The sequence below is a fragment of the Hylobates moloch genome, unplaced genomic scaffold (assembly GCF_009828535.3).
Source record: "Hylobates moloch isolate HMO894 unplaced genomic scaffold, HMol_V3 SCAFFOLD_13, whole genome shotgun sequence".
NCBI lineage: Eukaryota > Metazoa > Chordata > Mammalia > Primates > Hylobatidae > Hylobates > Hylobates moloch.
This window is the reverse complement of record NW_026652288.1, coordinates 33,839,396-33,983,574: the sequence shown is the minus strand read 5'-3', so window position 1 is coordinate 33,983,574 and position 144,179 is coordinate 33,839,396. Positions and strand designations below refer to the sequence as shown.

The following is a 144,179-nucleotide window of genomic DNA, read 5'->3' as shown; positions in this document are numbered from 1 at the left end:
TATAACTGAGCTAAGAGACAGTGTCATCTTAAGGTATTAATATAATATTGGAGTTCTCTCAATTCATAACTCATTTATTCGTTCCTTTACCCTCAGCTACCGTTCCTCCTTCTTTCCGTTAATACACAAACTTTTTCACCTTTGGAAGGGACGTTAGAATCACCACTGTGCTGGTCTAGACTGCAGACAGCAATACTGGTCTAGCAAATGCCTCCCCCTCAGTTCACCTCCATTCAAATAGGGTGAGGTTACTTAGGTGCAGAATAGTGGACTGTTTTTACCATCAGGAAATACAGCTACTTTCACTGTTAGCCCAATTTTGCCAGATGGGGTGAAGGCACAACCCATCCCCATCGGGCCCTCAGGAATTCTGACATAAGTTTTAGAAAGTTAGTTATGGTTTCTTGCTTAGGAATCATCCCGACTTCCAACACTTGTAGTTGTAGCCCTGATCCTGTGACCACTACATCAGGTATGGGGAAAAAAAATTGAGGTAATATGGGGAAGAAGGAAAAAAAAAGTATAATCATTATACCGGTGTTCTCCTCCCTTGGCAAGAATTGCACAGTCATCCCAGCCTCCTTTCCCACCAGGTCTTCCCTAGATCAACCAGAAAAACAGAGAAATTGCTATCCCACTGACATTGAGTATGAGCACACACTTACGAAGGTGTGTAAGCCAGCCCTGATGCTTTTATCTCTTTGTTTTAGACAATCAATGTTTTAATTGCCTGTTCTACTTCCCTATCAAACTATTACTCTGAGGAGGATCACTCTCTATTCATTGCTGGATATTATGGGCTATATATCTAGTGTGTTTCTTGGTCTTCTTTCTTCTTTTTTTAATAGCACTCTGAACATTTGCATCTTCCACCATATAAGCAAAACCCAGTCAAGAATCAGTGTCTACTGCTGTCAAGACCCATCTGTAGCCTCCCAGGGCTACCAGCATCAGTCTCACTTACCAGCTACACTCAGGTCCTTCCCACCAGGGAATCTGTTTCACAGCCATCTTCACTCCGTCACTTTCGCTTACAAACAGAACAGTTTTCATCTGCATTTTGTGTCTCAGAGGGTGTAAGAACATGTCTCGATTTAGTCCATCTTTGCACTGCTGCACTACTCCCATATCCACTAATTTCACGGACCCAGGCAGCTACTGCAAGGGAGCACATGAGGATATCTGCTTGTTGATTCAAAACCTGAAGGGGGCTCTGCTGATGAGCATCAACAGGTCCTACTTTAATGCACACCCCCCACTTCAAATTTCCAAAAGTTCATGCTTCACATGGGCATCCCTTTAATAGACCACATCTCCACTGCTCTCCTGTCTGAGTGTATGGCCAGGCCATTTGCCACTGCCCATGAGTCAGTAAAAATCTCAAAATGGGTTTCTACCACCATTCAGTTTTTCATCACTGCTAGGAAAACAGCGTGTAATTCAGTGCACTGAGCTGATTTGTTTTTACCTTCTTTGATCAGAGTGGCATCCTTCCAAATCAGATGTTCATTCACTTTGGAACTGCCATTCACAAACTGAGCAGCTCTTTGTTGGTCAGTTGAGAGTTGTTTATAGCTTCTCACACAGTTCCAGAGTCAGTCTCCAGGTAACATGATTCTGTATAAACTATTTCCATTTTATTATGGAACTCTTCTGGGCACTGCCATCCCCAGTAGGATGTTTTCCTGACATTACCTAAGAGAGCATAGGTATTTCAGGTGTCAAGATTTTTTAATGTCCTTCAGTCATAGGGCTAGCCTCAGTTAATGCTCCATAGCGGGCAGTAAATACTCTTCAAGTCAAAATTCTCTAGTCCAAAGTCTCAGTAGTTGTCACTAGAAGGCACTCACAGGCTTCTGTCGTAAGCCCCAGGCTACATTCCACACGGGGCTATCAAACAGAATTTGTCCATACCAGCACTTCAGATTCTATTCTACACTGTGCGGACTCAGGCAATCTTACTGGTTCCCATTTAGCGTGTCCAACTAATATTGCTTGAAGGGTAGATTTATATGCCTTCTGTTTTATAATACTAGTCAGGAGAAACATTCCCTAGTCAGATACAATGTCCATTCCCATAAAACATTTAGGTAAAGAAGATACAACTTCTTAATATAAAGTCTGTTTAAATAGTCCAACTTTCATAATCATATCAACCGTTACTTTTTTTTTGTTTTAAACAGAGTCTGGCTCTGTCGCCCAGGCTGGAGTTCAGTGGTGCAATCTCGGCTCACTGCAAACTCTGCCTCCTGGGTTCATGCCATTCTCCTGCCTCAGCCTCCCGAGTAGCTGGGACTACAGGCGCCCACCACTACGCCCGGCTAATTTTTTGTATTTTTAGTAGAGATGGGGTTTCACCATGTTAGCCAGGATGGTCTCGATCTCCTGACCTCCTGATCCTCCCACCTCGGCCTCCCAAAGTGCTGGGATTACAGGTGTGAGCCACCACGCCCGGCCAACCCTTACATTTTTATGTTCTGGTCCCAGGAACTTTTCCACTGCCTGCCCCCTACAACACTCCCCCTAACCATTTTATCCTCTCTTATGCGAAACGCTGAGAGTCCGCTGGAGGGGATTGAGCCAAAGGACCCTGGCTCTTTCGTCAATCTTTATCTTGACTAATCTACTTGACTACTGCCCCCAAGCAATTCCAAGTGGGGTTTCTCATCATAATCTTTACCTTCAGCCTTTTAAAATTTCTCCAAACTGGAGTAAATACAGCAAACTTTTTTTTTTTTTTTTTTTTTTTTGAGACAGAGTCTCCCTCTGTCACCCAGGCTGGAGTGCAGTGGCGCGGTCTCGGCTCACTGCAAGCTCCGCCTCCCAGGTTCGCACCATTCTCCTGCCTCAGCCTCTCCGAGTAGCTGGGACTACAGGCGCCCGCCACCACGCCCGGCTAATTTTTTTGTATTTTTTTTAGTAGAGACGGGGTTTCACTGTGGTCTCGATCTCCTGACCTCATGATCCGCCCGCCTCGGCCTCCCAAAGTGCTGGGATTACAAGCGTGAGCCACCGCGCCCGGCCAGCAAACTTATTTGAAACCCTTTAATATTGGGGGATCAGCAGAGGATCCCTTTGGTCCACCAAACCTTCAATATTATTGTGTTCAGACCTTTGTTTTAGCCTCATCAATTTCCATTTTATTTATTCCATTTCTTAATAAAACTGTTACAAGTAAAAAATCTTAGATAAATCAAACAGTTTAATTGAGTAAAAAACAATTTGCAAATCAGGCAGCCCCTGAACCAGAATAGATTCAGAGAAGCTTCACTGCTACCATGTGGTTGAAGAAGATTTGTAAACAGAAAAAGGAAAGTGACATTCAAAAAGTGGAAGTGGGGAACAGAAACAGCCAGTTTGGTTACAGCTCAGCTTTTGCCTTATTTGATCCCTGTTTGAACAGTTGGCTCCCTTTGATTTGTCAAAACTCAGTGATTGGCACAAGAGTAGGTTACAGTCTGTTTACACTTCCAGTTAGGTTTCAGATCACTATATATGGATAAACCTTTTTTTATTTTTGTATTTATTTATTTATTTATTTATTTTGAGATGGAGTCCTGCTCTGTCGCCCAGGCTGGAGTATAGTGGCACGATCTTGGCTCACTGCAACCTCTGCCTCCCGGGTTCAAGTGATTCTCCTGCCTCAGCCTTCTGAGTGGCTGGGATTACAGGCACACACCACCACGCCTGGCTAATTTTTGGTAGAGATGGGGTTTTACCATGTTGGCCAGGCTGGCCTCGAACTCCTGACTTCAGGTGATCCACCCACCTCGGCCTCTCAAAGTGCTGGTATTACAGGCATGAGCCACCACACCCTGCCTGGAGAAACCTTTATACCTAACTTAAAGTATGTAAGAAAGCAGCTTTAGGCTAAACTTAATTTAACATAATGATCTAAAGATTTTCACCCTGTTGGAATGAGTCCCATGGCTCTCTCTCTTTCTTCTTAGTTTCACCTTTATCATTGTTTTTTAAATGACCTTTAAAAAATTTCTAGCTTTCTGGGATGAGTCCTTTGACTCTGCCCTCTTTTTCCTCTTGTTAATTAACCTAATATTTTTATTAACACCTTTAATATCCTTAAAAGGAAGCTGAGACAGCAAATCTGATAAGGCTTCTAGGACTGTTGTTCAGTTTTGCAAGAGTTAAATAAAGAGATAAATAAAATCGACACTGAGCCACAAACAAAAGAAAAGATGTTTTAAGTGGGGTCTTATGAATTGCAATCAAGAAGTACAGATCTAGCAGTCAGCTAAATCATTTCCTGTTCTATCTAGGCAAGGTTGGGCAGGGGCTTATAAATGTTTACTGTAAGTTTACATATCTGGAAGGTATTAGTACAGTCCATGGTTGATGTCAGTTGGTTAGCAACTTAGGATGTCTTTGGTGGATGATCAGTCTACTTTAGCATAGCTGTTTCCCCAAGAGGTTCACGATCAGGCCATGTATAAACAATTCCAATCAAATGCAGCTGGTTTTACAATTTGGCCCAGTTAAACAGGTTAAAATCCATCTGGATATGTACATAACTGGGGTCCAACTCCACATGCCTCTTTTTAGAGACTTCTGACATAACCACCCCATTTTAGGTTTTCTTTTTACAAAAGTCATGTGAGGTACCCATGCAAAAGGGGCCCCCTTAGCCACAGCATTTACCATGACCTGGGTAAGAAGCATATTCAGCAGATGAATATCCCAGTCATTATAAATTCAGTCCCACGTGGCTTGCAGGATATCAGCCGCATCATCTGGGGTATCCCACCGAGCATTTGTAGGGTGAGTTGAGCAGTTCCCTTTTTCATGGTAAGGCAGACCTTACCATGCCTTTTATCCAGTTGATCAGGCTGGCTGTTCCCTTGGGAACAATCTGTTAACATTGATAATGAGATTCAGGCAATATGGTTAAATATTGAGTTTATTCAAACACAAAATTTGAAGATGTCCACCTGGGAGGACACGGACTTCAAAAGGTTGGATAAGTGCTCTGAAGTGGAAAGATTTGAAAGTCATTATGTAGGCAGGATCTAGGAAGCTTAACAGGATGTCAGCATTTTCTATACAAGATTAATGCATAGTTACAGCAATTCGATAGCAGTGTTTCCTTTTACTGGGAAGAATGTATTTAACATTCTGCATTAGGGATGTAATGGTCAAAGGGGACTTTTATCTCAAAGAATCTTTTATCTTAGATGCTATCTGGTCTGAGCCAGGAACAAGAAAACAAAGAAGGAAATTAAGAGGTCAAGCTCAGGACTCAGTTTCCTTCGGGCCTAACAACTTTTAGAAGCCCCAAATAGATAAGACTACTGGGTTTTTGGTTGGTTGTTTTTTTTTGTTTGTTTGTTTGTTTTTCACATCTCCTGTGTGTCTGCATCAGGTGTTTACCGTCTGTAATTGTTGCATCACGTATCACCATCTGTAATTGTTTCATAGTGAACTGTGGGTCCTACATAAACCCAAACATGCTCTTCAACTCTGCAACATTTAAAACCAAAGATGCTGCTACTTAGTTTCTCTCACAGTCCAGTTGAGTAAAGGTTCCTTAAGAAGTTACAAAATAAACAATTCCTTCACACTGTACACTGTAGTTTCAGTTTATTGGTTTTACCCTTCCCACACATCGATTGCCTTTTGGTAACCACAGGTCTTAGAGGTACTTACTGTTGTCCTGGCATATTTTTTCCGTTAGGGACAGCTTTGAGGCAAGTGGCTAAAGGTTAGATTTACTAAAATTCGAGCTTGGTCAAGCATCAGAGTCCAACCCAGTCCTCTCTTTTAATTACATTTGATATAGTTTGGATGTTTGGTCCCTCCATATCTCCAGTGTTGGAGGTGGGGCCTAGTGGGAGGTGTTGGATCCTGGGGGCGGGTCCGTCATAAATGGCTTAGTGCTATATCCTTGGTGATTACTGAGTTCCTGCTCAGTTAGTTCATGTGAGATCTGGTTGTTTAAGAGTCTGGGTCCTCCAATTTCTGTCTTGTTCCTGCTCTCACTTTGTGACATGCCTGCTCCCGCTTCACCTTCTCCCATGAGTGAAAGCTCCCTGAGGCCTCACCAGAAGCTGAGCACATGCCAGCACCACACTTCCTTTACGGTCTGAATAAATGTAAGCCAATTAAACCTCTTTTCTTTATAAATTACCCAGCCTCAGGTATTTTGTTACAGTGACACAGAAATGAACTAATACAGAAAATTAGTACTGAGGTGCAGTGCATTGCTATAAAGATGCCTGAAAATGTGAAAGTGGCTCTGGAACTGGCTAATGGGCAGAGGTTGGAAAAAGTTTGGAGGGCTCAGAAGAAGACGAGGGAAAACTTGGAACTTTTTTTTTTTTAACTTTTTCACTGAGCCATGGGAACTTCTTACAGACTGATTAAATAGCTGTGACCAAAATGCTGGTAGGAATATGGACAATGAAGTCCAGGCTGATGAGATCTCAGATGGAAATGAGGAAGTTATTGGGAACTGGAGTAAAGGTCACCCATGTTATGTCCTAGCAAAGAACTTTGCTGCTTTGTGTTCATGCCCTAGGGATTTCTGGAAGCTTGAACTTAAGAGTGATAACTTAGGGTACCTGGCAAAAGAAATTTCTGAGCAGCAAAGCATTCAAGAAGTAGCCTGGCTGCTTCACTGCTTCAAACAGCCTACAATTATATATGGGAGCAAAAAAATGACTTAAAGTTAGAATTTATATTTAAAAGGTAAGCAGAGGATAAAAGTTTGGAAAATTTGCAGCCTGGCCATTTAGTAGAGAAAGAAAACGCATTTTTAGGAGAGGAATACATGTCGGCTGTGGAGCAACCACTTGCAAAAGAGATTTGCATGACTAACAGAAAGCCAAGTGGTAATATCTGAGACAATGGGAAAAAGACCTGGAAGACATTTCAGAAGTCTTCAGGAAAGTCCCTCTCATCACAGGCCCAGAGGCCTAGGAGAAAAGAATGGTTCCAAGGGCCAGGCCCAGGGCCCCCCTGCCCTGAGCAGCTTCAAGACACTGTGCCCTGAATCCGACCACTCTGGCTCCATCCTCAGCTCAGAGTACCCCAGGTACAGCTTGGGTTGCAGCTCCAGAGGGTTCAAGTCTTGATAGTTGTGGTGGTTTCTACATTGTGTTAAGGCTGCAGATGCTCAGAATGCAAGTGTGAAGGAGGCTTGGCAGCTTCTACCTAGATTTCAGAGGATGTATGAGAAGTCCTGGGATCCCAGTCAGAAGCCTGCCACAGGGGTGGAGCCCCAACAGAGAACCTCTACCAGGGCAGTGCCAAGGAGAAATGTGAGGGCTCCCCACAGAGTCCCCACTAGGGCACTGCCTAATGGATCTGTGGTAAGGAGACCACTGCCCTCTGAGAAGTGGTCCTGAGACCACTGCTCAGTCATGTCACTTGGCTGCCCAAGGCTTTGGGAGTCCATTTCTTATACCAGGCTGTGGGACATGGAGTCAAGGATTACGTTGGAGCTTTAAGAGCCTTGGCTGGAGTACAGTAGCACAATCCTAACTCACTGCAGCCTTTAACTCCTAGACTCAAGCTGTCCTCCTGCCTCAGCCTCCCAAGTAGCTGGGATTACAGGCTCAAGCCACAGCACCTGACTCTTCATATGCTCTTTACCCAAAGTTTCCAATTATTTACATTTTGTATTTTGCTTTGTTAACACCCATCAGCCAAATACCACCGGGGACAAACTTATAATGAGAAACAACTTATTGTAGCTTTCTGCATCAAGGAAGCCCACATACCAAGGTGATAATGGAGTGTCTTGGTAAGAAGGGCTGGCTGTAGAGTTTCATATAAGATGTTAGGTAGTATTAGATATAATATTAAGTAATATCACTATTAAATACTAGATATCAATTAAGAGACTATTAATATTAGTTAATTCTGTTACCTATTAGATATGGCTAGACACCATCATCTTTTCTATCCAAAGTCCCATATTTAAATTTGTTGTTCTTTTTAAAGTTCTTGTAACTGTTTTCCCCCATCCCCCAGTCCGAAGTCCAATTTTGTGTACTGCTTTTAGGTGTCACATTTCTGTAGTCTTCTTTAATCTAGAAAGATTCAACAGCCTTTGTCTTTTTATTCTTGACATCCTTGAAGTATATAGGCAAAGTATTTTATAGAAAGATAGTCATTTGGGATTTATGTATTTCATGTTTAGGTTCAGATTATGCATTGTTGGTATGGATACCACAGAAGTGTTGAGGTGTCATAACAGGGGCCAAATGATGTCTGTTTTTCCCTTCATTGGAGATCTCAACTTTGTTCACTTGGCGAAGATGATGTCTTTCAGATTTTTCCACGGAAAGATTACTTTTTAATTAAATTTTGAAAATAAAAGCGTTTCTTACAGGAGATACATTATTAGTGGGCATTCGCCTGTAAAGATTAGCTTCCACTTCTCCATGATTTATTAGTTTCTTCAACTATAAATATTCTATCAACATGGACTCAGAATCCAGTTAAATAACATGTAGATTAACCGTTATTATTTCCAAGTTTATTGAGGTGTATTTTACATGTCATAGAATTTACCCATTTCAGGCATACAATTTAATAATCTTCAGGAACTTTGAACAGTGGTGTAACCATCATCATAATTCAGTTTAGATCATTTTCGCCCCCCAATTGGACTCCCTGTGCTTATGTACAGTTAAACCTCATTCTCACCTCAAATCTGGAGCAACCACTGACCTACTTTGTCTATATATACATTTGCCTATTCTGGATATTTTATAAAATTGAATTTTACGGTCCATGGGGTTTTTAGACTGGCTTCTTTAACTTAGCATAATGTTTCCAAGGTTCATACATGTTGTAGCATGAGCCAGTTCTTCACTTCTTTGAATTTCCAAATAAAATTCTGTTGTATGGATATGCCATGATTTGTCTATTCATTTACCCATAGGAGGGCATTTTGCTTGTTTGCAGTTTGGGGTTATGAGTAATGCTGCTGTGAACATTCATGTGCTAAGTGAAAATACTTGTTTGTGTTGGTGGTTGACATTCCTAGTTACCGTTTCATGTCTGTTTTTCTGCCTTTCCTGGCACTTTCCAGGCACGATTTCACCTTCACTTGAACTGCTTCATTCGGGACTCTGCAAATTCCCTGAAGTAGAAGGAAAAATGACCACATTCAAAGTGAGTAGGGCTTGCCTCTCTTGCTGTTAAAATTCCATTTTACTACTCATATTGTCACATTTTTATCTGTCTTGGGAAGACTCAAGGAGAACAATAAGCATTTGAGGGCATTTCGTTTGCCAGATGCTTCCTTTGTTGCTTTTGAGTTGACTTTCCGTTTGGTTTTAGTTCTTGTTTTCTTACATAATTTCTTTTCTGTAGTAGACAAAATAGTAGGAATGGATAATTCTTTCACTTCACTACTTCTCTGCTCAGAAATTAGCTGTTTTTATCTTGTATTCTTCATCATGTACATTCATAACTGTATTTGTATTGATGACATACCTCTAATTTTAAATTGTGCTCATTTTATATAATATTATATAATGTTCCATTTTTATATTGGTATCATAGTCCCAAGGAATTAATGTACCTTCTTATTTTTAACTACCTCACACTCATAGACATTTAGGTGGTTTAGGAATTTTACTGTTTTAAGCAACACTGCCATAACAGCTTTCCTATGTATAACCCCTTACCCCCAAACATTAATTCTGAAAACAAGATAGGATACTTTTGACATGTATTACATTGGCTGTTTTATAGATGATAGATTATGTCAACAGGGCACAGCACATGAGGCTCTGACTGCTACTTCCCACAAATATTATTGGAGTTTTCACACAGGAAAAGCTGGATTCTGTGTTTGCCATGCCTCACTCGTACCTTGTGTGCATGTTATTTGTTGGTCTCTTCTTATTCCTTTATGGAGTAAGCAGCTTTACCAAAGTAGTAGGTACCTTCATTTCAAATGTCCAGTGATACTGGAAGATTGGCCAGTCACTTGTGTTCTGTTACTATATTTACTCAGAGAAGCAGAATGCAAGTTTTGGTCTCATCTTCCTCTTAAACTCATTAAATATGAGAAATCTGCTCAGATTCACATAGGCAACCAAGGTCAGGAATGTTAGCCATTCTGCTCATTTATAATCAAATAAGTGAGAATGATATTAATACAATGAATTCTTCTTCCTAATCATATCACCGAAACCATGGGAATATTTACAATCTGCTCTTAACCATCATAAGGAGAATAAGGGTACTTGTATTCACTCAAAAGGGTGGGAAGTAGATAAAACATTTGGAAGAAAGTATGAAATCATGTAATCGCAATTTTAAATGTGTTTATTTATTGACATTCTAATTTTCATTTGACATTATTTTAAACAGGAGAATAAAGTCTATATAAAATTATTTTCTTTACAGGATTGATAATGAAAAATATTTAATATGAAGTATTCATTATTTAAATAAAAAGAGATGATTTTTGCCCCAGAATACTGTGCAGATATGAAATGAGATGAAATAAATAACAATAATGACAGTTATAATAAAATAATAAAAATAGATAATATTTATTAAATACTTAGTCTTTGCCATACAGTTTTCCCAATGCTATATATATTTCCTTCTTTAATCCTTGAAAAAACAATACCAGGTGAAAATCATTATACAGACAGGAAACTAATGCACGTAGGTGAGCTTGTCCAAAGCCACACATCTAGGAAGGGACAGAGCTTTGGGATGTGCCCTGAGGCATGATAGTTCCATATCATGACATTGAATGATGCAACTAATGTATGTAGTTTGTGCCTTGAGAGTATAGAGGATGCACTGCATAGCTGTCCCACACAGGTCACCATAAACTGGTTAATTTGACAGATATTAAAGAAAAGTTAACAACATCCATAGTTTGAGTATGAAAGGAAGACAATGGAAGAGAGAAAGACAATGGAAATTATCAAAGTTGGGACTAAACTTCTAAATGTTACTGGGGCAATTGGCAACACACTAAAACCTAAATACCTGTAGCCCAGGAGGCAGCATTTAGAGTCCTAGAGGGCTACTTACAAGTAGACTCAATGAGTGCACAAAGTAAAAGTACAGGACTTCTCTTATATCATTGCACTTCTGATGGAACTCATGAAAATCAGTGTATGTCATTGTCAGGATATAGGCAGAATGAGTGGGAAATCTGTTTGTTGACCTACATCCCTCAAGATCTAGGACAACTTACCACACCTGTCCCTTTTGCCTACTTAGTGCCACCCTTCTTTGAATAATCACTGGTCGTAAGATTTAGGTTTTGTATGTTGGATATTTTAGGAGGCAGTGACCTTCAAAGATGTGGCTGTGGTCTTCACTGAGGAGGAGCTGGGACTGCTGGACCCTGCCCAGAGGAAGCTGTACCGAGATGTGATGCTAGAGAACTTCAGGAACCTGCTCTCAGTAGGTGAGGACAGGCACCCTCTATAACAGAACGTTAGGCCCCAGGAATGGCTTTGTATTCCAAGTTTGAGTATGCATTGGGAATCTAAATTTCTAGTAAATTTTCCCTAGATATTACCTACAATGGGTTGGAATTAAGCATGTCACTGCATGTTCACAGGGAATCAACCATTCCACCAAGATTCTTTCCACCTCTTAAGGAAGGAAAAGTTTTGGATGATAAAGACAACAAGCCAAAGAGAAGGGAATTCAGGTAAGAACCAAGTAACTGTGCATCCTTGTACATGACTTTTCCATCTGTTTTACTTCTGTCCATGCCTATTTCCATCACCCTGGTCTAAATTGCCAAACTGCTTTCCTGAATTATTGCAACTGCCTTTCTTCTTTAAAGTTCCTTTGGGTTCATTATTCATGTTCATATTTTATTAGTTTCATAATTTATCATACAAGATTTTAGACTACGAAATTTACCAGAATTAGTAACAGGTTAAATGTGTGTATGTTATTAATTATTAATTCAGTCTTTTATTTCTACCAAGGATTTTACATATGAGATGTGATATGGTTCTAAATTGGTCTCTTGAAAACCAAAGACCATAGTGCACTCAGAAAACATGAACTTAATGTTTCCTGTATTCATTAAAGTTTAATGCCATGTCCTAAGTGTGAAATCTTGAAAACATTGAACAGGGCTTCACTTGCCCACATATATTAATTCTGTGTCTTTTTAGGAGGCAATATCCAAATTGAGATGGAGACTGTTCCAGAAGCAGGACCACATGAAGAGTGGTCCTGTCAGCAAATATGGGAACAAATTGCAAGTGACCTAACCAGGTGTCAAAATTCCATAAGGAACAGCTCTCAGTTCTTCAAAGAAAGTGATGTCCCCTGCCAGATTGAGGCAGGACTATCTATAAGTCATGTGCAACAGAAACCTTACCAGTGTAATGAATGTAAACAGTCCTTCAGTGATGTTTCTGTCTTTGATCGTCATCAACAATCACACTCAGGAGAGAAATCTCATACATGTGGTGAGTGTGGAAAAAGCTTCTGTTACATCTCAGCCCTTCGTATTCATCAGAGAGTCCATATGGGAGAAAAATGCCATAAGTGTGATGTGTGTGGTAAGGAATTTAATCAGAGCTCACATCTGCAAACTCATCAAAGAGTCCATACTGGAGAGAAACCATTCAAATGTGGGCAATGTGGGAAAGGCTTTCATAGTAGATCAGCACTTAATGTTCATTGCAAATTACACACAGGAGAGAAACCTTATAATTGTGAGGAATGTGGGAAAGCCTTCATTCACGATTCACAGCTTCAGGAACATCAGAGAATCCATACTGGGGAGAAGCCATTCAAATGTGATATATGTGGGAAGAACTTCCATGTTAGATCAAGACTTAATAGGCATTCCATGGTTGACACAGGAGAAAAACCATTCAGATGTGATACATGTGGCAAGAACTTTCGTCAGAGATCAGCACTTAGTAGTCATTCCATGGTCCACATAGGAGAGAAGCCATACAAATGTGAGCAATATGGAAAAGGCTTCATTTGTAGGCGAGATTTTTGTAAGCATCAGATGATCCACACAGGAGAGAAACCATATAATTGTAAAGAATGTGGGAAGACCTTCAGATGGTCCTCATGTCTTTTGAACCATCAGCGAGTCCACAGTGGACAAAAACCCTTCAAATGTGAAGAATGTGGGAAGGGATTTTATACAAATTCACAACGATCTTCCCATTAGAGATCCCACAATGGAGAAAAGCCATATAAATGTGAGGAGTGTGGTAAGGACTATAAAAGGAAGTTGGATCTTGAGTTTCACCAGAGGGTCCACACGGGTGAGAGACCCTATAATTGTAAGGAATGTGACAAGAGCTTTGGCTGGGCCTCCTGTCTTTTGAAACATCAGAGACTCCACAGTGGAGAAAAACCTTTCAAATGTGAAGAGTGTGGAAAGAGATTTACTCAGAGTTCACAACTTCATTCCCATCAGACATGCCATACTGGAGAAAAGCTATACAAATGCGGGCAGTGTGAGAAGGGGTACAACAGTAAATTTAATCTTGACATGCACCAGAGGGTCCACAGGGGAGAGCGACCCTATAATTGTAAGGAATGTGGAAAGAGCTTTGGCTGGGCTTCATGTCTTTTGAAACATCAGAGACTCCACAGTGGAGAAAAGCCACTGAAACGTGGAGTGTGGGAAGAGATCTACTCAGAATTCACAACATCATTTACATCAGTAACTATGTGGGAGAAAAGCCATATAAATGTGAGAAGTGTGGGAAGGGCTTTGGCTGGGCCTCAACTCATCTGACCCATCTATTCTCCACAGCAGAGAAAAACCATTCAAATATGAGAACTATGGGAAGAGCTTTGTACATAGATCATATCTTAAAGACCAAGAAAAAAGTCCACAATGGAGATAATCCATACAAATGTGAGGAGCGTGGGATGTACTACAACAGGCACTTGACTTGATATGCATCAGAGGGTCCATATGGCAGGGAACCCAGGAAGTGTGGGGAGATTGCCATGTGTTTCAGTCATACCTCAAAGTCTTCAACTTCATCGGAGTGTTCACTTTCAAGAGAAACCTTAGTAATGTGATATCTGTGATAGTCTTCTCAACTACAAGCTCATCTGAGAGTTCACAATGGGAGAAGCATTAAAAATTTGATACATGTGGTAAGCACTTCACTTTGAGTTCATATCTCATAGCTTATTACAGAATCCATGCTGATGATACATTTCATACAGTCTCGGGGGGAAAATATTTAAGTTGAAGTCAGTGTTTCAGCCATAGTTCAGCATACCCATGTGGTTTCAGAACAACTGTAGCACAGAACCTTTGTAAATTGGGGCTTCATTCAGAAATTTGGCAATTACAGTTACTCAAGAGACAGGCCTTAGAAAGAATAGGAGTTTGTTCAGGCATTTACAAATCTGTTGATGGACATGTCAGAATTGATGTTGGCTAGAATATAAGCTGCATGTATCTTTGCTGCAGAATCTTCACAACCTTAACACTGATTGGCACTTTATATGTGTGTTTGGTACATGTAAGAGATGTAGAAAGAGCTTTGGCTGGGCTTCATATCTTTTGAAATATCAGAGACGTGATATTAAAGGATCAAAAGGAGAAAACACATTTTAAAATTGTATCTAAAAGAGGAAACCTGGGATGGACCAAGATGGCCAGTTAGAAGCAGCTGTGGTTTATGGTACTCATAGAGAGGAATGAAAATGACAAGTAAATTCAGCACCTTCAACTGAAATATCTAGGTTCTCATTGGGACTGACTGGGCAATCAGTTCAACCCACAGAGAATGAAGAAAAGAATGGTGGAGTTATGGCCCACCTGGTGTGGCATGGAGCCAAAGGAAACCTCACCCCCACCCAAGGGAAGCAGTGAGTGATTGTGCGACCCCACCCAGGAAACCATGCTACTCAAGGATCTTTGCAACCTGTGGGTCAGGAGATCTTGTGAGCCCATGCCACCAGGGCCTTGGGTTTGATACGCAGAGCTGTGTGGAGTTTTGGCAGAGCAGCCTCTCAGGCACACACAGAGACCGAGGAGGTTTACATGCTGCAGCCCCAGAATTCCTGGCAAGGTGGCAGATTCATCCTTACATTCCCCTAGGAAGGGGGCTGAATCCAGGGAGCCAGGCAACAACATTCTCTGGGCCCCACTTCCATGGTACCTCACAAAACCCACTGGCTTGGAATTTGAACCAACAACAACAGGCTTCAGCCTGAAATAGGAGGGAGCTCCTGAGGGGAAGGCTGGCCACCATTTCTGTGGTTCAGTCTACTCAGTGTTCCAGCCTGCTGGCTCTGGAGAGACCAGGTTGTCTGGACAAGGAGAGGATTCCCCCTGCCCAACACAGCACACCTGCTTTGCCAGATCATGCCCAGACTGCTGCCTTTTTTTTTTTTTTTTTTTTTTTGAGATGGAGTCTCACTGTGTTGCTCAGACTGGAGTGCAGTGGTGCGCTCTTGGCTCATGGCAACTCCACCTCTTGGGTTCAAGCAATTCTCCTGCCTCAGCCTCCCAAGTAGCTGGGATTACAGGCATGTACCACCACACCTGGCTAATTTTTGTATTTTTCATAGAGACAGGGTTTCACCATGTTGGCCAGGCTGGTCTTGAACTCCTGACCTCAGGTGATCCGCCTGCCTCGGCCTTCCAAAGTGCTAGGATTACAGGCATGAGCCACTGCACCTGGCCCAGACTGCTTCTTTAAGTAGGACCGTGATCCATTCTTCCGCCCTGTGTGGGGCCTCCCTGTGGGGGGCCTTCAGTCACTCCAGCCAGGCTTATACTGACAGAAATCTAATCTCTATCTCGTATGGAGCTCCCAGGGGAGTGGCGACCACTGTCTCTATGGTTTGGTTGACAAAGCTGTTCCAGCCTGCTGGCTTTGGAGAGTCTGGGCAATCTGGATGAGGAAGGGTCCTCCCCACTGTGCAGCACACCTGCTGTACCAAAAGCAGCCAGACTGCATCTGTAAGTAGGTCCCTGATCCTGTTCCTCCTGACTCAGTGAGACCTCCCAACAGGAGTCTCTAGACACCTACAGGAGTCTTCAGGCCAGCAACTGGTCAGTATCCCCCTGGGACAGAGCTTCTAAAGGAAGGAGAAGGCTGCCATCTTTGCTGTTTTGCAGCTTTCACTGGTGATACCTCCAGGCATAGGAAAAACTGAGGCAACTAGGGTCTCGAGCAGACCCCAGCAAACCGTGGCAGCCTTACAGTTGCTAACAGTCAGTGGCTTGACTGTTAAAAGAAAAACAGGCAGAAAACAACAAGAACATCAACAAAAAGACCCCACAAAAACCCCATTCAAGGGTCAGCAGCCTCAAGATTGAAGGTAGATAAGCCCAGAAATATGATAAAAAGTTAACACACAAAAATGCTGAAAACTCAAAAAGCCAGAGTGCCTCTTCTCCAAATGACTACAGCACCTCTTCAGCAAGGATACAGAACTGGGCTGAGGCTGAGATGGCTGAATTGACAGAAGTAGGCCTCAGAAAGTGGGTAATAATGAACTTTGCTGAGCTAAAGGAGCATGGCATAACCCAATGCAAAGAAGCTAAGAATCATGATAAAACAATACAGGAGCTGATGACCAGAATAGCCAGTTGAGAGGAGGAACATAGCTGACCTGATGGAGCTGAAAAACACAACACAAGAACTTAACAATGCAATTACAAGTATTGATAGTAGAATAGACCAAGAGGAGGAAAGAGACTCAGAGCTTGAAGACTATCTTTCTGACATAAGACAGGCAGAGAAGAATAGAGAAATAATGAAAGGTAATGAACAAAACCTCCAAAAAAATATGGAGTTATGTAAAAAGACTGAACCTATGACTGATTGCGGAACCTGAAAGATGGGGAGAATGGAAACAAGTTGGAAACATACTTTAGGATGTTATCCAGGAGAACTTTCCAAACCTAGCATGACAGGCTAACATTCAAATTTAGGAAATGCAGAGAACCCTAGTAAGATACTCCATGAGAAGATCAACCTCAAGACACATAATCGTCAAATTCTCCAAGGTCAAAATTAAAAGTAAACGGCAGTCAGAGAGAATGAAAGGTCAGGTCACCTACACAGGGAAGCCCATCAGACTAATAGCAGACATCTCAGTGGGAACCCTACAAGCCAGAAGATACTGGGGGGTCAATATTCAGCATTCTTAAAGAATTCTTTGCCAGAATTTAATATCTGGCCAAAGTAAGCTTTATGTGCAAAGAAATAAGGTCTTTTTCAGACAAGCAAATGCTGAGAGAATTCATCACCACCAGGCCTGCCTTGCAAGAGTTCCTGAAGGAAGCACTAAATATGGAAAGAAAAAAAACATTACCAGCCACTACAAAAACACACTGAAGTACGTAGACAAATGACACTATAAAGCAACCACATAAACAAGTCTGCAAAATAACCAGCTAGCATCATGATGGCAGGATCACATTCACACATAATAATACTAATGTCAAATGTAAATAGGCTAAATGCCCCAATTGAAAGACACAGAAATGCAAGCTGGATAAAGAGCCAAGACTGATGGATACGCTGTCTTCGAGAGACCCATCACATGTGCAAAGACACACATAGGCTCAAAATAAAAGGATGAGGAAAATTTACCAAGAAAATGGAAATCAGAAAAAAGCAGGAGTCACAATCCTAGTTTGTGACAAAACAGATTTTAAAACAACAAAGATAAAAAAAAAAAAGGCAAAGCAAGGCATTACATAATGGCAAATGGTTCAACAAGAAGAGCTAACTATTCTAAATATATATACACACCCAATAGCAGAGGACCCAGATTCATAAAGTAAGTTCATAGAGACCTACAAAGAGACTTAGACTCCCACACAGTAATAGTGGGAGACTTTAACGCTCCATTGACAATATTAGATCATTGAGATAAAAAATTTACAAAGATATTGAGGAACTTAACTCAGCTCTGGATTAAGCAGACCTGATAGATATCTGCAGAACTCTCAACTCCAAAACAACAGAATATACATTTTTCTCATCACCACATGGCACTTAAAAATTGATCACATAATCGGAAGTAAACACTCCTCAGCAAATGCAAAAGAACTGAAATCATAACAGTCTCTCAGACCATAGCACAATCAAATTGAACTCAAGATTAAGAAATTCATCCAAAAAATTAATGAAATTAACTCAGAACCACACAACTATGTGGAATTGAATAACCTGCTTCTGAATGACTCCTGGGTAAATACTGAAATTAAGGCATAAATCAAGAAATTATTTGAAACTAATGAGAATAAAGACACAATGTACCAGAATCTCTGGGATGCAGCTAAAGAAGTGTTAAGACAGAAATTAATAGCACTAAATGCCCACATCAAAAAGCTAGAAAGATCTCAAGTTAGCAACTTAACATCACAACTAAAATAGAGAACCAAAAACAAACAAGTCTCAAAGCTAGCAGAATACAGGAAATAAGATCAGAGCAGAACTCAAGAAGACAGAGACACAAAAAACTTTCAAAAATTAACAAAGCTGCTAGCTAGACTAATAAAAGAGAGAGGAAACCAACACAATCAGAAATGATAAAGGGGATATCACCACTGACCCCACAGAAATACAAGCAACCATCAGAAAATATTATAAACATCTCTCTGCACATAAACTAGAAAATCTAGAAAAAAATGAATAAATTTCTGGAAACATACACCCTCCCAAGGCTGAACCTGGAAGAAATTGTATCCCTGAATAGACCAATAACGACTTCTGAAATTGAGGCAGTAATAGTCTACCAAAAAAAAAAAAAAAAAAAAGCGCAGGACCAGACAAATTTACAGCTGAATTCTAACAGAGGTACAAAAAAGAGCTGGTACCATTTCTACTGAAACTATTCCAAACAATTGAAAAGAAGGGATTCCTCCTTAACTCTTTATGAGGCCAGCATCATCCTGATACCAAAACCTGGCAGAGATAAAACAAAAAAAGAAAACTTAAGGCCAATATCGCTGATAACTGTCAATGCAAAAATCCTCAATAAAATACTGGCAAACTGAATCCAGCAGCACATCAAAAAGCTTATCCACCACAATCAAGTTGGCTTCATCCCCAGGATGCAAGATTGGTTCAACATATGCAAATCAATAAATGTGATCACATAAAGAGAACCAAAGACAAAAATCACATGATTATCTCAATAGATGCAGAAAAGGCCTTTGATAAAATTCAACATCCCTTCATGCTAAAAGCTCTCTATAAACTAGGTACTGAAGGAACATACCTCAAAATAATAAGAGCCATAGATTACAAACCCACAGCCAATATCATACCGAATGGGCAAAAATTGTAATAATTCCCCTTGAAAACTGGCCCAAGACAAGGACCGCCCCCCCTCCCCCCCCCCGCCCTTTGCCCACTCCTATTCAACACAGTATTGGAAGTTCTGGCCAGTCAAGTCAGACAAGTGAAAGAAATAAAGCGTATTCAAATACAAAGAGAGGAAGTCACAGTATCTTTGTTTGCAGATGACATGATCCTATGTCTAGAAAACCCCATCGTCGCAACCCAAAAGGTTTTTAAGCTGATAAACAACTTCAGCAAAATCTCAGGATACAAAATCAATGTGCAAAATCGCTAGCATTCCTATACACCAACAACAGATAAGCAGAGAGCCGAATCATGAATGAACTCCCATTCACAATTGCTACAAAAAGAGTAAGATACTTAGGAATACAGCTAACAAGGGAAGTGAAGGACCCCTTCAAGGAGAACTACAAACCACTGCTCAAAGAAATCAGAGAGGACACAAATGGAAAAACATTTCATGCTCATCGATAGGAAGAATCAATATTGTGAAATGGCCATACTGCCCAAAGTAATTTATAGATTCAATGCTATTCCCATTAAACTACCGTTGACATTCTTCACAGAATTAGAAAAAAACCCTATTTTAAAATTCATGTGGAACCAAAGAATAGCCCAAATAGCCAAGACAATTCTAAGCAAAAAAAAAAAAAAAAATATGGAGGCATCATGCAACCCAACTTCAAACTATACTCCAAGGAAACAGTAACCAAAACAGCATGGAACTGGAACAAAAACAGGCACATAGACAAATGGAACAGAATAGAGAACTCAGAAATAAGACCACACACCTACAACCATCTGATATTCAACAAACCTGACAAAAACAAGCAATGGGGAAATGATTCCCTATTTAATAAATGGTCCTGGGAGAACTGGCTAGCCATGCACAGCAAATTGAAACTGGACCCCTTCCTTACACATTATACAAAAATTAAGATGGATTTAAAACTTATAAAACCCAAAACTATAAAAACTCCAGAAGAAAATCTAGGCAATACAATCCAGGACATAGGGACAGGCAAAGATTTCATGATGAAAACACCAAAAGCAATTGCAACAAAAGCAAAATTTGACAAATGGGATCTAATTAAATTAAATAGCTTCTGCACACCAAAAGAAACTATTATCAGGGTGAACAGACAACCTACAGAATGGGAGAAAATCTTTGCAATCTGTCCATCTGACAAAGGTCTAATATCCAGAGCCTACAAGGAACTTAAACAAATTTATGAGAAAAAAAATCCATTAAAAAGTGGGCAAAAGACATGAACAGACACTTCTCAAAAGAAGACATACATGTGGCTGACAAACATGAAAAAAAAGCTTAACATCACTATCATTAGATAAATGCAAATCAAAACCACAATGAGATACTGTCTCACATCAGTCAAAATAGCAATTATAAAAAAGTCAAAAAGAAGCCAGGTGCAGTGGCTCAAAGTGCTGTAATCCCAAACCTTTGGGAGGCTGAGGTGGGTGGATCACTTGAGGTCAGGAGTTGGGGACCAGCCTGGCCAACATGGCGAAACGAACCCGTCTCTACTAGAAATACAAAAATTAGCTGGATATGGTGGTGCATGCCTATAATCCCAGCTACTTGGGAGGCTGAGGCATGAGAATTGGTTGAACCTGGGAGGCAGAGGTTGCAGTGAGTCAAGGTCATGCCACTGCACTTCAGCCTGGGCAACAGAGTGAAACTGTGTCTCGAAAAAAAAAGTCAAAAAGCAACAGTTGTTGGTGAAGTGGGGAGATAAAGGAATGCTTTTACATTGTTAGTGGGAGTATATATTAGTTGAACCATTGTGGAAGACAGTGTGGCAATTCCTCAAAGATTTAGAGGCAGAAACACCATTTTGCCCAGCAATCTCATTACTGTAATATATACCCCCAAATTATAAATCATTCTATTAGAAAGATACATGCACTTGTATGTTCACTACAGCACTATTCAAAATAGCAAAGACATGGAGTCAACCCAAATGCCCATCAATGATAGACTGGATAAAGAAAATGTCATACATATAGACCATGGAATACTATGCAAACATAAAAAGAAATGAGATCATCCAGGACATGGATGGAGCTAGAAGCCGTTATCCTCAGCAAATTAACACAGGAACAGAAAACCAAACACTGTATGTTCTCACTTATAAGTGGGAGCTGAATGATGAGAACATACGGACACATGGTGGGAAACAACGCACACTGGGGCCTCTTGGAGGGGTGGAGGGAGGGAGAGCATCAGGCAGAATAGCTAATGGATGCTGGGCTTAATAGCTAGGTGATAGATTGATCTGTGCAGCAAACCACCATGGCTCACATTTACCTATGTAACAAACCTGCACATCCTGCACATGTACCCCTGAATTTAAAAGTTGAAGAAAAAAATAAATAATAGTATTAAAAAGGAGAAACCGTGCAAGAAATAATTTATGGAAACATGAGTTGAAATGCAGGGTACACTCAGCACTGCAATCTAGACCTTTATTTTGATTATTATCTTATTCCACTTGGCTCCTGGCTTCCCCTCATCCTCTGTTTCAAGTCGGATTCTTATTATTTGGGACTCTATCTAGTGTTCCCTTGGTTGTATACAGTATAAATTTAACAATCATTTGTCATTTTTCTCACAATACAAGGTGAAAAGATTTTGTAATAGACCACTGCATATTGTACAATTAAGTTTTTTCAACAGTTTTAAGGCAGGATTCACAGTAAACACTTTTTTCTTTTAAAAAATTATTTTTAAGGAATAGAGACAGTCTCACCATGTTGCTTGGCTGGTCTTGAACTTCTAGGCTCAGGCAGTCCTCCTACCTCAGCCTCCCAAAGTGCTGGAATTATAGGCATGAGCCACCACACCCAGCCCACAGTAACATTTCTAATGTGGCAGATGTAGTTACATTGACAAAAATTTTTCTAGTAAAGGCCAGGCATGGCGGCTCACTCCTGTAATCCCAGCACTTGGGAGGCTGAGGTGGGTGGATCACTTGAGGCCATGGGTTCGAGATCAGCCTGGTCAACATGGCGAAACCCCGTCTCTACTAAAAATACAAAAATTAGCTGATGTGGTGGTGTGTGCCTGTAATCCCAGCTGCCTGAGAGGCTGAGGCATGAGAATCGCTTGAGCCTGGGAGGCGGAGGTTGCAGTGAGCCAAGATTGTGCCACTGTACTCCAGCCTGGGCAACAGAGCGAGACTTCATCTAAAAAAAAAAATTCCTAATGTTTTGAATTGATCATGATTTGTGATTCTGTGTTTCTACGCAGGCTTTAATATGATTGCCTTCTAATTGCTATAGTATTTCTTTTATCAGACTTCTCAGGTAGAAGCTTTTCCAAATTTGAAGGAAAATTTTTGGCAACCTTACTACTCTACTTCTTCCCATCTCTATGAACTACCAAGAAAATTTGTTGGAGTTTGGTAGTTTCATCATACATATTCATTATTGGAGCAGGAGTAACATTTACATACTCTTCTTTATTGTTGGCCATAAGAATAGGTTTTTTGGAAAGTGGTATATGGCAGTATGTATAAGGTACAACTGTTCGACCTGGAAATCATAGGATAGAAAATTACAACATTAAAACTCTGAAAATTAGTAGATTACATGGATGATGTCACTTCATTTTAAAATGGAAAGAACAAGTGTTCAACCACAGGAATTTGTGTGAAGTGCATTCATTCGTATGAAAACACAAAGCCAGTAAAATGATGACATAGTTGTACAATAAAAAGAGAAGAGCATAATGTATGCCTTAGGAAATCCTATTGTAGACTTCATAACAAACTAAGTGTCTTTGCGTTTCTGAGTTTGTTTATTTGGTTATTTTTAGTGTGTACATACATCATTTATGGATGAATATTCTGACATTTTCCCTGGCAATGAGTATTTGCTGGAATTTTTCATTTTATAATTTTATGCAGTTTTAAATTTCTCATTGAACATCAATTTTACCAAAGCAGTTATGTGACGAAAAATTTGAAAAATTATTAATATTAATCACTTACCTATAAGGACTCTGAATAAGATTGCTCTACATTGTCACATGACAGTTCAAAATTAAGGAATAGGGATGTGGAAGTCATATTTCAAAACAAAAAAATGTATCTGGTCACCTGGATATACATATTGATGAGTGTGGTCAAATGCCTTCATAACTAATGTGTGTGATTCTGCTTTAGGCATAAGTCAGGAAGCAAGCAAATCCTAGTGATAGCAATAATGTGGGTATATATAGTTGTGAAAGTTAAAAAAAACAGATTCTTTGAAGAACAGATGTGCATGATCAGGGAACTTAACATGACAGCAGCAGTCTCTTAGTATGTGGAACCAGCTTGGAGAAAGAGCTGATTCGGGTGCCAATTCATAGTTATACACCACGGTGTAACTTAACTGTATTAGGTTAAAAGGCATTCTTCAAAGTGTGTAGTTGAGATACATAAGCTTTTCATAATTAATTTTCTAAATAATATATTTTCATGATGCTATATTCATGTTGTGCCAGTTTGGATAGTAGATTGGAGGTCCCTAAGACCACCTCTGGGTTCTGTGATTTACTAAAATAACTGAGAGTTTAGTTGTACTTATAATGATATTACAGTGACAAGATACAAAGCAGAATCTGTAAAGGGAAATGGTTCGTGGGCAGTTGTCTAGAGGAAACCAGAAGCAAACTTACCAGAGTCCTCTCTGCATGGTGTTACATAAGACTCAACTCCTCTAGCATTGAATTGTGATACTACTTGTGAAATGTCTACAATGGAAGCTCACTGGCAACCAGCAGCGCAGGTTCTTATTGAGATTGATTATGTAGATATGTGTCTAGTACATACCAAGATTCCCAACTCTAAGAAGAAGAGCAAGTGTTCCAAATAAGCTGCATTGTAGAGTTTAGGCACAGTGAACCACTCTTACCCATTATGGAAACGTGGCAACTCTCTCAAACCCCATGTTCCTTGACTCCAGCCAAAGGCCAGTGTTGCAAACAGCTCTTTAAAGTTAGCAGTCTGATTTATGCCTGCTGTGTTAACTTTTTGTGCACGTGGTATCAGAAAAGTAGAGCCTGCAGTCTTGTGGGGTTTTCTTAAACAATTACCAGATAATAGTTCATCTCTAAGGTAATTATTTGTAAAATAAAACTCATCAGATTATATTTTAAAATATTTTTATAACAAAAAATACCATAGGTAGGCCTTCCATCTACCCTCTTGTGTGCCTGGGTCCTCAAACTGGTCACAAGATGATATTAACAGCTGATTTGTTTTTATCATTCATATTTGTGTGTCACAGACTGCATGAGTATTTGACTCTCGGTAAAACTGAATACTGAATACCTTGCTTCATAGGTAGTACCTGAGCTTTTGTGTGGCCAGTATTTCTTGCCACTTCTCACCATGGACTGGGTCCCTTTTATGTGTGTGACCCTGGTGAGTTCACTATGTTAACTTTGAAACTGGGTACATTATTATAGTTGGGAATTATTGCAGAGTCTCATTTTCTGTGTTTGAAAAATGAGGGAAGCTTCCCAAGTTATTAATCTCTGACCATATTAGTAGGATATCCATTTAAAGGTTTGAGTTAAATACCACAACATTTGTGTGTTTTTTTTTGATACACTATGACAATAACTTCCTGGATAGATTTGTTGTTGTTTTTAATTTTTATAGTAAAAACACACTCATTTTACTTGCAAGAATAATGCCTAGACATTGGAAACAATTACTTTGGTACAGAAAAGTCTAAAATAGAAAGTGGAAGATAGGAAGTATGAATATTTTGGTAAGGATGGTTCAGCATATCTATGCATATAGGTAACAATTGTATAGAATTTTACAAAACTAGGAACACACTAAGCACACTTGCTCCTAACAGGATTGTCCTAATTTGACACTAATGTTAAAGGCTGTATAAATAAATTGACCTCCAACCTCATTTCTGATGCCTGCTGTATCCTGGTGTACGGGATATTAATTTTTCCTTAAACAGTTTTCTGCTGATGAGGATCTGTGTGGTATCAATTTTAATTACAACATGCCTAGACTACAGTCCCTAGTTATTTAATCAAACACGAATATATATATATAGGGAAGGCATTTTGTAGCTATTTAGCTCATAATCAGTTGGCTTTGAGTAGGGATATTATGTGAGATAATGTCGGTGGGCCTGATGATGAATCACTTGAAATTATTTAAAAGTAGAGCTGAAGCTTCTTTGAAAAAAAAATATTGCACCTTTTAGTAGCATCTTCCTCTCGTGGGTTAGTGTTCCATCGGAGCCATCCTGGGGTATAGCCATATGGTTTTTGCAATTGCTTAGCCAGTCCCACAGTGGCATAAGAAAGTTCCTTGCAATAAATCATTTGTATATGTCATATTGATTTTGTTACTCCGTTTCAACGCTGACCAAAAGATTTTTTTGCTCCAGAAGTGGTTCTAGAGGAAGAGAATCTTAAGAATGAGTTTTCTAAATTGATTCTGTGTTTTCTTAAATTGGATTTCTCATCTTTTTTAGTTTAAAGGCACTATTGACTTTATTTCCAGTGGAAAATGGGGCATTGGTTGTTAAAGCCACGACATGGTGATAAATATATGCCAAATATATTGGATAATCCCAAGCATATACCTATAGAAGGCATGATTCTGGATGACTATGAATTTGTTAGTTTCGGACATAATAGTCAAATGAAGGACTATAGTGGTATTTACTAGTTGCTCCTATTTGTGCTTCAGAAAGTGGGAAAGAAAAAGATGAGGTTATGCACGTTGTGCACATGTACCCTAAAACTTAAAGTATAATAATAATAATAATAAAAAGAAATGTAAAGATGAGGTCAAGGCATCAAATTCCAGCTCAATCAGAATAACCTGAAAGCTTCAGTCATTATGCATGGCTTCTTAACCTTGTGTTGTTGATCTTGGCATTCATAGTAAATAACTTGACGGGAAGTCTATTACACTGTTACTTTATTTGTATAGACAGGAGGATTCTATTGCAAGTAAACAGAAATCCAGCTGGAATTACCTAATAGAATCACATCTCCCAAATCAATTCTAAGACATGTCCAGTTTACAAATCCACAATTGCTTCAATAAACGGGAGGTCAGTTCTGAATTAGGATGGACCCTGGTGCATTGCAGAGTGCTTCACAAGGCCCTACAACCATTAACCCGTGTGACTATGTACTCAAAAGGAGAAATATTCAAACATCTTGGCAATGACTAACTCCTTATTGTCAAATGGCACATTTATATTTTGATGACTGGGCCTGGTGAGAAGGAAGCAGGAAGGAATCTAGGCATATTTGTAAGATACATACGTATCAGAGGGAAGAAATAAATCTTATAATAATGCATGGGCCTTTCACCTTGGTGAAATTTCCACAAGTTCATTGATGTAGTCCTATTGAGATACCCCTTCTGGGTGTAGGGCAAGTAGAATATAGCCCTTCCTACAATCAAAAAATAGCATCACAGCGCCTAGTGGACCACTGGGGCTATTGTATGCTACTTATTCCTCATTGAGGCATGCTACTTTGCCTATTTTGTGTGACCTGAAAACATTTTGACTCACCCAAGATAAGTCTGTGCCATGTGTCCCAGCTGCTATGTAAGTTTCTCTGTCATCAGGACCCAGAAGAGCCAAAAATGATTAAAATGTTAATGAAAGATAGTGATGGTTGAGCCTTTGGCTGGCCCTAGTTAGTAAATCAGCACTTTAGAAGGCTGAGGTGGGAGAATTGCTTGAGTCCAGGACTTCAAGACCAGCCTTGGCAACATAGCAAGACCTCGTTCTAAAAAAAAAATTGAGGCGAACTGACCAAAACTCAACATAAAAATGGGTAATAGATTTGAACAATTTACAAAAAGAAAAATAATACTGACACAGGAAATATGCAAAAATGTTCTATGTTATTTAAAAAACAAGAAATATAAATTAAAACTAAATTTAAATACACTTCTTACCATTTGATTGGCAAAACTTTAAAAATGTTGTAATAATACATTTTGTTAGCTAGTTTCAAGGCAAGAGTATATTTATACATTACTTCTGCAAATGGAAATGGTACCAAAAAATTAAGGCAACTTGACAATATGCAACAAAATGTATTTTGATTAACATCTTCACCTTTCAATCCTGCTTTTTGGGATGTACTCTTCTGATACATCTTCAACAGGGATAATATATAAATGTGCAGGTGTATTTATAACAGCATCATTTGTAATAATAAAATATTGGAAGTCACTGAACTGTCCATAAATTGCAGCACTGTTAAATAAACCACTCAGTGGAATTTATGCAGTTTTAAAAATAAATTACTCCATATGACGTGATTTCCAAGATGTTATTATGGGAACATAGAAGAGTTAGAAGTGTACTACCCTAACATTTAAGTAAAAAGGGAAAATAAGAAACACATCTATTCTGTTAAAAAAAAGTGGTAATGAAAATAAAAAAATTAGTTACATAAAGGTGTTAGGTGGCAACACTGTGGAAGTGGTTTAGGGGTAGGAAGGAGGGGAGTGGCACTTCTCTGAGAATAATATGTGGTAGAGCATTGACTCATGGGAACATGTTGATGACTGACATACCCAATAATATAAAATCAAGAATGAGATTTATTTGTAGATAAACTAGGAAAGTTAAAATCATAGAATAACAAATTAACCTAAATGTATTTCAAATCAATAACAAACAGTCTAAAGGTGAGAGCAAGAAGTAATTTAAGCGACTTATTAAACAGTACAGTGTTCGACTATATATCCTCAGTCTAAAGACAAAAAGAACTATAAAAAATGTTGAACTCTACTTTTGAATTATTTTTTACAATGATATGAATTAGTAATTCTGACACTGCATGATGAGTATGCAATGGTCTTAATGTTTGTGGCCCACCAAAATTCATATATTGAAATTATTACCCTCAATGTGATGGTAATAGGAGGTGGGGCCTTTGTAGGGTGATTAGGTCACGGGATGAATACCCTTATAAAAAATGCCAGAAGGAGCTTGTTTGTCACTTCAACCAAATGAAGACACAGCAATATGGTGCTACCTATGAACAAGAAAGTGGCCAACTACCTGACACAAAATCTGCCAGTGCTTTGATCTTGGATCCCAGTTTCCAGATCTGTGAAAAATAGATTTCTGTTGTTTAAAAGCCAGCTGGGAGTGGTGGCTCACGCCTGTAATCCCAGCACTTTGGGAGGCCGAGGTGGGCGGATCACAAGGTCAGGAGATCGAGACCATCCTGGCTAACACGGTGAAACCTCTTCTCTATCAAAAATACAAAAAAATTAGCCGGGCGTGGTGGCAAGCACCTGTAGTCCCAGCTACTCGGGAGGCTGAGACGGGAGAATGGCGTGAACCTGGGAGGCGGAGCTTGCAGTGAGCTGAGGTCACGCCACTGCACTCCAGCCTGGGCAACAGAGCAAGACTCTGTCTCAAAAAATAAAATAAAATAAAATAAAATAAAAGCCAGGCAGGCTATGATATTTTGTGACTAAAAAATATTGGTACTGAGAGGTGGGGTTGCTGCTGCAACAAATATCTAAAAATGTAGCAGTCTTTTTGGAACTGTGTAATGGATAGAGGCTGGAAGAGTTTTTACATGCATGCTAGGAAAAGCCTACATTGCCATGAATGGATTGATAAGGACAATTCTGGTTAGGGCTCAGAAATAGAGAATAAGAACTGTAGAGAAAACATCAATCTTGTTAGAGCATACCTAGGTGGTCATGATCAGAATGTTGGTAGACACATGGACAGTAAAGGCTATTCTGAAGACCTCAGTCAGAAATGTTGAACATGTTATTGGAAGAGAAGAGAGCTTCTTCTTATAAAGGGACAAAGAATTTGGCTGAATTATATTCAGGTGCTAGTGTTTTATGGAAGGTAGAATTTGTGAATGATATAATTGAATATTTATCTGAATTAATTTCTAATCAAAGTGTTGAAGTTGCTGCTTGAATAATCTTGACTACCCACAGTAAAAGGCAAGAAGTGAGAAATGACTGAAATAATTATTAATTAAAAGAGAAACAGAACTAAAATTTTTAAAAGTTTACAGCCTATCTACTTTGGAAAAAAAAATAGGAAACCTGAAGAAAACAGGGTATGGTTAAGCAACTAATTCATGAATTTAGTATGAATTGGCCATGTCAACTGAAGCCAGGACCTATTGTCCAAGACAATGGACGAATGACCCCAAAGGCATTTCACAGATTATGGCAGCTTCTCCTCCCATCACAGGCCCAGAGTGCAAGGACCTGGGGGATAGAAAGGGCCTTTGATGCCTATATCTAGGGATATAGATATACCCTAATATATTAGGCACAGTTTCCTGCCTACTACGATTGAGCGTGTTAATAAATTTTTATCTCTTGGGAGGGAAGAATAGAGCAAGGATACAGCTGTAACTGGTATAGAAATAGCAGCCACTCAATTTTCAGAGAAGTGTTCCTCATACTGTGGTTGGCACAGTCACTTGATCTAAAGAAAACCACGAAAAGTCTTCTTTTTTAGTTTAGAAAAATTGATATAGAACATGAGACTCCATTTTTTTAAAATAAAAATACAGGTTGATAGGCCAGAATTCACAGGTCCACCTGCCTGAGCCAAAATTCTCACGCCTCCACAGAGCAAATGGACTCCATTTCCCACGATACCAGCGAAACGCCTGCGGGAGTCTAGTTGCCCAATCGATGCGCAGGAAATTTGGCTCCCGCAGGCGTTTCGCGAGTATCTTTGGAGGCGTGGGAATTTTGCCCCAGGCAGGAGGACCTGTGAATTCTGGGAAGTGGAGTCCATTTGCTCTGTGGAGGCGTGGGAACTTTGGCTCAGGCAGGCGGATTCGGGGGATTCTGGGAAGTGTAGTCCAGACGCTCTGTGGCATAATCGGCACTTCCGGTCTCCTAGCCGGACATTGCTACTTAACAAGGTGGTTTGAGCCAACTCTGTGTCTTGCGGGTCTTTGCGAAAGTGAACCAGTTATTAGGGGCGCCTAACGACCTGGGGGTCAACTAAGGGGGTAAGAAGCCCTGGAGAAGATCTGAGGTTTGGAGATGCGAGGGGTGGGAGGGGAGTTTCGTTGCCGTCGATGGAGCCTTCTGGCGTTGGGGGCTGTACTCAGGTCCACCGGAGGAGTCGTTGGGGGTTCGGGGGGCGGGGAAGAACCCTGTCTAGACTTGTGTGCCTGTTTAGAGGGTTTTCCAGGTGTTTGACCTCGCTCAGTCCGCCTCCCTCCGCTCTAAGTGTGCGACCTCTTTCTCGCGATATAACGTGGGGTGTTACTTAATCTCCCTGTACCTCCCATTGCCGTTTTTTAAATGAGGATTTTAGGACTATCCTGATAGAATTGTTTTAGGAGTTGAAAGTTGTGGTATAAAACAAAGACTTAACAGCTCCTGTCACTTGGTGTCCTGTTAATTTCCCGCGAAGTGGTCAGGTGCCCGGGTGGGGTCAGAGCTCCAGCTGCCCCAGCCCTTCTCTTGGATCCCAGCAGGACTCTGGATCATCCCGGACGCCTGTGACCTCTTTTTAGGAAGGCGTGGGATGCATCCACGTTTCACGAAGGGAGAGGAGCATTTAACTTGTATCCAGGACGGCGACGCAGTCAGAATGTTTTACAACTTTCTCCTTCCCCAGCCTGACTTTTCTAAAAGAGCTGCAGGGAGGGACTTGGCTATTGAGGACAAAGCTGTCTACACGAGTGGTCTTTGGCTTTTCTCTTTTTTAAAAAAATGTTATTTATTTTGTTAGTCTGTTTTTATTATTGTTATTATTTGAGAACGAGGTTTGCTCTGTCTCCCAGGCTGGAGTGCAGCAGTGGCGCGATCTCAGCTCACTGCACCCTCCGCCTCCTGGGTTCAAGCGATTCTCTGTCCTCAGCTCCGGAGCAGCTGGGATTACAGGCATGCGCCACCATGCCCGGCTAATTTTTCTATTTTTAGTAGAGACGGGGGTTTCACCATGTTGGCCAGGCTAGTCTCGAACCTGTGGTCCTAAGTGATCCGCCTGCCTCGGCTTCCCAAAGTGCTGGAATTACAGGTGTGAGCCACCGCGCCGGGCCGGTTTTTTTCTTTACAGAGATATTCACCTCAACCAAGAGTGTATAGGATGTGTCCTTGGGCATGGGTGTTGATAATAATTAAGCCTTAATTGGTAACTTAATTCTAAGGGCTTTATGGAAATAAATACATTTACGCCGCACCATGGCTCTGTGGAAAGGTATTGCTCTTTTCCTTTTTTTTTTTTTTTTTTTCTGAGACGGAGTCTCGCTCTGTCGCCCAGGCTAGAGTGCAGTGGAGCGATCTGGGCTCAGTGCAACAGGCCGCCTCCCGAGTTCAGGCGATTCTCCTGCCTCCGCCTCCTAAGTAGCTGGGATTACAGGTGCGCACCACCACGCCCAGCTAATTTTTGTATTTTTAGTAAAGACGGGGTTTCACCGTCTTGGTCAGGCTGGTCTGAAACTCCTGACCTCGTGATCCGACCGCCTCGGCCTCCCAAAATCCTGGGATTACAGGCGTGAGCCACCGCGCCCGGTCACTCTTTTCCATTTTAAATATGGGAGTGAGACACCGGGTGCTTAGTTCCCAGTAGAATGAGGTGCAGCTGGAGCTGGAACCTAGGCAGTTTGGGTCAGAGCCTGAGCTGATCATCCCTTGGATACATTTTCATTGAGGTAGAGGAACTAGCTGGAATCAGGTGGGGAAAGAAAGTTAGGACTTGATTGAAGGGACCTTGAGAGCAAGGCTCATGGACTTGGACTTCTGTAGGAGTCTTTTAAAAATTTGTCAACATCTTGTTTCACTTTTTATAAGGATTTTGTATTGTGGAACTATGTCATTGCGGAGCATTTTAAAATTAGATTAATAGGAGGAGAAAACATGTTTTAAATTACCCATGAATCCAAGATGTGAAGGTGGTAACTGTCTGATACAAGAGATAGAACTTCCAGTTCTCCTCTGTTTCTTTTTAGTCTTTGTGTCTATTGTATATTTATTTATAAGCATTTAAAAATTGTTATAATATCTTAATGTGTTTTCCCATATTTCTTTAACTATGGAAACTTTTAGATACTGCTGATAGAGAATAAACTAGCAAACTGCCATATTATGTCATGCTCATCCATATTATTCCTTTTTTTTTTTTGAGATGGAGTCTCGCTCTGTCACCCTGGCTGGAGTGCAGTGGTGCGATCTCGGCTCGCTGTGAGCTCTGCCTCCCGGGTTCACGCCATTCTCCTGCCCCAGCCTCCCGAGTAGCTGGGACTACAGGCACCTGCCACCACGCCCGGCTAATTTTTTGTATATTTAGTAGAGACGAGGTTTCACCGTGTTAGCCAGGATGGTCTCGATCTCCTGACTTCGTGATCCATCCACCTCGGCCTCCCAAAGTGCTGAGATTACAGGTGTGAGCCACGGCGCCCGGCCCCCATTGTTATCATCCTTATGACTATTTCCTGATAGTTGAAAACCTTTCATTTTTATATCATTTCAAAGCTATAGAAGAGTTGCAAAAATAGTATAAGGAATTCTCATATACTCTTTACCCAAATTTGCCAATTGTTTACATTTTTCCTGTTTGCTTTGTTGGTGGCCATGGGCCAAATACTACCTGGAACATACCTGTAACCAGAGACAATTGATTGTAGATTTCTGCAGCAAGGAAGCCCACATTCCATGGTGATCATGGGGTGACTTGGTAAGAGGTGTTTAGAAAGGGCAGGTTATAGGGTCTCACATAACATGCTAGATAATATTAAGATATCATATTAAATGATATTTATTAAATATTAGATGTCTGTTTAAAAAACTACTAATTGTGCTTATAGTGTTATAATTAGATAGTGCTAGATAACATATTCCATAACATCATGGTATTTCATATGTGGTTCCATAATTAAATTTGTTCAATTTTTTCATTTAAAGTCCTCGCAACTATCCTCTACCCCACCCTTCACCCTGACCCCAGTTTAAAGTCTAATTATGTGCATTATGTTTAGTCATCACATTTCTGTCTTCTTTAATCTGGAAGGATTTCACAGCCTTTTCCTTTAATATATGTGGTATTTTTAAAGAGTGTAGGCAAGTTATTTTGGAGAAAGACGTTCATTGGGATTTATCTGATATAGTTCATGTTTAGGTTCAGATCATGCATTGTTATTGCTTCTGGGCCTTATGCATTGTTGGTGCGGATACCACCAAAGTGATAAGGTTTCCTTCTTATTGTAACATAACAGGGCCAAATGATGTTGGTTTGGCCCTTCATTGGTGATCTCAACTTCGTTCATTTGGCCAAGATGATGTCTTTCAGATTTGTCCACTATAAAATTACCTTTTTAAAAGAAATAGTCAAGTTTCTTCTGGGGAGATACATTATTAATGGGCATTCGCTATAAAAATGAGCTGCCAGTTCTCCCCCATTTATTTATTAGTTTCTTCAACTATAAATATTCTATCAATATGGACTCAGTCTTGTTAAGTTAAATGACATGTAAACTAACAATTATTTTTTCCAATTCTATGGAGGTATTTTTTACATATCATAGCATTCACCAATTTCAGGTGTACAATTCAGTGATCTTTAGGAATTTCACATAGTGGTTTTGCCATCATCATTATTCGGTTCAGACCATTTTCATCCCCTAACTGGACTTCTTGTGCCCACTTACAGTTAAAACTCATTTTCAGGCTGGGCGTGGTGGCTCATGCCTGTAATCTCAGCACTTTGGGAGGCCAAGGTGGGAGGTATAGCTTGAGCTCAGAAGTTTGAGACCAGCTCTGGCAACATAGCAAGACCCCATCTCTTAAAAAACAAAAACTCGTTCTCACCTCAAATCTGGAGCAACCACTAGCTTATATTCTGTCTATATACCGTTATCTATTCTGGATAGTTCATATAAATGGGATCATATAATCCATGGGTTTTGTGATTGGCTTCTTTCATTTAGCATGATGTTTCCAAGCTTTGGAAACATTCTTTAAATTTCCAAATAAGATTCCATTGCATCGATACGCCACCATTTGCCTATCCATTTACCCAAAGGAAGGCATCTTGGTTGTGTGCAGTTTGGGGTTATTATGAATAATGCTGCTGTGATCGTTCATGTGCTAATTCACAACACACATCTCTCTTTTTCTGCAGACTGTGGCATGTTTCAGGCAGGATTCCAACCTTCCTTCAAACTGCATCACTCAGGAGTCTGCACATTCCCCAAAGTAGGAGGAAAAATGACCACATTCAAGGTGAGGGGGGCGTGCCTCTCTTGCTGTTAAAATTCCATGTCACTACTCATATTGTCATGTGTTTTTCTCTGTCATGAGAAGACTCAAGGGGAAAACAGGCATTTGGGGACCTGTTGTGTGCCAGGTGCTTTCTTTATCTCTTTTGTGTTGACTGCATTTGGTTTTTTGTTTTGTTTTGTTTTGTTACCATTATTTATTTTATGGAGTATGAAAATTAGTTGAAGTGAACAGTGCTCCCACTTCCTTACCTCCCCTCTCTCAAATTATCCACTTTTACCTTCTCTTGCTGTTTGTCATGTACATTCATAACTGTATTTGTATTGATGATATACATCTAATTGTAAATTGTGCTCTTTTTATATGTTACATAATCTTCCATTTTTATGGTCACATCATATTCCTATTACATTGATGTATCTTTTTATTTATAACTACCTCACGCTCATAGACATATTTTAAGCAACACTGCAGTGACAGCTTTCCTATATATAACCTTTTCCCACAAAATTAATTTTGAAAACCACATGCCATTTTAGCTCAATTTTGAAAGGGTACTTTTGATATGTACCACATTGGCTATTTTGCAGATAGAATATTTTAACTGGGCACAGAACAACAGGATATAACTGCTGCTCCACACAAATATTGTTGGAGTTTTCACACTGGAAGAGCTAGAGTCTGTGTTCTCCTTGTCTCAGTCATACTTTGCATATGTGCTTTATTTACTGGTCTCTTCTTACTTGTTTATGTAGTAAGCAGTTTAACCAAAGCAGTAGGAAGCCTTCATTTAAAATGTCCAGTGATACTAAGATTTGCCAGTCACTTGTGTTCTGTTACTACATTTACTCCTCAGAGCAGCAGAATGAGGAGGTTCCTGGTCTCTTCTTCTTAAACAGGTGAAATATGAGAAACCTGCTCGGGTGTACACAAGCAACCAAAGGTCAGGAGTGTTAGCCATTTGGCTCACGTGAAAAAGAGAAAGAAGGAGAGAGAATTCTCCATTGAGCAACCTATGCCCTGTGGTGTGGGTGTCTGGAGTGCCCTGTTGAGTGATGGTGTCCCTAGTGGTGCTGCTTCTCCCTGTCCCTACTCGGTGTGACTTTTTGTCACATGTCACTCTGACATGGCATCTACTCCAGGCACTGAAGTATACTGATTTCCATAGTTGTTAGAGAAAAATCTTTAAATCCCTTATGGCAAAAGATGCCTCACACAATGTTACCAGAAGAAATAATGACCTGGGGCAGAAATGTTTGCCACGTGGATACCTAAAGAATATAAAATTCGGCCGGGCGCGGTGGCTCACGCCTGTAATCCCAGCACTTTGGGAGGCCGAGGCGGGCAGATCATGAGGTCAGGAGATCGAGACCATCCTGGCTAACACGGTGAAACCCCGTCTCTACTAAAAAATACAAAAAAATTAGCCAGGCGAGGTGGTGGGCGCCTGTAGTCCCAGCTACGCGGGAGGCTGAGGCAGGAGAATGGCGTGAACCCCGGGGGACGGAGCCTGCAGTGAGCCGAGATCGCGCCACTGCACTCCAGCCTGGGTGAAAGAGCGAGACTCCTTCTAAAAAAAAAAAAGAATATAGAATTCAAAATCAAAACCTTGAGCACAGAATAAAGGAACAACTCCAAACAGATACGAACAAAGGACACTAAAAGGCCTATGTAAAAGGAGATGTAGAGATGGCCAATAACCTTGAAAAGTGATGGTTTTCATTTATAATCAAATAAGTGAGAATAACAGAACGAATTGTTCCCCCAATCAGATTACCGAGACTGTGGGAATATTTATAACCTGCTCTTGGCCATGATAAAGAGAAGCAAAATACTTGTGTTCTGTTCAAAGATTATGGAGGTAGGTAAAAAATTGGGAAGAAAGCATGCAGTTATATGATCACAGTTCTAAATGTGCTTATTTTTTGATGTTTCAATTTTCATTTGAAATTATTATTTTAAACAATGAAAGAGTAAGATGTTCTTATATCTTACTGCATCATTACTTAATGATGCTCTTTACAGGATTGATAATTGAAAATATGTAAAATTAAATATTCTTTACTGTAGCTAAAAGTAGGTCATCAGTTCTCTGGAATACTATGCAGCCATGAAATAGATAATGCTAGTAACAACAGTAAAAATGATTCCAGCTAATGTTCATTAAACAGTGGCACAGATGTTTCCAAACGCTATGTATTTCCTTGTTTAATCCTTTAAAATACTGTGCCAGATAAGGACTATTATTTAGAGAGGAAACTAATTCCTGTAGGCAAACATGTCTAAGGCCACACAGCTAGGAAGCGGCAGACCCTTAGGATGTGCAATGATGCATTCTGGCTTCCGATCGGGACACTGAGGGCTGCAATTAACATTTGTGGTTTGTGCCTTGAGAGTAGAGGACATACTACATAACTGTCCCACACAGCTGTCCACGCTGGTACTGTGGAGTAGGTTCACTGTGCACTGATTACCAACTTGTGCGAGTCCTGTGAGACAGAACACCATCTCACTCGACAGATTACATGAAGCAGATTTGTTATCTACAAATTGGCAGCAAGGGAGCACAGAAGTGTAGGATACACTGTGAGGTGGCCATCCAAGGCTGAAGAAAACATCCTGGGGTGAGTAGAATCTTGACCCTATTTCCACCAAAGCATAAGTACCCCAGAAGGCAGCCCACCCCAGGTTATATACCTCAGGGGCAACACGACTCACTGGGCACTTTCTCCCTAACTCAAGACGTTATCTTCCCTAGGAAGGACAGGAACATTGCATTGCTAGCATGTTCTGTGTTCATTCTTCAGAACTATAAGCAAGAAAGAATGATTCAAGGCCACCCTGAAAATTACCCACAGTTACCTGAAACTTGTTAGTTTAGCAAATACTAAAGAAAAGCGATAGCAACCAGGGTTTGAGTATGAGAGAGGAGGACAATGGGCCTTACCCAACAAAATTGGGACTGAATTGTTTAATGTTGCTGGGGCAGTTGGCAAGATTTGTTGAACCTATATATGGGTAGCCCAGGATGCAGCATGTAGAGTCCTAGAGGGTTACATACAAGTAGACTTGATGTGTGCACAGAGTAAATGTACGGGACTTCATCATTGCACTTCTGGTGGAGTTCAGGAAAATCAGTGTGTGTCATTGTCAGGATATAGGCAGAATGAGTGGGAAATCTCTAAGTTGACCTACATCCCTCAATATTGAGAACAACTTTCCACTCATCCCGTTCCCCTGCTCAATGCTGCTTCTCCCCCAGTAATCCTTGGTCATAAGGTTGAAGTTATGTCTTCTTGATGTTGTAGGAGGCAGTGACCTTCAAGGATGTGGCTGTGTTCTTCACTGAGGAGGAGCTGGGACTGCTGGACCCTGCCCAGAGGAAGCTGTACCGAGATGTGATGCTTGAGAACTTCAGGAACCTGCTCTCAATGGGTGAGCACGGGCATCCTTTGTATCTGAACATCAGGCCTCAGGAGTGGCTTTGTACCTTAGAGTGTTCAAGTTTGAGTGTGCATTGGGAACCTAAATATCCGGTAAATTTTGCCTAAATATTACCCAGAATGTGTTTGTGTTGGGATTCAGCACGTGACCTTACCTATTCACACAGGGCATCAACCGTTCCACCAAGATACTTTCCACTTCCTAAGGGAAGAAAAGTTTTGGATGATGGGGACAGCAACCCAAAGAGAAGGGAATCCAGGTAAGAACTAAGCATCTGTGTGTCCTTGTACATGACTCTCCCACCTGTTGTGCTTCTGTCCATCCCCATTTGCATTGCTCTGATGTAAATGACCACATCTCCTTCCTGGATTATTACAACTGCCTTCCAGTTGGTGGCCCTGTTCCCATCCTTCTCACCCTAATATCTGTTCTCATGGCAGCCAAAGCAATCCTCAGGAAACGGAAGTCAGATTGTCACTCCTCTCCTCAAAAGCTTTTATAACTTCTTATGTTTATTAATGTTACAGCCTCTTTAAGTGCATCTTGGAGACCTGTGTGGTCTGCTCTTCATCCCATTGTGCCTCTCTGACTGCATCTGTCCTTTCCCTCTTTCTCCATCATTTGCAGCCACATTTCTTCCCTGCTGTTTCTGTCCTGCCAAGGACACTGTACTGCCTGTTGTGGTAACCAATGACCACAGACTTAGTGGACTAAACAAAAATATTTATTATCTCTGTTCTTTGGGCCTGAAGTCTGATACATTTCACTGGGCAAAAATCAAAGCATCCCTAGGGCTTTGTTCCTGCCTGGATGTTCTTTGAGGGAAAGCTTCACTTTGGTTTACTAGTGTCTAGGCACTGTCCACACTCCCTGGCTCTTGTTTCACGTCTCCATCTTCAAAGCAGCTACTTTGCATCTCTGACCATTCTTCCATAATCCCATTCCCTCTGCCACTCTTCCTAAGCCTCTGCCTCCTACCTTTCAGGTCTCTTGTGATTGCATTGGTCACTCGTGCATAATCCAGGATGATCTTCCTGCCTTCTGCTTAGGTGACTAGTGACCTTTATGGCATCTGCCGTTTTAATCCCCCTTGCTGTGTAACGTAATAGGAAGGCTGACTGTATATTGCAGAACAGTTTTTTTTGGCCTGCTGATTGCTGCTTATCCAATTCTGACTTTCTTAGGTTCCCTTGGCATGATTGGTTTTAGGTGTGTACAATTGACCCACGTCCCGTGGAAACTTCTAAGCATTGTTTTTATGACCACACTGAGTAAGATGCCTTCCCTGAGACTTACCCTGGAGCTTTTCATAGGGAGCATATTTATATCAGGGAAGAAATTCTTTTTGAATGAGGATTTCCAGCTACATTTCCTTTGAAAGATTTACCCATCTGCAGCCCATTTGCCTTTTCCAAAGTCTGTATGCACTTCACTAGCCCCAGGTTCCTCCTTCTTCTTACTAGAAGGGGGAAGAATGAGGATGAGGGGACACAAGTCATGTAGCTGAACATTTACTCTATTTCTGGTCCTGTTTCTTCATAAATGTGTATATTTCTGCATCTTTATGTCATACAAGTTTTGTTTTCAAAAACATTAAAGGATGTAGATTTTACACAATTTTTTCTTGATTTTTATAGATTTAGTGCTGTATTTTGAACTGGTGAACTTTATGACCTGTTAGGAATTGCGAAACTGCCCTCTAAAACTAGAAACATCCTGAAGATTCTCCTTTCTCCTTAAAGATCTCTTATTTATTTAATTTATTTTTGAGATGGAGTTTCACTCTTGTCGCCCAGCCTGGATTGCAATGGTGCGATCTCGGCTCACAGCGACCTCCGCCTCCCGAGTTCAAGTGATTCTCCTGCCTCACCCTCCTAAGTAGCTGGGATTACAGGTGCCCGCCACCACACCTGGCTAATTTTTGTATTTTTAGTAGAGATGGGGTTTCACCACATTGGCCAGGCTGGTCTCGAACTCCTGACCTCAGGTGATCCACCCGCCTCGGCCTCCCAAAGTGCTGGGATTACAAGTGTGAGCCACCATGCCCAGCCAAGACCTCTTATTTATAAGTGACAGTGTATTAAATATATCTACGTACCACTGTATACCAATAGGTACACACTTACCTATTAATCCTTTCCAAGATTCAACCTCTGCAACTTAACTTTCCATTGGAAGAATTTATTTAATTCAGGACTTGGTATTATCCTGACAAATTTTTGAATGTTTTGCAAGCATGAGCCATAGTAAGAAGCACATATTTCAATATAACCCGGACAAACATTTTTCATGCCTATAGATGTGTATGAATGACTCTGGGAGGCATTTCATGGAATGACCACTTTCCTGCTTGTCATGATGCTGTGATAATTTACATTCCAGTTCTTTTTTGTAAATGTTTATTGCAGAGCTTAACTGCATTTCATAGCTCACTAATGGGTAGTCTGCAATATAAAAAGTTACAAAGTCCTGTTTATCTGCATCATAGGCTTTCTTTTCATTCTATGTGATTCTGTACATTTTTGATTGTCTGCTCAGGAGCATCCCCCTTTGTGGACCCCTGGAAGGACAGCCTTTCAGATTCCCCTCAAACTGTAGTTGTGTGTCTCTGTACTCTTTCAGATAACCAAGTTACTGTCCATATCAATACAGAAAAGTAAGATTAAGTATTTTACATATGCTGTGCAAAATTCTTGTGCAGGGATACTTTGAATGTGTACATAGAAACACTATGAGGTGTTTGATGTTTAATGTTGTGAGGAGTTCAACCAACTACAAAATTTACTGAGACGTTTTACAGAGAACTGCTCTCACTTCACACCAAGTGCAAATTTGGGAGGTTTTCAAAACTGCCTTCACATTCGATAATTTTCTAAACTCTCAGAACTCACTGAATACTTTTATTCTCACTGACTGATTTTTACAGGGAAAAGATGTATATTATACTTAGAGAAAAACAAATAAAACAGGGTCCAGATGAGAATAACCAAATGCGGACCTTCTGTTGTATTCTCCTGGCAAAGTAGGATGTGTTACATTCCCAGGATTAAGGTATGACTTAGACTCAAAGTACTGTCAGTCACAGAAACTCACCTGAGTGCTGGGATCCAGAGTAATTATTGGGTCTCCATTACGGAGCCGTTATTGATTGATGATTCCTAGGTGATTAATCAGTCTCCTGGTCCACTAACTCTTGGTGACCTAAAGCTCCACCTTAAATCACATTGCTTATTTCTGACATGGAGGGGAGCATCTCCCACTCCCAATCCCCCAAAGGATTTGCCAGCTACAACCATAAATTATATTGTTTCACGATGTAGAGTGACCCAGTGTTTGCCTTCAAGCCAACCAAGACACTCTCCTAAGATATGACACTTCAGGATCCTAGAGATTACCTCTCAGATGCTGAGGACAAAGTCCCAACCTCTTTTTGGTTAGGTTAACTTTTTTTTTTTTTTTTTTTTTTTTTTTTTTTTTTTTTTTTAATGAGGCAGAGTCTCACTCTGTCTCCCAGGTTGGAGTGCAGTGGCACGATCTCAATCTCAGCTCACAGCAACCTCTGCCTTCCAGGTTTAAGCAATTCTCCTGCCTCAGCCTCCTGAGTAGCTGGGACTACAGGCATGTGCCACCACACCTGGCTAATTTTTGTATTTTTAGCAGAGACTGGGTTTCAAGGCCAGGCTAGTCTTGAACTCCTGACCTCAAGTGATCTGCCCACTTCGGCCTCCCAAAATGCTGGGATTACAGGTGTGAGCCACTGCATCCAGCATTTTTTTTTTTTTTTTGAGACAGGGTCTCACTCTGTCGCCCAGGACTCACTGCAACTTCCACCTCCCAGGCTCAAGCAATCCTTCCAGTTCAGCCTCCCAAGTAGCTGGGACTACAGAGTGCGTCACCACACCTGGCTAATTTTTGTATTTTTAGTAGGGACAGGGTTTTGCTATATTGCCTGGGCTGGTCTCGAACTCCTGGACTCAAGTGATCAATCCCAAAGTGCTGGGATTACAGGCTTGAGCCACCGCACCTGGCCTAGTTTAACTTCTTTATAAGGATATACAGCATAAACACAAATATACAAAGTATTGATTAAGTTATTGCTTTTCCTTAAGTTCCTTTTGATTCATATTTCATTATGTACATAAATTTTTATTTTCGTAATTTATCACGTAAGATTTTGGACTGACTAGGAAATTCATTACAAATAGTAACAAGTTAAATGTATATCATATTTTTAAATTAAGTCTATTATTTCTATTAAGGATTTTACATGTGAGACATAATGTGGTTCTGAATTGGCCTCATGCAAACCAGAAATCAGGGTGTACTTGGAAAACACAAACTGAACATTCTCTGTATTCATTAAAGTTTAATGTTCATGTCCTAAGTGTGAAACCTTGAGAGCACTGAATAAAGGCTTCACCTGTACACATGTCTTAAATCTGTGTCTTTATAGGAGACAAGATCCAAACTGAGTTGGAGTCTGTTCCAGAAGCAGGAGCACATGAAGAGTGGTCCTGCCAGCAAATCTGGGAACAAATTGTCAAAGACTTAACCAGGTCTCAGAATTCTATCATAAATAACTCTCAGTTCTTTGAAAATGGTGATGTCCCCTCCCAGGTTGAAGCAGGACTACCCACAATTCACACAGGACAAAAACCTTCCCAGGGCGGGAAGTGTAAACAGTCCTTCAGTGATGTTTCCATCTTTGATCTTCCTCAGCAGTTATACTCAGGAGAGAAGTCTCATACGTGTGATGAGTGTGGAAAAAGCATCTGTTACATCTCAGCTCTTCATGTTCATCAGAGAGTCCACGTGGGAGAGAAGCTCTTTATGTGTGATGTGTGTGGCAAGGAATTTAGTCAAAGCTCACATCTGCAAACTCATCAGAGAGTCCACACTGGAGAGAAACCATTCAAATGTGAGCAATGTGGTAAAGGTTTCAGTCGTAGATCAGCACTTAATGTTCATCATAAATTACACACAGGAGAGAAACCTTACATTTGTGAGGCATGTGGGAAGGCCTTCATTCATGATTCCCAGCTTAAGGAACATAAGAGACTCCATACTGGGGAGAAACCATTCAAATGTGACATATGTGGTAAGAGCTTCCATTTTAGGTCAAGACTTAAGAGCCATTCCATGGTTCACACAGGAGAAAAACCATTTAGGTGTGATACATGTGATAAGAGCTTTCATCAGAGATCAGCACTTAATAGGCATTGCATGGTCCACACAGGAGAGAAACCGTACAGATGTGAGCAGTGTGGAAAAGGCTTCATCGGTAGGCTAGATTTTTATAAGCATCAGGTGGTCCACACAGGCGAGAAACCATATAATTGTAAAGAATGTGGGAAGAGCTTCAGATGGTCCTCGTGCCTTTTGAACCATCAGCGAGTCCACAGTGGAAAAAAAATCTTCAAATGTGAAGAATGTGGGAAGGGATTTTATACAAATTCACAACTGTCTTCCCATCAGAGATCCCACAATGGCGAAAAGCCGTATAAATGTGAGGAGTGTGGGAAGGGCTACATTAGTAAGTTTAATCTTGACTTGCATCAGAGGGTCCACACGGGAGAGAGACCTTATAATTGTAAGGAATGTGGGAAGAGCTTTAGCCGGGCCTCAAGTATTTTGAATCATAAGAGACTCCACTGCCGGAAAAAACCATTCAAATGTGAGGATTGTGGAAAGAGGCTTGTACACAGGACATACCGTAAAGACCAGGCGAGAGACTATAGTGGGGAAAACCCATCCAAATGTGAGGATTGTGGGAAACGCTACAAGAGGCGCTTGAATCTGGATATACTTTTATCATTATTTCTAAATGACACATAATTATTCATATTTATGGGGTACAAAGTGATATTTTAATGTGTGCATATAATTTATAGTGATCAAATCAGTGTAATTGGTATATCACCTCAGATATTTACCATTTCTTTGTGTGGGAAAATTCAAAATCCATTTGAGAGGAATTAGTAGACAGCAAGGAAAGGGTCCCTGGAGAGCCCCTGCCGCACGGGTCAGCGCCTCATCCCCGTATAACATAAAAAGTAGCCTGGGGAAGAAAATCAAGCTACAGGCACTGATAAGGGAACTAGCACAAGGGATTGTGCCTGGAGACATGCCCATGGCTGCACAGATAGAAGAACCTCCAGCCCATTCCGGCAACAACTCGCACAAACCTCCGGCTCACTCAGTTAAGGGAACAAGACCTGACACAGAAATGCCTTTGTCCTTTGTATAATCAGCAGGCTCCCAGGAAAAAGTTTCTTCTTTGTGGGCGTGAACACAGTGGGCTTCAGTAGGTTCAGGTTGGCACTTTCTTTTGTGAAAAAGGAAAAGCCCAGCCTTTATAAATAATCACTTCAACTCCTGATTGGTCCCAGGCCAAGCTGAATAGCCCTTACGAATAATCACTTCAGCTCCTGATTGGTCCCGGGCCAAGCTGAATAGCCCTTATGAATCATCACTTCAGCTCCTGATTGGTCCCGGGCCAAGGTCCCAGACCAAGCTGAATCATGCTTTCTCCAAGACAGCCCACAGGCTAAGTGCATTCCTTCCCCTTTCCAGTCCATAAAAACCCCAGACCCCAGTCTCATACTGGGCAACTTATTTGGATCCCCATCTCCACTGTGGAGAGCTTTTTTCTTTCACTTATTAAACTTTTACTCCAATTTCACCCTTGTGTCTGTGCTTCTTAATCATATTGGACGTGAGATTAAGAACTCTGGGTGATACATCACAAGAGAGACTGCTACAGTGTGGTGCATTTGTGAGACTACAACACATTTTTAGCAATTTGTAAATAATTGTTGATGATAGTCACCTTTAGTGCTGCAGAACAGTAGAACTTATTCTTCCCCTCTACCTCTTTGGTATCTGTTAGCCAACCTTTGGCCATCTCACCTACCTCCTACACTTCTTTGCCTGTCTACATCCACTGTTTACTCTCTACTACAAAATCACCTTTTTTTTGACTTCCATATGAGTGAGGACAGTCAGTATTTCTCTTTCTTTGCTTGGCTTATATTAACAGTGTCTTTGAAAACTGATCCATGTTGCCACAAATGATAAAATTTTGTTTCCTTGTTATGTCTAAAGAGGATTCCATTGTGTATATATGCCACCTTTTCTTCATTCATGTATTGATAGACACGTAGGTGGATTCTATATCTTGGCTATTGTGAGTAGTGCTACAATGAACCTGGGAGTGCAGTTATCTCCTCGACATACGAATTTCCTTTCATTTGGATATACCCAGTAGTAGAATTGCTGGATCACTTGAATTTTATTATGCTTCAGAAGCTCCACACGGGAGAGAAACTATGGAAGTATGAGGAGGGTGGTATGTGCTTCATTCAGGCCTCAAGTCTTCAACTTCCGAATGTCCACATTGGAGAGAAGCCTCAGTAATGTGTGTAATAAAGTCTTTACTCAGTTTTCATGACTACAGTCTCACCTAAGCATTCACAAAGGGGAGAAACATTAAAATATGAGGCACATAGAAAGCAGTTCCCTTTGAGTTTGTATCTTGTAATTTATCACAGAATCCATGCTGATAATACATTTCATCCAGTCCTGTAGGAGAAAAAACATTTAAGTTAAAGCCTGTTTCAGCCATAGCTCAGCATACCCCAGTGGTCCTGGGACTGTCATAGTGAAGAACCCTTGTAAGTTGTGCAGTAGGGCTTCAAACAAAAGTTTGACAGTTACAGTTCTTCAGGAGACAGGCCTTAGAATAAGAGTTCATTCATGCATTTACAAAACTAATCATGACCACATCAAAGCTGATTACCACTAGAAGGTCAGCGACCTGTTTTCTGCTGCATCTTCACAACTTTAACACTGATTATCACTTTGTGTTCACTATGTGTTAAATGAATCAAAAGGAGCAAACGCGATGTTTTTAAATTGTATCTAAGAGAGGAAATCTACAAATAATTCAGGGACTCCTGAGTTGAAATGCAGAGTACACTAAATACTGCAGTTCACAGCATTATTTTAATAATATCTGTTCACACTTGGTTTCTGTCTTCCCCTCCTCCTCTATTCTGAAGTTGCATTCTTAGTATTTGTGGCTTTGTGTAGTGTTCCATTGGTTGAATACAATATAAATTCAACAATAATTTGTAATTTTTCTCACACTACAGGCTGAAAACATTGTAATAAATTCAATAAAACATCTTAATAAATTCAAAAGTTTAATATCATAAAAGTCTTTTCCAATTATAATCTAGATCACAAAAGCTGAAATTCAATCACATCATGAAAAGTGGAAAATTCACAAGTATGTGGAAACTACACAACACACTATATATATAGATATAGATATATACTTTAAGTTCTAGGGTACATGTGCACAATGTGCAGGTTTGTTACATATGTATACATGTGCCATGTTGGTGTGCTGTACCCATTAACTCGTCCTTTACATTAGGTGTATCTCCTAATGCTATCCCTCCCCCTGCCCTCCATGCCACGACAGGCCCTGGTGTGTGATGTTTTCCCACCCTGTGTCCAAGTGTTCTCATTGTTCAATTCCCACCTATGAATGAGAACATGCGGTGTTTGGTTTTCTATCCTTGTGATAGTTTGCTCAGAATGATGGTTTCCAGCTTCATCCATGTCCATACAAAGGACATGAACTCATCCTTTTTAATGGCTGCATGGTATTCCGTGGTGCATATGTGCCACATTTTCTTAATCCAGTCTATCATTGGTGGACATCTGGGTTCGTTCCAAGTCTTTGCTATTGTGAATAGTGCTGCAATAAACATACACGTGCATGCAACACACTCTTAAATAATATGTCAGAGTAAATCAGGAGTGAAATTAGGAAATACCTGAGACAACTGAAAATGAAAACAATGGCCAAAACTTTTGGAATGAGGCAAAAGCAGTAGGAGGAGGGAAATTTATATCTGTAAATGCTTATATTAAAGAAGAAAGATCTGATATCCACAGCCTAATTTTATTTTCATGAACTAGAAAAAGAGAATCTTACAGAAAGTGATTAGGAGGGAAATAATAAAGATTAAAGTATTAATAAATAAAATAGAGAAGAAGAATACAAAGAAAATCAACCAAACCAAGAGTTGGTTATTCTGAAAGACTAACAAAATTGTGAAAACTTTAGCAGGACTGACTAAAAAATAAAGACTCAAGTAACTAAAAGTGGGGACATTATTACCAATTTTTACAGAGGTGAGCCACAGCACCCAGCTTGATTTTTGTATGTGGTGTAAGGAAGGGGACCACTTTCAATCTTCTGCATATACCTAGCCAGTTATCCCAGCAGCACTTATAAAACAGGGAGTCCTTTCCCTGTTGTTTTTGTCACTGTCATCAATGACATGGTTTAGATGTGCCCCACCCAAATCTCAGCTTGAATTGTATCTCCCAGAATTCCCACATATTGTGGGAGGGAACCCACAGAAAGTCAGAATTATTAATTAAAAGGGAAACAGAACTAAGAATTTTAAAAATTCACAGCCTATTTACTTTGGAAAAAAAATTAGAAAACCTGTTCTGGATAAAACAACGGTAGAGATAAGCAACCGATTTAGGAATTAGTTTGGATTGGTCATGTCAACTGAAGCCAGGACCTGCTGCCCATAACCCTGGAAGAATGACCCCAAAGGCATCTCAGAGATCATAGAGGCTGCTCCTCCCATCACAGACCCAGAGTGCAAGGACCTGGGAAGCAGAAGGGACCTTTGATGCCAAGTGCCCCTAACCTTTTAGGCTCAGTTCCCTGCATGCTATGATTGAGTGTGTCAATACATTTTATCTTTCGGGAAGGCAGAGTAGATCAAGGATACAGCTATAACTGGCATATGAATAATGATCACTCAATTTTCAGAGAGCAGATGTTTGGCATCATAAGGTTGGCACAGTCACCCTATTTTTGTGTCTAAACAAAATTCTGAAAAGTTTTTAGTTTAGAAAAATAGATAAACAGTAGACTCCATTTTTTAAAAAAGAAGAATATTGGTTTATAGGCCAATGTATGTTTATATTGTATATGTTTATAGGCCAATGTATGTTTATAGGGAGAAAAAAAGTTACCTTCAAAAGAGGTTTTTAGATGAATTGTTTCCTAATTTAGCTTTATACTATTATTATTTTTTAACCAATGCCAGTTTTTAAATTGCTAACTATAATGAAGAAATTATGTTTCACCAAGAAATAGGAAGAAACTTAAAAAATTTTTTTAATTATTGAGGTATTTGTTGCCTAGGCTGGAGTGCAGTGGTGGCATCATAGCTCACTGCAGCCTCAAACTCCTGGGCTTCAGCGATCCTCCCACCTCAGCCTCCTGCGTACTTGGGACTGTAGTCCCAAGATCAGGCCACCACGCCTGACCACTTAAAAAAAAAAATTATAGCGATGAAGTCTCCCTGTATTGCCCTGGCTGGTCTCGAATTCCTGGGCTCAAGGGAACGTCCTGCCCTGGCCTCCGAAAGGGCCGGCATTACAGGTTTGAGCCACTGCACTGGGCCAGTAAGAAACTCTTAATAAAACATGCTCCCTCACCTGTAGAATCCTCCCGTTTTACTGCATTTACAATCTCAATGTGAGATTGATACCAATGCCTAGCTCTTTATCAGTCATTATTGCTCTGAGGTACTGAGCAATTCACTACATTCTCTGAAATTTGATGTTTCTACATCTAAGCAGAAATATGAATACCATTAAAAGTTTATGGGAAGATAGCTATTCCATGACGACACCGCTTCTCCACTGGTAGTTGTGATCTTAAATGGGGATGGCTTTTCCTGCCAAACCAGTGGTCCCACAGCTTCTGGAGTAGGGGCTGGTGTCTTCCTGCTCCTCATTGCCCCTGCCAAACCATTCCACCTGGCTGATCCTTTAAACCCTTAGTTTTAACCTCCCATCGTCAGGTTATCCTAATCCTTGAAGATTTTATCTCCTCGTTTGTTCTCTTCCTAATAACACTCCTGTCATCGTGGGAAGCGTTTAGACTTCAGGAATTCCTGTCTATACAATATTTTCGCTCAAAGACTCATGGAGAGAGAAGGACGACTCACAGGGTCACAGTCCACATTCCCCACCAGGCGCTCAGAGATATGGGATACGATCTCGGTGGGCATTGCGGTGTGTGTAGTCAAAGACCACCGCGGAGTCCAACGCTTCCCGCTGAAGAGCGAGATTATAGACATTTTCTTTTGGCATTGGAGGAAGTAGAGTCCAGACAAACTCTGAGTCGCGGGCAAGTTGGCTCAGGCGGGTGGACGAGTGAATTCTGGGAACTGTAGTCCATCAACTTCATGGAGTGGCGGACCCTTTGGCTCAAGCAGTTGAACCGGGGAATTCTGGGAAGTGGAGTCCAGACGCTCCGTGGAGGCGCGAGCACTTCCGGTCTGTGAGCCTGCGGTTGCTACATAACCGCGTAGTCTGAGCCATTTCTGCGTCTGGCGGGTCCTTCTGAACTTGTCACCTTTGCTTGGGGTCGCAACGACCCGATGATCGATGATCCAAGCAAGGGAAAAGAAGCCTTGGCGGAGAGCGGAGGTTTGATGGGGCGGGGAATGGGGTTTTGTTCCCGTCCACGGAGCTTTCTGGGATGGCAGTGCTGTGCTCGCATCCCAGGGGGTGGAATTGGCGGGGTCCTCTGTGCCCTGCTCTGAGCGTTTCCAGGACTTTGACCTCGCTCAGCCTGCCTCCATCCATCCTACGTGTGCGACCTCTTTCTCACTGTGACGTGGAGTGTTTCTCAATGTCCTTATACTTTCCATTGCTGTTTTTTGTAATGGGGACGTTAGAACCATCCTAGTAGAATCGTTTTTGGGAACTGAAAGAGATAACGCAAATGAGAACCTTAAAGCAGTCCCTGTCACTTGGTGACTGGTGGTCTCTTGTTAGCTTCCCGAAGAGGTCAAGTCCCCGGGTCATAGCTCCAGCTGCAGGGGCCCTGGTCCTTCTCCCTAATCCCTGCAGGACGGTGGATGATCCCGGGAGGCCTTCTGACCTCTTTTTAGGAAAGCGAGAGTTGCATCCGCTTCCACGAAGGGCGGGGAGCATTTAACTTTTATGGAGGACCGCGATGCAGTCAAGGTATTTCACAACTTTCGCCTTCCCCAGCCTGACCTTTCTAAAAGAGCTGCAGGGAGGGGACTTCTTGGCTACTGAGGGCAAATCTCTGTGTGATTGGTCTTGGCTTTTTTCTTTTATAGAGATGTTCACCCAACCGAGAGTGTGTCCTCGGGCATGGGTGTTGATAATCATTAAGCCGTAATTGGTAACTTCATTCTAAGTGCTTTATACAAATAAATTTAGGTCACACTGTGGCTCTGTGAAGTATTGCTTTTCTGTTTTAAAGATGAGAGTGAGACACAGGGTGCATAGCACCCAACTAGTGAGAGGTAGAGCTGGGGTTGGAACCTAGGCAGTCCAGGTCAGAGCCTGAGTTGATCATCTCTTGGATACATTCTCACTGAGGCAGAGGAACTAGCTGGAATCGTGGGGAAAGCAAGTTAGGATCTGATTGAAAGGACTTTGAGAGCAAGGCTCATGGGCTTGGACGTCTTGGAATTTTTAAAAATTTCTCAACTATTTTGTTCCATGTTTTCCAAGTATTTCATATTGTTGTGGAACTGTATCATTGTGGAGAAGTCTGAAATGCGAGAAATGAGAGTAGAAAAACTTTTTTAATTACCCATCAATCGAAGATGTAAAGATAGTAACTGTTAAGCTTCTAATTGATTTCTTTTTAGTCTTTCTTTGTGTCTATTTCTATATTTGTTTATAAACTTTTTTTAAAAATTGTTATATTTTAATGTGTTTTCCCATATGTCTTTTAACTACAGAAAATTTTACTGCTAATAGAGACTAAACTAGTGAGGCTGGTTGCGGTGGCTCATGCCTATAATCCCAGCACTTTGGGAGGCCAAGGCAGGACCTCACTTGAGGTCAGTAGTTTGAGACCAGCCTGGCAAACATGGTGAAACCCCATCTCTACTAAAAATACAAATATTAGCCGGGCGTGGTGGCACATGCCTGTAGTCCCAGCTACTCCAGAGGCTGAGGCAGGAGAATTGCTTAAACCCGGGAGGTGGAGGTTGCAGTGAGCCAAGATCACGCCACTGCACTCCAGCCTGGGCAACAGAGTGAGACTCAGGAAAAAAAAAAAAGAATAAACTAGTGAACTGCCATATTATATAATGCTCAATTTTATTATTCCCATTATCCTTGTGACTATTTCCTGATATCTAAAATATTTTCGCCAGGCGCGGTGGCTCATGCCTGTAATCCCAGCACTTTGGGAGGCTGAGGCGGGCGGATCACGAGGTGAGGAGATCGAGACCATCCTGGGCAACACGGTGAAACCCCGTCTCTACTAAAAAAAAATACAAAAAATTAGCCGGGCGTGGTGTCGGGCACCTGTAGTCCCAGCTACTCAGGAGGCTGAGGCAGGAGAATGGCGTGAACCCGGGAGGCGGAGCTTGCAGTGAGCGAGATCGCGCCACTGCACTCCAGCCTGGGCTACAGAGCGAGACTCTGTCTCAAAAAAAAAAAATAAATAGAAAATAATAATAAAATAAAATATTTTCATTTTTATATCATTTAAAAGCTATAGAAAAGTTGCAAAAATAGTATAAGGAGTTCTCATACTCTATCCAAATTTGCCAATTGTTTACATTTTTCTTGGTTGCTTTGTTGATGACCACCAGCCAAATACCACCAGGAACATAACTAACCAGAGACAGCTGATTATAGCTTTCTAAGCAGCAAGGAAGCCCACATACCATGGTAAATGTGGGGTGTTTTGGTAAGAGGTATTTAGGAAGGGATGGTATAGGGTTTCACATAACATGCTAGATAATATTAGATATTAAATAATATTGTTATCACATATCAGATCTGTTAAAAGACTACTAGTAGTTCTAGTGTTACTCATTAGATAGTGTTGGATAGCATATTACCTAACATCCTGTTATCTAATCTGTAGTTACATATTTAAATTTGTTCAATTTTTCATTTAAAGTCCTATGCCAGGCATGGTGGCTCATGCCTGTAATCCCAGCATTTTGGGAGGCCAAGGCGGGTGGATCACCTGAGGTCAGGAGTTTGAGACCAGCCTGGCCAACATGGTGACACCCTGTCTCTACTAAAAATATAAAAATCAGCCAGGTGTGGTGGCACGCTCCTGTAATCCCTGCTACTCGGGAGGCTGAGGCAAGAGAATCACCTGAACCCAGCAGGCGGAAGTTGCAGTGAGCTGAGATCGTGCCATTGCCATCCAACCTGGGTGACAGAGCGAGACTCCGTCTCAAGAAATAAAAAGATAAAGTCCTTATGACTGTCCCCTGCCCCACCCTTCACCTGCAGTGCCATTCAAAGTCCAGCTTATGCATTGTCTTTAGTTGCCACATTCCATAGTTTCTTTAGTCTGGAAAGATTCCACAGTCTTTGTCTTTTATAAACATGGTGGGTTTTTTTTTTTAAAATAGGAAAGTTATTTTGGAGAAAGATGTTCATTTGGAGTTTGATATATTTCATGTTTAGTTTCAGATTATGTATTGTTGGTAAGGATATTGCACAAGTGATGAGGTTTCCTCTTTATTGCAACATAACAGGGTTCACATGATGTCGGTTTGTCCCTTCACTGGTGATCTCAACTACGTTCACTTGGCCAAGATGATGTCTTTCAGATTTGTCTGCTATAAAATTACCTTTTTTAAAAAAAACTAAAGTTTCTTATTGGAAGATACATTATTAGTGGGCATTCTACTAAAGATGAGCTTCTAGTTCTCTTCATTTATTCATTTGTTTGTTCAACTATAAATCTTCCAACAATATGGACTCAGAATTCAGTCTTATGAAGGTAAATGACATGTGGATTAGCAATTTTTTTTCAACTCTATTGAGGTATATTTTACATGAAGCATTCACTCATTTCAGGAGTACAGTGATCTTTAGGAACTTTGTAAAGTGGAGTAACCATCATCATAATTCAGTTTAGTTATTTTTCACCCCGGGTTGGACTCTGTGCCCATTTACAATTAAACCTCATTCTCACCCCAAATCTGGGGCAACCACTAACCTACTTTTCCTCTATGTATACATTTGCCTATTCGGATATTTCATATAAATGGAATCATATAATCCATGGATTTTTGTGTCTGGCTTCTTTCTCTTAGCATGTTTCCAAGGTTCGTGCATGTTGTTGCATGAGTTGATACTTCATTCCTTTGAATTTCCAAATTAGATTGCATTATATGGATATGCCATGATTTTTCTATCCATTTACCCAGAGGAAGGCATTTTGGTTGTGCACAGTTTTTGGGTTAGTATGAATAATGCTGCTGTGATCATTTATAATACATGTCCATGTTGCTACACAGCATCCCCAGCCACCATTTCACGTCTCTCTTTTTGCTGTCTCTGGCATTTTCCAGGCACAATTCCACCTTCCTTCGTGCTCCATTACTCAGGACTCTGAAGATTCCAAAAAGTAGGAGGAAAAATGACCACATTCAAGGTGAGTAGAGCTCACCTCTCTTGCCATTAAAATTCCATCTTATTGCTCATATTGTCATATATTTTTCTCTGTCTTGGGAAGACTCAAGGAGGAAATGGGCATTTGGGACCTGTTGTGTGCCAGTTGCTTCCTTTGTCTCTTTTTTGTTGACTTTGCATTTGGTTTTTGGTTTGGGTTTTGTTTTGCTTTTTACTGTTACATTATGGAGTAGAAAAATTAGTAGGAGTGAAGAGTGCTCCCACTTCTTTACCTCCTTGCTCTCAAATTAGCCTGTTTTTTCTTCTTGTGCTGTTCCTTGTACATTCATAACTGTATTTGTATTGATGATGGAGTTCCTTATGTCAAGGGTGCGCTATACACCAAGATAACGTGTCCTGGTTTTCTTCATACTTGTCCGTCAGATAGTTAGTCCCCCTTTCTGTGGAGGCCCACATTACACATGCTGGCTCCATCTCTCTTAGATGCTCCAGGGACCCTCTGACCCACCTCACCCACCTCCTGAGTCCTCTGGCCCCAGGAATGAGCTATTATTTAAGATGTCGCAATCAGATCACACACCAAGCTCCTGTGTTTCCATATTCTGTCCTCTCTGTCTCAATCCATGCAGCCAGCTCACATCTGTAGAGGGGTGGCCTGTGTCCCGCTTATCATTCTGTCTTCTTTATAAATCATCAAGCCGCTGCCCAGCCTGCGCCCCCAGGCTGCCATCACTGCACTGGGCCAATTGCCCTGGATATAAGTGCGCCCCCTTTGCCAGTCCAGAGTTCTGTCAAATTGGACCCTGCTGGCTGCACCAATTCCATGGAACAGGTTCACTAGTTACAGACTTGGCGAGTCCACCATGAGACAGCACACTCATATATGACAAATTACATAAAGCAGATTTATTACATATAGGTAGCAAGGGACAACAGAAGCCTATGATCCACTGTGAGCCAGTCCTCCAAGGCTCAAGAAAGCTGCCTGGAGTGGGTGGAGTCAGGACTGCACATGCCCCATTTGCACCATAGCTGAGGCACCCCAAGAGGCAGCCTGTCCCAGGTTATATGCCTCAGGGGCAACATGATTTACTGAGCAGTTCCTCCCTAACTCAAGATATTATCTTTTATGGATTGGACTAGAACCAAAGAAGGCATAAAAAAAAGAAAAGATGTTATCTTCCCTAGGAAGGACATTGCATAACTGGCACATTTATGGTTATTCTTGAGACCTGTAAACAAGAAAGTGGGGAGAATGGATCCAAGGCCACTTTGAAAATAGTTACCTACAACCTGTTAGTTTGGCAAATACTAAAGAAAAGTGGTAGCATCCAGGGTTTGGGTCTGAGAGAGGAGGACAATAAGCCTCATCAAACAAGGTTGAGACTGAATTGCTCATTTTTGCTGGGGCAACTGGGGCAACTGGCAAGATTCATTGAAACCTATATAGGTGTAGCCTAGGATGCACCATTTGGAATCCTAAGGGGTTACTTACAAGGAGACTCAGTAAGTGCACAAAGTAAAAATACAGGAGGTCTTTTTCATGATTGCACTTCTGGTGGAGCTCAGGAAAGTCACTGTCAGGATACAGACAGAATGAGTGGGAAATCTATAAGTTGACCTCCACTTCTCCGCCTGCTCAGTGCCGCTCCTCCCCCAGTAGTCCATGGTCATAGGATTGAGGTTATGTATCCTTGATGTTATAGGAGGCAGTGACCTTCAAGGACGTGGCTGTGTTCTTCACTGAGGAAGAGCTGGGGCTGCTGGACCCTGCCCAGAGGAAGCTGTACCAAGATGTGATGCTTGAGAACTTCACGAACCTGCTGTCAGTGGGTGAGCATAGGCACCCTCTGTAGTGGAACATCAGGCCCCAGGAGTGGCTTTGTATCCTAGAGTATTCAAGTTCGTATATGCAGTGAGAACCTAGATTTCCAGTAAATTTTACCTTGATATTACCTAGAATGAATTGGGATTAAGCACATGACTTTGCATGTTCACAGGGCATCAACCGTTCCATCCTTTCCACTTCCTAAGGGAAGAAAAGTTTTGGATGATGGAGACAGCAACCCAACGAGACGGAAATTCAGGTAAGAAGCAAGCAACTGTGCGTCCTTGTACGTGATTTTCCCATTTGTTTTACTTCTGACTGTGCCCACTTATATCACCCTGATCTAAACTGCCCAATCTCTTTCCTGGTTTATTACAACCCCTTTCTGGCTGGTGGTCCTGTTCCCTCCCTTCCACCCTGACGTCTGTTTTCCCCAGAGCAGCCAAAATGATCCTTGGGAAATGCAAGTCAGTTTTCCACTCCTTGGTCCAAAAGCCTTTATGGTTTATTAATGTTATTAAAGTTACAACCTCTTTATTGGCTTTTAGAGACCCTGTGGTTTGTTCTTCATCCCCTACTGCCTCTTGACTACATCTGCCCTCTCCCCCTTGCACCATCTTTTCCAGCCGTGTTGTCCTCCTTGCTGTTACTCTGTCCTGTCATGGACACTGTATTCCCTGTTGCTGATAACAAATAACAGACTTCACAGATTAAACAACAAACACTGTTGTTCTTTCTGACATGGGGAGGATGGTCTCCCACCCCTCACCCTCGAAAGGAGTGGCTAGCCACAACCCTAAATCATATTGTTTCACTATCCAGAGTGATCCAGAGTTGGCACCCTAACAAACAAAGACACTGTCCTCCAGCATGATATGTCAGGATCCTAGAGATTACCTCTCAGATGCTGAGGACAAAGTCCTGACTTCTTTTTACTTAGGGTAACTTCTATATAAGGATATACAACATAAACACAGATATATAGACTATTGATTTTGTTATTGTTTTTCCTTAAATTTCCCTTTGATTTATATTTCACTATGAACATAATGTTTTAATTTAGTAATTTATCATGCAAGATTTTTGACTGACCAGAAATTCCTTAGAAATAGTAACAAATGTATATATTATATCAATTTTTTAATTGAGTCTGTTATTTCCATCAAGGATTTTACATATGAGATATGATGTCATTATACATTGGTCACATACAAACCAGAAAACAAGATGCATGGGGAAAACATAAACTGAACATTCATTAAAGTTGAATGCCATATCCTAAGTGTGAAATCTTAAAAACACTGAACAAAGGCTTCATTCGTCCACATCTCTTCATTCTGCATCCTTATAGGCGGCAAGACTGTTGCGGAAGCAGGACCACATGAAGACTGCCCTTGCCAGCAAATGTGGGAACAAACTGCAAGTGACATAACCCAGTCTCAAGACTCCATTATAAATAATTCTGACTTCTTTGAACAAGGCGATGTCCCCTCCCAGGTTGAGGCAGGACTATCTATAATTCATACAGGACAGAAACCTTCACAGAATGGGAAGTGTAAACAATCCTTCAGTGATGTTGCCATCTTTGATCTTCCTCAGCAGTTACACTCAGGAGAGAAGTCTCATACATGCAATGAGTGTGGAAAAAGCTTCTGTTACATCTCAGCTCTTCGTATTCACCAGAGAGTTCACTTGAGAGAGAAACTCTCTAAGTGTGACATGCGTGGTAAGGAATTCAGTCAGAACTCATGTCTGCAGACTCATGAGAGAGTCCACACTGGAGAGAAACCATTCAAATGTGAGCAGTGTGGGAAAGGCTTCAGATGTAGAGCGATACTTCAAGTTCATTGCAAATTACACACAGGAGAGAAACCTTATATTTGTGAGAAATGTGGGAGGGCCTTCATTCACGATTTCCAGCTTCAGAAACATCAGAGAATTCATACTGGGGAGAAGCCATTCAAATGTGAAATATGTGGTAAGAGCTTCTGTCTTAGGTCAAGTCTTAATAGGCATTGCATGGTCCACACAGCAGAGAAACTGTACAAATCTGAGGAGTGTGGAAAAGGCTTCATTGATAGCCTAGATTTGCATAAGCATCAGATGATTCACACGGGACAGAAACCGTACAATTGTAAAGAATGTGGGAAGAGCTTCAGATGGTCCTCATATCTTTTGATCCATCAGCGAATCCACAGTGGAGAAAAACCATACAGATGTGAGGAGTGTGGGAAGGGCTACATTAGTAAGTCAGGTCTTAACTTGCACCAGAGGGTCCACACTGGAGAGAGACCTTATAATTGTAAGGAATGTGGGAAGAGCTTTAGCCGGGCTTCAAGTATTTTGAATCATAAGAAACTCCACTGCCGGAAAAAACCCTTCAAATGTGAGGATTGTGGAAAGAGGCTTGTACACCGGTCATTCTGTAAAGACCAACAAGGAGACCACAGTGGAGAAAACCCATCCAAATGTGAGGACTGTGGGAAGCGCTACAAGAGGCGCTTGAATCTGGATATAATTTTATCATTATTTTTAAATGATATGTAAGTTGTACATATTTATGGGATATGGTATGAAATTTTAATATGTGTATATAATGCGTAATGATCAAATTGATGTAATTAGTGTATTACCGTAAACATTTACCATTTCCTTGTTTTGGGAAAATTCAAAATCCATTGTTCTAGCAATTTGAAAAGAAACAATAAATTATTGTTGATTATAGTCACCTTTGGTGCTTTAGAACACTAGAATGTATTTCTCCTATCTAGCTGTACTTGTCTATCTTGTTACCCTATCTTTGGCTATCTCACCTAACCCCTACACTTCCTTGCTTCTAGAACCATTGTTTTACTCACTACGTCTATGAAATCAACTTTTTTAGTTTCCATATGTGTGTGAGGATGCTTGGTATTTATCTTACTTTGCTTAGCTTATATTGTTTAACATAATGTCCTCCATAGCTCATCTATGTTGCCACAAATGACACAATTTTGTTTTCTTTTTATGCCCAAAGAGTATTCTATTGTGTATATATGCCACCTTTTCTTCATTTGTCTATTGATGGACATATAGGTGGCTTCCGTATCTTAACTATTGTGAAGAATAGTGCTCCAATGAACATGGGAGTGTAGATATCTGATCCACATACTGATTTCCTTTGCTTTGGATATACTCAATAGTGGGATTGCTAGATCACTCGAATCTTATGCCTCAGAGTCTTGATGCAAGAGCAAAACTATGGAGGTGTGGCTAGGGTGGTATGGCCTCATACCACCTCAGGCTGCAAGTCCTCAACTGCACCAGAGTGTCCAGATGGGGTTTCACTATGTTGGCTAGGCTGGTCTCAAACTCCTGACCTCAGGCAATCCACCTGCCTTGGCCTCCCAAAGTGCTGGGATTACAGGTGTGAGCCACCGCACCCAGCTGGGTAGTTATTTATAGCAGTGTGAGAACTGACTAATAGACTTTGCCAGTTCCACAGTGCCAAAGGAGAGTTCCTTATAATAATTGCTTGTATATGTCATACTGATTCTGTTTCTCTGGTTGAATGCTGACCAAAAGACATTTTGCCCCACAAGAACTTCTAAAGGAAAAGCACCCTAAGGATGAGTTTTCTAAATTGATTGTGTTTTCTAGAATTGGATTTCTACTCTTACTAAACTTAACAGCACTACTGACTTTATTTCCAGTGCAACATAGGGAACTGGTTGTCAAAGGCATGATGTGATAATATGCCAAATATCATATTGAATAATCCTAATCAAATGCCTACTGGAATGATTCTGGTGACCATGAATTTGTTAGTTTAGGACACAGTAGACAAACTTATCAGTATAGTAGTATTTCCTGGACACTCCTAGTTGGGCTTCAGAAATTAGGAAAGAAGGCCAGGCACAGTGGCTCACGCCTGTAATCCCAGCACTTTGGGAGGCCGAGTAGGGCAGATCACCAGGTCAGGAGATCGAGACCATCCTGGCTAGCATGGTGAAACCCTGTCTCTACTAAAAATACAAAAAAATTAGCCAGATGTGGTGGCACGCGCCTGTAGTCCCAGCTACTTGGGTGGCTGAGGCAGGAGGGCATGAACTCGGGAGGCAGAGTTTGCAGTGAGCCGAGATTATGCCACTGCACTCCAGCCTGGGTGACAGAGCAAGACTCCATCTCAAAAAAAAAAAAAAAAAAAAAGAAGGAAAGAAAAAGATGAGAAAGATGAGGTCAATCGCTATGCAGGGCTTAACTTTGCCTTGTTGATCTTGGTATTCGTAGTAAATAAATTGATGGGAAATCTATGATACTGTCACTGGGTTTCTATTGGCAGAAGAGTTCTATTGTGGGGGAAGGGAACTCTAACTGCAACCACATAACATAGTCACAGCCCTCAAATCAATTCCAAGATATGTCCAGTTTACAAATCCACATTCATTTACATAAAGGGGAGGCCAATGTTAGATAAGTATGGGCCCTGATACATTTCAGAGTTCTCCACAGGAAACCATGGCAATAAACCTGTGACTGAGTACATAAAAGGAAAAATAATCACTCTTTTGGGCAATGACTGAATCCTTATTGTCAAATGGCACATTGATACGATGATCAGACATGGTGAGTAGAAAGTAGGAACTACACTAGGCATATTAGTAAGACACATGCATGACAGAAAGAAAGAATAAATCCCATAAATATTCATGGGCCTTCCACTTTGGTGAAATTTCCACAGGTTCACTGATGTGGGACTATTGAGAGATCCCTTCTAAGGTATAGGACAAGTAGCATATGGTACTTCCTACAACCAAACGAAGTGTCACAATGTCTAGTGGCCCTCCTTGGCTACTGGATGCTACCTTTTCCTCATTGGGATATGCTAATCTGCCTTTTTTGTCTGACCCAAAAACATTTTGCCTCAACGAAGATACGATAAGGCTGTGTAATGTGTCCTATCTGCCATGTAAGTTTCTCTACCCCAGGACACTATGGACCAGGAGATCCAAAAGTAATTGAAATATCAGTGACAGAGAGTGACGTTTGGAGCCATTGGCTGGTCACATTTGATGAATCAAACCACAAATGGATAGGATTTTGTAGCAAAGCCCAGTCATCCTCTACATATACTTACTGTTTTTCTTTTTGGTACAGACAAGGCCTTGCTTTGTCACCCAGGCTGGTCTTGAACTCCTGGCATCAAGAGATCCTCGTTCTTCAGCCTCACAAAGCAATGAGTACAGGTATGAGCCACCACCCCCAGCCTACTTACTGTTCTTTGGAAAAGCAGACTATGATTTTGCTAGCAGAGACAGAGCACTTAAACATGACCTACCAAATTAGCATGTGTGCCAAGCTTTCCATCATGAATTGGGTGTTGTTGGCCCTTCCTTGTCTTTAAATTGTATGTGCACATTGGTATTCCATTTGTAAGTGGTATATATATGATTGGGTTTGAGCAGGCTCTGAAGCCACAGATAAGTGTATCTAAGGCCCATGACCCCTACTCCTACTATGTTACCTTCAGAATGAGTGAACATGAAGACAAGTCCTATGAATTATTGTGTCACAGCAGCAAAAAGAAATGAAGTGATTAAAAGTAAACAAAGCCTAAAGGACCACATGTGCATTATAGTTGTCCTGGGTAGAGAGAAAGAAAGCCGAGCGAGATTATTTACAGAAATAAAAGCTGAAAATTTCTCAAATATGAAAAACACATCATTCTGTAAATCCAAGAAGCTCAATGCGTTTCAAGTAAGATAAACCCAAAGGGACCCAACTGAGACATATTATTAAAAAATTGTTGGAAACCAAAGACAAATGAAAAATTTGACAGCAGCAAGTCCAAAGTGACTTGTCATGTACAAAGAAATCTTTAATGAATATGTCAGCAGATTTCTCAGCAAACGTCTGAGACTAGATGATATATTCTTTGCTAAAAACACATACCCACACATACACACACACACGTCTATTGAGAATTCAACATTCAGCCAAACTGTCCTTCTAACTTGAGAGATAAATCTATGTGAATGGGTAGACAATATGTATAGACGTAATATATGACATCAGTTGTACAAAGTGGGGAGAGGGAGAAGCTGTGAATGAGTAGTGTTTTTGCACGTGATTGAAGTTAAGCTGGTATTCACGGAAAACAGTTTGCTACAACTTTAGAATGTTACATGTAGAATGTTACATGCAAGTCCATGAATCAGAAATGTTACATGTTTCTAACTACAAATACTAATGAAACATACACAAAGGGAAATAAGAAGAGATTCAAAATGTATCACTACAGAAAAAGAACTCAACATCAAGGAAGGCAGTAATGGAGGATATGAGGCAAAAAAGCCAGAAGACATATAGAAAGAAATAAAATGGTAAACCCTTCCCTATGAATAATTGATTTACCATAAATGAATTAAACATATAGAAACAAAATGGTAAGAACTTCCCTATGAATAATTGATTTACCATAAATGAATTAAACATATAGAAACAAATAAAATGGTAAGACCTTCCCTATGAATAACTGATTTACCATAAATGAATTAAACACCCTAATGAAAAGATGTAGTTTGGTAAATTGATTGAAAAAACAGTATCCAAGTGTATGTTCTGCACAAGGGATTTGCTTTAGATCTAATAACATGCATAGACTTAAAGTGAAAGGATGGGAAAGTTTTTCTGTATCAATAGTAGCAAAAAGACAGAAAGGGTGGCAGAAAAGGGTGGCAGAGACAAAGAAAAACTATATAATGCTAAAGGGTGATTTCACCAAGAAGATATAACAATTATAAACATATGTGTACCACACATCAGAGCTCCAAATTATATGAAGCAAATACAGAATTAAAAGAGAGAAATAGGCAGCTACCCAGTAATACAGTTGACCCTTGAACCACATGGATTTGAACTTCACAGGTCCAATTATATGTTAGATTTTTTTTTAGTGAAACACACATTGAAAACACAATATTCACAGGATGTGAAACCCTCATATATGGAGGGCCAACTTTTTGTATGCACGGGTTCCATAAACTTGAGTATGTGTGGATTTTGGTATATACAGGGTTCCTGGAAACAATTGCCCATGTAAACTGAGGGACAACTGTAGTAGGACACTTCATACCTCACTTTCTTTTTTAAAATTTGTACTTTTGTTTTAGATACAGTGGGTATATGTGCAGGTTTGTTACATGGGTATATTGCACCGAGATAGTGAGCATAGTATCCAATAGGTAGTTTTTCAACACATGCGCCACACCCTACTTTTCCCCTCTACTAGTTCACAGTGACTATTGTTCACATGTTTATGTCCATGTGTGATCAGTGTTTAGCTCCCACTTATAAGTGAGAACATACAGTATTTGGTTTTCTGTTCCTATGTTAATTCACTTAGGATTATGTCCTCCACCTCCATCCACGTTACTGAAAAGGACATGATTTCAATTCTTTTTTTATGGTTGCATAGCATTCCATGGTGCTTAACATACAAGTGCATGTGTCTTTCGGTATAATAATCTATTTTTCTTTGGGTATATAGCCAGTAATAGGCTTGCTGGGTTGAATTGTAGTTCCATTTTAAGTTCTTTGAGAAATCTCCAAACTGCTTTTAACAGTGGCTGAACTAATTTACATTCCTATCAACTGTGTATAAGCATTCCCTGTTCTCTACAGCCTTACCAGCTGTTGTTTTTTGACTTCTTTAATAGCCATTCTGACTGCTGTGAGATGGTGTCTCATTGTGGTTTTGATTTACAGTTGTCTAAAATGGTTAGAGATGATGAGCATATTTTCATATGTTTGTTGGCTGTGTGTATTGAGTCTTTTGGGAACTGTCTGTTCATGTCCTTTGCCTATTTTTTAATGGTGTTATTTGGTTTTTGCTTGTTGATTTGTTTCAGTTCCGTATAGATTCTGGATATTAGACCTTTGTTGGATGCATAGTTTGTGAATATCTTCTCCATGCTTTAAGCTGTCTGTTACAGTTTCTTTTGCTGTGCAGAAGCTCTTTAGTTTAATTAGTTCCCACTTGTCAACTTTTACTCTTCTTGTAACTGCTTTTGGGGACTTAGCCAAAAATTCTTTCCAATGCTGATGTCAAAAAAGGTATTTTCTGTTTTTTTTCTTGTAGGATTTTTGTAGTTTGGGGTCTTATACTTAAATCTTGAATCCATCTTGTGTTAATTTTTGGGTATAGTGAAAGGTAAGGGTCTAGTTTCATTCTTCTGCATATGGCTAGCCAGTTATCCCAGCACCATTTATTGAATAGAGAGTCCTTTCCTTGTTGCTTGTTTTTGTTGCCTTTGTCAAAGATCAGATAGTTGTAGGTGTGTGGCTTTATTTCTGAGTTTTCTATTTTGTTTCATTGGTTTATATGTCTGTATTTGTGCCAGTACCATACTGTTTTGGTTACTGTAGCCTTACAGTAATCAGAAGTTTGGTAGTGTGATGCCTCTAGCTTTATTCTTTTTGGTGAGGATTACTTTGGTTATTCAGGCTCTTTTTTTGGTTCCGTATGAATTTTATGAGACTGATGTTCTGCCTACTCCACTAAGGAGTCAACTCCATATGAATTTTAGAATAGTTTTTTATAATTCTGTGAGGAATGACATTGCATACCTCACTTTCAAATAGATAAGAAGACCAGACAGAAGATAATAATGAAATAAAGAACTTGAAAAACCCTACATACCAATTGGACCTAAAAGACACATACGGAATACCTCATACAACAACAACAGAATACACATTTTCTTATTTGTACATGAAACACTCTCCAGGGTAGGCCATATGTTATGCCATAAAACTAAAGTTGACACGTGGGAACTAATTAAACTAAATTTATTAAATCTTAATAAATTTAAAACTTTAGTACCATAGGAAATATTTTTTTCCAATTATAACCTAGCCAAAAAAAACCTGGAAATCAATAGCAGCATGAAAAGTGGAAAATTCACAAGTATGTGGGAATGAAACAACACATTCTTAAATAATCTACATGTCAGACTAAATTAAAAGTAAAATTAGAAATATCTGGAGAGAGCTGAAAATAAAAGCAACGTGTAAAAACTGGTGGGATGAGAAAAAAAGCAGTAATAGGTGTGAAATTTGTACCTGTAAATGCTTATATTAAAAAAGAAGAAATATCTCAAATTCACAACCCTATTTTACATTCATGAACTACAAAAAAAGAATCTGAATAAGAAAGCTAGTGGAAGGAGGGAAATAATGAACATTAAAGCAATGATACATAGAGAATAGAAAAACCAAGAAAATCAACGAAACCGAGAATTGGTTATTTTCATAAGAAAATTATGAAAACTTCAGTGAGATTGAATAAAAAATGAAGAGAGAAGGTTCAAGAAACTAAATCAGAAACAACAGGGGACATTTTTACCAATTTTTACAGAAATAAAGATGATTATAATAGAGTATACAATTGTATGCCAAGAATTTGTATAACTAGATGAAATAGACAAATTCCTTAAAGCATACACTTTACCAAATCTGAATTATGAAGACAAAAAATCTGAGTAGACCTCTAACTAGTAAGGAGATTGAATCAGTAATCCAAAACCTCCCAATGTAGAAAAGCCCAGGACCAGATGGCTTCACTGGCAAATGCTTCAACCCATTTAAGGAACATTTAACACCATAGCTACTCAATCTCTTCCCAAAAATGCAAGAAGAGAGAACACTTCTTTGATCCTTCTGTAAGGTCAGTATTACCCTGATGCCAAACCAGAAAAAGACATTTCAATAAAATTATACACCAATATCCCTTATGAATACTGATGCAAGAATCCACCAGCAAAATACCAGCAAGATCCAGCAGCATATTAAAAGGGTTACACTTAATGACCAAACTGTTTTATTCCTGGAAGGCAAATATAGTTATGGTTCAACATACAAATATCAATGTAATACAACACATGAGCAGATTGAAAGGTATAAATCATATCATGTCAGTGAATGCAGAACATTCAGTTTCACAAAATTCAGCACCTGGCACCTTTTCATGATTGAAATACCAAATAACTAAAAGGAGAATAAACTACCCCAACAAAATAAAGGCTATATATGGAAATTCTCAGAGCTGATTGTCATACTCAACGGTGAAAGACTGAAAGCTTTTCTTCTAATATCAGGAACACAATGAGTTTTCTCCACTTTTCCCACATTTAGTCAAGGTAGTATTGGAAGTTCTATGCAGAACAATTAGATAGAAAAAGAAAATAAAGCTATTAAAATCGGAAACAGAGGTAAAATTGTGTCTATATGCTAATGACATGTTCTTATATATAAAAATTCTAAAGAATTCACAAGAAAAAAAACTCTTAGAGCTAGCAAAGTCGAAAAGTTGCAGGAAAAATATCTACATAGAAGAAGCAGTTGTATTTCTTTACAAAAACAATTAATCTGAAAAGGAAAATAGTTCCCTTTGCAATAGCATTAAAAAAATAAATTACTTAGGAACCGTCTTAACCAATGACAAGAAACACTTGGACACTGAATTTTGCAACATCTTACTAAAGAAAATTAAAGAAGGCACCCCAGGCGCGGTGGCTTATGCCTGTAATCCCAGCACTTTGGGAGGCCCAGGCAGGCGGATCACTTGAGGCCAGGAGTTCGAGATCAGCCTGGCCAACATGGTGAAACCCCTGTCTTCACTAAAAATACAAAAATTGGCCAGGCATGGTGGTACGTGCCTGTAATCCCAGCTACTCGGGAGGCTGAGGCAAGAGAATCGCTTGAACTCAAGAGGCAGAGGTTGCAGTGAGCCAGGATTGTGCCACTGCACTCCAGCTTGGGTGACAGAGTGAGACTCTATTTAAAAAAAAAAAAAAAAAATTAAAGAAGGCACAAATAAATGGAGATATATCCATTACTAATGGATTGGGCGACTTGATATTGCAAGGCTGTCAATATCTATATCTATAGATTCAATGCAATCCTTAATCAGAGTAACATTTTTCTCAGAAATGAAAAAATCCACCTAAGATTCATGTGAAAAATCAAGGGACACTCTCTCCCATGGTCGTATTTTAGACCTCGTCATTTTCTAGCAAACATTCCTCCATAATAATTTGCAGCACTACTCTCCAACAACTTTGACTTGTATTTCTACCTCGGTCCCACCAGCATGCTAGCATCAGTAATATCAGAACCTCGCCAATACCTACAGTCCACTGAGACGATCACCTTTTTACTCTTTTAACTCCTCGTGTACTCACAGCCTACCAAGCACATCTCTTGTCAGGAGAGGACAGCTCACTTCTCCTAATGTCCCACTTCCCAAAATTGTGTCCCATGAAAAGTTCTAGCTAGATGAAGGCAGAGAAAGAAAATATTCGATTTCTTAGGCTTTATGGAAGCGATAGGAATGGCAATAGGGGTTTGGAATGGAGACTGCACGCACCAGTCAACAGAGTGTGTCTTGAATAAGTAGTGAGTAAAGGACATTTACTGAAATGCTATTTCCAACTCCACTTCAGGAAAGCTTGCTGCAGAGTTAGAGTGATATAGTCCAAATGCTCTGTTTGAGTCGCGGGCCCTTTGTCTCAGACGGGCGAGTTCGGGGAATTCTGGGAAGTGGAGTCCAGGCGCTCTGTGGAGGCTCGAGCACTTCCGGTCCCCAACTGTGACGTTGCTATTTCACTTACCATAGTAGTTTGAGTCATTTCCACATCTTGCGAGTCTTTCGGAACGAGTCTCCTTTGCTTGGGGCTCGCAACCACCCAATGATCGATCCAGGAGAAAAGAAGCCTGGGCGGAGAACAGAGGTTTGGAGGGGCGCGGGCGGGGATTGCCGTTCCCGTCAGCTGAGCCTTCTGGCCCCGGGGGGCTCTGCCAGCGTCTCAGGGAGTGGGATTGGCGCGGCCCGGTGTGCCCTGCTTTGACCTCGCTTAGTCCGTCTCCCTCCTCCCTACGTGTGCGGCCCCTTTCAGTGTGGTGTGGAGTGTCACTTAATGTCCGTTTATCTTCCATTGCTGGTTTTTTGTTTGTTTGTTTTGTAACGGGACTTTTCGGACCATCCTAATGGAATCATTTTGGGACCTGAAAGAGGTAACACAAATGAGAGCCTTAAAAGCAGTCCCTGTCACTTGGTGTCTGGTGTTCTCTTGTTAATTTCCCACGAAGCCTGTCAGGTCCTCGGATGGGGTCAGAGCTCCAGCTGCAGGGGCCCCGGCCCTTCTGCCTGATACCTGCAGGACGCTGGATGATCCCTGACGCCTTCTGACCTCTTTTTAGGAAAGCGAGGGGAGCATTTAACTTTTATGGGGGACAGCAAAACGGTCAGGGTGTTTCACAGCTTTCTTTTTCCCCAGCCCGACCTTTCCAAAAGAGCCGCAGGAAGGGACTTCTTGGCTACTGAGGGCAAAGCTCTACATGAGTGATCCTTGGCTTTTTTCTTTGACAGAGATGCTTATCTCAACGGAGAGTGTGTAGGATTTGTCCCTCGGGCATGGGTGTCGATAATAATTAAGCCTTAATTGGTAACTTTATTCCAAGTACTTTATACCCCAAAATACATGATCTCCACAGTGGCACTGTGGAGAGGTACTGCTTTTTTAAAGATAGGCGTGAGACACAGGTGGAGCAGGGGTTGAAACCTAGGCAGTCCAGGTCAGAGCCTGAGTTGATCACCTCTTGAATGCAATTCTCATTGAGGCAGAGGTACTAGCTGGGAACAGGTGGAGAACGTAAGTTAGGACTTGATTGAAGGCACCTTGAGGCAAGGCTCAGGGGCTTGGAGGTCTATAGGAGTTTTTGTTTGTTTTTTGCTTTTTTTTTTTTTTAACTTTATTTACTATTTTCTTTCTCTCTCTCTTTTTTTTTTTTTTTTTCTTTTTTTTTTTTTTTTGACGAGGGATGTTTTCTTTTTGGCTTTTTTTTTTTTTTTTTTTGACAGAGTTTCGCTCTTGTTGCCCAGGCTGGAGTGCAGTGGTGCAATCTTGGCTCACTGTAACCTCCGCCTCTCGGGTTCAAGTGATTCTCCTGCCTCAGCCTCATTTCCATCAAAGGGCCCGCGGCTCAAACAGAGCATTTGGACTATATCACTCTTAACTCTGCAGCAAGCTTTCCTAAAGTGGAGTTGGAGATAGCATCTCAGTAAATGTCCTTTACCCACTACTTATTCAGGACACACCCTGTTGACTGGTGTGTGCAGCCTCCATTCCAAACCCCTATTGCCTAATCAGTCATTGTGAGGACACAAACAGAATAAGTAGGAAATCTATAAGCTGACCTATGTCTCTCAAGATCCAAAACAACTTTACACTTGTCCCTTGTGCCAATGCAATGCTGCTGTCTCCCAATAGTCCTTAGCCATAAGATCAAGGTGACATCTGCTTGATGTTGTAGGAGGCAGTGACCTTTAAGGATGTGGCTGTGGTCTTCACTGAGGAGGAGCTGCGGCTGCTGGACCCTGCCCAGAGGAAGCTATACCGAGATGTGATGCTTGAGAACTTCAGGAACCTGCTCTCAGTGGGTGAGGACAGGCACCCTCTGTAATGGAATGTCAGGCCCCAGGAGTGGTTTTTTAACCCTAGGGTTTTCAAGTTTGAGTGTGCAGTGAGAACCTACATTTCCAGTAAATTTTGCCTAGCTATTAGGTTGGTGCAAAAGTAATTGTGGTTTTTGTCATTGGAAGTAATGGTACACTGCAATTACGTTTGCACCAACATGATATTACCTTGAATATGTTGGGATTAAGCACGTGACTTTGCCTGTTCACAGGGCATCAACCATTCCATGGAGATACTTTCCACTTCCTAAGGGAAGAAAAGTTTTGGGTGATGGAGACAACAAGCCAAAGAGAAGGGAATTCGGGTAAGAACCAAGCAATTGTGTGTCCCTGCATGTGATTCCTTTGTGTTTTACTTCTGTCCATGCCCATTTCCAGCATTTTGGGGTAAATGGCCGAATGTGTTTCCTGGATTATTACAACCTCCTCCCTGCTGATGCCCCTGCTCCCACCCTTCCCACCCTTCCATCCGTTCTCACGGTAGCCAAAGTAATCCTTAGGAAGGGGAAGTCACACTGCCATTCCTCAGCTCAAAGCCTTTCCGGCTTCTTGTTTTTATTAGTGTTACAACCTCTTTAAGTGGCTTTTGTAGATCCTATGATCTGCTCTTCATCCCACACTGTCTGACTGCATCTCCTGTCCTCTCCCCCTTGCTCCATCTTTTCCAGGCACATTGTCCTCCCTGCTGTTTCTCTGTCCTGCCAAGGACATCGTATTGCCTATTGTGGCCAGTGACATAAAACTCAGCAGACTGAACAAGAAACACCTATCTTTCTCTTCTGTAGGCCTGAAGTCTGACACATCTTACTGGGCAAATATCAAGCTGTCTTAGGGCTTTGTTCCTTTCTGGATGCTCATGAGGAGAAGACTTCATTTTGGTTTACCAGTCTGTAGTCACTGTCTACAATCCTTGGCTCTTCTTTCCCTTCCTCCATCTTCAAAAGCAGCTACGTTGCATCCCTGACCATTCTTCTATAGTCATGCTCCCTCTGCCACTCTTCTTATGCCTTCGTCTTTCACCTTTCAGGTCCCTTGTGATAGTATTCATCACTCCTGGATGATTCAGGATGACCCTCCCACTTTCTGCTTAGCTGGCTAGTGACCTCAATGGCATCTGCAGCCTTAATCTCCCTTGCTGTGGAACGTAACATGTTCATAGGTTCTGAGGATTGGATGTAGACATCTTTCAGGAATGATTATTTTCTCTACTACAAAAGCTTCTGCCTCCGAGCCCTCACTTGCTCTTCTCTCTGATTGGAATACACTGTCCCCACAAAACTTACTGACCCCTCTTTTAGTTTATGCAGCTCTCTGCTCAGTTTTAATATCATGGGAGAGGTCGTCTCCAAGCACCTTATTGAAAATACTATCCTATCTTTACTCTTCTTGGCCTGCCGTGTTGTGTCTCATGTATTTTTGTCTACTGATAGGTCACCTCTCCCCTTTGCAATGTAATCTCTTGAAGGCATTTATCTGTTTCTTTATGACTGCATCTTCAGCACCTAGAATACTGCTGGTACATGGCAGGTATCTATAAATATTTGGTATTCTTATGAATGAATTAATGGATGAGAGGACTTGACTGTCTATAAGAATCATGGAGATAGCTAATAAGTGACAGACATACCAGAGTGAATGTTATATAGTCATGCCTTCGTAGCCATGGGGTTTGATTCCAGGACTCCCTTGAGGATACCAAAAGCCAAGGGTGCTCAAGTCCCTTCTACATGTAAAGTATTTGTGTATATCCTACATACACCCTTTCATATACTTTAAGTCATGTCTAGATTAGGTATAACACCAAATGCAATGCCTACCCATCGCTTTATTCACATGGATTCAATGTGTAGGACTCAATGTGAGAAATTCAAGTTTTGCTTTGTGGAACTCTGTGGAATTTTTTTTTTCCAAATACTTCTGATGCACTGTCGGTTGAATCCATGTATGCTGAACCCACAGATATAGAGGCTGACTATATGTTGCAGGACAGTTTTTGTTTGTTTGTTTGTTTGTTTTTTTGTCTGTGCATGGCTGCTTATCCAATTTTGACTTCCTTAGGTTCTCTTGACATGTTTGGTTTTCTGTGTGTGCAGTTGACCCACATCCCGTGGAAACTTTCAAGCATGGTTTTCATGACCACACTGAGAAACGTGCCTTCCCTGGGGCTTACCCTGGAGCTTTCCTTAAGGACCATGTTCATGTCTGTGAGAAATTCTTTATATCTGTGAGCTGAATGTTGCTTATATTTCCACGTTTTTCTTCAAAAAATGTGGTGTCTATTTCTGCGTCTTTATACAAATTTAATTGTCAAAAATGTGAAGGAATATAGATTTTACAGAAATCTTTCTTTATAGAGATATAGTGTTGTATTTTCATCTCGTGAACTTTATGACCTGGAAGGAATTGGGAAACTGTTCTCAAAATAGAAACCTCCCAAAAGATACTCCCACTTCTCTTTACAGACTTCTTATTTATACATGACAGCATATTAAATATATCCATGTACTACTGTGTACTGAAAGGTACATACTTACCAATGAATATTTTCCAAGATTCTTTCCATTGGAAAAACTTGCAAGTTATCTTTCCATTGGAAAAATTTACCTAATTCAGGACTTGGTAATATCCTGACAAAGTTCTAAACATTTTGTGAGCATGAGCCATAGTAAGAAACATATCTTTCAATGTAATCTGGACAAACATTTTTCATGTGTGTAGATGTGTGTGAGTGGCTTTAGTAAGCAATTCATGTACTGACATTTTTCCTGCTTGTCATAATGCTGTAATAATTTTCATTCTAGTTCTTGTTTTGTAAATGTTTATTGCAGGTTTTAACTTTATTTCAGCTCATTGAGGCATAGTCTTGAGTATAAAAAGTTATAAAGCCTGTTTACATCATAGACTTTCTTTTCATTCCACGTGTTTCTTAACAACTTTGATTGTCTGATCGGGAGCATCCCCCTTTGTGAACCCCTGGAAGGACAGCTTTTCAGATTCCCCTCAGAACTACAGTTGTCTGTGCCTGTGCTCTTTCAGATAACCAAGTTACTTACTATCTATATCAAAACAGAAAAAATAAGATTAAGTAGTTTTATACATGTGTAAAATTATTGTGGGGGAATACTTTGAATGTATACATATTAAACACTCTGAGGTGTTTGGTGTTTAGCATTGTGAAGAGTTCAACCAACTATGAAGTTTAGTGGGACGTTTTACAGAGGACTGCTCTCACTTCACATCAAGTGAAAATTTGGCAGCTTTTCAAAACTATCTTCATGTTTAGTAATTTGCTAGAAAGACTCTTAGAATTCACTGAATGCTTTTATCCTCAGTTACTGATTCTTACAGGGAAAACATGCATATTATAGTTAACCAAGAGACAAACCAAATAAGACAGAGACCAGGGAAGTACCAAATCTTTATTTTCTATTGTATTCTCCCAGTGGAGTGGGGTATATTACATTGCCAGGATTAGCATGTGACTTAGACCCAGATAACTCCCAATCAGGGAAACTTACCTAAGTGCTGGGATCCAGAGTAATTACTGGGGCTCCATTTCATAGCCATGATTGGTTGGTTGATTCCCATGTGGTTATTTAGTCTCCTGGTTCACTGATTCCCTGTGAGGTAAAGCCCCTCCATGAATCACACTGATGTTCTTTCTGATGTGAGGAGTACCACCCCCCATGCCCCAAAGGAGTAGCCAGTCACAACCCTAAATAATATTGTTTCACTATCCAGAGTTACCCAGGTTTTACCTTCAAGCAAAGAGACTCTCCTCAGGCATGACACTTCAAGATCCTAGAGATTACCTCTCAGATGCTGACAACAATGTCCTGACATCTTTCAAGTTAGGTTAACTTCTTTGTAAGGATGTATAACAGACAAATATACAAATTATTTATTCTGTTATTGCTTCTCCTTAAAGTTCCTTTGGATTCATATTTCACTATGTATGTAGTATTTTAGCTTTATAATTTACCACACAAAATTTGAGACTAAAAAATTCACTAGAAATAGCAACAAGTGAAGTGTATATATTAATTTTTTAAATAAGTATTTTATTTCTATCCAGAATTTTACATATGAGACATGGTGTGGTTCTAAATTGATCTCATGCAAACCAGAATCCAGGGTGCACTTGGAAAACAGAAAATGAACGTTCATTAAAAGTTAAATCCTGCATCCTAAGTGTGAAGTCTTGAAAATACTGAACAAAGACTTTACTTGTCCACATGTCTTGTTTGGTGTTTTGTTTGTTTGTTTCTGTTTTTTTGTTTGTTTGTTTGTTTTTTGAGACGGAGTCTCACTCTGTTGCCCAGGCTGGAGTGCAATGGCCTGATCTTGGCTCACCACAATCTCTGCCTCCCAGGTTTAAGCGATTCTCCTGCCTCAGCCTCCTGAGTAGTTGGGATTACAGGTGCGTGCCACCATGCCTGGCTCATTTTTGTATTTTTAGTAGAGACAGGGCCTCACCATGTTGGCCAGGATGGTCTCAAACTCCTGACCTCGTGATCCACCTGCCTCGGCCTCCCAAAGTGCTGGGATTACAGGTATGAGCCAACGTGCCTGGCTTGCTTGTCCACATGTCTTAATTCTGTGTCCTTATAGGAGGCAAAATCCAAACTGAGATGCAGACTGTTCCAGAAGCAGGAACACATGAAGAATTTTCCTGCAAGCAAATTTGGGAACAAATTGCAAGTGACTTAACCAGGTCTCAAGATTCCACTATAAATAACTCTCAGTTATTTGAACAAAATGATGGCCCCTCCCAAATTAAAGCAAGAATATCTACAGTTCAGACAAGAGAAAAACCTTTCCAGGGTGAAAAGTGTAAACAGTCTTTCAGTGATGTTTCCATCTTTGATCTTCCTCAGCAATTATATTCAGGAGAGAAGTCTCATACCTGTGATGAGTGTGGAAAAAGCTTCTGTTACATCTCAGCCCTTCATATTCATCAGAGGGTCCACATGGGAGTGAAATGCTATAAGTGTGATGTGTGTGGTAAGGAATTTAGTCAGAGCTCACGTCTGCAAACTCATCAAAGTGTCCACACTGGAGAGAAACCATTCAAATGTGAGCAGTGTGGGAAAGGCTTCAGATGTAGATCAGCACTTAAAGTTCATTGCAAATTACACATGAGAGAGAAACCTTATAATTGTGAGAAATGTGGGAAGGCCTTCATGCACAATTTCCAGCTTCAGAAACATCAGAGAATTCATACTGGGGAGAAGCCATTCAAATGTGAAATATGTGGTAAGAGCTTCTGTCTTAGGTCAAGTCTTAATAGGCATTGCATGGTCCACACAGCAGAGAAACTGTACAAATCTGAAGAGTATGGAAGAAGTTTCATTGATAGGCTAGATTTGCATAAGCATCAGATGATTCATATGGGACAGAAACCATATAATTGTAAAGAATGTGGGAAGAGCTTCAAATGGTCCTCATATCTTTTGGTCCATCAACGAGTCCACACTGGAGAAAAGCCATACAAATGTGAGGAGTGTGGGAAGGGTTACATTAGTAAGTCAGGTCTTGACTTCCACCATAGAACCCACACAGGAGAGAGATCTTATAACTGTGATAACTGTGGGAAGAGCTTTAGACATGCTTCTAGTATTTTGAATCATAAGAAACTCCACTGCCAAAGAAAACCATTGAAATGTGAAGACTGTGGAAAGAGGCTTGTACACCGGTCATACTGTAAAGACCAACAAAGAGACCACAGTGGAGAAAACCCATCCAAATGTGAGGACTGTGGGAGGCGCTACAAGAGGCGCTTGAATCTGGATATAATTTTATCATTATTTTTAAATGACATATAAGTTATACATACTTATGGAGTGTGAAATTTGATACATGTATATAATGTGTGCTGATTAAATCAGTTTAATTTGTGTATCACCTGAAACATGATTTATGTTGGAAAAAATTGAAAATCTGTTTTTTGGATTTGAAAACAAGTTGCTGTTGATTATATTCACCTTTAGTGCTGTAGAACATTAGAAGTGAAGTAGTGAGGAGTTCGTTTGTTTGTTTGTTTGTTTGTTTTGAGACGGAGTATCGTTCTATCGCCCAGGCTGGAGTGCAGTGGCACGATCTTGGCTCACTGCAAGCTCCGTCTCCCACGTTCAGGCCATTCTCCTGCCTCAGCCTCCTGAGTAGCTGGGACTACAGGCACCCGCCACCACACCCAGCTAATTTTTTGTATTTTTTAGTAGAGACGGGGTTTCACTGTGTTAGCCAGGATGGTCTTGATCTCCTGACCTCGTGATCCGCCCGCCTCAGCCTCCCAAAGTGCTGAGTAGTGCGGAGTTTTGAATAAAGTTACAGGATCAAGGGCCAGGGTGACAGAGAGAGGAAAAGAGGGAGAGAGAGATTTTTCTTGGGACTGGAACATGAACGAACTTAGTCCAGGGGAGGGGTGCAGTCCATCCCACTGCTTGCCAGGTTGATCCCGCCTGCAAAGCCGACCTTTTCGATTCATCCTGCATGGATGTCTATTCAGGTGACTCGGATCAGTAAGACAGGGAAACTTTCCACCCATTCCTCTTGGATGTCTATTCAGGCAACACAAGCCAGTAAGGATTAGGAAAGGAGAGGCAAAGCACCCTGAGTAAGAAAGAAGATAGGAAGAGGAAAAGAGAGAAACGAAAAAGGGAAGGGATTGACTGGGCATGGTGGCTCATTCCTGTAATCCCAGCACTTTGAGAGGCCAAGGTGGGCAGATTGCTTGAGTCTAGGAGTTCAAGACCAGCCTGGGCAACATGAGGAAACCCTGTCTCTAAAAAAATACAAAAAGTAGCTGGGCACGGTGGCACATGCCTGTAGTATCAGCTACTTAGGAGGTTAAGGAAGGAGGATCACTTGAGCCTGGGAGGCAGAGGTTGCAGTGAGCTAAGATCACATCACTGCACTCTAGCCTGGGTGAGTTAGACCCCGTCTCAAAAGAAAAAAAAAAAAGAAAATCATTGGCTGGTAGGGTGAGTGGCCCCAATCCCTGTTGGACTGAACAAAGGAGGACGAACACGAGAATAAAGGTAAAGACAAAAGAGTATAGTTGGAAGAAGGGGTCAGGAGGCTCCTTGCTTCTAGTGAACAAGGGCCCTGAGCTTCTAGCTCTCTTTGTATTTATTGAGCAAAGGAGATAGAGAGAAGGAAGTGGTTGTCAGTCAGCTGCTTGACTCGGTGCAGGCCTGCATGACTGCATTCTCTGAACAGTAGTCTCCAGATATTTTAGTAGATAACTTCAAGGAGCACAGCACCAGGGAGTGATTGAACTCAGCATACCTTCTGGTGGCAGGTGCAGATATGAGTTTGCCCACATCCTGCATTCATGATAAACAGTGTGTTGTTTGATCATATAGCCTCACTGGAATGCTGAGTTGGTCACGATCCTCCGGCTTTCAGCTCTCTATAGTAGAGGCAGAGGCAAGGTCCATGAGGCTGGAGAAAGCCACCCGTTGTGGTAACACTGAATCAAAAGTTCAGTCAGGTGATTTTCAATCATGAAGAAATCTTGTCTAGCAGTCCTGTCAGCTCACATGTCTCCCCCTCAGGGAGAGAAAGGCCCCCCATATCCCATGATCCTAGACAAATCCCCAAAGAATATGCCACCAACCACAGGTTCCTGGGCTCTCTGGAATAGAAATTGAAATGAGACTGAAAGCATTTTCCCAGACAAGCCTTCACTGGAGCTCATGCCCGGACATAAGGAAGGCAGCACAAAAGAGAATTTCCTGACTCCCTTCAAAGAGCTCATGGGATTGTTTATTTGGCAAAGTGTGGGAATTAACATCAGGGATAGGGTTTGAAGGCCGGGCTGGGCAAAGCACATGACTGGTAGGGCATTCAGGTCAGCATTACCTGGTTGCAATGGTTATCTTGTGTAATGGGCCACCTGGTGGTCTGGGTGGTGGCATCAAGGCTGTAAATCAATTGTTTTGCATTTCATCCTGAAGGGAGACACTCCACAACTTCGGTTATCACCCAAGGCCAGTTCCTGGAATTCTTAGCAGTGAGGTAGAGGTGTGGGTTTTGTGATCATTGGGAACGCATGAAAGAACGCTCTAGTCGGGGTGAACTGAAGCCAAGCCCTGTCTTTACTCTGTCAATAGAACTCAAAAGCGTTCTATTGCAAGTGAAGGAAAGGGTGACTGGAATCACCTAACACAGAGTCACAGCCCCAAAGTGAAATCCAAGATATGTCCAGTTTACAAATCCACATTCATTTACATGAAAGGGAGGCCAATACTGGATGAGAATAGACCCTACCACATTTCAGAGTTCTCCACAGGAAACTATGGCCATGAACCTGTGCGACTATGTACTAAAAAGGAGAAATAATCACTCTTTTTGACAATGACTGAATCCTTATTGTCAAATGGCACATTAATGTGATGATTGGACCTGGTGAGAAAAAAGTAGAAAGTAATCTAGACATGTTTGTAAGACACATGCATATCAGAAGGAGAGAATAAGTCCTATACATATTCATAGGACTTCCACTTCAGTGAAATTTCCATGAGTTCACTGATGCAAAACTATTGAGATATTCCTTCTAGGACAGGCGTGGTGGTCGTGCCTGTAATCCCAGCACTTTGGGAGGCCAAGGTGGGAGGATCACTTAAGGAGTTTAAGACCAGCCTGGCCAACATTATGAAACCCTGTCTTTACTAAAAATACAAAAATTAACTGGGCATGGTGGTGGGTGCCTGTAATCCCAGCTGCTTGGGAACCTGAGACAGGAAAATCGCTTGAACCCAGGAGGCAGAGATTGCAGTGAGCCAAGATTGCACCACTGCACTCCAGCCTCAGTGACAGAGTGAGACTGTCTCAAAAAAATAAAGATACTCTTTCTAATCTAAGGGGTAGGGCAAGTAGCATATGATGCTTCCTAAAACCAAAAAAAGTGTCCCAATGCCCAGTGGCCCTGCTCAGCTGTTGGAGGCTACTTATTCTTCATTGTGGTGTACTACTCTGCTTTTTATGAGTGACCTGAAATCATTTTGCCTCAGTTGAGACAAGGTTGTGCAATATGTCCCAGCTGTCATATAAGCTTCTCTCCCAGCAGGATCCTATGATCCAGGAGATCCACAAGTGACTGAAATATCAGAAACAGATAGTGATGTTTGGAGAGAGTGGCTGGCCACAACTGATAAATGAAAACACAAACACATAGAATTTTGTAGTGAAGCCCTGAAATCCTCTACGTATGTTTACTCTCTCTCTCTTTTTTTTTTTTTGTACAGATGGAGTCTCACTTTGTTGCCCAGGCTGGTCTTGAACTCCTGGCATCAAGCAGTCCTCCTACTTAGTAAAGACAGAGCACTTAACCATGGGCTACCAAATTAGCATGTGAGCCAAGCTTTCCATTATGAATTGGGTGTAGTTGGCCACTCCATATCTTTAAATTGTATGTGCACATTGGTATTCCACTTGGAAGTGGTATTTACGAGATTGGGTTGGAGCAGGTCCTGAAGCCACAGGTAAGTGCCCCTAAGGCCCACTGTTCCTACTTCTGCTACAGTACCATCAGAATGAGTGACCATGAAGATAAGTCATAGGAAATTATTGTCTCAAAAGCAAAAAAAAAAAAAGAAATGAGTAAAAATACACGAAACCCAAGGAACCATATATGCATTATGGGTGTCCTAGGAGGAGACAGAAAAAGTCAAAGAGAGCTTTACAGAAACAAAGGCTGAAAACTTCTCATATATGAAGAACACATTATTCTGTAAATCCAAGCCCAATGAATTTCACATAAGATAAAATCAAAGAGACCCAATTGAGACATATTATTAAAAATTATTGGAGGACAAAGACAAACGAAAATTTTGACAGCAGCAAGTCCAAAATGACTTGTCATGTACAAAGAATCTTCAATAAGATGTCAGCAGATTTTCAGCAAACATCTGAGGATAGATGATGTATTCTCTGCTGAAAAAACCAAAAACACACAGTCGTCTACTGAGAATTCAATATTCAGCAAAACTGTCCTTCAAACATGAGAGATAAATTAATACTTTTCTAAAGAAACAAAAGCCAAGAGAGTCCTTTACCAGACGACAATTTATATGAGAAGTTATAAAGGGATGCCATCAAGTTGAAGTGAAAGGACGCTAGACAGCAACTTGAAACCATATGAAAACATAAATATCTAAAGTAAATAAAATTACATGAATGATGTAAAACTCACTATTTTTGTAATTTTAATTTTTACTCCACTTTTTATTTTGTACACTATGTAATAGGAAAATGCATTAAAATGATTGTAAATCTATGTGAATGGGTACACAATATGTATAGTTGCAATACATGATACCAGTCACATAACATGAAGGGAAGCAGAAGTTGTGAAGGAGTAGCGTTTTTGCATGTGACTGAAGTTAAGTTGGTATCAATTTTAAATAGATGGTTATAACTTTAGACTGTAGCATGTAGAATGTTATGTTTCTTCAAATAAAATATCAGTGAGACACACAAAGGGAAATGAGAAGAGATTCAAAATGTATCACTACAGAAAAAGGACTCAATATAAAGGAAGGCAGTAATGGAGGAAATTAGGGGCAAAAGGCAGTAATACATTTAAAAAATAACAAAATGGTAAGACCTTTCCTACAAATAATGAGTTTAGTGTAAATGAATGAAACTCCTCAACCAAAAGATGTTGACTGGCAAAACCATTGAAAAAAACAGTATCCAAGTGTATGCTCTGCACAAGGGATATCCTTAAATCTAATGATATGCATGGATTGAAACTGAAAGGATGGAAAAAGTTATTCCATATAAATAGTAATAAAAAGAGAGCAAGAGTGGCTTTACTAAGGGCTAAATTAGACTTTAAGTGAAAAGTTGTTAGAAGAGACCAAGAGGAACATTATATATTACTAAAAGGATGATTTCACCAAGAAGATATAACAATTATAAACATATGTGCACCAAACATCAGAGCTCCTAATTATATGAAGCAAATACAGAATTGAAGAGAGAAGTAGCTGCCCAATAATACAGTTGACTGTGAGCCACATGGATTTGAACTGCATAGGTACACTTATGTGTGAACTTTTTTCAACCAAACTCAGATTGAAAATACAATATTCATGGGATGTGAAACTCACATATATGAAGGGCCAAATTTTTATGTACATTGGTCCTACAGGGCTGACCACAAGACTTGAGTATGTATACATTTTGATATACCAGGGTTCTTGGAACCAATCCCTCACATATACTAAGGGTCAACTGTACTAGGACACTTCATACCTCACTTTCAAATAGGCAGACCAAAGATAAGTAAGAAAAACAAACAAACAAACAAAGATAAGTAAGGAAATAGAGGATTTGAAGAATATTATACACAAAATTGACCTAAAACACATATACAGAATAACCCACACAACAACAGAATATACATTTTCTCATTTGCACATGGAATATTCTCCAGGATAGCTATATATTAGGCCACAAATAAAGTGTTAATAAATTTTAAATTTTAATACAATAAAATACATTTTTTCCAATTACAATCTAGATCACAAAAACTAGAAATGATAGCAGCAAGAAAAGTGAAAGTTCACAAGTATGTGGAGACTAAACACATTCTTAACTAACCTATATGTCAGAGTAAATTAGAAGTGAAATTAGAAAATATATGGAGACCATTGAAAATAAAAACAACGTGCCAAAATTTATTGGATGAGGTAAAAGCAGTAGCAGGTGGGAAATTTGTACCTGTAAATGCTTATATTAAAGAAAGAAATACATTAAATTCACAACCTAATTTTATATTCATGAACTACAAAAAGGCAAAGAATTTGAACCAGAAAGCTAGTAGAAGGAAAGAAAGAATACTGATTAAGGCAATGACAAATGGAGAATAGAAAAACAGAAAATTAACCAAACCAAGAGTTGGTTATTCCAGAAGATTAAGAAACTTGAGAAACCTATAGTTAGACTGACTAAAAAATAGAGAAGCCTCAAGAAACAAAATTTACACATAAAAATGTGAACATTGCTGCAAATTTTAGAGAAATAAAAATGATTATAATACAGCACTATCTTTAATCGTATGCCAACAAATTGGACAACCTAGATAAAATAGACAAATCCCTTAAAACATATACCCTACCAAAAATGGATAATGAAGACAGAAAATCTGAGTAGATCCTTAACTAGTAAGGAGATTGAATCAGTAACCCAGTGCCTCCCAACAAAGAAAGCCCAAAACTAGGTGGCTTCACTGGTTAATTCTTCCATTTAAAAAAAAAATTTATTTTTATTTTTAGTAACCCTTATTTTACTTAGTAAGAATTATTCCAAACATTTAAGGAACATTTAACACCATAACTTCTCAACCTCTTCCCAAATAGGCAAGAGGAGGGAACATTTCCTAGTTCCTTCTCTGAGGCCAGGATTACCATGGTACCAAACCAGACAAAGACATTGCATGAAAATTATACATCAACATCCTGTGTGAATACTGATGCAAGACTCTATCATAAAATGCCAGCAAAATTCAGCAGCATATTAAGAGGATTATACTCAATGACCAAACATTTATTCCTGGAATGCAAATATAATTTATGACTCAACATACAAATATTAGTGTATTATGCTGCATGAACAGATTGAAAGATAAAAAATATAATCTACATGATCATATCAGTGAATACAGAAAATTCATTTAACAAAATTCACACTTTCATGATTAAAATACCACTCAACTAAAAAGAAAAGAAACTATCTCAACAAAATAAAGGCTAGATGTGGAAAATTTCAAGAGCTTATTTTCATATTCAGTGGTGAAGGACTGCAAGCTCTTCTTCTAATATCAGGAACACAATGAGTTTGCTCCACTTTTCCACCTCTAGTCAACATAGTATGGGAAGTTCTAGGCAGAACAATTAGGTAGAAAAAGGAAATAAACCTGTTAAAATTGGAAACATATAAAACTGTGTCTATATGCTGATGACATGTTCTTATAAGTTATACAGAATACACAAGAAAAAAACCTCTTAGAGCTACCAAAGTCAAAAAGTTGCAGGAAAAATACCTGTATAGGCCGGGCGCGGTGGCTCACGCCTGTAATCCCAGCACTTTGAGAGGCCGAGGTGGGCGGATCATGAGGTCAGGAGATCGGGACCATGCTGGCTAACACAGTGAAACCCCGTCTCTACTAAAAATACAAAAAATTAGCCGGGCGAGGTGGCGGGCGCCTGTACTCCCAGCTACTCGGGAGGCTGAGGCAGGAGAATGGCGTGAACCCTGGGGGGCGGAGCCTGCAGTGAGTCGAGATCGCGCCACTGCACTCCAGCCTGGGCGACAGCGAGACTCTGTCTCAAAAAAAAAAAAAAAGGAAAAATACCTGTATAGAAGTAGTTTGTATTTCTACACACAAAAAAAAAATCTGAAAAGGAAAATACTTACCTTGGCAATAGCATCAAAAAGAAACAATTACTTAGGAACTGTCATAACCAAGGACAAGAGAAGCACTTAAACACTGAGCTCTGCAACAAATTACTGAAGGAAATTAAAACAGGCAGAAATAAATGAAGGTATATCCATTATTAATGAGTTGAGAGATAAATTACAAGGCAGTAAATACCACCTAAAATGGTCTACAGATTCACTGCAATCCTTAATGTAATCACAATGATTTTTTTTTCAGAAATGGAAAAATCCACCCAAGATTCATGTGAAATATCAAGGGATGCTCTCTCCCACGGTCATATCCTAAACCTTGTCACTTCCTAGAAAATACTCTTCGGTAATAATTTGCAGCACTAGTCTGCAACAACTTTCACCTGTATTGCCACCTGAGTCCCATCAGCATTCTTGCATCAATAATCTTAGTACCTCGCCAATACCTACAATCCACTGAGGCTATCACCTTTTTGCTCTCTTAATCCCTTATGTCCTCACAGCATCTCTTGTCAGGAGAGGACTGCTCACTTCCACTTCTATCTTACTTCCCAGAATATGTCCCATGAAAATCTCTAGCTAGACAAAGGCAGAGAAAGAGAATTATTTGATTTTTTAGGCTTTATGGAAGAGAGAGGAATGGCAATAGGGGTTTGGAGTAGGCCCTGCAGGCACTAGTCAGTAGGGTGTATCCTGAATAAATAGTGGGTAAAGGACATTTGTTGCGATGCTCTGTCCAAATCCACTTCAGGAAAGCCTGCCACAGAGTTAGTCAGAGTGATGTTTTATTAGAATGATGCTGACCTCCATGTTTTTGATTTTTGAATTATTCTCACGCTTTGGAATTAAGGAATTTCTCATTATAAATTATGCTTTAGATACTTTGTGTGTAATCACGCTCTTGGTTTCTAAGCACTGCTGTTGGGTTATACAGGGCAGTGAGTGGACACATCTGTGAAGCATTAACTCTGGGCATTGTGGTGAGTGTAATGGTAGAAGTATTTTCAATGTGTTGTGAGGGAAGGGAATATACCAATTCATGATAGGTGAGTGGGCTATTGGTATAACTGAAAGAAGGTCCAGCTGCTTATCTCTTACAGAAAAAAGCCAAAATAACAAAAGGAAGGTATGATAAAAAGAGTGAATTTTATTACTGGTTGCCAGCAAGGGAAAGAGTAATTGGAATCTTTTCCAAAAGTTGCCACTTTTCAATTTCTGGAGAGAGGGCCACAGTTTAAGAAGTGGGCTTGGAATGCAGAGAGGTAAGGGGGGTTAGGAGGTACCTGATGGCATGTCTCGCTCTGATGATCTTGAATTATTGTTGCATCTGGTGAAGGGGCCAGCGCCATCATGGGCTCAATCAGGTTATAAATTAATGGCAGTCAATCTTGCAGTTCATCTGTAGCCAGGAGGAGAGAATTCCAGAGCTGCCTGATCCTCATCAGTATTCTTCCCCTGAAGCTTCTAAGGAGATATATGAGCAGATAAGTGAGCATGGTGTGCGCTTAACAAGCATCCAGGTAAATAAATGTGCATAGGGCATGGAAGCATAAGGTGGGAAAAAGAAGGGAGTGGAGTTTTAAAGCAGATTTGGAGGCTGTACTTCAACACGAAAGAAAACACATCTGTAGTTCGTTTCAAAGCTACGTCTTGAGACTGGGGAGAAGGGGGAAATAAAAGATGGTTTTTAAAATGTAGTTTGAAGCTAAGGTGCTTGGTTACATAGGCCCCAAAATACTATTAGGCCAACCAGCCCAACCTTGTTTAAACTTGAGTAATGATTCAAATATCATAAAATGCATCACTTTAAAATGTATCCTTTAGTGGTTTTTTAGTAAATTCCCAAAGTTGTGCAACTGTCACTACTCTCTAATCTCAGGTTTTTTTAATCGGCCCAGAAAGAAATCCCCTGTCCATTGGCAGTCACTCCCAATCCTCGTCCTTTCTCCACCAGCTCCTGGCAACCACTATTCTACTTTCTGTTTCTGCAGATTTGCCCATTCTGAATATTTCATGTAAATGAAATCATACAACGTGAGCTCTCTTCTGAATCACATCTCTTAGCTTTCATTTCTCTTGGTGTATACTTAGGAGTGAAATTGGGTAATAAGCTGTATTAGTCTGTTTTCACACTGCTATAAAGTACTACCTGAGACTGGGTAATTTATAAAGAAAAGAGATTTAATTGACTTACAGTTCCAAGGCTTAACAGGAAGTATGACTGGGAGGCCTCAGGAAACTTACAATCATGGTGAAAGATGAAGGAGAAGAAAGCATTAGAACAGAAGAGAGAGAGCAAAGGGGAAATGCCACACACGTCCAAACAATCAGATTTCATGAGAACTCACTCACTATCATGAGAATAGCAAAGGGAGGTGGAGGTTGCTGTGAGCTGAGATGGCGCCATTGCACTCCAGCCTGAGTGGCAGAGCGAGACTCCGTCTTAAAAAAAAAAAAAAGGCCGGGCGCGGTGGCTCACGCCTGTAATCCCAGCACTTTGGGAGGCCGAGGCGGGTGGATCACGAGGTCAGGAGATCGAGACCACGGTGAAACCCCGTCTCTACTAAAAATACAAAAAATTAGCCGGGCGCGGTGGCGGGCGCCTGTAGTCCCAGCTACTCCGGAGGCTGAGGCAGGAGAATGGTGTGAACCCAGGAGGCGGAGTTTGCAGTGAGCCAAGATCACGCCACTGCACGCCAGCCTGGGCAACAGAGCGAGACTCCGTCTCAAAAAACAAACAAAAAAAATTCCTCAGAAAAGCAGGGATTGATAATAATCAGTTGTGTTATCTTGTTGTAGTGAAATAATTTGAAATTCACAGGAAATTGCAAGGGAAGTACAGAGAAACTCCCCGGGTCTTCCATCTACATTCTTAATTACATTTTACATAATTTTAGTAAAATATCAAAACCAGGAATTCAATATTGGTACAATGTGTGTGTATACTACTTTTATTCATCGTATTTCATGTAGATTTAATGGAATCACCAAGGCAGTGATGATACAGAAAGAACTATTCCATCACCACAGAGATCTCTCTTGAAGCACCCCTTTATAGTCAACCCAACTTGTGTCCCCACCATTCATTACCCCTAGCAACTACTCATCTGATGTCCATCTCTACATTGTCATTTTGGGAATGTCATATAGATGGAATCATGTATTACGTACTTTTTCAGATTATCTTTTTACTCAGCATAACACCCTTTAGCTCAACTTGTCCAGCCAGTGGCACACATGCAGCCCAGGACGGCTTTGAATGTGGCCCACCACAAATTTGTAAGCTTTTTAAAAACATCATGAGATTTTTTTTTTTTTTTTTGCTATTTTCTTTTTAGCTCATCACCTATCATTAGTGTTAGTGTATTTTGTTTAATGCTGTGAATATCTGTTTCTGTGTTCAAATACCATCCATAACTCTTCTTGAGTGAATTGTGTCTTTGTGTTTTTTGCTCCTTTTCTTCTTAGACTATTTTATGGTTGAGTTGTGAAAGTTGTTTATATATTGTAGATATAAGTTTTTCATCAAATATGAGATCTGCAAACACTGACAAAGCTCTAGGTACTGAGAGTTTTCCTACACTGTCTTCTTAAAATTTTATAATTTTACATTGATATTTCACATTTACATCTATGATCCAACTTGACTTAATTTTTAAATAAAGTCTCAGATTCTTTTTCTTTTTTGCATATGGATGTTCAGTTTTCCCAGCAGTCTTTGATGAAAACACTGTCCCATTTCTATTTATTTGCTTTAGCATTTTGGCACAAATCATTTTGTTATAGTTGGTTAGGGTCATTTCTGGGTTATCTATTGTGTTCCACTGATCTGTGTGTCTATACTCAGAGAATATTACTCTGCCTTGGTTAATGTAGATATATAATAACTCTTGACATTATTAGAGTGATTCCTCCCACTTTATTCTTCTTTTGCGAAGTCGTTTTAGGTGATCTAGTTCCTTTGCCTTTTGATATGAATTTTTTATCTATTAGAAAAACTTGCTGGCCAGGCGCAGTGGCTCACACCTGTAGTCCCAGCACTTTGGGAGGCCAAGGCAGGTGGATCACCTGAGGTTGGGAGTTCGAGACTAGCTTGACCAACATGGTGAAACCCCGCCTCTACTAAAAATACAAAATTAGCCGGGCTTGGTGGCGCATGCCTGTAATCCCAGCTACTCGGGAGGCTGAGGCAGGAGAATCACTTGAACCTGGGAGGCAGAGGTTGCAGTGAGCCGAGCTGGCACCATTGCACTCCAGCCTGGGCAACAAAAGTGAAACTCCATTTCAAAAAAACAAAATAAAACAAAACATAACAAAACAAAAAACAAAATAAAACAAAACATAACAAAACAAAAAACAAAAAAACAAACTTGCTGTGATTTTGATAGTAATTATCAAAAAGCTGTGCATCCACTGGGAGAGAATTGACATATTTACTATGTTCAGTTTCACAATCTATTAATACAGAATATCTCTCCATGTATTTCATGTTGTTTAATTTTTTTCATCAGTGCTGTAATTTTCAACTTGCATCCTGTGTAATTCTTTTGTCAGATTTATACCTGAGTATTTAATTTATTTTGGTTTCCATGTGTTTATTGCTATTATAAAGAAATACAATGGATTTTGGTATGTTGGTCATGTATCCTATGATCATCCTGAATTCACCTATTATCTAGGAGCTGAGGGAATAGGAAGACTTCACATTGTAAATATGACAATACTACCCAGAGAATTATACACTTTTCATAGAATCTTTATCAAAATCCCAACAGCCTTTTGTGTAGAAATAGAAAAGCCAATACCGAAATTCATATGTAATTGCAATGGCCACAAATGGAAAAATCAATCTTGATAAAAATGAACAAAGTGGATAACTTGCACTTTCTGATTTCAAAACCTTTTACCAAGCTATAGTAATCAAAACAATTGTTTTATCTATTTAAAAAGATTCTAGCATACAAAGTTGGTCTAGCATACAAAGATATATATATATATGTATATATATATATATATATAGAGAGAGAGAGAGAGAGAGAGAGAGGGAGAGAGAGAGAGAGACTAATGGACTAAAATTGAGAGTCCATAACAAAACTTATAAATCTAAGGCCACTTTATTTTCAGGGAGCATTCAAGATTACTTTATGGAGATAGAATAGTAGCCAATACTGCTGGGACGCTGATACATAGACATGTAGGATAATGAAGTTAGGTTTGTACCTCACAGTATACTTAAAAGTTAACTCAGAATCCATAAGTGACCTAAATTTAAGAGCTTAAACTATAAAACTCTTAGAAATAAGCATAGAGATAAATCTTCCTGACTTTTTATTTGGAATGGATTCTTCAAAGAGACAACGTGAGCAGACGCTAATAAGAAATACATAAATTGGACTTCAGTTTTTAAAAATTCTGTGCATGGATATACATGGTCAAGAACACGAAAAGACCATGCAGCATGAGTTCTAGTATCCAGAATATAACAAGAATTCTTATACCTCAATGAACAAAATTGAAAGCACCCAATTTAAAAATGGGCTAAGGACTGCTGGGCATGGTGGCTCACACCTGTAATCCCAGCACTTTGGGAGGCTGAGGCAGGTGGATCAGGAGGTCAAGTGATCGAGACCATCCTGGCCAACATGGTGAAATCCTGTCTCTACTAAAAATACAAAATTTGCTGGGTGTGGTGGCGCATGCCTGTAGTCCCAGCTACTCAGGAGGCCAAGGAAGGAGAATCACTTGAACCCAGGAAGCGGAGGTTGCAGTGAGCCAAGATTGCATCACTGCACTCCAGCCTGGGCAACAGAGCGACACTCCATTTAAAAAAAAAAAAAAATGGGCAAAGGACATACATGGGCATTTCCAGTATACAAGTGACCAATAAAGGGCTCGACACCATTAATCATGAGGAAAATGCAAATCAAACCAACAATAAGATATCACTGACAACCACTGTGCTAGCTATCATTTCCAAAAATAGAAAATAATACATGTTGGAGAGACTGTGGAGAAATTATAACCTTCACACGTTGAAGGTGGGAACATAAAATGGGGCAATTTTTCTGGAAATCTGTTTTGTGATCTTCATAGAATTACCCTATTAATCACTAATTTCATATCGAGGTATTTACCCAAAAGAACTGAAAGCAGGTAATGGAATAAATATGCGTATAGGAATGTTTATAGTAGCACTATTCACAGCAGCCAAAAGGTGGAAAGAACCCAAATGTCACCAGTAGATCAATGGATAAGCAAAATGTAGTATAAGCACAGAATAAAATATTATTCCTGTATAAAAAGAAATAATGTACTGATACATGCTATGATACAGATGAACTTTAAAAACATTATGCTAAATGAAAAGGGTCAGAAACAAAGATCCCATACTGTGTGATTCCATTTATATACAATGACTAAAACAGATAATTAAATAAGACAGAAAGATTTGTGTTTGCCAGGGATAGGGGTATGGCCAATGTGAGTGACTGTTTAGTGGGGATGGAGTTTTCTTTGGGTGATGAAATGTTTTAGAACTTAAGAGGTCGTAGTTTTGTATTTGTACTAGGTACCCTTGCCATTAAATTATATATTTTAAAAATGGTTAATTTTATTTTTTGTAAATTACACTTCAAGAAAACTTATTTAAAATAATAAAGACTACGTTCAAAATATCTGGCATAGCAAAAAAACCTAGAAGCACAGTCAGAGAAAACTCAAACTATTTTTTTAAGCGAACATTTGGAAGATATAATGTTAATATTGTAAATGTATAAATAATACTTAAAATTAAGGAGAAAAGACCAAAAGCACAATAGAAGACGGAACAAGAGATTTGTTCAATTTCCAAAAAATATAATAATGGTCCTTGAAAATATGCAAAGATGAGGTGCAGCAAACCACCATGGCATATACACCTATGTAACAAACCTGCATGTTCAGCACATGTATCCCACAACTTAAAGTAATGTAAATAATAATAATACTTATTATAATAAAAGTCATAACATTTTAGAGGGGGAAAGAAAATTAGAGATTATCTCATACAACTTGGTTATTTTACAAATGACAAAGCTGTGTTTCTAATTCTTTAACTTGTGGATAAATGTGATGAATAAATGTGAAAAAAAGGAATATAGGCCTGACTGTGACATTTACAGGGTTCAGGGCAAGAATACAAATGGAGGCCTACCTACCATATGCCTTGGTATTTAAGTCTACAAAGCAAGCTAATAACATGTAAAATAAAATATGTTCTACCCTTCTAAAAAAAAGAAAATATGCAAAGATGTTCCATGTTATTTACAAAACAATAAATACAAATTAAAAATACATTTAGATACCATTTCTTACCATTAGATTGGGAAAACTTAAAAAACATCAAAATACCACATTCTGTTAGCTAGTGTCAAGGCAAGACATTCCTCATACATTGCTTCTAGAAATGAAAAATAGTATAAAAATATAAAGGCAATTTGACAATATGCAACAAAATACACTTCTATTCCAATTTTGGCCCTGAAATCCTACTTTTTGAAATGTACCCTTAACATATATCTTCAACAGGGAGAAAATATATAGTATGAGTTTATGTATCACAGCATTGTTTGTAGTAATAAAATATTGGAAACCACCGAAATGCCCATGAATGGGTGCAGTATTGAATAAAACACACAATGGAGTTTGTGGAGTTGTGAAAAGCATGTACTCTATATGAAGTGATTTTCCAGGATATATTGTTGGGTGACCATAGAAGGTTTAGATGAATGCTACCTTTTGTTTAAGTAAACAGGGAAAATAAGAAATCTACATGTTTTCTGTAAAAACTGGTAATGATAAACCAGAAAATAATGAAATTGGTTACACATGGGTATTAGGAGTCAACATCGTGGAAGTGGTGTGGTGAAAGGAGGGGAGTGAGTGGCATTTTTCTGAGCATAACATTTTGTATAGTATTGACTTATGGGAATATGTTATTGATTGACGTACTCAATAATATGAAATCAAGAATGGAGATAAACCAGGAAACTTAAAATCAAAGAATAACAGACTAACCTAAATGCATTTCAAATCACTAACACAATCAGACTAAAGATGAAAGCAAGAAGTCATTTAAGTATCATATTAAATACAGTACAGTATTTTGAGTATATGTCCTCAGCATAAAGACAAAAAGAACTGTAATGATGTTGAACTCTAGTTAGCTGAGTTATTTTTACAATAATATGACTTAGTAATTATGAAACTACCTGATGCAATGGTTTAAATGTTTGTGGCCCACTAAAATTCATATGTTTAATTCTTTACCTCCAATAAGATGGCTTTAGGAGGTGGGGCCTTTGGAGGGTGATTAGCTTATGAGGGCAGAACTCTTATTAATGGGATGAGTCGCTTTGTAAAAGAGACCTGAGGAAACTTGTTCATCACTTCCACCATTTGAGGACATTGCAACAAGGTGCCACCTAAGAACCAGAAAGCGGCCCCACTTCAGACATAAGATCTCCCAGTGCCTTGATTGTGAGGAATAAGTTTCTGTTGCTTATAAGCCAGCTAGCCCATGGTTTATTGTGACTAAGAACAGTGGTATTGAGAAGTGGGATTGCTGTTGTAACAAATATCTAAAAATGTGGGGGTATCTTTGTGACTGTATAATGGGTAGAGGCTGGGAGACTTCTGAAATGCATGCTAGGAAAAGCCTACATTGTCATGATTGGACTGTTAAAGACAATTCTGGTTAGGGCTCAGAAGGACAGAATGAGAGCTAGAGAAAGCATCAGTCTTCTTAGAGTAAACCTATGTGGTCACGATCAGAATGTTGATAGAAATATGGACAGTAAAGGCCATAATGATGAGACGTCAGTCAGAAATGTGGAACATCTTATTGGAAACTGAAGAAAGTAGGGTTCTTGTTATAAAGAGGCAAATAATTTGGCTGAATTATATTCAGGTCCTAGTGTTTTGTGGTAGGTAGAACTTGTGAGCAATGTAATTGAATATTTAGCTGACGCTATTTCTTAACAATGTGTTGAAGTTGCATCTTGAATAATATTGACTACCTATAGTAAAATGTAGAAAGTGAGAAGTGACTGAAAGTCAGAATTACTAATTAAAAGGTAGAGAGAACTAAATACTTTTAAACTTTGCAGCTTATCTACTTTGGAAAACATGCAAAACCCTGTCCTGGAGAAAACAAGGGTGTGGCTGAACAACTGATTTATGAGATTAGTATGGATTGGCCATGTCAGCTCAAACCAGGACCTATTCAGCCATAAAAAATGATGAGTTCATGTCCTTTGTAGGGACATGGATGAAACTGGAAAACATCATTCTCAGTAAACTATCGCAAGGACAAAAAACTAAACACCGCATGTTCTCACTCATAGGTGGGAATTGAACAATGAGAACTCATGGACACAGGAAGGGGAACATCACACTCGGGGGACTGTTGTGGGGTGGGGGGAGGGACAGCATTAGGAGATATACCTAATGCTAAATGACGAGTTAATGGGTGCAGCAAAACAACATGGCACATGGATACATATGTAACAAACCTGCACATTGTGCACATGTACCCTAAATCCTAAAGTATAATAATAAAATGCTTATTATAAAAAAAAAAAACCAGGACCTATTGTCCAAGACAATGGAAGAATGACCTCAAAGGCATTTCACACATCTTGGAGGCTGCCCCTCCCATCAGAGGCCCAGAGCACAAGGACGTGGGCAACAGCAGGGGCCTTTGATGCCAGGTGCCACCTAACATCTCAGGTTCAGCTCCTTGCATACACTACCACTGAGAGTATCAATAAATTTTATCTTTTGCGAATGCAGAGTAGAGTAAGGATACAGCTGTAATTGATATAGGAATAGCCATCACTCAATTTTCAATGGGGCATTGAAAATTTGTTTGGCATTATGTGGTTGTTCAGTCACCTTAATTTTTGTCCAAACCAAATTGTGAAACGTCAGCCAGGCGCAGTGGCTCACACCTGTAATCCCAGCACTTTGGGAGGCTGAGGTGGGCAGATCACGAGGTCAGGAGATTGAGACCATCCTGGCTAACACGGTGAAACCCCTGTCTCTACTAAAAATACAAAAAAATTAGCCAGGCCTAGTGGCACACGCCTGTAGTCCCAGCTACTCAGGAGGCTGAGGCAGGAGAATCGCTTGAACCCAGGAAGTGGAGGTTGCAGTGAGCCGAGATCATGCCACTGAACTCTGGCCTGGGCAACAGAGCAAGACTCTGTATCAAAAAAAAAAAAAAAATTGTGAAAAGTCTTTTTTTTTTTTTTTTACTTTAAGAAAATGGATATAGGACATTAGACTATCTTTAAAAAGAAAAATATAGGTTGACAGGTCAATGTATGTTTATTTGGGAGGACAAAAAATCTGGTTTATCTTCAAAAGAGGATTTTAGATGAATTGTTTCCTGATTTAGCTTTATACTATTATTAATGTCTTTCAATTAACATATGCCAGTTTTCAAATTGTTTCCTATAATGAAGATATTTTAACCAAGAAATGGAAAGGAAGAAACTCTTAATAATAAATCATGCTCCGTCACCTACAGAATCTTCTCCAGTTTTATGGCATTGAATCAGATGTTGGGTGTCAGACTGATACCAATGCCAAGCTCTTCAATAGTTATACTTGCTTTAAGATACTTAGCAATTCACTAACTTCTCTGAAATTTAGTGTTTCTACATCTAAAGTAGAAATATGACTACCATGAGAATGTTAAATGTGGGAAGATAGCTTTTCCGTGAGGACACAGCTTCTCCATTGGTGGTTGGAATTTTGTTTTTCCTGCTAAACCAGTGGTACCACAGCATCTGGACTAGGGGTGTAACTGAGAACCACCATTTTTCTAAGAGACAGCTTATTTATTTCTCTCTCTTTTCTCATTCCCTTAGTTCCCCACTTCCTACGTAGCCCTTTAAAAATGCAAATATAGACTTTTACCTCCCCTTCACCAGACACTTCCTACAGGGCAAGTTCATCTAACTGTGTGCACCAAGCCAGAACTCTCCTCCAGAATTAACAGTCAATTTACAAACTAAAGCATGCTGGCCTCTGAACTCTCACCCACCAGGAAGTTGCCTCAAGAGACAACAGTTGAAAGCATGCCTGCTACTCTCTCCCTTCTGGTTACAACTTATTTCTGCCCATGAAAACGCCAACTCAACTGCCTAATAGACAAGGCACTAAGTCAGCACACAGACCCCTGCCCTCTTCCTCCCCTACCTTTTAAAAGTGCCTGCTTTCTGCTCTAAAAGCCAAGCAGTACACTTAAAGACAACACCTGTGCTTCTTCCCCTATGCTAGCTCTGGAATAAATCACTTTCTTTATACCAGACCTCCCTCTTGTTAACTAAACTTTGCAAACGGGAAGCCACTAATCTACTTTTCAGTTACAGGGGCTGATGCTTTCCTGGCTTCTCATTGCCCCTCCCAACCCATTCTACCTGGCTCATTCTTTAAACCAGTGGTTCCCAACCGTTTTAGCACCATGGACCGGTTTTGTGGAAGACAATTTTTCCACGGACTGGGGAATGGTTTCGGGATGAAACTGTTCCACCTCAGACATTAGATTCTCATAAGGAACGCCTAACCTAGATCCTTCGCACGCACAGTTGACAATAGTGTTCACACTCCTATGAGAATGTAATGCTGGGCTGATCTCACAGGAGGTGGAGCTCAGGCCATAATGCTCCCTCACCTGCCGCTCACTTCCTGCTGTGCCGCCCGGTTCCTAACAGTCAGTGGACCGGTACAGGTCTGTGGCCCTGGAGTTGGATACCCTTGCTTTAAACCCTGAGCCTCCTTTCTGCCATCTGGCCGCTCAACAGTCACTCCATCTAGCTCCTTGAATATTGTATCTCCTCGCTTGTCCCCTGTCCAAGAACACTCCTGTCAATCATGGGAGGCATTTAGACTTCATAAATTCTTTCTATTCAATATTTTCGCTCGAGGACTCTGGGAAGGACGACTGTCAGGGTAACAGTCTGCATTCCCCACCAGGCGCCTGGGGCTATGAAATTCGTTCCCCGTGGGTGTTGCGGGAGGTGTAATCGAGGAGCACCATGTAGTCACAACACTTGCGCCTAAAGGGTGAGATAATGGACATTTTCCTTTTGCATCCGAGGCCCTGCAGTCCAGACACCTTGCGGGATTCCTGATACTTCAGCTCAGGTAGGCGTTTCCGGAGAATTCTGGGAAAAGTAGTCCATTTTATGGGAAGTGTAGTCCACTGGCTCATGGAACACTGGGCATTTTGGCTCAGGCAGGTGAACCGGTGAATTCTGGGAACGATAGTCCATTCACTCTGCGGAGTCGCGGGCCCTTTGACTAAGGCGGGCGAGTCCGGGGAATTCTGGGGAGTGGAGTCCAGACACTCTGGCGCAGAGGACACTTCCGGTCTCCAAGCCTGAGGTTTCTGCTTTAATGACTGGGGTAGTTTGAGCCATTTCTGCGTCTTGCAGGACATTTTGAACGAGCCCCCTTTGCTTGAGGCTCGCAGCCACCCGATGATGGATGATCGTCTCAGGGGAAAAGAAGCCTTGGCGAAGAGCAGAGGTTTAGAGGTGCGAGGGCGGGGAGAGTGTTTATTGTTCCCGTCAGCGGAGCCTTCTGGCGTGGGGGGGCTTTGCTCGCGTCCCGGGGGGTGGGATTGGGGTGGCCCTGTGTGCCCTGCTCTGAGGGTTTCCAGGACTTTGACCTCGCTCAGTCCACCTCCCTATGTATGCGGCCTCTTTCTCGCAGTGTGATGTGGAATGTTAATATTTCTGTACTTCCCATTGCTGTTCTTTAAAATGGTGCTTATAGGATCATCCTGATAGAATTGTTTTGCGAATTGAAAGAGATAATACAAATGAAAGCCTTAAAGTTGTCCCTGTCACTTGGTGAGTGGTGGTCTCTTGTTTCCTGATATTTTAAAACGTTTGATATCATTTCAAAGCTATAGAAAAATTGCAAAAACAGTGTAAGAAATTCTCATATACCCTTTACCCAAATTTGCCAAGTGTTTACATTTTTCCTGTTTGCTTTGTTGATGACCATCAACCAAATACCACCAGGAACATACCTGTAACCCGAGACAGCTGATTGGTAGCTTTCTGCAGCAAGTAAGCCCACATACCAGGGTAATTGTGGGGTGTCTTGGTAAGAGGCATTTAGGAAGGGCCGGTTATAGGGTTTCACATAACATGGTAGATAGTATTGGATGTTACATTAAATAATACTGTTACCGATTACATATCAGATAGATGTGTTAAAAGAATACTAGTATTTGTAGTGTACTTACTAGATAGTGTTGGATAGCATATTACCTAGCATCATGTTATCTAATCTGCAGTTCCATATATGAATTTGTTAAATTTTTCATTTAAAGTCCTTATGACTGTCCTCTGCCCCACCCTTCACCTATTCAAAGTCCAGTTTATGTGTTGTCTTTAGCTGTCACATTTCCATAGTTGTTCATTTGGAGTTTGATATCGAAGGGGGCCTGCCACTCCACACCTGTGGATATTTCTCACAAGGCGGAGACGAGAGACTGAGAAAAGAAATAAGACACAGAGACAAAGTATAGAGGAAGAATAGTGGGCCGAGGGGACCGGCTTTCAGCAAGTGAGGACCTGTACCGGCACTGATCTCTGAGTTCCCTCAGTATTTACTGATCACTGTCTCTACTATCTTGGCAAGGGGGATGTGGCAGGACTATAGGGTAATGGTGGGGAGAGGGCCAGCAGGAAAACGTGTGAGCAAAGGACTCTGTGTCATAAATAAGTTTAAGGAAAGGAGCTGTGCCTGAATGTGCACATAGGCCAGATTTATGTGTGACTTTACACAATCATCTCAGTGCAGTAAAGGGCAGTATTGCCACCAGCATGTCTCACCTCCAGCCATAAGGCGGTTTTCTCCTATCTCAGTAAATAGAATGTACGATCGGGTTTTACACCACCAAGACATTCCATTCCCAGGGACAGGCAGGAGACAGATGCCTTCGTCTTACCTCAACTGCGAAGAGGCCTTCCTCTTTCACTAATCCTCCTCAGCACAGACCTCTTACGGGCGTCGGGCTGGGGGACAGTCAGGTCTTTCCCTTCCCACAAGGCCATATCTCAGGCTGTGTCAGTGGGTGGAAACCTTGGACAATGCCCAGGCTTTCTTAGGCAGAGGTCCCTGCGACCTTCCGCAGTGTATCATGTCCCTGGTTACTCGAGACTGGAGAGTGGCAATGACTTTTACTAAGCATACTGCCTGCAAACACGTTTTTACCAAAGCACATCCTGCCCAGCCCTAAATCCATTAAACCTTGAGTCAATACAGCACATGTTTCTGCGAACACAGGGGTGGGGCTAGGGTTACAGATTAACAGCATCTCAAGGCAGAAGAATTTTTCTTAGTATAGATCAAAATGGAGTTTCTTATGTCTTCCTTTTTCTACATAGACACAGTAACAGCCTGATCTCTTTTTCTTTCCCCTACAGATATATTTCACATTTAGGTTCAGATTATACCTTTTTGGTGGGGAATCCACAGGAGTGTTGAGATGCCCGTTTCTTTTTTCTTTTTTCTTTTTTTTTTGAGACAGTTTTGCCCTTGTCACCCAGGCTGGAGTACAATGGCGCGACAGGATGCCTTTTTCATTGTAACATAACAAGGTCCAAGTGATGTTCGTTTGTCCCTTCATTGGTGATCTCAGCTTTGTCACTGGCCAAGAAGATGTCTTTCAGATTTGTCCACTCTTATGTTACTTTTTTTTAAATTATGAAGTTTCTTACGGGAAAATACATTATTGGTGGGCATTTTCTTGTAAATAAGAGCTTCCATTTCTCCTCTATTTGTTCATTGATTTGTTCAACTATATATATTCTATCAATATGGACTCAGAATCCAGTCTTATTGATTCTAATGATATGTGCGTTAACAGTTATTTTTTTAACTCTAGGTTTATTTTAATTATAGCATTCACCCATTTCAGGTGTACAAGTCAATGGTCTTTAGGAACTTTGAAGTGGAGTAATCATCATTATAATTCAGCCGAGATCACTTGCATCCCCCAGTTGGACTCCTCATGCCCATTTACTTTAAACCTCATTCTCACCTCAAATTTAGAACAACTGCTAACCTACTTTCTGTTCTATTCTACTTGTCTATTCCAGACATTTCATAGAAATGGAATCGTAGGGTCTGTGGGTTTTTGTGACTTGCTTCTTTCACTTACTGTAATGTTTTCAAGGTTCACGGGTGTTGTTGCATGGGTCAGTATTTCATTCCTTTACATTTCCAAATAAGATGCCATTGTATGAATATGCCACCATTTTTCCATCCATTTACCTATAGGAGAGCTTCTTGGTTGTGTGCAATTTGGGGTTAGTATGAATAATGCTGCTGTGAGTGTTCATGTGCTAATTGACAATATGAGTCCTTGTTGGTGGGCGACATCCCTGACCACCCTTTCATGTCTCTTTTTCTGTCTTCATGGCACTTTCCAGGCACAATTCTGCTTTCCCTGGAACTGCTTCATTCAGGACTCTGCAAATTCCCTAAAGCAGGAGGAAAATTGACCATGTCCAAGGTGAGTAGGGCTTGCATCTCTTACTGTTAAAATTCCATCTCACTACCCAGATTGTCGTGTGTTTTTCTCTGCCCTGGGAAGACTCAAGGAGAACAACAGGACTTTGAGGATCTCTTGTCACCTGGCTAATTTTTGTATTATTAGTAGAGATGGGGTTTCATCATGTTGGCCAGGCTGGTCTTGAACTTCTGACCTCAAGTGATCTGCCCGCCTCGGCCTCCCAAAGTGCTGAGATTACAGGCGTGAGCCACCGCACTCAGCCAGAAAGCCTTCAGTTAAAATGTCTAGTAATACTGGGCCGGGTGCAGTGGCTCACACTGGTAATCCCAGCACTTTGGGAGGCTGAGGCAGGCGGATCACCTGAGGTTGGGAGTTCGAGACCAGTCTGACCAACATGGAGAAACCCCATCTCTACTAAAAATACAAAATTAGCTGGGCGTAGTGGTACATGCCTGTAATCCCAGCTACTTGGTAGGCTGAAGCACGAGAATCACTTCAAACCGGGAGGCGGAGGTTGCAGTGAGCTGAGATCGGGCCATTGCACTCCAGCCTGGGCAACAAGAGCGAAACTCTGTCTCAAAAAAAAAAAAAAAAAGTCTAGTAATACCGAAGATTGGCCAGTCACTTGTGTACTATCACTCATTTACTTCTCAGAGCAGCAGAATGAGGAGGTTCCTGATCTCTTCTTCTCCTAAACTCATGAAATATGAGAAACCTGCTCAAAATCAGAGGCAATCAAGGATCAGGAATGTTAGCTATTCTGCTCAAGTGAAAGAGAGAGACGAGAAGAAAGAAAAATTGTCCACTGAGGGTCCGGTGCCCTGTTGTGTGAGTGTCTGGAGTGCTCCCTTGAGTGATGACATCCGTAGGTGGCGCTGCTTCTCCCTGTCCTGCGTTGGTGTGACCTCTTCTTTTCCAGACCTGGCACCTACTCAGGTGTACTCATTGTTCCAAGTACCCAAGGACAGTGATTACCACAGCTGTTCTTATCTCCAAATTCCTCCTTATGGCACAAGATGCCTCACACATTTTTTCTTTGGCCAGGCGCGGTGGCTCACGCCTGTAATCCCAGCACTTTCGGAGGCTGAGGGAGGTGGATCACTAGGTCAGGAGATAGAGACCATCCTGGCTAATATGGTGAAACCCCATCCACTCACCTGAGTGACAGACGAGACTCTGTCTCAAAAAAAAAAAAAAAAAAAAAATCCTAATTCTCTTATGGATGGCGTACCTCCCCTTTCTCTCTCTGTCACCCAGGCTGGAGTGCAGTGTCGCGATCTCGGCTCACTGCCAGCTCTGCCTCCCGGGTTTACACCATTCTCCTGCCTCAGCCTCCCGAGTAGCTGGGACTACAGGCGCCCGCCACCACACCTGGCTAATTTTTTTTTGTATTTTTAGTAGAGGCAGGGTTTCACTGTGTTAGCCAGGATGGTCTCGATCTGACCTCATGATCTGCCTGCCTCGGCCTCCCAAAGTGGTGGGATTACAGGCGTGAGCCACCATGCCCGGCCTGCCTCACACATTGTTACCAGAAAAAAATGACAACCTGGGGCAAAAATATTTACCCCTTGGATAGTTAAGGAAGAATAAATCCAGAATAAGAATCTTCTAAAAGGATAAAGAAAAAAGTTCAAGCAGATTGGAACAAAGAATACTAAAAGGCAATTGTAAAAGAAGAAATAGAGATGGCCAATAATCTTGAAAAGTGGTGATACTCATTTATAATAATAAGTGAGAATGATAGAATGAATTGTTCTTCCTAATCAGATTACCAAAACCATGGGAATATTTATAAACTGCTCTTGGCTATCATAAGGAGAATTAGGGTACTTGTGCTCTGTTGAATGATTAGAGAGGTAGGGAAAAAAGTGAGAAGAAAGTATGCAATTATATGATGATAATATTAAATGTGCTTATTTTTCACATTTTAATTTTCATATGAAATTCTTTTAAATGAGACAGGAGAGTCAGATGTTCTTACATCTTACTGCTTACTATATCATCTTTGCAGGATTGATAATGGAAAATATGTAAAATTAAATATTTATTCTTTAGTGTAGCTGAAAACAGATCATCAGTTCCCTGGAATACTATGGAAACCCTGAAATAGATAGTGGTAATAACAGTAATAAGTAATACCAGGTAATGTTCATTAAACACTTAGTCTGTGCCGTAGACTTTTCAGAATACTGTATATTTCTTTGCTTAATTTTTGAAAAAACTCTGTCATGTAAGAACTATTATTCAGAGAGGGAACAAGGCTTGTAGGCAAACATGTCGGAGGTCACATGGTTAGAAATGGGCAGACTCTTAGGATGTGCACTGAGGCATTCTGGCTTCTGATCAGGACACTAAATGCTGCAGTAAGCATATGTGGTTTGTGCCTTGCGAGTACAGAAGACCATAGCTGTTTCAGGATACCATGGAGCAGGTTCACTGTGCACTGATTACCAACTCGTATGAGTCCTGCGGGACACATTCACATGCAACAGATTGCATGAAGCAGATTTATTACTACAGATTGGCAGCAGGGGAGCCCAGAAGCCTAGGGTCCACTGTGAGCTGGCCATCCAGGGCTCAAGAAAGCTACCTGGAGCAGATGGAATCTTGACTGTATGTGCCCCACTTGCACCAGAGCTGAGGCACCCCAGAAGGTAACCTGCCCCCATTTATATACTTCAGGATGCCATGACTCATGGAGAAAAACTTGAAGGACATCTTCCTTCCAGGTGAGAGAGGAACAAAGCCCAGACTGTCAAAGGCAGTTCCTCCCGATACTATTACATTCCTAGAATAATCTACAGTTATTCTTGAGAACTACAAGCACTAAAGGGGAGAGAACTGGGTGGGGTCTGTATCCCAACTGTCCTGCAGTCCACCCCCTGACCCAGATATCCCCCTTAGCAAACTGGTCCATTTCATATGTCCATCGACCTCCCCAGGCCTCCCCTGATCTTGTTAGATCAGTGTAACACCTTGACTGACACAATCTCTGCCAACTTCATGGAATTATAGCTGGAATACATTCCGTGGACCCCAGAGGAGCATGACCACAAGCAGCACAGCCAGACCTTCCTGAAGTAGTAATCCTGCCCAGGTCCCAGTTATCAAAATAAGAAGCTGCCAAAGATACCAAAGAAGAATCATTCAGGCGACCTCAGTGTCTGAAGCCAGTGGACCTGCTTCTGGGTTGCCTCTCATTGAGTTTTTACAATAGCTATGTATCCAGAGAAGGCCGGAGGTGTTGGCAGTCGCAGACCCACTCCTCCCAGTAGGGCTAAAAGCACAGAGCACTTGTGTTTTTTGAACCTTCCTGAGGGAGTGAAGGGATGTTGCTGGGCTCCCAAAGCAGTGGCCGTGGAATAAGCAGTATCTATCGGCCATTGCCTGTGACAGGTGTCTCATCATTTTTCACGGGAATTCACCTGTAGGTGTAGGACATAAATCTGGAGCTAGCTGCACCTCCAGGCAGGTCCCCAATCAGCCTGGGGCACAGCTTTAGCCTTCTTGCCCAGTGGTACATCTTGCTCCCAGGGTGACATCTAGGGGCACCCCCAGCATGCCCAATGTTTAGGATCTAACAGTCTGCTAGCTTTCCAGGCATGACATTGCCCACCCTGTATCTGGGTCACCCTCCAAACCACCCACAGAGAAAGCCATAAGGCTCAGGTGCACACAGCACCCATTCCCTTGTTTGGCTGTTCTGTGACCCATTTGTGGGAATGGGGACATTATCTTTTGCCAGCCACATCTCATTTTTGGCACAGTTGCATAAGGTCAGTTCCCCCAGTATGACATTCATGCGACCCTTACAGAGAGGAATACCACTCATCCAGTCCTGGTTTTCATTATGTGGAACGTTTCTCATCCAGGTAGTCAAAGGAACATGGTGCGAGAAAGCACAGTCCACTGTAGCTTTGTTGAGGTTGTGTGATTCTGCTGCCTTACACCAGTTACCACAGGGCCCTCCAGCTCTCTCTTATGTGGCAGGTGCCAGGTTCTGACTTGACAAGCCAGGGTTATGGAGCTGTTGGTGTGCACTGTGGCATGAGGGATGCTGGTGTGGCTTACCATGGTCAGGATGAGAGGGTCACTGTGGTTGGTGATAGAATAAATCCAGGGTAGCAGATGGAACACTTAGCCAGGTAACATGAGGTGACTGCAGCTTGAGATAAGGAATGTGCTGTGCTTCCAGGCCTCTGCTGCCATATCCTTGGGGGAACAGCAGATTAATAGCTGTTGGATAGTGGGTGGGCTGAGGTGGTGCAGCAACCCAGTCTGTCTGTTCCTGTCCTGAGGCTACTACCACTGTAGACATGCATTCCCCTGGTTGTTTGGCTCAGACCTTCCTGCCTCAGTTGTTCAGTCAGGAAGGGAGGTCATGTCCTATACAAAAAGATATGCCTGCTGGTGCCAGCCACCCAAATGGAAAGATCAGGTGTCCCCAGTACCATCAGAAGGACCCTGGTACCCCCCACGGTATTCCGTGCTCTCATTCTTCACCACTGTGGGATCCCGTAGAAGTCAGGGGATGTTCAGGAAAGCATCACCTCCAGATTAGAGTCAGGAGGACCTTTGTCAGTTACCACAGTGATCTGAACCGCAAATTACCAACAGGATGTGCATTATAAAAGGGAAAAGGAAAAATAATTATTGGGAATACTGAGATTGGGGTTTCACAGCCACAGCCTCATCAACCGGCTGCCAGGTCGGGCAGATACTGACTGAATTGCTCACTGTCGCTGGGGTTATTAGCAAGGTTCATTGAAACCTATATACGTGTAGCCCAGGATGCAGCATTTAGACTCCTAGGGGGCTACATACAAGTAAACTCAATGAGTTCACTAAATAAGACCACAGGACTTCTTCATTGTTGGACTTCTGATGACGCTTGGGACAATCAAGGTGTGTCATTGTCAGGACACAAACTAGAATGAATGGGAATTCTATAAGTTGACCTACATCTCTGAAGATCCAGAAAAACTTTCCATTTTCCCCCTTGGCCTCCTCAATGTTCCTTCTCTCCCAGTAACCATTGGTCGTGAGATTGAGGTTGCATATGTTTGATGCTGTAGGAGGCAGTGACCTTCAAGGATGTGGCAGTGGTCTTCACTGAGGAGGAGCTGGGGCTGCTGGACCTTGCCCAGAGGAAGCTGTATCGAGATGTGATGCTGGAGAACTTCAGGAACCTGCTCTCAGTGGGTGAGGACAGGCATCTTCTATAAGGGAATGTCAGGCCCCAGGAGTGGTTTTGTATCCTAGGGTGTTCAAGTTTGAGTGTGCAGTGGGAACCTAAATTTCCAGTAAGTGTTACCCTGATATTATCTAGAATATGTTGGGATTAAGCATGTGACTTTGCCTGTTTACAGGGCATCAACCATTCCACCAAGATACTTTCCACTTTCTAAGGGAGGAAAAGTTTTGGATGATGGATATAGCACCCCAAAGAGAAGGGAATTCAGGTAAGAAGCAAGCAACTGTGTGTCCCTGTTTGTGACTTCCATCTGTTTTACTTCTGTGCACGTCCAACTCCACTACCTTGTTCTAAAAGGCCGAACATCTTTCCTGGATTATTATAACCTCCTTCCAGCTGGTGGCCCTGCTCTGTGCCTTCCCACCCTGACATCTGTTCTCTTCATGGCAGCTAAAATGATCCTTAGGACATGGATGTCAGATTGTCATTCCTCAGCTTAAGAGCATTTCTGGCTTCTTAATTTTATGAAAGCCTCTTTAAGTGGCTTCTAGAAACGCCTGTGGTCTACTCTTCATTCTTCACTGCCTCTTGACTACATCTCCCATACTCTCCCTCTTTCTCCATCTTTTCTGGCCACCTTGTCATCCCTCTTGTTTCTGCATCCTGCCAAGGATACTGTATCGCCTGTTGCTGGTACCCAATGACCACGAACTTAGATGATTAAATAAGAAGCATTTATTATTTCTCTGTTCTTTAGGCCTGAAGTCTGACACAGCTCACTGGGCAAAAATCAAGCTGTCTTAGGGCTTTGTTCCTTTCTGGATGTTCATGGGGAGAAGCCTTCACTTTGTTTTACCAGTTCCTAGACACTGTCCACACTCCGTGGCTCTAGTTTCCATTCCTCCATCTTTGAAGGCAGCTACATTGCATCTTTGGCCATTCTTCCAGAGTCACGCTCCCTCTGCCACTCTTCTTATGCCTATGTCTTCCACCTTTCAGGTCCCTTGTGATTGCATTCATCACTCCTGCATGATCCAAGTTGACTTTCCTACTTTCCGCTTAGCTGATTAGTGACTTCAATGACATCTGCAGCCTTAATCTGCCTTGCTGTGTAATGTTTCAGAATCATAGGTCCTGAAGGTTGGATGTGGACATCTTTCAGGAAGAATTATGTTCCCTACTACAGAAGCTTCTGCCTCAGAGCCCTCACTTGCTTTTCTCTCTGACGGGAATCCTCTGTCCCCACAAAACTTACTGACCCCCTCTGTTAGTTTATGCAGGTCTCTGCTGAGTTTTCATGTCATGGAAGAGGTCATCTTCAAGCACCCTATTGAAAATACCATCCTATCTTTACTTGGCCTGCAAGTATTATGTGTCATATGCTTTTGTTTACTGATATATCACCTGTTCCCTTTCAAATATAATCTCTACAAGGTGTTTATTTGTTTGTTTATGACTGCATCTTCAGCGTCTAGAATAGTCCTAGTACACAGAGGGATCTGTAAATATTTGGTATCCTGATGAATGAATTAATGGATGGGGGGACTTCACTGTAGGAATCATGGAGCTAGCTAATAAGTAATACATGAACCAGAGTGTATGAAATATATTAGTCCCTTGGAAGCCATAGGGGTTTGATTTCAGGACCCCACATGGATACCGAAAGCCAGAGATGTTCAAGTTCCTGATATATGTGAAGTATTTGCCTATAACCTATGTACATCCTCCCATATACTTTAAATCATGTCTAGACCAGTTATAATACCAAATGCAATGCCTACCTGTCACTTCATTCACAAGAATTCAACATAGGACTCAGTGTGTGAGAAATTCCAGTTTTGCTCTTTGGAACTGGAATTTTTTTCCCTAAATATTTTTTATGCACTGTTGGTTGAATCCATGGATGCCAAACCCATGGATATGGAGGGCTGATTATATATGGCAGAACAGTTTTTTTTTTTTTTTTCTCTGTGGATGGCTGCTTATCCATTTTCAACTTTCTTGGGTTTCCTTGACATGATTGGTTTTATGTGTGTGGAGTTGACCCATGTCCTGTGGAAACTTCTAAGCATAGCATTTTTTTCATGACCACACTGAGTAATATGCCTTCCCTGAGACCTACCCTGGAGCTTTCCATAGGGAGCATATTTATATCTGGGAAGAAGTCTTTTTGAATGATGATTTCCAGCTAGCTTTCCTTTGAGAGATTTACCCATCTGCAGCCCATTTGCCTTTTCCAAAGTCGGCCCGCACTTCACTGCCTCCAGGTTCCTCCTTCCTTCCCTTAGAGGGGGAAGAATGAGGATGAGAGGACACAAGTTATGTAGCTGAATGTTGACTCTGTTTCTGGTCATCTTTCTTCAAAAATGTGTATATTTCCCTCATCTTTACACTATGCAAATTTAATTGTCAAAAAGTTCAAGGACACAGATTTTACAGGCTTTTTGTTTATTTTTATAGATTTAGTGCTATATTTTGAACTGGTAAGCTTTATGACCAGGAAGGAATTGGGGAATTACTTACTCAAAATAGAAACATCCTGAGAGACCTTCCCTTCTCTTGAAAGATCTCTTATTTATAAGTCACAGTGTATTAAATATATCCATGTACCTATGAGACAGGATGGTTCCCTTGACTGTCTTTGCGGGCGGGAACTTCAGGGTTTGTTTCACTCAGCTCACCGCTGTCCACTCCTTGCAGGAGGCAGCGTGCAAGCGAGCGAGTGCAGGAACTGGAGCAAATGAATGCTGGAATTGGCGGGTCGCTCCTCTCTGGCGAGAGCAGGCTCTGTTGTGCACGCCCCACAGCAGTGTCCAAGCGTGTTACAACCCATGCTGTTTCAGCTCTGCCATCTGGGGATGGCCAAGTGCCAATCAGCTCAGTGGAGCATCAGAGTAGCAGCCCCTGCCCTCTTGGCACCTGGGTTCTTGTCCAGCATCCAGGAAGAATCAGGTCACATGAACTGTGTGAAAGGTGATGAATGCAGAAGACTTTATTGAGCGGTGGGTGGTTCTCAGCAGAAAAGGAGGCTGGAAAGGGGATGGGAAGGGGATCAACATGTTCCGGAAGCCAGGCCATTTGTGGCTGGGCCCCTCTCCAAAGCCGCACCTTCTGAAGTTAGCCACATCTATCCGTAGTTTCCGACACTCAGTTGCTTCTCTGCTCACCGCTCAGCGACTTGTATCCTTGCCACTCAGCTGCTTGTGTTGCTCTGCCAGCTGAAATCTTTTATGGGCACAGGATAGTGGCAGGCAGGCCAAAAAAGCAACATTTGGGCAGAAAAATGGGGTCATCTGTTTTAACTTAGGGCCGAGGTTCTAGGCTTAAGGGTGGAGTTTAGCCAGGTATACTGATAGGTACCCACCTACCTATTAATATTTTCCAAGATTCAACCTTTGGAACTTAACTCTCCATCAGAAAAATTTACCTAATTCAGGACTTGGTAATATCCTGACAAAGTTTTGAACATTTTGTGAGCATGAACCATAGTAAGAAACACCTCTTTAAGTATAACCTGGACAGTTTTCATGTGTGTGGATGTATGTGAGTGACTTTAGCTGACATTTCATGTAATGACACCTTTCCTGCTTGTCCCCACGCTGTGACAATTTTCATTCTGGTTCCTTTGTGTAAATATCTATTGCAGGTTTTAACTTTATTCAGCTCATTGGTGTGTAGTCTTGAATATAAAAACAGTTATAAAGGCCTGTTTATCGACATCACAGGCTTTCTTTTCATTCCGAGTGATTCTTCACATCATTGATTGTCTGATGAAGAGCATCCTCCTTTTTGGACCCCTGGAAGGACAGCCTTCCAGATTCCCCTCAGAACTGCAGTTGTCTGTCCCTGTACTCTTTCTGATAACCAAGTTACTATCCACATCAAAACAGAAAAATAAGATTAAGTATTTTATACGTGTCGTGCAAAATTCTTGTACAGGAATACTTTTGATTTGTAGATATAAACATTCGAAGGTGTTTGATGTTTAGTATCATGAAGGGTTAAACTAAAAAATTTAATGGGATATTTTACAGAGAACTGCTCTCACTTCACTCCAAGTGCAAATTTGGGAGTTTTTCAAAACTACCTTCACGTTCAATAATTTCCTAGAAAGACTCTCAGAACTCACTGGATGCATTTATTCTCACAGTTACTAATTTTTACAGGGAAAAGATGCATATTATAGTTAATCAAGGGGAAAAACCAAATAAGACAGAGTCCGGTGATGTACCAAATGTGGATCTCCTATTGTATTCTCACAGTAGAGAGTCGGGCATGTTACATACCCAAAATTAGCGTGTGACTTAGACACAGGGAACCACCAGTCAGGGAAACTCAACTGAGTGCTGGGATCCAGAGTAATTATTGGGGCTCCATTACATAGCCATAATTGGTTGGTTGATTCCTGTGTGTTTATTTAGTCTTTTGGTCCACTGGTTCCCTGTGACCTAAAGACCCACATTAAATCACATTGTTATTTTTTCTGACATGGGGAATGCCACCTGCCATTTCCCATCCCCCAAAGCTATGGCTAGTCACAACCCTAAATTATATTATTTCACTATCAAGAGTTACCCAAGATTTGCCCCCAAGCAGACAGAGAGACTCTCCTCAGGCATGCCCCTTCAAGATCCTTCAGATTACTTCTCAGATACTGAGGACAAAGTCCCTACCTCTGTTTAGTTAGGTTAACTTCTTTTCTTATTTTTAAAAATGTTTGTTAAGCCATCTCGTACTGAAAGGAAGTCTAACTTCTTTATAAGGATATACAATATACAGGCAAGTATACAAAGTATTTATTATGTTACTGCTTTCCCTTAGAGTTCCTTTTGATTCATATTTCATTATGTACATAATAGTTTAGTAATTTATCATGTAAGATTTCAGACAGAGTTGGAAATTTTAAAAATAGTAACAGGTTAAATGTATGTATCATATTAATTTTTTATTAAATTTTTTATTTATATCAAGGATTTTATATTTGAGATGTGGTATGGTTTTTTCTTTTTTTCTTTCTTTCTTTCTTTTTTTTTTTTTTTTTTTTTGAGACAGAGTCTCACTCTGTTGCCCAGGCTGGAGTGCAGTGGCATGATCTCAGCTTGCTGCAACCTGCACCTCCTGGGTTCAAGCAATTCTCCTGCCTCAGCCTCCCAAGTATCTGGGATTATAGGTGTGCGCCACCACACCTGGCTGATTTTTGTATTTTTAGTAGAGACGGGGTTTCACTATGTTGGTCAGGCTGGTCCTGAACTCCTGACTTCAAGTGATCCGCCTGCCTCAGCCTCCCAAAGTGCTGGGATTATGGGTGTGAGCCACCGTGCCCAGCAACATGGTGTGGTTTTAGATTGCTTTCATGCAAACCAGAAACCAGTGTGCACTTGGAAAACATAAACTGAACGTTCATTGAAGTTTCATACCATGTCCTAAGTGTGAACTCTTAAAAACACTGAACAGGGCATAGCTTGTCCTGATGTCTTAATTTTGTATTCTGGTAGGAGGCAAGATCCAACCTGAGATGAAGACTGTTCCAGAAGCAGGACCACATGAAGGGTGGTCCTGCCAACAGATCTGGGAAGAAATTGCAAGTAATTTAACCAGGCCTCAAGACTCTACCATAAAGAGCTCTCAGTTCTTTGAACAGGGTGATGCCCACTCCCAGGTTGAGGAAGGACTATCTATAATGCACACAGGACAGAAACCTTCCAATCGTGGGAAGTGTAAACAATCCTTCAGTGATATTTCCATCTTTGATCTTCCTCAGCAAATACACTCAACAGAGAAGTCTCATTCCTGTGATGAGTGTGGAAAAAGCTTTTGTTACATCTCAGCACTTCATATTCATCAGAGAGTCCACCTGGGAGAGAAACTCTTTAAGTGTGACGTGTGCGGTAAGGAATTCAGTCAGAGTTTACATCTGCAAACTCATCAGAGAGTCCACACTGGAGAGAAACCTTTCAAATGTGAACAATGTGGGAGAGGCTTCAGATGTAGATCAGCACTTACAGTTCATTGCAAATTACACATGGGAGAGAAACATTATAATTGTGAGGCATGTGGGAGGGCCTTCATTCATGATTTCCAGCTTCAGAAACATCAGAGAATTCACACAGGGGAGAAGCCATTCAAATGTGAGATATGTAGTGTGAGCTTCCGTCTTAGGTCAAGTCTTAATAGGCATTGTGTGGTCCACACAGGAAAGAAACCAAACAACACTGGGGAATATGGAAAAGGCTTCATTGGTAGGCTGGATTTGTGTAAGCATCAGACGATCCACACAGGAGAGAAACCATACAATTGTAAGGAATGTGGGAAGAGCTTCAGACGGTCCTCATATCTTTTGATCCATCAGCGAGTCCACACTGGAGAAAAGCCATACAAATGTGACAAGTGTGGGAAGAGCTACATTACTAAGTCAGGTCTTGACTTGCACCATAGAGCCCACACAGGAGAGAGACCTTATAACTGTGATGACTGTGGGAAGAGCTTTAGACAGGCCTCAAGTATTTTGAATCATAAGAGACTCCACTGCCGAAAAAAACCATTCAAATGTGAGGATTGTGGAAAGAAGCTTGTACACAGGTCATACTGTAAAGACCAACAAAAAAACCATAGTGGAGAAAACCCATCCAAATGTGAGGACTGTGGGAAGCGCTACAAGAGGCGCTTGAATCTGGATATAATTTTATCATTATTTTTAAATGACACGTAAGTGTACATATTTATGGGGTACAGTGTGATATTTAAATATATGTATATGATGTATAATGATCAAATCAGTGTAATTAGCATATTTATCACCTCAAACAATTATCTCTTTTTTGTGTTGAGAAAATTAAAAATTCATTGTTCCAGCAATTTGAAAATAAATTGTTGTTGATGATAGTCACCTTTAGTGCTGCAGAACAGTAGAACTTCTTCCTCCTATCTACCTGTACTTTTGTATCCATTAGCCAACCTTTGGCCATCCCACCTATCCCCTACCCGTCCCTGCCTCTAGAGCCACTGTTCTCACTACTTCTAAGAAATCAGCTTTTTTAGCTTCCCCATGTGAGTGAGGACAGTTTAAAGTAAGTGTTTCAGCCATAGCTCAGCATACCCCAGTGGTCGTGGGACTGTCAGAGCAGAGAATGCTTGTAAGTCATGCTGCAGGGTTTCTTTTTTTTTCTTTTTTTTTTTTTTTTTTTTTTTTTTGAGACGGAGTCTCGCTCTGTCACCCAGGCTGGAGTACAGTGGCGCGATCTAGGCTCACTGCTAGCTCCGCCTCCCGGGTTCACGCCATTCTCCTGCCTCAGCCTCTCCGAGTAGCTGGAACTACAGGCGCCCGCCACCATGCCCGGCTAATTTTTTTTTTTTTTTGTATTTTTAGTAGAGACGGGGTTTCACCGTGGTCTCGATCTCCTGACCTTGTGATCCGCCTGCCTCGGCCTCCCAAAGTGCTGGGATTACAAGCGTGAGCCACTGCGCCCGGCCTATGCTGCAGGGTTTCTAACAGAAGTTTGACAATTAGTTATTATTCAGGAGACAGGTCATAGTATAAGAGTTTGTTCACACACTTTCAAAACACTAATGATGAACATGTCAAAATTGATGACCACTAGAATGTCAGCCACGTGTGTCTTTGTATTTTTGCTGCATCCTTACATCGCTTGAGTCTGGAAGATTGAGGCTGCAGTGACCTGTGATAGTGCTACTGCACTCCAGCCAGGGCAACAGAGTGAGACCCTGTTTCAAAAAAAGAAAATTTAAATAAATACCTTTGTTTGTTTCTGGACAAGCATCTGTGTTTCTGGAATTTTTTTTTTAGTGTACATACATAGTGTGTTACAATTATATTCTTATTTTCTTCAGCAGTGAATATTTGCTGGTATTTTTCTATTTTATAATTGTATGCATTATTTTTAGATTTCTCAGTGAACATCAGAAACTCCATCTCTACAAGAAATACAATAATTATCTAGTTGTGGTGGTGTATGTCTGTAGTCCCAGCTGGAGACTACTGGAGAGGCTGAAGTGGGAGGATCGCTTGAACCCAGGAGGCAGATATATAGACAAATGGAATAGAATTGAGAGTCCATAAAGAAACCCATACATCTAAGGCCACTTGATTTTCAAGAAGGATCCAAGATTACTTTATGAAGACAGAAGAGTCTCTTCGACCAATACTGCTGGGACACCTATACACAGACACACAACATAATGAAGTTAGATCGTGTCTCACCCTACACTTAAAAATTAACTCAAAATTCATCAGTGACCTAATGTAATAGCTAAACTATAAAAGTATTAGAAGAAAACATAGAAGTAAATCTTCCTGACTTTATTTGGAATGGATTCTTCAATGAAACAACATAAGCAAAAGCAAATAAAAATACCTAAATGGGACCTAAGTTTTAAAAAATGCTATGCATACATGGACATTGTCAAGAACATGAAAAGACCATACAGCATGAGTTCTACTGTCCAGATTATATAAAGAATTCTTACAACTCAATAACAAACCACCCAATTAAAAAAATGGGCAAAGGGCTGGGTGCAGCGTCTCATGCCTGTAATCCCAGCACTTTGGGAGGCTGAGGTGGGAAGTTAAGGCCAGGAGTTCAAGACCAGCCTGGCCAACATGGTGAAACCCTGTCTTTACTAAAAATACAACTAGCTGGATGTGGTGGCCTCCTGGGCTCAAACCATCCTTCCACCTCAGCCTCTTGAGCAGCTGAGACTACAGGCGTGCGCCACTGCCTCCGGTTAAGTTTTGTATTTTTCTGTAGAGATGAGGTTCCTCCGTGTTGCCCAGGCTGGTCTCGAACTCCTGCACTCAAGTAATCTGTTCACCTCAGCCTCCAAAAGTGCTGAGATTACAGGCATGAGCCACTGCACCCAGCCTAAAAAAAAATCCTAATTTTTATGGGTACACATATGGAGTATATATTTTGATACAAGCATACAAGGCATAATAATCACAGGGTAAATGGGGTATGTTACCACAAGCATTTATCAGTTTTTTTTGTGTTAGAAACAATCCATACTCATTTAGTTATTTCAAATGTACAATAAATTATTGTTGACTGTAACTGTTGTGCTATCAAATACTAGATCTTATTCATTCTATCTAAGTATATTTTTGTACCCACTAACCATCCCCACTTCCCTCACCACCAACCCTACCTTTCCCTCCCTCTGGTAACCAACATTCTGCTCTCTGTCTCCATGCATTCAATTGTTTTAATTTTTAGCTCCTACAAATAAGTGAGAACATGTGAAGTTTGTCTTTCTGTGCCTGACTTATTTCACTGAATGTAATGTCCTCCAGTTCCATCCATATTGTTGCAAATAACAAAATCTCATTCTTTTTGTGGCTGAATAGTACTCCATTGTGTATATGTCCATTTCCTGTATCCATTAATCTGTTGATGGACACTTAGGTTGCTTCCAAATTTTGGTTATTGTGAATAGTACTGCAATAAACATTGCAGGGGAGGGTGCAGATATCACTTTGATATAGTTTTAATTTTTTGAGGAACCTCCATACTGTTCTCCACAGTGGTTGTACTAATTTACATTCCCACCAACAATGTGCGAGGATTCCCTCCCTCATTCCTTCCACATCCTCACCAACATTTGATATTGCCTGTCTTTTGAATAAAAGCTATTTTAACTGGAGTGAGATATCTCATGGTAGTTTTGATTTGCGTTTATCTGATGATCTATGATGTAGAGTACCTTTTCATACACCTGTTTGCCATTCGCATGCCCTCTTTCGAGAAATGTCTATTCAGATATTTTGCTCATTTTTAAATTGAATTGTTAAATTTTTTCCTATTGGGTTTGAGCTCCTTATATTCTGGTTATTAATCCCTTGTCAGATGGATAGTTTGCAAATATTTTCTCCTATTGTGTGGGTTGTCTCTTCACATTGTTGATTGCTTCCTTTGCTGTGCAGAAGCTTTTTAACTTGATGTGATCCCATTTGTCCATTTTTGCTTTGGTTGTCTATGCTTTTGGGGTATTACTCGAAATCTTTGCCCAGACCAATGTCTTGGAGCATTTCCCCAATGTTTTCTTGTAGTAGTTTCATAGTTCGAGGTTTTAGATTTAAGTCTTTAATCCATTTCGATTTTATTTTTGTATATGGTGAACAATAGGGGTGAAGTTTCATTCTTCTATATGTGGATATCATGTTTTTCTAGCACCATTTATTGAAGAGACTGTCCTTTTCCCAATATATATACTTAGCACCTTTGTTGAAAGTGAGCTCACTGTAGGTGTAGAAATTTATTTTTGGATTTTCTAGTTTATGCAGTGCTAAAAAGAATGTACTGTACATGAAGTGATTTCTAGGTTATGTTGTTACATGACCATAGAAGAGTTAGAAATGAGCTTTCTTTTAAGTAATAATGGAAAATAAGAAATCCACACATATTGATATGGTTTGGCTGTGTCTCCACCCAAATCTCATCTTGAATTATAGCTCCCATAATTCCCACATATCATGAAAGGGACCTAGTAGGAGGTAATTGAATCATGGGGGTGGGTCTTTCCCATGCTGTTCTCCTGATAGCAAGGACAGATAGAGGAGTGACTGAATAGAATGGGAGGCAGGTTTGCCCTAAGCGATTTCCAGCTTGAGGTTTCCTTAGTGATTTTGGGGGCCCAAGATATTTTCTTTCACAATACTAAGCAGTTTAATTTCTCTGAAATGTGACATTTCCACGTCTAAAGAATATTAACATGAAAACTTTAAAAGTGGGAAGACAGCTTTTCCAGGAGGGCAATTGGCCCTCCATATTGGCCCTTGACAGGGCAGGAGCATCGCCATCTTGGACAAGCACTGCCATTTTAAAGTTCCCGTTGATCAAAAACTGCCTAAATCCAAAGGGCATCAGCCTAATGGCTAAAGTCAGCATGACCGTAAACCACAAATGACATCTCCAACCAGAAATATTCCAACCGTAAGATAAACCCCTCCCTGACCAGAGACATGCCAGCCCCGAGATAACCTCCCCTCTGTTGGAGACATGTCAGTCCCAAGATAACCTCCCCTCCAACCAGAGATATTCCAACCCCACAACAGATTTCTCCCCAACACAGAAACATTCTAAGCTTGTGATAAGCTCTCTCACCCTAAAGCCCATACTCTTAGACTGTAAGAGACAGCGCTCCTGACAGCAATTGGCCAGAAGCCCCTCTCAGGTTTATTCTCCAAAACGAACCTGTCTTTGACTGTTGAGCTGCTTTTCGTGTTTTTTTTTTTCTCTTTAACTCTTACAGCCCTCTTAAACACTTTAACTGTGGTTGTTTTTCTTGCCAAACCAGTGGTACCACAGTGTCTGGAGTAGGGGCTGGTGCCCCACTCAATGCCTCTCCCAAACCATTTTTCCTGGCCCATTTTTCAAGGTCTCAGATTTAGCCTCATACTGTTAGCATCTAGTATATCAGCCTTTCAGCCATCTCCTGACCGCTCCACAGTCACTCCCCGCTAACTCCTTGAAGATTGTATCTCCTTGCTTTATTCCCTTTCAGTAACACTCCTGTCATCATGGGAGGCGTGTAGACTTCAGGAATTCCTGTCTATTCAATACTTTCTCTCGAGGACGCAGGGAGAGGGAAGGACCACTCTCAGGGCCACAGTCCATATTCCTCACCAGGCGCTCGGGTCTATGGGATTCATTCCTCGTGGGTATTGCGGGAAGTGTAGTCAAAGAGCACCGCGGAGTCCCGCGCTTCCCGCTGGAGGGTGATACTACAGACAGCCTCCTTTGGCATTCAAGGAAGTGTAGCGCAGGAAATCTGTTGAATGACGAGCAAGTAGGCTCAGGAAGGCGTATCCGGGGAATTCTGGGAAATGTAGTTCACACGCTGAGCCCGGTAGGGGCACTTCCGCTCCCGGGGGGTGAGGTTGCTGCAGTGCTTTCGGTGGTACTTTGGTGTCAGTCCTGTGTCTTGTCTATCCTTCTAAACGTGTCCCCTTACGATGCTGGCTCGCAACCACCTGGAAGTTGACTAAGGGGAGAAGGAGTCTCGTTGGAAAACGGAGGTTTGGAGGGACAACGGCCGCTCTTTTCGTTCTTGTCAGCAGAGCCTTCTTGGTCTTGGGGCTGTCCTCGCGTCCCCGGGGATGAGGCTGGGGGTTGGGATTTGGTCGGGACGCGTCTCGCCTGGTTTGAGGGTTTCTGGGGGCTCTCAGCTCGTTCAGTCCTCCTCCCTTCATCCCACCTGTGAGGCTACTTTCTCACAGTTTAGGGTTGGGATGTTATTAATCTCCCTGTACCTCCCACTGCTGTTCTTTAAAATGGGGACTTTAGGACCATCCTAATGAAATCGTTTTGAGAACTGGAAGAGGTAACACAAATGAAAGCCTTAAAGCAGTCCCTCCCTTAGTGACTGGTAGTCTCTTCTTAGTGTTATTTTCCCACGAAGCCTGTCAGGTCCGCGGGTGGGGTCAGAGCTCCAGCTACAGGGACCCCCGTCCTTGTCTCTGATTCCTGCAGGACGCTGGGTGATCCCGGACGCTTCTGACCTCTTTTTAGGAAGGCGAGGGTTGTTTCCACTTCCACAAAGGGAGAGGAACATTTAACTTTTATGCGGGACGGCAACGCGGTCAGGGTGTTTCACAGCTTTCTCCTTCCCCAGCCTGATTCTCAAAAAGAGCTGCAGGGAGGGACTTCTTGGCTACTGAGGGCAAAGCTCTACGAGAGTGGTGCTTGGCTTTTTTTCTTTCACAGAGATGCTCACCCCAACCAAGAGTGTAGATGTGTCCTCAGGCATGGGTGTTGGTAATAATTAAGCCTCAGTTGGTAACTATCCCAAGGGCTTTATACAAATAATCACATTTTCGCCACACCGTGGCTCTGTGGAGAGGTACTACTTTTTTCCGTTTTAAAGATGAGTGAAATACAAAGGAGCAGGAGTTATCTGAGAATAGTCACCTAAGTAGTAAGAGGTGGAGCTGCGGTTGAAACCTGGGCATTAGAGGTCAGAGCCTTAGTTGATAATCTTTTGGATACATTCTCATTGAGGCAGAGGAACTAGCGGGAATCTGGTGGGGAAAGCAAGCTAGGACTTGATTGAAGGGACCTTGAGAGCAAGGCTCATGGGCTTGGACTGTTCTGGGACTTTATCAACTATTTCATTCATTAGAACTATTTCATTTATTACAAATATTTCACTTGTTATGCAACGGTATCATTGTGGAGCGTTCAGAAATTGGAGAGATACGAGTAGTACAAGTTTATAATTACCCAGGAATCCGCATGTAAAGATAGTAACTGTTAAACTTCGAGTGCATTTTTTTTTTTTTTTGAGACGGAGTCTTGCTGTGTTGCCCAGGCTGGAGTGCAGTGGCACGATCTCGGCTCACTGCTAGCTCCGCCTCCCGGGTTCATGCTATTCTCCTGCCTCAGCCTCCTGAGTAGCCGGGACTACAGGCGCCCACCACCAAGCCCAGCTAATTTTTTTGTATTTTTAGTAGAGATGGGGTTTCACCGTGTTAGCCAGGATGGTATCGATCTCCTGACCTCATGATCCACCCGCCTCGGCCTCCCAAAGTGCTGGGATTACAGGCATGAGCCACCACATCCGGTGCATTTCTTTTTGGTCTTTCTTTTGGTATATTTGCATATTTATTTATAAATATTTAAACAAAATTTTATAACTTAAAAAATGTGTTTTCCCTTTGTGTTTAACTATGGAAATTTGGAAACACTGCCAAGAGGGAAATAACTGGTGAACTGCCATGTTATATCATGCTCATCCTAATTTATCTCATTGTTATCTCATTTTTTTTTGTAAATGTTTCCTAATATTGGCCGGGCGCGGTGGCTCACGCCTGTAATCCCAGCACTTTGGGAGGCCGAGGTGGGCGGATCACCTGAGGTCAGGAGTTTGAGACCAGCCTGACCATCATGGAGAAACCCCATTTCTACTAAAAATACAAAATTAGCCAGGCATGGTCGTGCATGCCTGTAATCCCAGCTACTTGGGAGGCTGAGGCAGGAGAATCGCTTGAACCTGGGAGGTGGAGGTTGTGGTGAGCCAAGATTGCGCCATTACACTCCAGCCTGGGCCACAAGAGCGAAACTGCAGCCTCTGCCTCCCAGTCTCAAAAAAAAAAAAACAAAAAAAGTTTTTAACATTTTATTTTCATATCATTTGAAACCTATAGAAAAATTGCAAAAATAGTGTTAGAAGTTCTCATATACTCTTTACCCAAATTTGCCAAATGTTTACATTTTTCCTGTTTGCTTTGTTGTTGCTGATCACCCAGATACCACCATGAACATACCCGTAGCCAGGGACAGTTGCTTGTAGCTTTCTGCAGCCAAGAAGCCCACATTTCAAGATAATTGTGCAGTGTCTTGGTAAGAGGTGTTTAGGAAGGGCTGGTTACAGGGTTTCACATAACATGCTAGATACTATTAGATATTATACTGTCTAGGCATGGTGGCTCATATCTGTAATCTTAGCACTTTGGGAGGCCGAGGCAGGTGGATCACTTGAGGCCAGCAGTTCAAGACCAGCCTGGCCAACATGGAGAAACCCCATCTCTACTAAAAATACAAAAATTAGCCGATTTGTCCACTGTGAAGTTACTTTTTTAAAATTTGAGGTGGCGTGTGCCTGTAATCCCAGCTATTAGGGAAGCTGACACATGAGAATCATTTGAACCCGGGAGGCAGAGGCTGCAGTGAGATGAGATGGCGCCCCTGCACTCTGGTCTGGATAACAGAACGAGACTCTGTCTCAAAAAAATAATTAAATATTATATTAAATAATATTGTTATCTATTACATATCAGATAGAGCTGTTAAAAAGCTACTAATAATAGTTATAGTGTTGTTTATTAGATAGTGTTGGATACCATATTACATAACATTGTTATCTAATCTGCAGCTTCCATATTTAAATTTGTTCAGTTTTTTATTTTGGTCCTTATAACTATCCCTTGCCCCACTTTTAACCTGTAACCCCATTCAAAGTCCAATTTTATGCATTGTCTTTATTGTCACATTTCTATACTTCTCTTTAATCCAGAAGGATTCCACAGCCTTTGTCTTTTATATGCATGGTTTTTTGAAGAGTATAGGCAAGTTATTTTATAGAAAGACATTCATTTGGGGTTTATCTGATAAATTTCATGTTTAGGTTTAGATTATGCATTGTTGGTAGGGATACCATAGTAGTGGTGAGGTGTCCTTTTCATTGCAACATAACAGTGGCCAAATGATGTTGGTTTGTCCCTTCACTGCTGATCTCAGTTTTGTTCACTTGGCCAAGACAAAGTCTTTCAGATTTGTCCACTGTGAAGTTACTTTTTTTAAATTTTGAAAATTATAATAAAGTTTCTTATGGGGAGATATGTTATTAGTGGACATTCTACCATAAAGATGAGTTTCCATTTCTCCCCCATTTATTCATTCCTTCATTCAACTATAAACTATTGATATGGACTCAGAATTCAGTCTTACTGATTTCAATGACATGTAGATTAACATTAATTTTTCCAATTCTGTCAAGATGTATTTCACATATATCTTTCATCCATTTCAGGCATGGAACTCAATGATTTTTAGGAATTTTGTGAAGTGGAATAACCATGATCATGATTCAGTTTAGATCATTTTCATCTCCCAGTTGTGCCCATTTATAGTTAAACCTCATTCTCACCTCAAATACGAAGCAACCACTAATCTACTTTCTCTACTATACATTCTGAACATTTCATATAAATGCGATCATACAGTCCATGGGTTTTTGTGACTGGCTTCTTTCATTTAACATAATGTTTCCAGGGTTCATGCATGTTGTAGCATGAGTCAATATTTCATTTCTTTAAATTTCCAAGTAAGATTTCATTGTATGGATAGGCGACAATTTGTCCATTTACCCATAGGAAGGCATTTTGGTTGTGTGCAATTTTGGGTTATTATGAATAATGCCGCTGTGAACATTCAAGTGCTAATTCACAACACATGTTCGTATTGTTGGGTAGCATCCCTGACCACCCCTTCATGTCTCTTTTTTTTGCCTTCCATGGCACGTTCCAGGCACAATTCTGTCTTCTCTTGAACTGCATAACTGAGAACTCTGCAAATTCCCCAAAGGAGGAGGAAAAATGACCATGTTCAGGGTGAGTAAGTCTGGTCTCTTTTGCTGTTCAAATTCTGTTTTGCTACTTAAGATTGTCACGTGTTTTTCTCAGTCTTGGGAAGACTCAAGGAGAACAACAGTTATTTGTGCACCTGTTGTGTGCCAGGTGCTTCCTTGTTTCTTTTGTGTTGAATTTGCGTTTGGATTTGATTTTGTTTACTTTTACCATTATTTATGTTACCAGTAGAAATTTAGTGGGAAGGAACAATTCTTCTGTTTCACTACATCTTTTCTCACTAACTAGGCATTTTTATTTTCTCATGCTATTCCTCATGTATATTTAGAACTGTATTTGTATTGATACTTATCTAATTTAAATTGTGTTTTGTTTAATATTATGTAGTGTTCATTATTTATGGTTGCATCATGTTCCCATTGAATTGATGCTCCTTTTTTTTTTTTTTCCTCGAGACAGAGTCTTGCTCTGTCGCCCAGACTGGAGTGTGGTGGCACAATCTCGGCTCACTGCAACCTCTGCCTCCCGGGTTCAAGCGATTCTCCTGCCTCAGCCTCTCAAGTAGCTAGGATTACAGGCGCCCACCATCACACTTGGCTAATATTTGTATTTTTAGTAGAGACGGGGTTTCACCATGTTGGCCAGGCTGATCTCGAACTTCTGGCCTCAAGTGATCTGCCTGCCTCAGCCTCCCAAAGTGCTAGGATTACAGGTGTGAGCCACCGCACCCACCGATGTTTCAACTACTTTATACTCACAGGCACTAGGAGCTCAGTTTTGAAAGGGTACTTTTGACATGTGCCATGTTGGCTGTTTTGTTGATAAAATATCCATATGTGGCACAGCACAGCAGGCTGTAACTGTGGCTTCACACAAGAATTTCTGGAGATTTTCACATAGGAAGAGCTAGCTTTTGTTTTCCCCATGCTTAAGTCATGCATTGTGTATATTTTATTTACTGGTCTTTTCTTATTCCTTTATGTATTAAGGAGTTTGACCAAAATGATAGGTAACTTTAGTTTCAAATGTCCATGATATCAGAAGATTCTCTAGTCACTGTGTTCTGTTCCTTTGTTTGTTCCTCAGAACAGTTGAATGATGCAATTCTCAGCCTCATCTTCCTCTTAAATATGTGAAATATGAGAAACCTGCTGAGGTTCAGAGAGGAAACCCAGGGTCGGCATGTTAGCTATTTTGCTAAATTGAAAGAGAGAAGAAGAAAGAGGATTCTCCATTGAAGGACCTGTGCCTTCTGGTATGGGTGTCTGGAGTGTCCTCTTGAGTGATGACAACCACTGGTGACATAGCTCACCCCTGACCCCTCCTTGGGGGACCTCTTCTCTTCCTGTTGTGCCACCTCTTCAGGTGCACCTAGTATTCCAGGCACCAAAGGACAGTGATTGCTATACTCATTATAGAAAATATTTAAATTCCTAATGGCAAAGATGGCTTACAGAGTGTTATCAGGAAATATAACAGTCTAAGGTGAAAATATTTACCACTTTGATATCTAAAAAAGACACACTCCAAAATAAGAATCTTAGGTACAGAATGGAGAAAAAAAATTCAAAGGAATATGAATAAAGGACATTAATATGTTAATTGGTAAATTTTAGTTTAGAAATAGAAATGGCCAAAACATATTTGAAAAGGTGATAGTATTATTTATAGTCAAATACATGGGATTAATAAGGTGAATTCTCTCTAATGAGATTATCAAAATGACAGGAAATTTGATAATCTGCCTTTGGCTATTTTAAGAAAAACCAGGGTAATGTATCCCCTTGAAAGATTTTGGAGTTTGATAAAAAATTGAGATCTGACATATATGATCACAATTTTCAACATTCTTATTTTTTGACACTTTAATTTTCATTTGAAATTATTTTATTTTAGTTTATTCTTATTCTTTAGAGACAGAGTTTTGCTCTGTTGCCCAGGATAGAGTACAGTGATGTAGGTGTAGCCCACTGCAGCCTTGAACCCCTGGGGTCCAGATCTTCCTGCCCCAGCCTCCCAAGTAGCTGGGCCTACAGGCACGTACCACCATGCCTGGCTAGTTTTTAAAATTTGTAAAGATTGTGTCTTGCTGTGTTGCCTAGGCTGGTCTTGAACTCTTGAATTCAAGCAATGCCCCCACCTTAGCCTCTTAAAGCACTGGGATTACAAGTGTGAATCACTGCACCTGGTGTGAAATTATTAAATTAAATTAATTATTTTATTTTATTTCTTTTTTGAAACAGAGTCTTGCTCTGTTGCCCAGGTTGGAGTGCAGTGGCGCAATCTTGGCTCACTGCAACCTCCGCCTCTGGGTTCATATGATTCTTCTGTCTCAGCCTCCCAAGTGTCTGGGATTATAGTCACATGCCACCATGCCCGGCTAATTTTTGTATATTTTGTAGAGACAGAGTTTTGCTATGTTGCCAAGGCTGGTCTCGAACTCCAGAGCTCAAATGATTTGCTTGTCTCGGCCTCCAGAAGTGCTGGGATTACAGGCATGAGCTGCCATCCCTGGCCAAAATTATTTTCAGTGATCAGTCGGGAGAGTAAGGTCCACATAACACGCTTTTCTCTGCAGGATTGGTATTAATGAAAACTACATAAAATTAAATATTCATTATTTACAATAAAGATAGATCATCAGTTCCCTGTAATAGTTTGCAGACATGAAATGAAATAGATAACTATAATGAAAGTTATAATAAAAAATCCAAAGAAATACGAATAAAGGACATTACCAGCCGGGTGTGGTGGCTCACGCCGATATTCCCAGCACATTTTGGGGCCGAGGTGGGCGGATCACCTGAGGTCGGGAGTTCGAGACCAGACTGACAACATGGAGAAACCCCATCTCGGCTGGGCGCTGTGACTCATGCCTGTAATCCCAGCACTTTGGGATGCTGAGGCGGGCGGATCACGAGGTCAGGAGATCGAGACCATCCTGGCTAACATGGTGAAACCCCGTCTCTACTAAAAATACAAAAAATTAGCCAGGCGTGGTGGTGGGCACCTGTAGTCCCAGCTACTCGGGAGGCTGAGGCAGGAGAATGGTGTGAACCCGGGAGGCGGAGCTGGCAGTGAGCCCAGATCATGCCACTGCACTCCAGCCTGGGGACAGAGCAAGACTCCATCTCAAAAATAAAACAAAAAACAACAACAAAAAAAGAGAAACCCCATCTCTACTAAAAATACAAAACTAGCTGGGCATGGTGGAGCATGCCTGTAATCCCAGCTACTCAGCAGGCTGGGGCAGGAGAATTGCTTGAACCGGGGAGGCGGAGGTTACCATGAGCTGAGTTTGCACCATTGTACTCCAGCCTGTGCAACAAGAGCGAAACTCTGTCTCAAAAAAAAGAAAAAAAGGTAATAAAATTAACTAATGTTAATTAAATACGTAGTCTGTGCCACAGACTTTCCCCATTTATGTTCTCTTGTTTATTCCTGGAAAAAACTGATGCGACAGTCTTTATACAGAAAGGAAACGAATGCATGTAGGCAAACTTATCCAAGGTCACGTAGATGGGAAGGCAAAAGCACAGAGCCTTGGGATTGAGCCTTGTGAGTGAGCACACACACTCAGTGTGATCATAGGCACACTGGCTCCAGATTATGACATTCAATGCTGCAATTAATATATGTAGTTTGTGTCTTGAATACAGAGGACCCACTCCATAGCTGTCCCACACAGGTCACTGTAAACTTGTTAGTTTGGCAGATATTAAAAAAAAAATGGGCTGGGTGTGGTGGCTCATGCCTGTAATCCCAGCGCTTTGGGAGGCCAAGGTGGGCGAATCGCCTGAGGTCGGGAGTTCGTGACCAGCCTGGCCAACATGGTGAAACCTTGTCTCTACTAAAAATACAAAAATTAGCCGGGTATTGTGGCAGGTGCCTGTAATCCCAGCTATTCAGGAGGCTGAGGCAGGAGAATTGCTTGAATCCAGGAGGCGGAGGTTGCAGTGAGCTGAAATGGCGCCACTGCACTCCAGCCTGGGCGACAGAGTGAGACTCTGTCTCAAAAAAAAAAAAAAAAAAGAAAAGAAAGAAAGACAGACAGAAAGAAAGATTCCATCCAGGGTTCAAGTACGAGAACCCTGGGCATTATCAAACAAAGTTGGGACTGAATTGCTAAATGTTGCTGGAGCAACTGGCAAGATTCACATATGTGCAGCCCAGGATGCTGCATTTAGAGTCCTAGAGGGTTACTCACAAGGAGACTTAATAAGTGCACAAAGTAAACCTATAGGACTTTTTCCATCATTGCACTTCTGGTGGAGCTCTGGAAAATCAGTATGTGTCATTGCGAGGATACAGATGAATGGGGAAATCTGTAAGTTGACCTACATCTCTCAAGATCCACAGCGATTTCTCACCCATCCCCTTCACCTGCTCATTGCCACCCTTCTCCCAGGAATCACTGGTCATGAGATTGAGGTTGCATACATTTGATGTTGTAGGAGGCAGTGACCTTCAAGGATGTGGCTGTGGTCTTCACCCAGGAGGAGCTGGGGCTGCTAGACCTTTCCCAGAGGAAGCTGTACCGAGATGTCATGCTGGAGAACTTCAGAAACCTGCTATCAGTGGGTGAGCACCAGCACCCTCTGTAATGGAACATCAGGCCCCAGGAATGGCTTTGTATCCTAGGGTGTTTGTGTTAGTTTGTCCTTATGCTGCTATGAAGAAATACCCAAGACTGGGTAACTTATAAAGAAAAGACGTTTCATTTACTCACAGTTCTGCATGGCTAGGAAGGCCTCAGGAAACTTACAGTCACGGTGGAAAGCCAATGGGAAGAAAGGCACCTTTTTCACAGTGCAGCAGGAAGAAGTGCCGAGCAAAGGGGGAAAGGCCCCTTATAAAACCATCAGATAGGCCAGGCGCGGTGGCTCACGCTTGTAATCCCAGCACTTTGGGAGGCCGAGGTGGGCGGATCATGAGGTCAGGAGATCGAGACCACGGTGAAACCCCGTCTCTACTAAAAATACAAAAAATTAGCTGGGCGTGGTGGCGGGCGCCTGTAGTCCCAGCTACTCGGAGAGGCTGAGGCAGGAGAAGGGCATGAACCCGGGAGGCGGAGCTTGCAGTGAGCAGAGATTGCGCCACTGCACTCCAGCCTGGGCGATAGAGCGAGACTCCCGTCTCAAAAACAAACAAACAAAACCATCAGATAGGGCCGGGTGCGGTGGCTCACGCCTGTAATCCCAGCACTTTGGGAGGCCAAGGCGGGCGGATCCCGAGGTCGGGAGATCAAGACCATCCCTGCTAACACGGTGAAACCCCGTCTCTACTAAAAATACAAAAAATTAGCCCGGCGTGGTGGCGGGCGTCTGTAGTCCCAGCCACTCGGGAGGCTGAGGCAGGAAAATGGCGTGAACCCGGGAGGTGGAGCTTGCAGTGAGCCGAGATCGCGCCGCTGCACTCCAGCCTGGGTGATAGAGCGAGACTCCGTCTCAAAAAAAATAAAAATAAAATAAAACCATCAGATCTCATGAGGACTCATCCACTATCACGAGAACAGCCTGGAGGAAACTGCCCCCATGATTTAATTACCTCCCACCAGGTCCCTCTTAGGACATGTGGGGATTATGGGAACTACCATTCAAGATGAGATTTGGGGACACCGCCAAACCATATCAGCGTTCAAGTTCGAGTGTGCAGTGAGAACCTAAATTTCTAGTAAATTTTACCTAAGATGTATTGGGATTAAGCATATGACTTTGTTCACAGGGCATCAACCTTCCCACCGAGATACTTTTCACTTCCGAAGAGAAGAAAAGTTTTGGATCATGGAGACAGCAACCCAAAGAGAAGGGAATTCAGGTAAGAACCAAGCGACCATGCATCCTTGTATGCGACCCTTCCATCTGTTTTACTACTGTCCATTGCCCAACTCCATTACCCTGGTGTAAATGGCCAAACCTGTTTCCTGGATTCTTACCTCCTTCCTGCTGGTTGTCCTGCTCCCCCAACCCCTCTTCCCACCCTGACATCTGTTTTCCTCATAGCAGCCAAAGTGATCCTTAGGGAATGTAAGTCAGATTGCCATTCCTCAGCTTAAAAGCCTTTATGGCTTCTTATTTGTATTAACGTTACAACTGCTTTAAGTGCCTTTTAGAGACCCTTGATCTGCTCTTCATCCCCCACTTCCTCTCTGACTACATCTCCATTTTCCAGCCATGTTGTACTCCCTGTTGTTTCTCCATCCTGCCAAGGACACTGTATTGCCTGTTGCTGTCACCCAGTGACCATACACTTAGCAGATTAAACAACAAACAATTATCTTTCTGTTCTTCAGACCTGAAGTCTGACACATCTCACTGGACAAAAATCAGGGTGTCCCTAGGGCTTTGTTCCTGTCTAGATGTTCTTGTGGAGAAGCCTTCACTTTAGTTTACCAATCCCTAGGCACTGTCCACACTCCTTGGCTCTTGTCTCCCTTCCTCCATCTTCAAAAGCAGCTACATTGCACCTCTAACCATTCTTCCATAGTCATGCTGCAACCCTTCTTAAGCCTCTGTTTTCCACCTTTTGGGTCCCTTGCGATTGGATTGGTCACTCCTGCATAATCTAGAATGACCTTCCTACTCTCTCTTTAGCTGACTAGTGACCTTAATTGCATCTGCAGCCTTAATATCTCTTGCTGTATAACATACCAGGTTCATAGGTCCTGGGAATTAGATGTGGACATCTTTCAAGGACCATTGTTCTGTCTACTACAGAATCTTCTGTCTTAGAGTTTATACATGCTCTTCTTTCTGATTGGAATACTCTTTCACCTCAAAACCTTCTGACCCTTCCTTTATTTTGGTCTCTGTTCAGTTTTAATATCATGAGAAAGGCCTTCTCTGACCACTCTATTTAAAATACCAGCCAGGCGTGGTGGCTCACACCCGTAATCCCAGCACTTTGGGAGGCTGAGGCAGACAGATAGCATGAGGCCAGGAGTTTGAGACCAACCTGGCCAGCATGGCAAAACCCTGACTCTACTAAAAATACAAAAATTAGCTGGGTGTGGTAGCACAGTCCTGTAATCCCAGCTACTCGGGTGGCTGAGGCACAAGAATCACTTGAACCCGGGAGGCAGAGGTTGTAGTGAGCTGGGATTGTGCCACTACACTCTAGCCTGGGTGACAGAGTGAGACTCTGGAATTATATATATATATATATATATATATATATATATATATACCATCCTATCTTTACCCTTCTGGTGTTATGTTATACTATGTCTTAGATATTTCTATTTAGCTGTCATCTCTACCCACTGGAATAGAATGTCTTTAGAGGACGACTTTTAGCTGTTCAATTTTTATTTTAAGATTCGGGGGGTACATGTGCAGGTTTGTTACCTGGGTATATTGTGTGATGCTGAGGTTTGCATTGCAAATGATCCTGTCACCCAGGTACTGAGCACAGTACCCGATAGTGGTGGCAGGATAACCCTCAGGTTTCAAGGCTATGTGTACTGGTGTTAGAGGTAGTGGTGATAGGCTGGGTGGGCCAGTCCTGAGTCCTTCACATGGTGTGTGCAGGTGAGTGTTAGCGGTGATGGTGGCAGCAGGCTTGTAGGACCTGTCCTCAGGTCACTAGGAGGAGTACACAGATGCCAGTGGTGGTGATCAGGGCAGGGAAATCCTTAGGCCTCTGGACAGCATGCTTGGGCACCTGTGGCAAGGTTCTGGGTCTGTTGTAAAGCTCCCTCCATGGTACATGCTCACGCCTGGGGCAACCAACATGGCAGGGTGATCTCAACAGCCCCAAGTGGTATGCTTAGGTAGTGGAGGAATGACGCCAGGCCAGGTGAGCCTGTCTTCAGGCCTTTCAGTGGTGCAGGCAGATGTAGGCTGTGGTGGAAGAGGCGGCATGATCCCTAGGTCCCCAGATGGCATGCTCCAGCACTGGCAACACACAAGTTGGGTCTTTGTCAGGTCTCCTGTTTGTGTACACATGTGCCTGAGGCAACACAGGGTAGAGCAATCCCCAGGTCCCTCTGTGTCATGCTCTGGCACTGAGATGGGTGGTACCAAGTGAAGTGGGCTTGTCCTGTGCATGGACACAGGTTGTGGTGGGCAGTGCAAGGGACTCCCCATGCCTTTAGGAGGTGTGCTTGGGTGGCAGTGGCAGAGTGTGCAGAGAACCTTTCCTCAGAATGAGAACACATCTAAGTGTACAGTGGCCCTGCTGCTGGGGGTGAGGTAGCATTGCCGTTAGAGGCAGCAGCCCCAGACAGGCAGCTTTCAAGCTCTGGTGAGTGCACACACTTTGGGTCCCTTTGTACTGTACTGGGGGCAGCCTCCCTGGTGTGCTGCATGGCCCACTCCCCAGAATATGGGACACTATGTGGCCTAGATTGCTGGGGACTCTGCCATACTGCTGGGTCTAACAGTCACTGCACTATTGCAACCCTCCAGGTGGATGTGGGGGCATGTCGATGGGGCTCCAGGGATTTGGAGATGCAAAGGCTGTTCGGCACCAGGGCAAGATGCAGTCTGGTGGGGGTGCGGCTCTCAAAATAGTGCTGTGCCATAGCTGCTTGAGTCTCGGGAAGTGTGAGGGTCCCATCGTGAGCACCCTCTCTGAGTGCCATCGCATGGACTCCAGGCAGCCCCCTATGCTAGTCTCAGGGCCCACAGGGGTCAAGGGCCTTTCTCATGGCTGATTGCTGGAGTCCACAGCAGAAATGTAAACCACTAGGACTCTCTCACTTACCCTTTCCTAGCACTGAGGAGGCTTTCCGGGCTTTCAGGTGATCACGGCCAGAAGGGCTACCTCCCTTCGCTCTCCTTTTGTGCATTGGGTGTTTCCTGTCACTTCTCTGCTCAATTCCAGTGATCCCTCTTAGATGCTATTTGATGTATGGTTATCTATTTGCTTTTTAAATTTTTTATTAATAAAATATACAGAATACTTCATGAATTTGCAGATCGGCCTTGCATAGGGGCTGATCATTCCAGTTTTACCATATGTGCTGCTGAAGTGAGCACTACTCATTATTTTGGCTCTTTGTGGAGGAGGCAAGCTCTGGGTGTCTTTAGTCAGGCACCTTGACGTCTTCCTACCCTTAACGTTCCTTCTGATTCATCATATATATAATTTAGTAGTTATATAATATACCATGCAAGATTTTAGACTAACTAGGAAATTGGTAGAAATAGTAACACGTTAACTGTATTATATTAATATTTTAAATTAAGTCTTTCATTTCTACCACATATGAGACATTATGTGGTTCAAAACTGGTTTCATGACAACAAGAGACCGTGGTGCACTTGGAAAACAAAACTGTACCTTCCTTGTATTCAGTAAAGTTTCAGGCCATGTCCTAAGTGAAATCCTGAAAACACTGAACAAAGGTTTCACTTACCTACATCTCTTAATTCTGTGTCCTTATAGGAGGCAAGATCCAAACTGAGTTGGAGTCTGTTCCAGCAACAGGACCACATGAAGAGTGGTCTTGCCAGCAAATCTGGGAACAAACTGCAAGTGAGTTAACTAGACCTCAAGACTCCACAAGTAGCTCTCAGTTCTCCACACAAGGTGATGTCCCCTCCCAGGTTGACGCAGGACTATCTATAATTCACATAGGAGAGACACCTTCTGAGGATGGGAAGTGTAAAAAATTCTTCAGTGATGTCTCCATCCTTGATCTTCATCAACAGTTACACTTAGGAAAGATATCCCATACATGTAATGAGTACAGGAAGAGATTCTGTTATAGCTCAGCTCTTTGTATTCATCAGAAAGTTCACATGGGAGAGAAACTCTATAAGTGTGACGTGTGTAGTAAGGAATTTAGTCAGAACTCACAACTGCAAACTCATCAGAGAATCCACACTGGAGAGAAACCATTCAAATGTGAGCAGTGTGGGAAAAGTTTCAGCCGTAGATCAGGAATGTATGTTCATTGCAAATTACACACAGGAGAAAAACCTCATATTTGTGAGGAATGTGGGAAGGCCTTCATTCACAATTCCCAGCTTCGGGAACATCAAAGAATCCATACTGGGGAGAAGCCATTCAAATGTTATATATGTGGTAAGAGCTTCCATAGTAGATCAAATCTTAATAGGCATTCCATGGTCCACATGCAAGAGAAATCATTTAGATGTGATACCTGTAGTAATAGCTTTGGTCAGAGACCAGCACTTAATAGTCATCGCATGGACCACACAGGAGAGAAACTATACAAATGTGAAGAATGTGGAAGGAGCTTCACTTGTAGGCAAGACCTTTGTAAGCATCAGATGGACCATACAGGAGACAAACCATATAATTGTAACGTATGTGGGAAGGGCTTCAGGTGGTCCTCATGTCTTTCAAGACATCAGCGGGTCCACAATGGAGAAACAACATTCAAGTGCGACAGATGTGGGAAGAGATTTTATATGAATTCACAGGGCCATTCACATCAGAGAGCCTACAGAGAAGAAGAACTGTATAAATGTCAGAAGTGTGGGAAGGGCTACATTAGTAAGTTTAATCTTGACTTGCATCAGAGGGTCCACACGGGAGAGAGACCTTATAATTGTAAGGAATGTGGAAAGAGCTTCAGGTGGGCCTCAGGTATTTTGAGACATAAGAGACTCCATACTGGAGAAAAACCATTCAAATGTGAAGAGTGTGGGAAGAGGTTTACTGAGAATTCAAAACTTCGTTTCCATCAAAGAATTCACACAGGAGAAAAGCCTTACAAATGTGAGGAGTGTGGAAAGGGATTCAGATGGGCCTCAACTCATCTAACCCATCAAAGACTCCACAGCAGAGAAAAACTATTCCAATGTGAGGATTGCGGGAAGAGCAGTGAGTACAGTTCATGCCTTCAAGACCAACAAAGAGACCACAGTGGAGAAAACCCATCCAAATGTGAGGACTGTGGGAAGCGCTACAAGAGGCGCTTGAATCTAGATATGATTTTATCATTATTTTTAAATGATACATAATTATTGTCCATATTTATGGGTTATAGCATATTTCAATACATATATACAATGTATAATGATCAAATCAGTGTTATTAGCATATCCATCACCTCCTTTATCATTTATTTGTGTTGATCGTTTATCATTTCTTTGTGTTTTGAACCTTCAAAAACTGCTGTTCTAGTTATTTGAAAATAAGTTATTATTAATTATAGTCACCTTTAGTGCTGTGGAACACTAGAACTTGTTCCTTTCATCTTATTGTACTTTCGTATCTGTTAACCAATCTTTCATCATCCACCCTCCCTCCTACTTTTCTCTTCTAGTAATTGCTATGCCACGCTGCTTCTGCTTTTTTTTTTTTTTTTTTTTTTGAGAACAGAGTCTTCCAGGCTTGAGTGTAGTCGCATGATCCTGACTCACTGCAGCCTCCACCTCCTGGGTTCAAGCGATTCTCCTGCCTAAACCTCCTGAGTAGCAGGGATTACAGGCATGCGCCACCACACCCGGCTAATTTTTGTACTTTTTTTTTTTTTTTGAGACGGAGTATCGCTCTGTCACCCAGTCTGGAGTGCAATGGCCTGATCTCGGCTCACTGCAACCTCTGCCTCCTGGGTTCAAACGATTCTCCCTGCCTCAGCCTCCCGAGTAGCTGGGACTACAGGCGACCGCCACCACACCCGACTAATTGTTGTATTTTTAGTAGAGATGGGTTTTTGCCATATTGGCCAACCTGGACTTGAACTCCTGACTTCAGGTGATCCGCCCACCTCGCCCTCCCAAAGTGCTGGGATTACAGGCATGAGCCACCATGCCCACCATGCCTAAAAATTTTTGTATTTTTAGTAGAGATGGGGTTTCACCACATTGGCCAGGCTAGCCTTGAACTCCCAACCTCAAATGGTCCACCTGCCTTGGCCTCCCAAAGCGCTGGGATTACAGGCATGAGCCACCGTGCCCAGCCAATGCTATGCTGCTTCTATGATGTCAACTTTTTAGCTTCCACATATGTGTGAGAACATGTGGTATTTATCTTTCTGGGCCTGAATTTACATCACTCAACATCATGTTCTCCAAAGCTTATCTTTATCTTGCCATAAATGACAGAATTTTATTATTTTTTAGGGTTAAATAGTGTACCTTTGTGTATATATGCCACATTTTCTTTACCATTTTCTGTTGATGAACACTTAGATTGGTTCCATATGTTAGCTATTGCAAATAGTACTATAATAAATATAGGAGTGCAGATAGGAGTTCAAAACACTGATTTCCTTTCCTTTGGATATACAGCTAGCAGTGGGATTGCTGGATCACTTGAATGTTGATATGCATAAGAGGATCTACACTGGAGAAGAACCGTGGAAGTGTGGAGATTGTGGTACATGCTTCAGTCAGGGCTCACATCTTCAAATTCAGTGTCTGTTCTGTAGAGAAACCTTAATAATGTGATATATGTGACAGCAAAGGTATGAATATGTAATTTTAGTAGATGCTTCCGAAAAGTATTTCAAGCTGGTTGTACCACTATAAACTCTGACCATTATTAGGCAAGAATTGGCTTTTTTTTTTTCTTTTGAGACAGTCTTGCTGTGTCACCCAGACTGGCATGCAGTGGAATGATCATGGCTCCCTGCAGCCTCGACCTCCCAGGCTCAAGAAATCCTTCTGTCTCAGCCCCTCAAAAGCTGGGACTATAGGCATGCAACAACACGCCTGGCTAAATTTTTGTTGTAGAGATGGGGTCACACTATGTTGCCCAAATTGGTCTCAAACTCCTGGGCTCAAGCGATTCTCCTTCCTCAGCCTCCCAAAGTGCTGGGATTACAGGCCTGAGCCATGCGCCCAGCATTTTGTTTTGTTTTGTTTTTGAGATGGGGTCTCTCGGTGTTGCCCAGGCTGGATTGCTTATTCACAGATGCAGTTACAGTACCCTATAGCCTCGAACTCCTGAGCCTAAGTGATCCTCTTGCTTCAACCCCCTGAGAAGCTGGAACTACAGGCATGGACCACCACCCCTGACTGATCTTCTTTAGTTTCTATCAACAAAATAGTACACTGTTTCCACAAACTTGGGAAGGCTAGTATTTTTGGGGGGGAAAATCACTAAACAACAAAGAAAATCTGATGAATTGGACAGCATAAAAATATTGGCATAAAGATGAACATAACATAAGCAGGAATATTTAAAGCACATACTTTTTATAGAGTGTCTCCCCTGTAATGTCTCTGGTTAAATGAAAGGATTTCAAATGTGAAGACAACCCTAACCATACTCATTACCTGTAAAAGATGTAGCATTGTCATGGACCCCTTAATAAACGTGAAGACTTTAATCCATCTGAAGGTGCATCACATTTCTGAAGTTTCCAACCCTGACAAGGTGATGGGCTTACGGATGAAAACTCATGAATGGGAAAAACTCAGCTATCGTTAAAGCCCAATATATTTTATTAAAGATATTGGGGCTGTCTCCTAAATCTAGTTAGCGATGAATTTCAAGTCTGGAGCCATCACTGAATCCTTGTCCACATTCATTACACATAGGTTTTCTGAGAAAATTGTCTGCTGGTTATGAGAGGTCTTCTCCAGTGCCAAAGTGAGTATAATAACCTTGCTTTTGGCCAGGTGTGGTGGCTCATGCCTGTAATCCCAGCACTTTGGGAGGCTGAGGTGGGCGGATTGCCTGAGGTCAGGAGTTTGAGACTAGTCTGGCCAACATGGTGAAACCCCGTCTCTATTAAAAATACAAAAAAATTAGCTCGGTGTGGTGGTGGCCTGCGCCTGTAATCCCAGCTACTCAGGAGGCTGAGGCAAGGGAATTGCTTGAACCAGGGAGGTGGAGGTTGCAGTGAGCTGAAATCGCGCCATTGCACTCCAGCCTGAGCAACAGAGCGAGACTCCGTCTCAAAAAATAAAAATAAAAATAAAAGTAAAAGTAAGCAAGCTTGCTTTCTTTTATGTGCTCCTTGATTTTGATGGTGATGTGAAATCAAACTGAAGCTGAAAATACAATAATCACATTTATACAGGGCATTTTTCAAGGAAATTTATTGATTTTTACTTTAATAATTTAGTGCCTCACTTTTGTAAGTCTCGTGTAAGTGGCCAGGCATGGTGGCTCACACCTGTAATTCCAGCACTTTGGGAGGCTGAGGCAGAAGGATCACCTGAATCTAGGAGTTCGAGACCAGCTTTTTACAGAGTATCTCCCCAATAATGTCTCTGGTTAAATGAAAGATTTTCAACTGTGAAGACAACCCTAACCATACTCATATTCTAATTCCTTTGCCTTTCCATATAAATTTTAGAATAATTTTATATCTACAAAATATCTTGCTGGAATTTTGATAGTAATTATTTTAACCCTGTGTATCAATTTGGGGAGAATGAACATTTTTGCTATATTGAGTCCCACGATCCTCAAACATACAATGTCTCTCCATTCATTTAATATTGTTGGATTTTCTTCATCAGTGTGTTGTAATTTTCATCTTACAACCCTTGTACATCTTTTGTCGAACTTCCTTCTAGGTATGAACTTTGATTTCCATGTGTTCATTGCTAGTATAATATATATAAATTAATTTTGTTATGCTGATCATGTATCCTATGATCATGCTGAATTCACTTATTGTCTTGGCATTCATGGATTGGAAGACTTGATGTTTTTATGATGACAATACTACCCAAACCAATCTACAGTTTTACTGCAATCACTATCAAAATCCAAACAGCCTTTTTTTTTTTTTTTTGCAGAAATCAATTCATAAATTCATATGTAATTGCAATGGATGCAAATAGACAAAATTTCTTTTAAAGGAACATGATGGATGGCTCCCACTTCCCCATTTTGAAACTTACTACCAAGCTATAGTAATGGAATGGAATTGAGAGTCCATAAAGAAACCCATACATATAAAGTCACTTGATTTTCAAGAAGGATCCAAGATTGCTTAATGGAGAAAGCATAGTCTCTTCAGCAAATAATGCTGGGTAAATATATATACATATGCAACATAATGAAGTTAGATCCGCACTTCACACTATACTTAAAAATTAACTCAAAATGATCAATGACCTAAATATAAGAGCTTAAGCCATACAACCCTTAGAATAAAACATAAAGGTTAATCTTCAAGACTTTTTATTTGGAATGTATTCTTAGATAAGACACCATATGCACAAGCTAAAAAAACCCCACATAAATTTGACTAGAGCAAAAAAATGCTATGCATACAGAGACATTGTCAAGAGCATGAAAACACCATACAGCATGGCTTCTAGTATCAGAATATATAAGGAACTCTTAGACCAGGTGAGGTGGCTCTCACCTATAATCCCAGCACGTTGGAAGGCTGAGATGGGTGGATCGCTTGAGCCCAAGAGTTTGAGGCTTGCCTGGGCAACATGGCGAAAATCATGTCTCTACAAAAAAAAAAAACAAACAAAGGTAGCCAAGCATAGTGACCCATGCCTGTGGTCCCAGCTACTCGGGAGGCTGAGGCAGAAGGATCGCTTGAGCCTGGGAGGTCAAGGCTGCAGTGGGGCGTGAAGCACCATTGCACTCCAGCCTGGGCAACAAAGACAGACTCTGTTTCTTAGAAAGAAAAGAAAGAGAGAGAGAGAGAAAGAAAGAAAGAAAGAGAAGAAAGAAAAAGAAAGAAAGAAAGAAAGAAAGAAAGAAAGAAAGAAAGAAAGAAAGAAAGAAAGAAAGAAAAAGAACTCTTACAACTCAATAACAAGAGGAGAAACCACCCAATTTTCTAATGGGCAAAGATACAAATAGAAATTTCAGATATGCAAGCTACCAACAATCATGTGAAAAGATGCTCAACTATTAGTCATTAGGAAAATGCAAATCAAACCAATAATGAGATACCATTTTACAACAGCTATGTTAGCTATCATCTTTAAAAATAGAAAATAGCCGATGTGGTGGCAGGCACCTGCAGTCCCAGCTACTTGGGAGGCTAAAGCAGGAGGATCGCTTGAGCCCAGGAGTTTTGAGGTGTAGTGAGCTATGCCCACTGGGTGTCCACACTAAGTCGACATCAACATGGTGATCTCCCAGGAGCAGAGGACTACCAGGTTGCCTGAGGAGAGGTAAACTGGCCCAGGGTGGAAACACAGCAGGTCAAAACTCCCATGCTGATCAGTAGTGAGATGTTGCCTGTGAATAGCCACTGCAATTCTGCCTGCACAACACAGGGAGACCCCGTTTTCAATTTATACACACACACATATACATATACATATACATATATATTTTATACATACATATATACAAAATAAGTATTGGAGAAGATGTGGAGAAATTACTACCCTCACACACTGAAGGTGGGAATGTAAAAATGGTGCAGTTGCTGTGGAAAATTGTTTTGTGGTTCCCAACATAGAATTACCATATGAATTACTAAATTTCATAACTAGGTATATACCCAAAAGAATTGAAAGTAGGTGATGAAACAAATACTCCTACACCAGTTTGTAGCAACACTATTGACTACAGCCAAAAGGTGGAAAGAACCCAAATGTCCCGCAATCAATGAATGGATAAACAAATCGTGGCGCACGCCTGTAATCTCAGCACTTTGGGAGGCTGAGGTGGGCGGATCACCTGAGGTAAGGAGTTTGAGACCAGCCTGACTAACCTGGTGAAACCCTGTCTCTACTAAATACAAAAAAATTAGCCGGGTGTGGTGGCGCATGGCTGTAATCCCAGCTACTTGGGAGGCTGAGGCAGGAGAATCGTTTTAACCCGGGAGGCAGAGGTTGCAGTGAGCTGAGATCATGCCATTGCACTCCAGCCTGGGCATCAAGAGGGAAACCCCATCTCAAAACAAAACAAGACAAAGCAAACAACAACAAAAAAACAAATCGTAGCATAAACATAAAATATTATGAAGTACTGGTATATGCTGTGATGTGGATGAACTGTAAAAGCAGTATGCTGGCCGGGCGCGGTGGCTCACGCCTGTAATCCCAGCACTTTGGGAGGCCGAGGCGGGAGGATCACGAGGTCAAGAGATCGAGACCATCCTGGCTAACACGGTGAAATCCCGTCTGTATTAAAAATACAGAAAAATTAGCTGGGCGTGGTGGTGCGCGCCTGTAGTCCCAGCTACTCAGGAGGCCGAGGCGGGAGAGTCGCTTGAACCTGGGAGGCGGAGGTTGCAGTGAGCTAAGATTGTGCCACTGCAGTCCAGCCTGGCCACAAAGTGAGACTTTGTCTGAAAAACAAAAACAAAAACAAAGCAGTATGCTAAGTGAAAGGTGTCTCAGAAACAAAGGTTCCATAGTGTATAATTCCATTTATATGAAATGTCCACAATAGGTAATTCAATAGGACAGAGATTAGTGTTAGACAGTCTCTGCTTAGTGGGTATGGGGTCTTTGGGGTGATGAAAATGTTTCCTAACTTTTTATTTGTACTACATATATCCTAAAATGGTGAATTTCACGTTTTGTGCATTACACCTCAATAGAGATGTTTTAAATAATAAAATACATTAAAATGTTTTGCATAGATAAAATAAAGAAAAAAACAAACGTTTTTGTTGAGAAAATATTTGCTAGATAAAATGTTAATATCATGAATATAAAAACAGTGCTTGAAAAGTGAGGGATAAAACCAAAAACTCAATAAGAAAGTGGGCAAAACATCTGGACAATTTACAAAAAATGTAATAATGACACCTGAAAATATGCAAGAATATGCCATTTTTACAAGAGATATAAATTAAAACTACATGCCATTTCTTACCACTGGCAAAACTTATTTGAAGAGTGTATCATCTCGCTTGTTCCCTTGCCAGTAACACTCCTGTCCTCACTAGAGGCGTTTAGACTTTAGGAATTCCTTTCTATATGATATTTTCTCTTCGGCACCCAGGGAGAGGGAAGGACGACTCTCAGGGTAGAAGTCCACATTTCCCAACAGGAAATACGAGATTCGTTCCCCATGGGAAGAGTGGTCAAGGGCTTCCCAGTAGTCGTCAACACTTCCCCTTGAGGGTGATGCTGCAGGAGTACAATCCAGACGCTCAGTGGAATCGCGGTCGGTTTAACCCCGGCAGGTGGATCCCAGGGAATTCTGGGAAGTGTAGTCCCGACGCTCAGTGGAGTCGCGGTCACTTTGGCTCCGGCTGGCGGGTCCCGGGGAATTCTGGGAAGTGGAGTCCAAACACGGTGGAGTCGCGGACACTTCCGCTCGGGGACTGAGGTTGCTGCAGTTTTTCCGCGATAGTTTGGGGCAGTTCCGCGCGTTGCGGACCCTTCTGAATTTCCTGGACCTACGCATTGGATCCTCAAAGAACTGGTGATCGAATTAGGGGAAAAGGGGCCTCGTCGGAGAGTAGAGGTTTGGAGGGGCAAGGGCCGCTGTTTGCGTTCTTGTCCGTGGCACCTTCTTGGGCTTGGGTCTGTCCTCGCGTCCCGGGGGCATTGGTACTTTGTTGGGTGGCGTCTCACCTGGTTTCGGGGTTTCCGGGGCTCTGAGCTCGCTCACTCCGCCCCCTGCACTCCACGCGCGTGGCCACTTATTCGCGATATAACGTTGGGGTGTTAATCTCCTTGGGTTTCCCGTTACTGTTCTTTAAAATGGGGACTTTAGGACCATCCTAATGGAATCGTTTTGGGAACTGGAAGAGGTAACACAAATGAGGGCCTTAAAGCAGTCCCTGTCACTTGGTGACTGGTGGTCTCTTGTTAATTTCCCACGAAGCCTGTCAGGTCCCCTGGTGGGGTCAGAGCTCCAGCTGCAGGGGCCTCGGTCCTTCTCCATGATCCCTGCAGGACGCTGGATGATGCTGGAAGCCTTCTGACCTCTTTTTAGGAGAGCGAGGGTTGCGTCCACTTTCATGAAGGGAAAGGAGCATTTAACTTTTATGGGGCACGGGGACGCGGTCAGGGTGTTTCACAGCTTTCTCCTTCCCCAACCCGACCTTTCCAAAAGAGCTGCAGGGAGGGACTTCTTGGCTTCTGAGGGCAAAGCTCTACGTGAGTGGTCCTTGGCTCTTTGACCGAGATGCTCACCCCAACCGAGAATGTATAGGTTGTGTCCTCGGGCATGGGGGTCGATAATAATTAAGTCTTAATTAGTAACTTCATTCTAAGGGCATTATACAAATAAATTTACGCCACACCGTGGCTCTGTGGAGAAGTATTGCTTTTTTCTGTTTTAAAAACGAAAGTGAGACACAGAGCGCATAGGCACCCGACTAGTGAGAGGTGGAGCTGGGGTTGGAACCTAAGCAATCTGGGTCAGAGCCTGATTTGATCTTCTCTTGGGATACGTTGTCATTGAGGCAGAGGAACTAGTTGGACTTAGGTGAGGAAAGCAAGACTTTAGGGGCTTGAAATTTTCTGAGTTTCTAAAAATGTTGTCAACTATTTTGTTTCAATCATTACAAATATTTTGTACTCTTATAGAACCATGTCATTGTAGAGCATTCTGTTTTTCTTTATTAAGAACAAAATGGGCCTGGCGCGGTGGCTTATGCCTGTAATCCCAGCGCTTTGGGAGGCCTAGGCGGGCGGATCACAAGGTCAGGGGTTCGAGACCAGCCTGGCCAACATGGTGAAACCCCGTCTTTACTAAAAAAAAATTACAAAAATTAGCTGGGCTTGGTGGTGGGCACCTGTAATCCCAGCTACTCAGGAGGCTGAGGCAGGAGAATTGTTTGAATATGGGAGGTGGAGGTTGCAGTGAGCCGAGATCCGCCATTGCATTCCAGCCTGGGCGACAGTGCGAGACTCCGTCTCAAAAAAAAAGAACAAAATGTTTTTATTACCCACGAATCCATGATGTAAAGATAGCAACTGTTAAGCTTGTAATGTGTTTCTTTGTTTTTGTATATTTATAGGTTTATTTGTGAACATTTAAAAATTTTTATAATTTTTTTCTTAATATTTCCCCCTTATGTGTTTAACTATGGAAATTTCCAAATACTGACAAAGAGACTAAACTAGTGAATTATCATGTTATATCATACTCATTAATCTCATTATTGTTATCATTTTTCCTACGACTGTTTCCTAAAATTATAAAACTTTTTATTTTCATATCATTTGAAACCTATAGAAAAGTTGCAAAAGTAGCCTAAGAAATTCTTATTTACTCCTTACCCACGTTTGCCAAGTGTTTACATTTTTCCTGTTTGTTTTGTTGATGACCATCAGCTGAATACCACCAGAAACATACCTGTAACCAAGACAGCTGATTATAGCTTTCTGCAGCAAGGAAGCCCACGTACCAAGGGCTGTCTTGGTAAGAGGAGGTTAGGAAGAGCTAGTATATGGTTTCACATAACATATTAGATAATTTTAGATTGTATACCAGATGTTATTTATTAAATATTAGATATCTATCCAAAGACTGCTAATAGTAGTTTATTGTAGTATCTATTATACAGTGCTAGATAACGTATTACTTCATGTTATGTACTCCGTGGTTCTATATTTAAATTTGTTCTGTTTTTCACTTAAGGTTCTTACAAGTGTCCCCTACCCATCTGCCACCACCACCCGTGTTCACAGTCTAATTTTATGCTTTGCCTTTGGTTGTCACATTTCCATAATCTTTAATCTTGAAGATTCTACACCCTTTGTCTTTCTATGCTTGATATTTTTGAAGAGTATAAGCAAGTTATTTTGGAGAAAGGCATTCATTGGGAGTTGTGTCTGATGTAATTCACGTGTGGGTTCAGATTATGCATTGTTGGTAGGGATACCACAGAAGTGGTGAAATGTCCTTTTCATTGCAACATAACAGGGTCCGAGTGATGTCAGCTTGTCTCTTCATTGGTGATCTCAACCTTGTCCACTTGGCCGAGATGCTGTTTTTCAGATTTCTCCACTATAAAGTTACTTAAAAAAAATCGAAAAGAATAAAGTTTCTTAGGAATAGATAAAATTATTAGTGGGCATTCAGCTGTAAAATGACCTTCTCCTCCATTTATTCTTTGTTCAACTACAAATATTCTATCAATATGGCCTTAGAATTGACTCTTTTTAAGTTAAATGATGTGTACGTTAACAATTATTTTTTCCAACCTATTGTATCATAGAACTTACTTATATCAGGTGTACATCCAGTGATAATTAGGCAGTTTGCTGAATGGAGTAACCATAACCACAATTCGGTGATCATTTCATGCTCATATTGATCTCCTCCTGCCTACTTATGGTTAGACTTCATTCTCACTCAGATCTGAAGCAATCACTAATCAGTTTTCTCCCTGTATGCATTTTCCTACCCAGACATTTTATAGAAATGGAATCCTGCAGTATGTGGTCCTTTGTAACTGCCTTCTTTCATTTCACAATAATGTTTCAAAGGTCCATCTATGTTGTAGCATGAGTCAGTACTTCATTTCTTTAAATTTCCAAATAAGATTCCATTGTATGGATAGACCATGATTTGTCTATTCATTTACCCACAGGAGGGCATTTTGGTTGTGCTGTTTTGGGTTTTTATGATTAATGCTCCTGTGAACATTCATGTGCCAATTGACAATACACATCCCTGTTGGTGGGTGGCATCCCTGGCCACCTTTTCATGTCTCTTTTTCTGCCTTTCCTGGCACTTTGCAGGCACAATTCTGCTTTCCCAGGAACTGCATCACTCAGGACTCTGCAAGTTTCCAGAAGTAAGAGGGAAAATGACCACGTTCAAGGTGGGTAGGACTTGCTTCTATTACTCTTAAAATTCCCTCTCAGTACTCAGATTGTCACAAGTTTTTCTCTGTCTTGGGAAGACTCAAGGAAAAAACAGACATTTGGGGATCTCTTGTGTACCATGTACTTCCTTTGTTACTTTTGAGTGGATTTTGCATTTGTTTTTACTTCTTGTTTTCTTGTATCATTTATTCTATGGAGTGGACAAGATTGTAGGAATGGATGATTATTTCACTATACTACTTCTCTGCTCACACACTAGCTATTTTTAATCCTGTGATACTCTTCCTCATGTACATTCATAACTGTATTTGTATTGGTGATATTAATCTAATTTAAATTGTACTCTTTGTATTTAATATTATATAATGTTCATTTTTAATGGTTGCACCCTATTCCTATTTAATCGATGTTCTTTTTTAATTACTTTATACTCTCAGACACCAGGAACTCAGTTTTGAAAGGCTACTTTTGATGTGTGCCATGTTGGCTGTTTTGTAGATAGAGTATCCATATGTGGCACATCACAGCAGGCTGTAACTGTGGCTTCACAAAAGGATTGCTGGAAGTTTCCACACAGGAAGAGTTAGATTCTCTTTCCCCCATGCCTGAGTCATGCCTTCTGTGTCTTTTATATACTGGCCTTTCTTTATTCCTTTATATATTAAGGAATTTGACCAAAGTAATATGTAAGCTATTTTTTTTTTTTTTTTTTTGAGACAGAGTTTCACTCTTGTTGCCCAGGCTGGAGTGCAATGATGCAATCTTGGCTCACTGCAGTCTCCGCCTCCCGGGTTCAAGGGATTCTCCTGCCTCAGCCTCCCGAGTAGCTGGGATTACAGGCATGCATCACCACGCCTAATTTTGTATTTTTAGTAGAGACGGGGTTTCTCCATGTTGGTCAGGCTGGTCTCGAACTTCTGACCTCAGGTGATCCACCTGCCTTGGCCTCCCAAAGTGCTAGGATTACAGGTGTGAGCCACCACGCCCAGCCTAACCTAAATTTTTTGTGCATGATAGTAGAAGATTTGCCAGTCATTTGTGTTTGTTTCTTCATTTACTCCTCAGAACAGCTGAATGAGGCTATTCTTATCTTCCTCTTAAACACATGAAATATGAGAAACCTGCTCAGGTTCAGACAGGAGACCAAGGGTCCAGAATATTAGCCATTTTCACCTTTTTACTCAGTTGAAAGAGAGAGAAAAAGAAAGAGAGAATTCTCCATTGAGGGGCCTGTGCCCTGTGGTGTGGGTGTCTGGAGTGTCCTGTTGAGTGATGACGTCCACAGGTGGCATTGCTCCTCCCTGGACCTACCTTGTAGGGGGGGTGTCTTCTCTTCCTGTCATGGTACCTCTTCCATGGCTCCCAGCACTTCAGGCACCCAAGGACAGCAATTACCACAGTCATTATAGAACATTTTAAAATTCATTATGGGAAAAGATGCCTTACACAATGTTACCAGAAAATGTAATAGTCTAAGGTGAAAATATTCACCATTTGGATATCTAAAAAAAGATACAATCCAAAATAAGAATCTTATGCACAGACTAGGGAAGAAAATCCAAAGAAATACGAATAAAGGACATTACCAGGAATGTATAGAAGGAGAAAAACAGATGTCAATAAATATTTGAAAAGATGGTGGTATTCATTTATAATCAAATAAGTGAGAATAATAAAACAAAATCATGGCCAGGCCTGTGACTCACACCTATAATCCTGGCACTTTAGGAGGCTTAGAAAGGAGGATTGTTTGAAACCAGGAGCTCAAGACCATCCTGGCAAACAGCAAGACTCTATCTCTACAAAAAGAAAAAAAAGAAAAAAACAATTTCTTCCTAATCAGATTACCAAAGTAATGGGAAAATTGATAACCTGCTTTTGGCTATGTTAAGAAAAACCAGAATAATGTATCCCCTTGAAAGATTTTGAAGTTAGGTAAAAAAAAAAAAAATTGAGAAAACATGACATAATCATAATTTTAAACATTCTTATTTTCTGACATTTTGTTATTTAAAACTTACTTTAAACAGGAGAGTAAGATCTACCTGAAATGATGTTCTTTATTGGATTGGTAATCATGGAAAAGATATAAAATTAAATATTCATTATTTAGAATAACAATAGATTGGTTCAGGCCGGGCGCGGTGGCTCACGCTTATAATCCCAGCACTTTGGGAGGCCGAGGCGGGCGGATCACAAGGTCAGGAGATCGAGACCACGATGAAACCCCGTCTCTACTAAAAATACAAAAAATTAGTTGGGCGTGGTGGCGGGCGCCTGTAGTCCCAGCTACTCGGAGGCGCCGAGGCAGGAGAATGGCATGAACCTGGGAGGCGGAACTTGCAGTGAGCCGAGATTGCGCCACTGCACTCCAGCCTGGGTGAGAGACTCTGTTTCAAAAAAATAAAAAATAAAAAAAAAATAACAATAGATCAGTTCCATGGAACACTATGCAGACATGAGATAAAATCAATAACAATAATTGGCAAAAATAAAAACAGCTAATGTTTATTAAGTATTCAGTCTGTGCTACACACTTTTCCCCAGTACCATATGTATATTCCACTGTTTAATTATTTAAAAACTATATCATGTGACAATCATTATACAGAGAGGAAAGTAATACATTCAGGCCAACTTGTCCAAGGTCACATGACTGGGAAGGGACAGAGCCTTATATACGTGCTCTGAGGCACGCTGGCTGCAGATCATGACATTCAATGTTGCGATTAATATATGTAGTTTTTGCCTTGAGAGTACAGAGGACTCACTACATAACTACTCACACGTGTTATCATGAACTTGTCAGTTTGGCAAATGTTAAAGAAAAACAATAATATCCAGCATTCGAGTTTGAGAGAGGAAGACAATGGGCATTATCAAACAAAGTCAAGACTGAATTGCTAAATGTTGCTGAGGGTGATTGTCAAGATTTATCAAAACATGTATATGTGTAGCCCAGGATGCCACATTTAGAGTCCTAGAGGGTTACTTACAAGGAGACTCAATGATTGCACGAAGTAAAAATACAGGAGGTCTTTTTCATCATTGCGTTTCTGGTGGAACTCAGGAAAATCAGTCATTGTCAGGATACAGACAGAATGAGTAGGAAATCTATGAGTTGACCTATGTCTCTCAAGATCCAAAACAATTTCCCACCCCTCCTCTCTGTCTGCTCAGTGCCACGCCTCTCCCAGGAATCTTTGGTGATGAGGTTGAGATTGCATATGTTTGATGCTGTAGGAGGCAATGACCTTCAAGGACGTGGCTGTGGTCTTCACTGAGGAAGAGCTGGGGCTGCTGGACCTTGCTCAGAGGAAGCTGTATCGAGATGTGATGCTGGAGAACTTCAGGAATCTGCTCTCAGTGGGTGAGGACAGGCACCCTCTGTAACAGAAAGTCAGGCCCCAGAAGTGGCTTTGTATCCTAGGGTACAAAGTTTCAAGTCTTAATTAGTAACTTGAACCTGTGGTT

The 144,179-nt window shown here is 41.2% G+C and overlaps 5 protein-coding genes and 1 long non-coding RNA gene across 19 annotated transcripts in view; 5 read left to right on the top strand and 1 right to left on the bottom strand.

Moving 5' to 3' along the window:
* The window catches only part of LOC116480565 (zinc finger protein 155), a 47,355-nt gene extending 2,692 nt beyond the window's left edge, over positions 1-44,663 (top strand). Inside the window, exons 2-9 of one of the 5 annotated variants that reach the window (XM_032172675.2) lie at positions 9,056-9,138; positions 11,284-11,410; positions 11,567-11,659; positions 12,138-12,437; positions 34,440-34,540; positions 37,846-37,972; positions 38,148-38,240; positions 42,435-44,663. In XM_032172675.2, the coding sequence (XP_032028566.1) occupies positions 9,124-9,138; positions 11,284-11,410; positions 11,567-11,659; positions 12,138-12,437; positions 34,440-34,540; positions 37,846-37,972; positions 38,148-38,240; positions 42,435-43,816 (2,238 nt within the window). In that variant the 5' untranslated portion in view covers positions 9,056-9,123 and the 3' untranslated portion in view covers positions 43,817-44,663. The other 4 variants (XM_058426410.1, XM_032172676.2, XM_032172679.2 and 1 more) reach the window with 4 other exon arrangements.
* A 4,745-nt stretch (positions 44,664-49,408) lies between these two features.
* ZNF230 (zinc finger protein 230) lies at positions 49,409-58,227 on the top strand. 3 transcript variants are annotated; one of them, XM_058426411.1, is made up of 6 exons: positions 49,409-49,519; positions 51,235-51,295; positions 53,407-53,489; positions 55,174-55,300; positions 55,468-55,554; positions 56,647-58,227. In XM_058426411.1, the coding sequence occupies exons 3-6, from the start codon at positions 53,475-53,477 to the stop codon at positions 57,840-57,842; spliced, it is 1,425 nt and encodes a 474-aa protein (XP_058282394.1). In that variant the 5' UTR covers positions 49,409-49,519; positions 51,235-51,295; positions 53,407-53,474; the 3' UTR covers positions 57,843-58,227. The 3 variants fall into 3 exon arrangements, with proteins under 3 accessions (XP_058282394.1, XP_058282395.1, XP_032028578.1); XM_058426412.1 differs by lacking the exon at positions 51,235-51,295 and adding an exon at positions 49,946-50,062; XM_032172687.2 differs by lacking the exon at positions 51,235-51,295 and having other exon boundaries at positions 49,424-49,519.
* Positions 58,228-60,503: 2,276 nt separating this feature from the next.
* Positions 60,504-112,751, top strand: LOC116480570 (zinc finger protein 223). Of its 3 annotated transcripts, none has more exons than XM_058426481.1 (8): positions 60,504-60,520; positions 68,649-68,775; positions 69,024-69,116; positions 97,731-97,813; positions 102,889-103,015; positions 103,183-103,275; positions 108,503-109,712; positions 110,910-112,751. In XM_058426481.1, the coding sequence occupies exons 2-8, from the start codon at positions 68,742-68,744 to the stop codon at positions 111,082-111,084; spliced, it is 1,815 nt and encodes a 604-aa protein (XP_058282464.1). In that variant the 5' UTR covers positions 60,504-60,520; positions 68,649-68,741; the 3' UTR covers positions 111,085-112,751. The 3 variants fall into 3 exon arrangements, with proteins under 3 accessions (XP_058282464.1, XP_058282463.1, XP_032028575.1); XM_058426480.1 differs by lacking the exon at positions 60,504-60,520 and adding an exon at positions 66,960-67,066; XM_032172684.2 differs by lacking the exons at positions 60,504-60,520; positions 97,731-97,813; positions 102,889-103,015; ... (1 more) ...; positions 108,503-109,712; positions 110,910-112,751 and adding exons at positions 66,960-67,066; positions 73,423-74,743.
* On the bottom strand, positions 62,415-66,870 carry LOC131380975 (uncharacterized). The gene is made up of 3 exons (XR_009209336.1): positions 66,703-66,870; positions 66,467-66,607; positions 62,415-65,488 (listed from the first exon to the last, which is right to left on the bottom strand). It is a non-coding gene; the product is annotated as an uncharacterized LOC131380975 (long non-coding RNA).
* A 2,151-nt stretch (positions 112,752-114,902) lies between the features above and the next one.
* On the top strand, positions 114,903-134,407 carry LOC116480566 (zinc finger protein 284). 5 transcript variants are annotated; one of them, XM_032172682.2, is made up of 6 exons: positions 114,903-115,038; positions 117,268-117,361; positions 119,048-119,130; positions 123,561-123,687; positions 124,831-124,923; positions 128,497-134,407. In XM_032172682.2, the coding sequence occupies exons 3-6, from the start codon at positions 119,116-119,118 to the stop codon at positions 130,041-130,043; spliced, it is 1,782 nt and encodes a 593-aa protein (XP_032028573.1). In that variant the 5' UTR covers positions 114,903-115,038; positions 117,268-117,361; positions 119,048-119,115; the 3' UTR covers positions 130,044-134,407. The 5 variants fall into 5 exon arrangements, with proteins under 5 accessions (XP_032028573.1, XP_032028571.1, XP_032028574.1 ...); XM_032172680.2 differs by lacking the exon at positions 117,268-117,361; XM_032172683.2 differs by lacking the exon at positions 117,268-117,361 and having other exon boundaries at positions 114,903-115,072.
* Positions 134,408-137,349: 2,942 nt separating this feature from the next.
* Positions 137,350-144,179, top strand: part of LOC116480564 (zinc finger protein 224) — a 14,135-nt gene continuing 7,305 nt past the window's right edge. Inside the window, exons 1-3 of one of the 2 annotated variants that reach the window (XM_058426294.1) lie at positions 137,350-137,674; positions 140,619-140,701; positions 143,886-144,075. In XM_058426294.1, coding sequence (XP_058282277.1) covers positions 143,955-144,075 — 121 coding nt within the window. In that variant the 5' untranslated portion in view covers positions 137,350-137,674; positions 140,619-140,701; positions 143,886-143,954. Of the gene's footprint in view, positions 140,702-143,885; positions 144,076-144,179 lie in introns of both variants that reach the window. The other variant, XM_032172671.2, reaches the window with a different exon arrangement.

What these genes read in the sequence shown, in the direction of transcription:
- LOC116480566 (XM_032172680.2), top strand. An exon ending in CAGAAACCTGCTATCAGTGG is followed by an intron (nt 123,688 to 124,830) that starts GTGAGCACCAGC and finishes CTTTGTTCACAG; the next exon opens with GGCATCAACCTTCCCACCGA. An exon ending in CCAAAGAGAAGGGAATTCAG is followed by an intron (nt 124,924 to 128,496) that starts GTAAGAACCAAG and finishes GTGTCCTTATAG; the next exon opens with GAGGCAAGATCCAAACTGAG.
- LOC116480570 (XM_058426480.1), top strand. Translation starts at nt 67,025, where the DNA reads ATGATCGATCCAGGAGAAAAGAAGCCTGGGCGGAGAACAGAG. An exon ending in CAGGAACCTGCTCTCAGTGG is followed by an intron (nt 68,776 to 69,023) that starts GTGAGGACAGGC and finishes GCCTGTTCACAG; the next exon opens with GGCATCAACCATTCCATGGA. An exon ending in CAGGAACCTGCTCTCAGTGG is followed by an intron (nt 103,016 to 103,182) that starts GTGAGGACAGGC and finishes GCCTGTTTACAG; the next exon opens with GGCATCAACCATTCCACCAA.
- ZNF230 (XM_058426411.1), top strand. An exon ending in CACGAACCTGCTGTCAGTGG is followed by an intron (nt 55,301 to 55,467) that starts GTGAGCATAGGC and finishes GCATGTTCACAG; the next exon opens with GGCATCAACCGTTCCATCCT. An exon ending in CCAACGAGACGGAAATTCAG is followed by an intron (nt 55,555 to 56,646) that starts GTAAGAAGCAAG and finishes GCATCCTTATAG; the next exon opens with GCGGCAAGACTGTTGCGGAA.